The sequence below is a fragment of the Camarhynchus parvulus genome, chromosome 20 (assembly GCF_901933205.1).
Source record: "Camarhynchus parvulus chromosome 20, STF_HiC, whole genome shotgun sequence".
Lineage (NCBI taxonomy): Eukaryota > Metazoa > Chordata > Aves > Passeriformes > Thraupidae > Camarhynchus > Camarhynchus parvulus.
In genome coordinates, this window is record NC_044590.1 from 11755222 (window position 1) to 11895846 (window position 140625).

Below are 140625 nucleotides of genomic sequence, written 5' to 3' on the forward strand. Positions count from 1 at the left end.
GCCTTGACCACCACCAGGGTCCTGCCAAAGCCATCCTTCCTCCAGTGAAGGACCTTTAACTCCAGCCAGAGCTGAGCTGGGGCTCATACCTCCTTTGCAATGTCTCTATGAAACCTGCATGTGAACTCTTTGATTTTGCACTTAAACCAAAGGAGAACTGGGCTTTAAAACTTGCTGCCACAGCTGTTTTGGGGAGTGCCAGTGGCCTGGGATTACCTGCAACCTGAGCTGACTTGGGGGGGCTAGAAAGGAGGAGCAGCTGCCTCTGGGTCAGGCTGCTCAGGGCAGGTGTTGGGGTGCTCTGCTGGGCTGTTGGCCAAGTCCCAAATCTCACTTGTTACCTGCTGCTCTCACTGGCACAGCACCTGTGTCACCTGTAACCTTGGTGCCTGCCTGTGTCCCATGTGTCCCCACAGCTCTGTACCACTGGATTGTGCCACCTTGGTGACAAGGATTCCTACATCATCGTTCCTCCTGTTACTCTTTGTCAGCTATGTAATTTTGGCTGGAAAACAGCGAGAATTTAATGCAAAATGGAATAAAATTCAAGAAAACAAAATGGAAACAGGCTTGGGTGTGTGGGTGGTAGGTGCTTGTGTGCTGCTGAGTTCAAGGTGCTCAGTGCAGTTGAGGGGCCATGCCAGAAATCAGGACTGGCTTTTGGGATGGGAGGGGCAGGTTCCTGCCAGCATCATGTTTTTCCATGGACTGGGATTTACTGTGGCTGGCAGTGCTGGCTCCAGGGCTCCATCCTGTGCCTCAGTTTCTCCCTGGTCTCCAGCCAGTGCTGCTCCAAGGCTCTTGGAAAGCACAACACAGTGTTACACACACATGTCACTAACTCCCTCATGCAGCACTGGTTCCAGGGAGCTGGGTGAGGAGTTTCAGGGCTGTCAGCACAGCTCAGGGCTGTCTCACCTCCATCCCAGGCCTGCCCCCCTTCCAGGCACAGCCATGGATCTTTGCACACCTGGCCAGGTGTGCCCCTGGGCTCAGACAAACGTGGCACAAACAGCAGTCAGATTGCACATTCCTTTTAATCTCTGGCTTTGGGGTAATCAATCCCCCAACAAAACACCCAGGAAGCCCAGTTTCAGTCACACTTGGAGAATGGAGCAGTTTCCCAGGTGACCAATTGGTGATTGATGCTGCAGCAGCAAAGAGCCAGCAGGGCTGGCACTCAGCACACCCAGTCTGCAGGAATTCTGCCTTTGTGCTGCTTCTGTCACTCAGCACATCCACACTGCAGGAATTCTGCTTTTGTCCTGGTTCTGCCACTCAGCATATCCCATTCTGCAGGAATTCTGCCTCTGTGCTGGTTCTGTGTAACTGACAGGGCTGGGCTGAGCCTGCCTGAGCTCTTTGCTGCCAGAAAGGTGCAGCTTTTAGGGCTGAGGAGGAGAAGGGGCTGGAGGAAGAGGCAGAAGACCTTGAGCAGGAGAGCCCACACTCCTCCACTGCTGTGCTGTTCCCACTGATCCATAAAACCTGGAGGGAGCCACATCTCCCCCTCTGCTGGTGCTGGTCCCAGAGTAAGGTGCTGGGAGCTGGGGCTGTGCTGCCCAACCTCCCCTGCAATTCCTTTGCTTCCTCACCACAGAGCTCCCAGGCTCAGCAGCAGCATTCCCAAGGCTGGGGCTCCCTGACAGGAAGATGCTCAGGGTCTGATTTGCAGGAGGATGCACTGGCCCAAACCCAGGGTGCTTTGGGATTTATCAACACACACAAGGCTCCAATTCCCTGCTGCCTTGGGAGCTGCCTCCATCTCTGAGGGATTCTGTGGAGATCTGTTGGCCAGGGCTGCAGGAGACAGCAGGAGCCTGCCCTGGACCCTGCACTGCTGCCTGCCCTGTGTGGCACAGAGGCACCCAGTCCAATAAAACAGGAGTTGGGCAAAGCAAAAGCAAGAAGCCCTTGGGCAAATTACCCAGGGCAGCTGTGCCCGGTGCAGGAACCCTGAGGACCCTCAGGCACAGAGGAAAACAAAAAGCAGGACAGCAGCAGCATGGGAAGGAGGGCTGGAGGGGCCATGGGGAGTGGAGCTGGGCTCTCCTCTTTAAGCTGGAGAGCACTGAGGCACTGGATGAAGAAAAAGGCTGATACTTGCCCATCCAACTTTCTCCTCTCATTCCTTAGGCTGTGTATGTCTCCAGAAACCATGCAGCATAAGGAGCTCAGAAGTGGGAGCAGCACAAAGACCTGTAGTGGTACCTTGACCCTTTGTTCTGCATCCCCCTGCCCCCAGAACCCTGCAGTCCTGGGAGTCACAGCTGGGCTGTGCCCAGGGCAGGGCCCCCTGAGCAGGCAGAGCAAGGGAATCCCCCTTGAAGAAGCTGGGAAGAGCAAGGGAATCCCCTCCTTCCCGGAGGGGGAACCACCAGAAGCAGCTGGGGCTGGCACCCAGGACCTCTGAGCAGCTACATCAGTCCCTCCTCACAGCCTCCAGCAGTCAGACCGTGGCAAGCACCCTAAGGAGGAATCCCTGGGGCAGATCAGCTCTTGAGGCAGCAGAGAAGGAGGGTGGGCTGTGGCTCCTCACACCAGGTACGGCGTGTCCAGCACGGCCACCCCGGCTGCCACGCCGCCGTCCGCGTGCTCGATGGCCTTGGTGCGCAGCAGGTGCCCGGCGGCCTGGTTCAGCACCAGCTCCCTGCCCTGCCTGCAGAGAGAGGGACACTGAGCACACAGAGAGGGACACTGAGCACAGAGAGAGGGACACTGAGCCCCTGCAGAGCACAGGGCACTGAGCCCCTGCAGAGCACAGAGCACAAAGCCCCTGCACAGCACAGCACTGAGCCCCTGCAGACACTGAGCCCCTGGCAGGTCTCTGGGGCAGCAGGATGCACCTTCCCTATCAGCACACAGGGCACAGCAGAGCTCCAGGGTTAACGTGGGGGCCCTGCAGTGGTGGCTGCACTGGCCATGCTGAATGCTGCCAGAGCACCTCTGCTCCCAAAACTGTGTGAAAAGGACTTTAATTTATACCCTATGGAAATGTGGCCTAGGAGGGTTTTAAACAAAAGCAGCTCCTGTTAGGGTTGAACAGGCATTAGGCCTTTCAGAAGTCCCCAGGGCTTCAGAAAAGCCACACATGGGGCTGCATCCAGAACCCAGGAAGTGCTCCCAGAAATCAGGGATGACACACATGGAGCCCAAGATCCCATTGCACCAGTGACTGCCAGCACCAGCCCTGTGGTTTTGCAACAGCTCATCTGGCAGCAGGTTCAGAGCAGCAGCTCAACATGTGCACACGTGCTCAGAGCTGCTCCCAGGAGCACAGACTGAATGGTCACATCTGTCCCCTGCACCTGCATGTCCCCAGACATCTGTCCTGTGATTGTGCTTGGGCTGCATAGAGGGCAAAATGCTCCTCCGCCACATCAGGAGCAGGGAACAAGCACACTGCTCACCTGACATAGACACCAAAGATCCCAAGCTCAGAGATGCACTCGGACACTTGGAGGGGGCTGTGAGCCCTCAGCAGGTAATTCAGTGCTGGCTGGGGTTTGATCTTATCCATCAAGATGTAGGAGGTTCTCTCAGGGCTGTCTTTGATCCTCTCCAGAACCTCCCTGAGCTCTTCACCATAGAGGTTGTTCCCTAGCAAACAAAACCAGCACATCAAACCCTTCCAGGACAGCAGAATCCCCTAGCCCCAGCTCTGTGGCCAGCCCAAATAACCCAGCCTTTGTCTCCCCAGGTGCTGCCTGGGCTCTCCACACCCAGCACCAGGGCCTTGGGAGCTCCTCCAGGAGCAGAACTGCCTTAGTGGCAGGACTAGTCCCCATGGATATGAGTAGCCACAAGCCACCCTTTATCCCTCAGCACAAGACCAGGAGCTGGTACAGAGCTCCTGCCTGTCCCAAATATAGCACAGACCACAATGGAAACCCCCAGGGGCCCAGCTCACACCTCCAGAGCCCAGCTCATACCTCCACCTTCACGCTGAGGCTTCAGCACGAAGCGGTCGGGGTCAGCGATGGCTGTGGCAGCTATTCTGTCACCCTCTTCACCCTGGCAGGAAAGGATGGAAACAGGTGGACACCAGGAATCAATTCTTCATGGACATGGGAGTGAGCTGGATGGAGTCACCACCCCTGGAGGTGTGTGGTGATGTTCACAGGGTCCCAGGATGAGGGAAGGATGAGAATCTTGACTCCATGTTTCAGAAGGCTGATTTGTTATTTTATGATATATATTATATTAAAAGAAAATTATATATTGAAACTTACTAAAAGAGTAGAAGAAATTATTTCATCAGAAAGCTTGAAAGAATAGAAAGGAAAGGAATGATAATAAAATCTTGTGACTGACCAGAGAGTCCGAGACAGCCGGACTGGGATTGGCCGTTAATTAAAAACAACCACATGAGACCAATCAAAGATGCACCTGTTGCATTCCACAGCAGCAGATAATCATTGTTTACGTGTCATTTCTGAGGCCTCTCAGCTTCTCAGGAGAAAAAATCCTAGCAAAAGGATTTTTCATAAAATATGTCTGTGACAGAGGTGTTCAAGGAATGATGGAATGTGGCACTCAGTGCCATGGTCTAGTTCATAAGGTGGCGTTTGGTCAAAGGTTGGACTCTGATCTTGGAGGGCTTTTTCAACCTAAATTATTCTGTGAAACATCAGGGAGCAGCAGGGACTCCTCAGCAGATCCCTCTGAGCAGAGACACCAACAAATTCCCCAAGGCCCACTGCTTGAGAAGAAGAGAGGGCTTTGCTTAGAGCACAGGAGTGCATGTCCGCTCCTGCTCCAGTCCTGCTCCCACTCACCTCATCCAGGGAGTAGAGTCCTGCAAAGGTGGCTCTAATCCGAGCGATGGCCTCGGGGTGGCCTGGCAGCAGCTTCTCCAGTGTCCCCTGCCTGCTGAGCTCCTGCTGCACCTTCTTGGTGCCCGCCAGCTGCGTGGCAATGTCGGGGCACTTCACTGCCCGGGAGCGCTCCAGCAGCAGCCGCGCCTCCCAGTTCTGAGGCAGAGCAGGAGCAACCATGCCAGGAGGGAAAACAACACACAAAAGGTTTGCTCTGCTCTTTTCTGTGCAGTGCTCGACATATGGTTTGTCTCCTCCCTGCCTGCTGGCAGGGACAGGGGGTGGGAGTAGCACTCCAGAGAAAAGCAGGCATGAATTCCCCACCACCTCTGGGTGGCACAGTTAAATTAATCCACTGTGTGCACCTTCCTCAGCTTGTCCAGTGCTGCCACCTCGAGACACCAGCAAGATCTGCTCTGTGCTATTATTACCTGCAGCCTGATCATGCTAGGAGAGCACAGTGATTGTACACTAAGTCTGAAATCTTTAAGCAGGTGCTCATACCTGCGTTAACCCCTAATGTACAGAAACAATTCAGTGCTGCACTAAGGGATGACCCCCTGGAGAAGAAAGCCACCCATGTTTCTGCAGGGTCATCCACCTGCTCTCTGGAGTCACAGCCTCCCAATGCTCTCAGCCCCACTGGGCAGGACTGACCCCACCCTAGACAGGGTAGCTGCCCCTGGGTTATTTGGAGCTCTCTGGGCAGTGCCCAGCTGTGGTTGCTGGGGCAGGGGGGTGGGTACTGACCTGCTCGTCGTAGACCTGGGGCACGTAGCCCTCTCTGTAATACACCACTGCGACCTCCTGGCCATCCCTGGAATGGAAACCAGAAGTGCTCACAGAGCCAGGTCCCAGCACCAAGGGGGGATCACGGCCCCCTGCCCCTTCTCCTCTGGCCTTCCTGCTCCTGCCTGGCTCTGTCACAGCAAGCTGAACACTGCAAGCTCCTCTCCACTGAACCACAGCTCGGCCTGTCCCAAGGCACAGGGAGCTGACACCCAACCTCTGCTCTAACCAAAGGCTCAATAATTCTGACACCCAGCTCTGCAGAGAGGTAAGCACCTCATTTTAACAGCTTTTAACCCCATGCTGTCCTAGGGGACTCAGCCTGGAGAAAAGGAAGCTCAGGGGGGACCTTGTGGCTCTGCACAACTCCCTGACAGGACAGCCAGGGGATGTTGGGCTCTGCTCCCAGGGAACAGGGACAGGACAAGAGGAAATGTCCTCAAGTTGCACCACAGGAGGTTTATACTGGAGATTAGGAGATAACATTTCACTGAAAAGTTGGTCAAGCACTAGGACAGGCGGCTCAGGGCAGTGGAGGGACCTGAAGATGTGAGGTTCTGGCACTTGGGAACATGTTCAGTGGTGCTGGGTTACAGGTGGGACTCAGTCTCAGAGGTCTTTTCCAACCTTAACAGCTCTGTGATTCTTGAAGCTGGAAGGAACAAAGTTCTTCTTCTGTGGCAATTCAAGGTAAGACATCAACTCAACAACCTGAGAGGCACCAAGCCAGCCTGCCAGGGTTGGGCTGGCAGCACAGCTGTAGCACCACACACCCAAGCTCTGGCCTCAAAACTGTGCACTTGGTCTGGGAGCTGCTGGCAGGCAGACAGGAGGCATGCAGCAGTGACAGGGGAGGATGCTCAGGAGGAAGAACAAGGGATACCCTTTCCCCTCAACTATCCAGCCATGACAATACATTCATTAATTAAACACAGCACAGACCTCAAAGGTCGAAAAATCAGCCTCACTACAGAAAACTCACTGTCATGAAACCACGTGTTAGGTTCACATAGCTCCCAGCACATTACCTGGAAATAGGACAAACGTCACACTTGGGACCAGCTGGGAGTCTGTGATCCTCCCATCCTGGTCTCCACAGGGAGCAGGCAAGACACAGACAGTTCAAACCCAAGAGATTCCCAAAGGACATGGAATGCTTCTTCCTCCTGCACTAACGACCCAGCCCTGCTCCCCCTGGCAGAGCAGCACTGAACAGTAAACAGGAAATGGCTCTGTGGGAGCCTCTCAAACAGCCAGGGCTGCTCAGAGCAGACCTTTGTGGAGGAGGTAAAGATCCCCCAGAGCAATGAAGGCTGAAGCCTGAAGGAGGGAGATTATGACTGCAGCTGTAAGGCACTGATGTGTATCTGCAAAATCTCACCACCGTGAACACAAAGCCATCTCAGCTCCAGGAGGAAGCAGCAGCCTGGAGCATGGAAGAGAACTGCTTCCTCAGTCATTTCTTCCAGGCAGCTTTGGCTGCAGGCTCCCACGGGCAGCCCCATGTGCTCAGGAGCTGGCAGGAGTGTGCACCTTGGCTCATACTCACATATACAGCCTCCTGCTGGCATCCAGGGAGCCGTGCTCAAACACATCCCGGAACCGCTTCCTCACCACGCGGATATTCCTGCAAGAGCAGTGCCAGAGTCGCAGATCATGGGTGGGGTTCGTGGATCTATAGGTTCCTTCATAAATAGCCTCAGGCTTTGTGCTATGGATCCAGAGAAATCCTACAAATCCCAAAAAACTCCCTGTTTAGGAACCCATCCTAGATTCCCTCTTATCTGCCAGCTGTTTGCTCAGCTTTCCATACCAGAAACTGAACTATCTCCTCCCTCCTTTCCCATCCCAGGAAAATTCGAACTTTACCTGTTCCAAAGTTCAATTTCTACACAACGCTGATCAAAAATATTCCTCTGGACTTCTTCCACCAGAAACATCACCACAGCCCTGGAAGAGATACCGAGGACATCATTAAACCCATAAACACTCCACACACTCCTAGCTGGATCACCAGCTTTCCTGGGTTGTTACACGAAACAAGGGACACTGGCAGTGTGTTTGGTATCTCCTCCCAGGCTCCCTCTTCCTCTCACCCTTTGAGACCTCCCCACCTGAGCTGGACAGCTTTCCATCTCTGTGATTCAGGCTCCCTGCACTGCTCCTTACCTTTGGGATCCATAGAGCTCCCAGGCTTTGGCAATTCCCAAGGCCAGCCCCTTCGCTGGGTTGTTGGGCAGCAGCTGTGATGCCTCCTCACTCTTTCCCAGCACATTCAACACCAACCTGTGGAACACAAATGCTGTAAATGCCATGTCCATGCCCAGTTGGAGCAAGGGAACAGCCTGGAGAGCACAGGGGCCATGCAGTGGGAGGTGCTCCTTACCTGTGGACGTCAGCAGTGCGGGAGGTGAGCCCTCCAAAGCTGGCAGCAATGGTGTTTATTTCTATCTGCCTCAGAGCTGCTGTGCCTTCCAGCCCACAGTCAAACATGTAATCCGAGCGGTTGATGCCCAAAACCACAGTCTGCAACACAGGGAGGGCAGCTGGGGTCTCCTGTTGCCTTTAACTGCAAATCCTTTCATGACCTTACTTCAGAATCCTCCCAGGGCAGATCCAGTCAGAGAATCCCAGAAGGGTTTGGGTTGGAAGGGACTTTAAAGATCACCTCACCCCAGCCCCTGCAGCTGGCAGGGACACCTTCCACTAGAGCAAGCTGCTCCAAGCCCTGTCCAACCTGGACTTGAATATTTTCAGGGGTGGGACAGCCACAGCTTCTCTGGGCAACCTGTGTCAGCACCTCACCACCTGCACAGTAAATTTCCTAATATCTCATCTAAACCTGTTCAGTGTCAGTTTGAAGACACTCCCTCTTGTCCTGTCACCCTCAGTTTGATACAAATCACGCAGGTCACACACCTGGGTGCTCTGCTCCCTGCCCACGGCCCTCTGAGAGCTCCAGAGGAGTTCCCAACACTGAAAGTAAAGGAGCTTCTGCAGGGATGGCCTGGCCAGAGCAGGTCCCAACAGGACACACGTCCCTGCACACCCTGAGGCTCCCAGAGGACAAAGACAAACCCCACGAACTCCTCCCTGTACAGGCCAGGCTGTTTCCAGCAGCACCAACCAAAGAGCTCAGCTGTTCAACAGGGCAAGGTCCTGAGCTCAGCAGCTGTGACAAGACATTGCAGGGCAGGGAGTGACCAGCCTGGCACAGCTCAGAGTCCACAGTGCCAAAGCTTGCAGCCAGAGCCCAGGCACCCCACCACAATGCCAAGGGGCACAGACCACGGGGATCCCCTGCCCATGTACCTGAGCCAAGCCTTCCTCCAAAACCTGCTTGTAGATTCTGAAGAGCCGAGCTGTGAAGTCGTCGACCTTGATGGTGCTAGAGAGAAACACAGACCACATCAGCTCCCTGCTGCTGTCACAGAGGAACGAGAAAATTAATTATTCTGCAGAAAAAGCCCTTAGCAGGGGCATTCTCCAGCATAAAGAGCAGTACCATGTCCTCTGGGGATCTCTTGGGTTTGAACTGGGGCTCAGCCAAGTGCTGTAGCAGTGTGAAACACCTCCCCATGAATGCTCAGTGCAAAACCACAACACAAACCCAGCTTGCCAAGCACAGCCTCTCCACAAAAGGCCCTCCTGTGCAGAGGTGACTCACTGCCAGGGCAGAGATGGGACAGAATTCTGCAGGTTAAGGCAGAAACTACAGGACTCTCTGGGCCTGCACACACAGTTCAGAGAAGCTTCATCCAATCCCCCTGTCCTGTCAGGCTCCAAATCCCACACACTGTGGCCCTGCTAGAGCAGATCTGGCTTTTCCTCAGGGCCCCAAATCCTGAGCAGCACCTCCAGGGAGCTGCCCTGGCACAGGGCATGCACCTGAGCACACAAGAGCCCCAGGTGCTGCATTTCTAACCACAGGTACAAACATGTCCCCACAAGCTCTGGCTGCAGGCAGCTCTGGAACAGAGCTCCAAAGGGTGAGGATTTAACAGAACAAAAGGATGCTGGAAAACAGCCTCCTCTGCTCTGTCCCAGTGCCAGAGGCAGCAGAACATGCACAGGCAGCACAGAACAGGCAGTGGGAAGGGAAGAGGGATTTGTGGAAGCATCAGCCGCACAATCACGAGTGACAAAGTCAGGGATGGTCACTCCAGCCCAGGGCAACAGCCACAGCTAAACTCAGCAGAACTCAGGAGCCAGAGCTGGACAGTCCTCCTGCAGCCAGAGCTTGTGGCTGGGAAAGAGGGCAGGGGGTGACTGAGGGAGGGTGTGGAAACAGAACAGACACCTCCTTTTCATCAGTGCTGCAGCAGAGCTGGTGGTTACTGGACAGACACAGGCAGATGCAGAATAAGACTAAAAGAGACTCCTAAATCCAGGACTCAAAGACTCCAGTGATTTGCATTTAAGGCCCAGGGGCTAAAAAGCTCACAAGTATGAATTCACAAGCCTGAAAAAGTGGCAAAGTTGAAGATCATAGCAGGGAATCAGGTCTTGGCCAGATGTCCCATTTTCTGGGGCCCAACAAGACCTCAAAAAGGTATGGATGCCACAAGGGTGATAAAGCTTTACATCTAAAATATTTCTTTAAAATGCAACATGCAAAAACGTTACCTGGCCAGAGTTTGCTCCAGGAATTCTTTGTTTTGACTGACAGCATCCACCAGCAGGTTAAAATCCTGCTGGACAGCATAGGCTTGTTCAAACAAGGCCCGTGGCACTGCAGATGGGAGCAGCGTGAAGGGGGCATAATTCACCACCTGCAGGTAGGGATGCAGCACAGCAGTCAGGTCTGGGCAGCTCAAGAGGGGCTAAGGAGGCTTCCTCTGCTTGTCTGAAGGCACCCCCAGCCCTGCAGGGCAGACATATGGATGGCCTCAACCCTACTGATTCCTCACTTCTGAGGGTTCTGCTTTATGAACCACCACAGGGCACTGCTGCTCCAGCGCCTGGGCTGGGCTGGGCTGACTGCCTCCCCCTGAACTGGACAGCACTGCCTCCAGAACTTCTCAGGGGCAGAGAAAAAGTTAATTTGCCAGTCCTGGGCTCTGGCTATCTGGTTCTTACTTCCTTTGATCCCTGCTCCAGAGCCCTGGCTCATCCCACATCTCAGGCACGGGGTCACACAGTCCATATATTACACCACAGAGAAGTTTCCAATTCACCTGGATTTTCACATGAATCAAGGGACACTGGCAGTGCGTTTGGCCTCTCCTCCCAGGTTCCCTCTTCCTCTCACCCTTTCAGATCACTCAGAGCCCTTATGTGACATCCAGGAGCAGTGCTTTGGTGAACACCTCCCTCCTTGTACCCCTGCCAGCTGCCTGCCTGTCCCCAGGCTCCTCAGGGACCCTTCCCCAATGGTGCCCCATCCCTCCTGCACAGGAGCACTTCTTCCTCTGAGACCCCTCATGGCATTCTGCTCCAACAGGCTGAGCCCTCCCAGCCATCTGCCAGGTAAATCCCACACATCAGCCACCTCCACCCCTGTCACCTCACCCCAGTTGTGGGACAAAGGCTGACTGTAGCTGGGAACATGCCAAAAGAGGCCCCTCCATGAGACTCTCCTCTGGTTCAAAGGTTCATATGGGTGGTGAGAGGCTGGGAAAAGGATTAACTCCCAGCACCACAACAGGCAGCTTCCTAAACCTCCCCAGATCTATCCCTCTCCTTGGAAAAGCACAAACCACAAATCTGTATGGCAGGGCTGTCCCTTGGGGAGCTGTGCTCATCACCAGGATGGGCTGTGAGCTGCACCCCAGTGAAGAACACTCAGGGCTGTCCCTTGGGGAGCTGTGCTCATCACCGGGATGGGCTGTGAGCTGCGCCCCAGTGAAGAACACTCAGGGCTGTCCCTTGGGGAGCTGTGCTCATCACCAGGATGGGCTGTGAGCTGCGCCCCAGTGAAGGACACTCAAGGCTGTCCCTTGGGGAGCCGCTCCTTGCCAAGGGCTCAGGGACCCCCGGCACGGAGCGGCTCCTCCCCGCGCTGTGCACTCACATCCGAGGCGTTGGGCTGCTCCCCGGTCCGCATCAGCACCCCCGCCAGCAGCGCCGCGTCCACCGCCACCGCCGCCGCCTCCCGCACGGCCGCCGCGTCCCGCACCACGTCCTGCCAGGCCGCGGCCATGGCAGCGCTGCGGGCACGGCACGGCGTCACCGCCCGGCCTGCAGCCTGAGCCGGGCCCGGCTGTCCCCGGCCCCTGTGCCCGGACCCCCAACCCCCGGCTGTCCCCTGAGCCCCGCTCTCTGTCCCCAGCCCCTGTGCCCTCAGCCCCGGCTGTCCCCGGCCCCTGTGCCCGGACCCCCAACCCCCGGCTGTCCCCTGAGCCCCGCTCTCTGTCCCCAGCCCCTGTGCCCTCAGCCCCGGCTGCTGTGCCCTGACCCCCGGCTGTCCCCGGACGCTGTGCCCGGACCCCCAGGCTCTGTGTCCTGAGCCCGGCCGCTGGCTGTCCCCAGCCCTTGCACCCTGAGCCCGGCCCCCGACTGTCCCCAGCCCCTGCGTCCTGAGCCCCGGCCCCTGAATCCTGATCCTGGCCTCTGTGCCCTGAGCCCCTGTCCGTCCCCAGCCCCTGTGCCCGAGACCAGGCTGTCCCCAGCCCTATGCCCTGACCCCCGGCTGTCCCCAGCCCCTGTGCCCTGAGCTCAGGATGTCCCCAGCCCCTGTGCCCGAGACCAAGCTGTCCCCAGCCCCTGTGCCCTGACCCCGGCCCCTGGCTGTCCCGCTCCCTGTCCCCTCGCCGGCCTCCGGTCCCCAGACCGTCAGTGCGCCCTGACCCCCGACCCTGGCCCGCGACCCCCGGCCCCTTCCTGGTTCCCGCTTCCCGTTTCCTGAGCCCCAGCCCTCAGCACATCGCCGTCCCCTGACCCCCGAGCCCGCTGTCCCTCCCAGCCCCTCACCGACCCCCGGTCCGTCCAGGCGCTCGCGGTTCCGCCGCCCGAACCCGAACCCGGACCCAGACCCGCTCCGGCCGCTCGGTGCGGGCGCTGCGGACCGCCCCGTGATTGGACGGGCCGCGCCCCTCGCTCCGCCCCTCAGGTACATTGGCAGCTCAATGAACCAATCAGCGGGGGAAAGTGCCCCTCGTGTGCGATGCCGCGCAGAGGGGGCGGGAGGAGGAGGAGCCGCGTCGGCAGCGCGCAGCGCGCAGCGCGCACGCGCCGGGCTGTGTCACGGCGGTGTGACGTCATGTCGCGACAGCAGGAGGGCGACGAGGGCGCTGGGGCTGCAGCTCGTGAAATCCGCCTGCTGCGTGCAGGGGCTGCTCAGGGCCAGAGCTGCTGGGAGCCCAGAGACATGGAAGGGTTGGCGCTGTGTGTGACCCTTTCCAACACCAGCGGTCCCGTAATTCCGTGCGAACACCTTCACCGCCATTGCTGCCCTGATGGGAGCTGAATTCACCCTGGGCAGGCAGGGCAGGACAGAGCAACTGCAGATGTGCCTGAGGAAGGGAAAGGAATTTGGGATATCGTTATGTTTTCCGTTTCTTGCCCTGTTCCTCACGCAGGTGCCTCTGCTGCGCTGTCCCTGGCTGGCCGAGGGTTTGCGGTGCAGCCCCAGGGCTGATGGCCCCTGCAGTGCCCATGGAGCTGTGCTGTGCTCCCGGTGTCCCCAGGGCTTGTCCCTGACCGTGTGCCCTGCAGGGAGGTGCTCCCAGGTTCTCAGCAGTGTTCTGGGTGCCCTCAGTGCAAGCTGAGGTTTTTCTGGCCCTGTGACTCTGGGTTTGCGCTCTCTGCCCTTGTGTCACACAGAGCCAAGGCTGCGGCTCTTCTGGGCCCCTTCACCTGGGGATGCCTGGGAAAGACCAGGTCCCAGAATCCTTTCACGTACTTACAGGACATTCATTTCCCACCAACAGGGCTTGAAATGACAGTGTGGGCAATCGAGAGGGTTAATTTTTTATTAGGAACAAGCAAAAGTTAGATGTAAATAAATAATACCCAAGCAGGTCCTTTCTACTTTTTTATTTCAATGTGCAGAGGAACTGTCAGTCCTAAGTTTGTCTGCCCTCTGAATAAGTGTCATGAAATGGAACAACCTTGTGTTGCTGCCTCCAACAAACAGTGTAAAAAGAAACAAGATTTGTTGTCAACCCAAGGCAAACATTTGTGCATCCACTGAAATAACAGAATGACTTGAGCATTTTCACAGCTCATTTGGGACAGAACTGTGAAGCTCCAAGCAAAGCAGCAGGGCTGGAGTGGGTTTGTGACCTGTGCTAGGAACATCTGAAGGCATGGATGGCTGGTGAGGAGATGGGGTGTGATGCTCATGTGCAGCCAAGGCAGCAAGAGCTGGACACCAGCCTCACATCTGCATCCCAACAGGAGCCAGCCCTGTGCCCTGGCAGCCAGAACCCCCTGTGTGCCAGGCTCACCCCACACGTGGGCAGCAGGGCAGCAAGGGGACCCTGCCCCTCTGCTCCTCTCTCTGTGCCTGTGGGGCTGCCTGCAGCTCTGGGGCTCCAACAGGAGAACAGAAGAAGCTGTTGAAGCTCCAGAGGAGGCCACAAAGTTCCTGAGGGGAACTTCCCCATGGGGAAAGGCTGAGAGAGCTAGAGCTGTTGAGGCTGGAGAAGAGAAGGTTGTGTAGAAACCTCCAAGAACCTTCCCAGGGTGTGGAGGGGCTACAGGGAAGTGTGAGGGGACTCTGTCAGGAACTGCAGTGACAGGACAAGGGGGAATGGGATCAAACTGAAAGAGAGTAGGTTTAGATTTGATGGTGGGAGGAAATTGTTTACTGTGAGGGTGTTGGGCCCTGGCACAGGCTGTGCTGAGAGGCTGTGGATGCCCCATCCCTGGGAACATTCAAGGCCAGGTTCCATGGGCCCTGAGCAACCTGGGCTGCTGGGAGGTTGCTCAGGTTGGAATGGGCTGATCTTTAGGGTCCTTCCAAGTGTAATCATTCAAGGATTTGATCATTTTACAATCCCTATCCACCAGTGTGGAGCAGTCCTGGAATTCTGTGATACCACAGCTCCCAGAGTGTTCCAGATGGCACTGGCAGCCAGGAGCTGGAAACAAGCACAGCACACCCTTCACCTGCTCCCAGTGGTCACTTGTCACCTGCTCCCCGATATGTCCATCAGTTCTGAGCTGTTCCTGCTGTCTGGATTTTCCCTGCTGTCTAGACTGACCACCAATCCCAGCAGGATGTGCACTGCTGTCCCAGTGAAGGTGCAGTGCCATTCCAGGGAGGGGGATACCCCTGACTGCCTGGGCAGGCTGGAGCAAAGTGGTGATGCTGTGGAACAGAGACTCCACTGTGAGGTTTGGCTTCCTGCTGCAGCCTGACAGATGGAGAAGAGGAGATGGAAGTAGGTATGGTGATAGATGATGAAGAAATGATGGAGGTGGATGTTGAAGAGTTTGTTGAGGAGCTGGAGCTTGATATGGAGGAAGAAATGGAGGACATGGAGGTTGATGAGGTAGAGGAGCTGGAGGAGATGATGGAGCTTGATATGGAGAAAGAGATGGAGGACATGGAGGTTGATGAGGAAGAGGAGGAGGAGCCCATGATTCTGGGACGAAGATGGGGCCCCACAGCAGCACAGGCAGGTGCTGACCATGCCCTGCCCACAGGCAGGGTGGGTTCCCTGCTGCCAGGCCGGGGCTGGGCTGGGTGGCACAGCAACAGTGCCCAGGGGACTCTGCATTGTGGTGGCACAAACACCACCCAGCCTGCCCTGTGCTTGCTTTGGGCCACACCAGCCCCGTCCCAGCGCCTGGGGCCCGGCTCCCAGCCCAGCTGGGCTCAGTGCTGGCAGCAGAGTCCCACTGTGCCAGTGTGTGCCAGCCTGGGGGCACAGGGAACAGCCCTCAGGGCCGGGCTGGAATGGCCTGTGCTGCTTCCCTCTCTTCCAGAACTGACAGAGATGCTGGCTGTGGAAATCTTCGTTTTGTACATGTGTTTTATACGCTATTCTTTGATAGTTCCTGTAAACACATTATGAATATTGTTGTTTCATTGAACCTTCTGTAAATATGTTTCACAGGTCGTTATTTCATTGGGTCTTATGTAAATACATTTTGAAGATTGTTTTTTCTTAGACCCTTCTGTAAATATGTTCTATAGATTGTTGTTGTTACAATGATTCTTATCACGTAAATAAGTTTATTGGTTTCACTGCTTTTCTGTAAATACATTGTCCTTGTTTGTCACAGCTCTCTTTGCATTTTCTTTGGGCACAAGCAGTGTTTGCAGAGTTTTGGTTTCCACTTTCTCTGGGTTCCTGGGGCTGGAGGTCCCTGGGGGTGCTGGCACAGACACCTGGGGCTGGGGGTCCCTGTACACATGGGGTCCCACTGATGCCACTCCTGGAACTGGGCACTGCTCCTATTCCTGCTGCAGAACGGTGTCCCCAAGAGCAAAGCTGACAGCAGCACCCCCTGCAGCGATGCCACCAAAGAAGGCAGGAAAGCTTCGGCCACCCTTCCTGCTGGAGCCACAGGGACTTCTGGGCTGAGCCAGCATCAGGCCACAGGGATACAAAATCCACGTTCACGCTCTGAAGGCCATGACATCCTTGGGAGCTGCTGGAGCCAGGATCTGGGGAGCAGCTTTTGCAGCTGCAGGGGCTGATGTTAAAGGCTGGGAGCCCCCAAAGGCTCCGGCCTTTGCTTCCCCACCAGCTTTGTGCCTGGACTGTTCAAGAGACAAAAGCCAAGCGAGGGGATCCTTGCTCTGCCCGCAGCAGCCCCTGGCCCCTTTGCCCCACTCGGGTGAGGCTGGCCGTGCTGGGCAGGGCCGGGGGCTCTGTGCCCCGCGGTGCCGGTGCCCGCGGTGGCTGCAGGGTCGCTGTGGGAGCGCTGGGCGCTGGCACCGAGCCCCGGCGGGCAGGGCGGGGCTGCGGGCTCCCACAGCAGCCGAGGCCGCTCCGCACCGAGCCCGGGGCCCAGCAGCGCCCGAACTCGGCCCCTTCCCGGGCAGCTTCCCGCAGGCGCTACCCGAGCACCCCCGGGCAGGCAGGAGCTCCCGGCAGCCCCTGCCCGGAGCAGGGGCCGGCAGCACCGGGGCAGCCCCGGGGGCTCGGCCCGGCAGCGCTGCAGGCTCTGGGGGCAGCCTCGGGGGCTCGGCAGCGCTGGAAGCTCTGGGGGCAGCCCGGGGGCTCGGCCCGGCCCCGCTGGAGGCTCGGGGGCGCCCGGGGCCGGCCCCCCGCTGGCTCGGGGGCAGCCCCGGGGGCCGGCCCGCTGGAGGCTCGGGGGCACCCGGGGGCTCGCCCGCTGGAGGCTCGGGGGCCCCGGGGGCTCGGCCCCGCTGGAGGCTCGGGGGCAGCCCCGGGGGCTCGGCCCGGCCCGCTGGAGGCTCTGGGGCAGCGGGGCAGGCCTGCCCGGCCGCTCCGCTGCCCTCGCTGCAGCCCCGCTCAGCCCTCGCTGCAGCCCCGCTCAGCCCTCGCTGCAGGGAGCAGGGCCCGGGCCCCGCACCCGGCGCTCTCCTGCCTTGGCCGCTCCGCTCCACGGCCCCTGGCCCGGCCCGTCCTGCCCGCTCCGCCTGCGGATCCACAGCCGGGCCGGCCCCGCACCAAACCCTGCTGCTGCCGCTGTCCGCTCCCACCCCGCCGGGCACTCGGCCCGCAGCTTCCACAGGGTTTGCAGTTTCCTTAGTAATACTTTACAAATACCCTGTGCCCCGCCGTGAGAGTAAGCAGGACCCTCATTGACTCTGCTCAGCCCCTGACAGCCTTTGGAATTGTGTTACAAATGTTTGAAACCATTGATGCCTGGTGAGGAGATGCGTGTGTGATGCTTGAGTGTAGCCAACAGAACCAGCCTGACATCTGCCTCTTTGGACTTCAGTTTTTACCAGTGCAGCTTTGGGAGTGGGATGAGTAAATTCACGTATGATGCTCAGATCCTGCAGTCGCAAAACTGAGAGATTTTAGATTATTTAATTGACTAGAGTGCTGCCATTGGATACTTATTTTTTTCTGTCTGCTCTACCAGCAGGGCTTAGCTCAGACATTTCCTGATGACAGGGAGGTGTCTGGTCTCTAATCCAACTTCCTGCTCCAGTGGGAGCATCCCTAGAACAAGAGCTGAGCAGCCATGGCTTTATTAACCACACCTTGAGAATCTCCCAGGATGGAGACCTCCCCATCCCCTGGGTGACCCTATCCCAGAGCTATGGGATGTGTCACTTGCCTGCCTATGAGACCTTTCCTCATGTGACTTGCTGGTGACCTTGGGCCACTGACTTTAACCTTTGCATCAGCTGTCCGAAGAGTTGCTGTTAGGCAGAAGCAAAAGCAGCACCCAGTCTGTCACTGCACTAGTGCCGAGCCCCACCAAAGGCCCTTTGCCCCAATCCTGTCTGTACAGGAGGGTTCCTGACCCACCTAACCTGCACAGAGGCTGTGCGTGGGTTAAGGACAACACCCTGGGGCAGGAAGGGAAAATCCCAGGAGGGCACTTTGAAGTGGGATGCACTAAGAGGAGAATGAGAAGGCAGCCCTGACTCTGGGATGTGCCTCCAGCAAGCTGGACAGTGCCTGTTGTTACATTTGCCTTTGGTCACCCTCTACAGAGAGTTCATCACTGTTGGACAGGCTGGGACATGTCTGGCTCTTTATCCCGCTACCTGTGCCAGGAGCTGTCCAGGTCATTTTGAGCCTTTTAGCTCAGTTCTTTGGGATCTGTCACCAAAATGAAGCTCTGTACTTACAGCTCTCCTGGGAGGTTGGAGCAGAGCCATGAAGATGCTCCAAGGGCTGGATCCCCTCTGCTCTGGAGCCAGGCTGGGAGAGCTGGGGGTGTGAGAGGACAGGAGAGGGCTCTGGGGAGACCTCAGAGCCCCTTCCAGTGCCTAAAGGGGCTCCAAGAGCACTGAAGAGGGACTTTGGACAAGGGATGGAGGGACAAAACCAGAGGAATGGGCTTCCCACTGCCAGAGGGCAGGGTTGGATGGGATATTGGGAAGAAATTCTACTCTGTGAGAGTGGTAAGGCCCTGGTACAGGGTGCCCCATCCCTGGAAGGGTTCCAGGCCAGATGGGACAGGGCTTGGAGCAACCTGGTCTAGTGGAAGGGACATGGGCATGGAAATGGAAGGGACATGGACATGGAAATGGAAGTGACAGGGACATGGAATGAGATGAATTTTAAGGTCCCTCCCTATCCAAACTGTTCTGTGATTCTACAAACACCCACCCTGTTTGTTTTCTGTGCACAGAATCCTACTATTCCATTTTCCTCTCTGCTGCCCCATCCATCAGTAACTGTGGATTCACACCTTAATTAATACAGATCCAGGCTGTGAATTTGGCAGCTGTTAATCCAGTCTTATCTCACTGGAAAACTGCCCTGGGCCAGGATCCAGCTCAGACCCCACCAGACATGAGGAACAAATTTTAATAAGGATGTAGAAATAACAAAGTTTTCTCAAACAGAAGCATTTCCCTTCTCAATCCTCACTTCAGAGTCCTGCATCTCCCCTACCTGATGTTTGCTCTGAGAAAGGGCATAAAAAGCATCAGTTTCTAAGCAAAACATTGCAAAAATAGTCTCAAATTCATTGCAAAAAGCTGGGGAAAAAAGCTCTGCCCTTTTCTTGGGAGTTCCTGGAATTAATGTACCCTGCTCAGAATAGGAGAAGTATTTTATAGAGAGCTGTGACTTGCCTTTTCTGTCTTGTTTTCCCAATTGACTCTGGAGAATGAGATTTTTTTCAGAGTAATCCAGTAGCCCGGGGAGGATTTGTACATGCAGATTGCTCATAATCTCTGCTCCAGGGTCAGAAAGCTGCAATGCAGCTCAGAGCAGGCTGAATCATAAAAAAATATGGCAGACATGGTAAGTATTTGGCATGTTCCATGCAACAAAAGATGAACAACAGCAACTGGGCCATTATCTTTATTTGCTAAAAATAGAGTCCCGCAATGTTTAAAGAAAAGCATTTTATATTTGTAAATCTCTCCTCTCCCTGTTAAAGACCCTTCAAAGATGAGCTTTGTGGCTTTGGGCTGTCGCATCCCCTTTCAAAGGCTGCCCTGCACTCAGACAATTGAAACTCGAGACAACCTCGGCCACAGCGGGGTGGGGGAATGAATAGCTGTGCTGTGACCCTGCTGTCCTCCCTCAGCCGAGGCTGACACGAGAAGGGCAGCTCTGCAGCGGGTACATCCCCCAAGCAGCAGGTAAATCCCCGGGCAGCAGGTAAATCCCCCGGGCAGCAGGTACATTCCCCAGGCAGCAGGTACATCATTCCCCAGGCAGCAGGTACATCCCTCGGGCAGCAGGTACATCATTCCCGGGGCAGCAGGTAAATCCCCCAGGCAGCAGGTACATCATTCCCCAGGCAGCAGGTAAATCCCCGGGCAGCAGGTACATCATTCCCAGGGCAGCAGGTACATCCCCCGGGCAGCAGGTACATCCCCGAGCAGCAGGTAAATCCCCCGGGCAGCAGGTAAATCCCCGGGCAGCAGGTACATCATTCCCCGAGCAGCAGGTATATCCCCCAAGCAGCAGGTACGTTCCCCAGGCAGCAGGTACATTCCCCAGGCAGCAGGTAAATCCCCCTTGCAGCAGGTACATCATTCCTCAGGCAGCAGGTACATCCCCCAAGCAGCAGGTACATCCCCCAGGCAAGCAGTCACGTTCAAACTTGGTTTCTGTATTGTTCAATCAGTGTAAAGTCCTTCACTAGCCTTCAAAAACACTGATTTCTTTTAGCTTGTTTATAGATATAGATGTACATTTATGTGATACCTTTTAGAACAGCCAACCAACTAAACAGAACCCATGGTAATACCAAGTAAACTTATAATTTTTAAAACACTGAAACAGAGTTAAAGGAATTGTAATGTTTTGAGGGACTGGAAGAAGTCATGTAGTGCTTCTCTCTAGGTGGAATCAAGATAAGAGAGAAAAATGTTTAGTGGTGGATGGTCCATAATCTCCATAACCTTTGTGTCAACATAAGTACTGAGATTTGAAAAGCAAAATCTATCAACAAATACTCTGTTAACCTCATATTGCTGGAAGTCACTAGCACGCTTTTAGATGTTGCATCAGCCTATTTGTTTTCGGTGTAGACCTATGTAACGTGACAACTTGCAACAAAAAAAGGTCTCTCTCTTCACTTGACAAATTTGATTCCTCAGAATTATCAGACAACATCCTGGTGTCAGAAATTAAAGTCAGTTCTCATCTCGCTTACACATCCCAGCTCCCCCAGCCGTGCCCGAGGGCACCAGCAGAGGCAGAGCCACCAGAGAGGCAGCAGGCCGCTTGCCCACGGCAGTGCCGAGCTGTGCACCGAGGGCATTCGATACCCTGCAGCTGCCGGTGGGTGCAGAGCTGGGCGCTGGCTGCCCCTCCACGCCTCCAAGGAGCTGCTCATCCCTCACACACTCGCTTCCCTGGTACCCTGTAATGGGGAAAAAAACCCCAAAGCCCCTTTGGATTCTCCTTTGCATTTCCAGCTGCAGAGAAAACAGTTTAGTCCAGTCTGAGGTTTTGGGCACTCTGTTTTACTTCAGGATATGTGGGCATCAGTGCAGAAACCAGTGCTTGCAATGGAGCAGCCCCAAAGGCACGGCAGAAGGAGATGATGTGATGCCCACACCCTACAGACAGAACAATAGGGCTATTTTCATGGAAGAGAGTTCAAAAGTCTCCTCGGGGAGCCAAACCTCTTGCTGGCCCATCATCCACAAGAAAAACAAGACACTCCGGAATCCTGGCTTCCCTGGTGGTATAAGCACCAGCTTCAGCCAGGGAGTGACAGAAATCTGCTGTCTCTAAGGCTGTATTTCGATGCAAAACGCTGTGGTAAAGCCAGCAATCCTCCTCTCCCCCACGTGGGGCTATTGTTTGAAGTGCAGAACAATTGAAGGGTGCTCTCATGGGCTAAAGATAGAACGGCAGCTGGTGCTGTCCCTTTCCCTGTAACTGAGAATAAAACAATGCCCCAGTATTGTCTGCATTGCTGGAGTGGTGACATTGGACTCTCTGCCAAGGGAGCATCTAAAAGATCAATGAAACCCGGGTTTATTTATAAGTGGGTAGTGTCATTTCTTCCCCAAAGTAATTTCACTTCCTTGGCTTTTCCACCAGACCCTTCTGTGCCATGAAGTGGCTGTGGGTGAGATATAAATAGCCCGAGCCTGGCTGCCAGAGGGGCAGCAGGACCAGGGGTGGCAAAGAGACCTGCCGTGCCAGGCTGCACCTTTGTTCCCCTGAGCTGTGCCCAAGCCTCCACAGCACCAGGATGGGGAGGATCCATGGGTGAGGATCCCCTTCTGCCAGCAGGGAGCAGGTCCCTGCAGGGACAGCCCCAGGGCAGGGACCCAGCAGCTGCTCCTGGGCCCAGATCCCCACCAAAACCAGCCCTTACTGCCTCGGGGTGCTTCTGTAATATCCTGAGCTGGGAGGGACACACTGGGTTCATCAAACCCAGCCCCAGCCCTGCCCAGACACCCCAACAACCCCACCCTGGGCATCCCTGGCAGCCTCGGGGCCGTGCCCATTCCCTGGGGAGCCTGGGCAGTGCCAGCACCCTCTGGGGAAGAACCTTTCCCTGACACCCAACCTAACCCTCCCCTGACACAGCTCCAGCCATTCCCTGGGTCCTGTCCCTGGTCACAAAGCAAAGTCTGTCCCTCCACTGCTGCTCAGGAGGGACTTACAGACTTCCAGAGAGGGCTATTTTACTTACCAGCTGCTGGGGTGCTCAGGAAAACCCTGAGCCCAAAAGCCATGGGACAGAGCCTTGTTTAGGGACAGGGAATGGTTTAAAGCTGCTGTCTGCAGTCCAGACTAGAGACTGGATACCTGGAACCAGAAATTCACTGTGGTTCAGACACAGAAAAGCCCATATTGGCTGATGTGCCATAGTGAGGTGAGAAGTTGTCCTGTTGTGATGTGAGGACATGCAGGAATATTCTTCCCTCCTGGGTCTTGAGAAAGGTCCAAGCTGAGCAGATCCCATAAGGAGCTCCCATGCCTGTTGCCACTCCACTTTAAACAATTGTCCCCTGCCATGAGGTGGACTGAGCTCAATCTCATTGAGGGTTTATCCCCAGGGCAGTGGGGATGCTTCCCATGGAGAGAGGAGGAAGGTGCAAGAGGGATGGAGATAGCAGGGGGCTGGGATGGGATGGTCCCAGGAGCTGGTTGTGTGGGCTTGGTCTGTATGTGCAGGACAATTTCCACCCAACCTCCTCCAAAAATCTCCCAAATCTGCTCCAGATCTCACAGCAGGTGAAAACTGGTGCAAAACCAGAGCAGCTGGGGCACTGCAGGGCCAGACTGTGCCCACAGTTCAGAACTGCAGCCCAGCTCTGGTTCTGATCAGCCCCTGCCCCTCCCTTGCAGCCTCCTAGGCAGCTGCTGGTCATGATTTCCAAAGGCTGCCGTGTTCCAGGGTCTGTCCTGGCAGGCCAGCTGCAATTAAGGTGCTATTAAGTATTCAGATGAACAGGGCAAGATTCTCTTTACTCTCATTTTTTTTGAAGTGTATTGCCAAAACCTCACTGGAGGCTCACACATTCCTGTAATTTTGCAGTGTTCAGTACAACCTTCATTCCTACAAGCTGCTTTATCATGGCAATCCCCAAAAGAAAATCCCCAGAACCTCAAAGCTGGAAAATTCAAGGCCAACAAACAAAACCCCTCCAATTTCCCAGTCTCCAGACCTCACTCACTCCATGCCTGTGTGTGACCTTGCTTGCTAACTCTATACAGTAATTCCTCATGCCATGTCTCTTCCAGGTACTTTCTCATTCCTGATACTCATTTTGGAGGCTCCCTATGTGGAGGGTCAGCCACCAACATGCCTGTGCTGCCCAGGGCAAGGTGGGAACCACTGCAGGAGGGTGCTCATGGCAGCAGCAGCTTTGTGTGTGTGTTCATGGAGGGCTAGAGAGGCAGCACTGCCAGCCAAAGGACTCAGGATGGGTCCAGCACTGTCCCCAGGGAAGGACATCCAGGCAGTGCCATGGTGGGAAGAGCTGTGAGATGAGGGGATCCAGTGCTATCCCCATCCTAAACCCCACAGGAGCACCTTACCTTTGGGCTGCCAGCAGCAGCATGTCCTGCTCACTTCGAGGGGGCTGTGCTGGGCTGGTGGCTGCTGTCTCTGTCACCCTGTTGGGACAGGGCTGGGGGGGCTTTGCCTTGGAGGGGGCCTTGCACAGGCAGGCTGAGCTGGAGGGATGTGACCGGCCTGGCAGCACTGGCCTGTCACCTCCTGCAAGCAGACATTCCCACTCCATGGAAATATGCCTGAAATAGCCCCTCTGCAGATTGTCTTTATCTAATCAGCTGCCTTTGCACCCCCCTCCAGTGCATTTCAGGGAGCTGATAGTGGGGATATGTTAAGTGTGGAAACCTCTAGTGAGCTGCCCGACACGGAGAGTAGTTCTCCTTCCTGCCACTTATCAGAGCCTGCTAATGGGAAACATTCCTGCTGGGGGTCAGGGAGCAGCCAGGGGATTTCTCTGGAGAGGGTGGCTGAGCCCCTGGCACCCTCCTGGCTCTCCAGGGCTGGGTAGGAGCTGGTCTGACCACAAAATGTTCACTGATGGGGCACCTCTGCTGTCTGGTGCTGGTGGTGCCCTGTCCCATGGGGAGAGGCTTGGCTGAGGAGCCCTCTCCTTTTCCATCTTATCATGGGGCACCAACACCAAGCACAGAGCCCAGGGGATGAGCAGAGGTGTCAGTGGTCAGGGAAGATGATCTCACTGCTGAGGGTGGGTGTGCAGGGCTGGGGAATCATTTGGGCACGCTGTTCACTCTGGGCTAGAGCTACCTAGAGAAAACTCCCCTCTGCTCAGGCTGAAGCCATGAGCTCCTCGTTGTGCCATGGGATTTTGTGGGAGGTCCATAGGATCCTACTGCCCTGTCCCACCTGCCTGAGCAGGGCACAGCTCAGGCCTTGCCAGCCATACAAGGATAAGCTCCCCACCATCCAGAAAAACCACATCACAAACACCAAACCTGCCAAAACCACCCAAACCTGGAGGAAGAACCCTTCAGCAGCTGCTGGAATGACCCATTCACATTTCCTCTTCTACAGATCTGCCTGGCCTTTGATGGACCCTGCTGGAACCTCTTCAAAGAGGGAGAGGAACCGGGGCGAACAGAAGGAACTGCAGGAGGAATCTCCGAAAATAAAATCGCTTTAAAGATAAGGCAGGGAGGGGGTGAGCAGAGTGTGGGGCGAGTACATGCCCTGAGAAGAATGTGTGAGGCTGGGCCAGCTGGTGGGGCTGGGCCACGGGCTCATCCCACTGCTCGGGTGCTTGTGGCAAAGGTACTTGGCACAGGACCCACCAAAGCCTCGGGTCCCTCCAGGGAGTGGGTGGAAACTTGACCCTGAGCCCAGGACAGAGAGGCAGAAGACCACCAGGGTAACCTCAGAGGGCTCTGTGGTCCCCCGGAGCCTGTGGCTCCTCAGGTTGCTGGAACTCTGCCATCTTGGCAAGACTGAGCATGCCATGGTCAAGAGGGACCTCAGCACTGGTGTCCCCGTGGTCTCCCCTGGGGGGTTGCAGCAGATGCTTTGGTGGAGTCCAGCTCTGCACCAGCTGCTCACAAATCCAGGTGAGGACCCGCACTCCTGAACACTAACCTGCTGAGGAGCGCCCACATGGGATGTGGGGATGGGGCCCTGCACCCCGTTTTATCCTGCTGTACCCAAATCCTTGTTCATGCCACTGATTCCCCTCCATGGGAGCATTTCAGTTCTTGGGGGAGTCTGACACCATGCAAAGCACTGACATTGCTGCCAGTGAAGGCAACATCAACCCATCCCTGAGCCCAGCCTTCCTCCCTGCTGGGGCTCAGCCCGCAGGGGATGGCTCTGCAGTCCTCCTCTGTGTTTGGAGGGTTTCTCAAACTCTTGTTTCATGTCCTTACTTGCTAAACTATTGTAACTTTTTCTACCTGCAGACTTCACAGCTGTAGCTGATTCTCTGTTCTGTTTCTAAAGCCTGCTTTTCCAGCTTTCTGAAAATCTTACCTTTACTATTTCCCACATTCCTCCACCCCATGAATCTCTCAGACGTCTCTCCAAAGCAGGATGGGAGGGCAGGGACCTTTCTGTTGGGGGTGCAGAGATAATGGCACTGGGAACCCAGATTGGGGGGAGTGTAGCAGCAACCCTGTGTGCTGGATGGAAAGACTGACTATGGCTGGGGCTTGCATTCAGGGCAGGTGCTGGGGCTGCAAAAATCTCTCTGCAGCCTCGGCTGTGTGCCCAGGCTGAAGCCACATGCCCAAAGCAGCCTCTGGTGCTGCTATTCTGGCTGTGACAGAGCCTGTGCCACATCCAGCCTGGGCACAGCACTGCACAGCTGATCCTTAACCACTCCCTGCCTCAGTTTCCCCCACTGTCAGGAGGCTACAGCAGCCCCGAGTTACTCTGGGCTGTGAGAGGTGCTGAATGGGGAATAACAAACCCTGCAGCCATGGGCCCTGGTTCTCCAGGGTAGAAACCTCAGTGCACTTTGGATGCCAGCAGCTGAGTGGCTTTTCCTTGAGCTGGGATGGCCCCAGGGTGTCCTGTTCCCATTTTGGGCAGCCCATGGTGGTGCTGCCAGGATGGAGGTGTGCTCCAGGCTGTACATAGCACCTCTAGGTGCTGTCTGGTAAAAATGGTGTGCAGGAAACCCAGCAACCTCTCTGCTGAGATATTATGAACTTGGCCTAGCCACAAAACCAGCTCCCATACTAAGGTGAGGAGTTTGGGGAGCAGAACCTGGACAATCAAGCCCCACGGTCCTTCACCTTCCAGACAGTGTGTCTGGGAGAAGCTAAGACCAGAGCTGAGTGAGAAGCTGGGATGTTCCAGCTGGAAAAGGCAGCAGCCACACACATCCCACCAAGCAGCAGCTCTCCTGGCATGGTGGGAGGCAGCAGCAACGGGATCGAGTGCTCAGGTGCAGGAGGAACTGGCAGAGCTCTCATTCCTCAGCTCCCCACTGGAGCAGGCAGAGCAGGCTGGGAGGGCTGTGCTGCCTTCCCAAGCTGCAATCTCTCACTCTGCCTTTGTACTCGCCTGACAATACAGGAATAAAAATAACCAGGCTGCATTTGCAGAGAGATAAAAGTGAAGTTTGCCTTTTGTGTCTGTCCGGGCAGTGGGACAGCAGCACCAATGGAGCTGTGTGGACATGACACATGGGAATTTCTGACATATCTTTTCCCACTCTGACCTTGACAGACACAATAAAAAGGGGCTTTGCAGCGTGCACAGAGCCACTCGGTCCTAGCACCAAGGTCAGTAATACAGAGCATGTCTGTGTGCACGCGTGTCCCCTGTACTAACCCTCTTCACCCCTGCAGGCTGGCTGATCCCAGAGGACAGGGACTGGCTCTGCTGGCACAGGGGAGGGTGGGACAGACCTGGATCATGAGCATTTTTGCTGAGGACTCTGTGTTTTGCCAAGTTGTGGCTCCATCCGTGATGGCTGCGGCGTTCCAGAGCTTTGCAGGGTGGCACTGCATTAGATGGGTATTAAGAAGCACAGTCATAAAAGTGCTTTTCCAAGCAGCTGCCACACCAGCCTTCTAGAAGGGTCTTCCCAGGGGTAATACACCCAGCCTTGCTTTTATCTTGCTGCAGTATCGCTCAGCAGAACAGCAGGGCACCAGGCTCCAGTGGCTCTGTAGAGCTGGGATGGGTTTTAGCTGAGCTTATCAAGGAAAGGGCTGTTATTGACAATCTCACCTAAAGTGGGAATGTGGATTTTGACAGCAAAGTGATTCTGGCTCACCCAGCCAGGACTTCCAGTGTAGGGATGACAGCATCAGAAGGGAAAGTATCAGTAATTGTCTCATTAATATAATTTTTATCAGTTAGCATTGTTGTCCCTGTCTTCTCTCACTCCCTAAAATCAAAACCTTGTTTGATGATCGTGTCACTCGTGGTTTTCAACCCACTGGCAAGCACTTTCCCCATGCACTGACCCCTCTCCTTCCCTCCTTTCAGCGCTCAGGTGTCTTTCACTCTTCCTTCGCTGCTGCCAAGTCTCCCTCAGATGGACAAGATGTCTCTGCTGGACATGAGCGAGTTTGGGGAGGCTGCTCCGTACCTCCGGAAAAGCTACACGGAGCAGCTGAAGCTCCAGACCATCCCGTTCGATGGTAAGAGACAGTCCCGGGCTGCCGAGCCCGGCCCGGGTGTGTCCCCGAGCCCAGCCCAGCCCGGGTGTGTCCCCGAGCCCACCCCGGGTATGTCCCTGAGCCCGGCCCGGGTGTGTCCCCGAGCCTGCCCCTCTGCCGTGGCTCTCTCAGGAGTCCTCCCTTCTTCTCTCCCTGTGCTGCTCCTCAAGGCATCACAGGCAGTGCAGAATTCCTTCTCCCAGCACCCTGGAGGGCAGGAAGATCTCACAAGTGAGAAAAGCAGGTTTTTTACTTTCCTCTGCTTTGCTGAGGTGTGGGTGGAGGTGATCCTTCATCTTCCCTGACCCTGAGGGGCAGGAGGGCTGGGGGACTGGTGTCAAAGCTTCTGCAGCTCTTTCATTTTGGAGGTGTCCTCTCTGTCCCAGCCACCCTGCTCTCCCACAGCTTGCCACGCTCAGGATCCAGGGCCCAACTTGCTCCTTGAAGTTTGGCAGAAGAGTTTTGCTTCCTCACACTGTCCCCTTCTCATGACAGTCTGAGTGCAGGCACACGTGAGGCAGCAGATTTCCGTCAGGCTAGAAGTTGACCCCATCAAAGTAAAAAGCTGCCAGACATGAAGAAGGCAAAGAAATCACAGCTGCTATGACCAAGAACATAGGAAGGAATAATCACTGTCCTTCCACATTATCAAACTGCATTTATGTGGCTTTCAGTTGACAATTTCACTTGGTCTCCTACATTACAACCTGTATTATGTTCCTTTTCTTTCATTTCCTTTCCTCTTTCTTTTTCCTTTCCCAACGTCTCCTCCAGGAAAGAAGCGAGCTTGGATCCCAGATGAGAAAGAAGCCTATATCGAAGTGGAAATAAAAGAAAGCTCTGGTGGCAAAGTCACTGTGGAAACCAAAGATAAGGAAGTAAGCAAATACCTTTCCTTTTCCAAGGGAGAGCAAGTGTGTGTGGAGGGGGATACGTGTGACAGGATCACGTCTGAAGCCGTGAGCTCCTGCTGATAACCCTGATCAGTCGTGCCCCGGGGGGACACACACGGCAGTGTCAGCACACGTAGGCCAGTTCCTTGCCAAGAGTGGCACCAGTTCAGCATCTCCCACCGAGGGGTTGCTGTCACAGCCCTGTGGGTGTCCTGCGGGACACACCGAGGGCACGGTGGGGCTGGCCCAGCACAGCTCCTGGATGGGGGAGCACCCCCAGCACAGCCCTTTGTGATGCTGAACCAGTGGCCGGCTCATCCCAGAGCCTGAAACAACAGGTAAGGGGCCAGCTGGCCAATTCCTGCTCCTCTTAGCCCAGATTTGCAGTAGGGTGAGCTATTGGGAGGACAGGCTATGAGGGGTGGAGAGGCTCCAGCTTTCTGCAGCAAAGCAAATAAGGACCAGCTGGTATTTGTCAAGATAATATCCAGTGCAATTAGCTGCAAATGAGCTTAATTAATATTCCTTTCTTCAATATGGAAGTCTCATGACCCTGCAACTTCACTGCAGAGCACACTAGTGTGAAACTGGGGAAAAGAACAAGGACCTCACCAGGCAGTAGATGATAGATTTCATTATTTCTGTTTCTTCTCTAGTCAGAATAGCACTAAGAACGGTTTGTGCCTGCTAAATGTGAAAAGATATATGTAATTGTCTTTGAAAAATGTCAAGGCTTTGAAAATATTTTTGTCTGAATTTTGGAAAGCAAGTAAAGAGATTTGCCCTCTCCAAAGTGAAATTTGTCATAGAGGAGTTATAAATTTTAGAAGTTCCTTCTGATATTTAGAACACCTTCCAATTCTGGGAACAGAGCAGCTTCCAAACCCTATTTGCTGTTTCCTCTTGAAACCATCTTTTTAATGATTTGTCATGGATTTACAAAATCAGAAACTATATCAGTTTTCCCTGGATAAGCATTTCCAGCAGAAAGTTTTGAGACATAAAGCCCTCCTTTATCCTTCTGTGTACCCTCCTGCTTTTAACACCTGGCGTCTTTTAACAGCACGTGCTTCATCTTCATCCATAAAAAAGACAAACCTCTGAAAGATTTAATTTAGTCTTTATTAACAAGACCATTTGCTAAATCCAGCTTCTCCATCCAGGCCAGATACGTAACGTGATATTTTCCCCGTGCTTGGTCTCGTGGGATTAAATAAATCCAGTTTTAAGTGATGGAGTACAGGCTTCAGCTGTTTGCCCAAATAACCAGGGATGTCTTTGGAGCAAAAGACAGCGCTGGCATGGGCAGAGGCTGGGAAGGAGAACACAGGATGGGGGTGTCAGGCACATTTTGGGGGAATAACTTGGAGCCCTCTGTCAGGCTCAGCAACAACCTGAGCTCAGGCTCAACCCTCTCCCTGAGGAGGGAACAAGCTGGATGTGCTTGTCCCAGCTGGGCTTTGTGGCTGGGTGCTGCTGGGGCTGCCCCGGGCCTGTCACCCAGAACATTGGGCAGCCCTGCCAGGATGACAGCAGGCACAGGGACCAAGGCTGTCCCCAGCACGGGTGTCATTTCACCTGGCAGGTTTTGGGGACAGGGTGCTCCGTGAGGGCTGGGGTCCCTCTGATGTGTCCCCCTCCTCTGACAGACACGGGTGGTGAAGGAGGACGAGGTGCAGCCCATGAACCCCCCCAAGTTTGACATGATTGAGGACATGGCCATGCTGACACACCTCAACGAGGCCTCTGTGCTCTACAACCTGAAGCGCCGCTACTCCCACTGGATGATCTACGTAAGCCCACAGCACCCCTGGGGTGGGGTGGGGTGGTGTGGGGAGGTGCAGGGACATCGGGACATCCCTCACCTACCCGTTTTCCCCCTGCAGACCTACTCGGGGCTCTTCTGTGTCACCATCAACCCCTACAAGTGGCTGCCGGTGTACACGGCGCCCGTGGTGGCAGCCTACAAGGGCAAGCGGCGCTCGGAGGCACCGCCGCACATCTACTCCATCGCCGACAACGCCTACAACGACATGCTCCGCAGTAAGCCCTGCCCTGGGGGACCCCATCCCGGCCAGCCCGGGCTCCTGGCACCCGCCAGCGCTGCCCTAACGCCGGCTCCTTCTCTTGCAGACCGTGAAAACCAGTCCATGCTCATCACGTAAGTGTCCCTGCATCTCCTCGCCCTGCCCCGAGACCCCCCGTGCTGTGCTCTATGCCCTGTGCCCGGAGCAGCCCCCCCGGCAGTGTCCCCTCCCCATGCCGGCAGCTGTCACCCTTGCCCCGCCACCGTGCCAGGTGACAAAGCCCCGCGCGGGCCGGGCTCCCCCGCACCCCGACAGCTGCGGGAGCGCCCCGAGCCCCGGCACCCTCCGGGGGAAAGCAGAGATGGAGGCCAAGGCCGCAGCGACATGGTGGCCGGAGGGAGAAGGGTGATGTGGGAGGGTGGAGGCCAGGTTGATTTCAAGTGACATCTAGATAAGGGCTATATAAAGGACTCTAAAGGACCCTCCGCCGCTGCCAGGAGCCAGGGACATTTTTAGCCTCGGCCATGGCCTAATTAGGAAAGGCAGGGGCCGCGGAGAGATGCTTGGCGAGTGTCCGGTGGCGGCCCCGCTCCCCCCGGCTCTTTGTGCTGCGGGATTACAATGGCACAGCAGCACTAACTATAGGGATGAGCTCAGCCCCCCACAGCGGGCACCCTGCACCCCGGCACCGTGCCCCTGCTGCCATCCCCGCCATGCCCCAGCAAAGCCGGCCGTGCTCAGAGCTCCGGGCTGATCCCGGACAGCTGCAGCCTCCGGGCAGGGCAGGATAGGGCCCGCAGCTGAGCCCTGCTGGGACACACGGACAGCCCGGAGCTGCTGTGGCTCCCCAAGGCAAGCTGAGCCCTGCCGGGACACACGGACAGCCCGGAGCTGCTGTGGCTCCGAGGGCAAGCCCCAAACACAAGCACCCCTGAGAGCTGGGGGTGAGGGAGAGCTGCAGCCCCGCCATCCTCCGAGGCTTGGCTTGTCTGGGATGGTTGTCAGGCTTGCCTGTTCTTTGCCTCGTGCCCTTTTCGGTGTAATTTCTGTTACTCTAAGAGGAGGATTTGTGCCTGTTCTTTGCCTCATGCCCTTATCTGTGTATTTCTGTTACTCTAAGCGGAGAATCTGGTGCTGGTAAGACTGTAAACACCAAGCGGGTCATTCAGTACTTTGCCATTGTCGCAGCCTTGGGCGACACACCGGGCAAGAAAGTAGTAAGATCTTCTTTTCAAACAAGTTCTTGTTGTTTTCTTCCTTTCTTTATTTTTTTTGTTTTTAATTTTTTTCCCCCCGCCTTCCCCTTTCTTCTTACTTTTTCTTCCCCAACTTTTTGTGTTTTGGTCTGACCCACCCAGGGCTTGGCTTTTCCCTGACTTTTGAACAAGCAAGGCTTGAAATTATTCTGCTCAAGGGGAAATGGAATTTTTTTTTTTTTTTTAATGTGGCTGCTCAATCTGTGCAGCCTGGAAGAGGTGCTTCAGTTGTTCTCTTTCTCTTGTCTTCCTCTTTCAACACCCCAGTGATCCTCTTAAGGAACATTAAAGGGATGAAGTAAACCTTCCATTTCCCACCTTGCCTCTTTTAAGCCTTGCTTTTCAGCATTTTCACCTTTTTTTTCTCCTCCTTTTGTTGATTTTGACCCTTTTCTACCTTGTGCTTTTCTTGCTCTCGTTTTGAATCTTGCTTTTCTTTGGTGCTGGTTATTTTTGAGCTGCCCTTGCAATTGCTTATTTCTTCTGGATACTTTGAGGCTCCAGCCTGCTGTCCCCTCGAGGAAGCAAACTGGCTGCTTTAGGTATCAGACAAGCAATACTTGAGCATTATTTTCTTTTCTCTTCTTCAAGTTTGAATTTAACTGTTCTTGCTTTTTGATGCATTTCTTTATTTTCTTGAGCTAATCTATTTAACAACTTTTTGGCCTTTCCTATGAAGTTTAATCCTCCGAGTTGTTTTTTTTTCTCTTGGACTTTTTTTTTTGGCACTAAATGGTCATGCCCTGCTTTTCTGACCATGCTTCTTGTGGTTCTTGCCTGGCTTTTCTGGATTTCTAAAGATCATTTTCTCTCCTTTCTCTAGGCAGCTCTTGCCACTAAAACTGGGGTAAGTGTTGTGGGCTCTTTAATGCTGAGGACAGAGTTCTGCTGCACCACAGATCTATGATGGGGTGACATGTGGGGCCTCCTCCTTAGGTCTGGGAGCAACACCTGGGCAGGGCAGTGTTCTTGGCTTTGTATCTGCCTCCTTCCCACAGCTGGAAGCTTTGCTGTTTCATCTCTTTCTGCCTTTCTGAATCCAACCTCTCCTTCAAGGGGGATAGAAATATTCATTTCTATCCAGTGTTTGCCTAGCAGTGGTGTGGGCTCCTCCAAAGGTGAGGTGAAGATCCTCCTCAGCCTCAAAGCCCAGCTGGGGGTGGTGGTGCAGAGGGGCAGGAGCAGACCCTCTGCTGCAGACCAGTGCCCTGCTGGTACCCAGACCTGCCACCCTCTGCCAAGCCCTGGCACTGCCCAGCCCTGCAGGCAGCTGATGTCCTTGCCTGGGTACATTTCTGAGGTGTTTGCTCCAAGGAAACCCAGCAAAGGTTCAGCCCCTGGGGCTCCCAATGCCCCAAGGGCTCAGTCACACATCCTTGGTTTCTCGGAGCCTTTAGCTGGTGCACACCCTTGGCTGGGGGATGTTTATCATCACACAAGGGACCACTGGGACAAACGGTGAGACAGCTCAGGGGCTGGACCTGTGGGTCTTGGGGATGCCCTCACTGAATCCCCCAGGCCAGGTATTTTTAGGCCAGGGTGAATTTAGAGATAAGAGCTGAAGGGATACTCAGGTGATAGTGTGTTGGTGAGTGTGTGATGCACAGCTGCTCCCTGTCTCTTTTGCCCTTCACACACCTGGAGCTGCAGAGGTGGGGAGCAGTTGTGGTTCCAGCATTGGAAAGAGAGGGTGGCTCTGGATGGGCAGAGCCCAGAGCTGGTGTTCCCCATCTGAGGAAAGCCCTGTGGATTGGAATGTGTCAGAGTATGGGCAAAGCTCTGATGAAAAGTCCTGCAGGTGTCTGTGCCACCAAACTCTGTAGCAGGTGTCAAACCCCACCATCCTCCATGTGGTGTAGCAGTCTCTTGCAGACTGGAGCAGTCTCTTGCTCCTCTCCTCAAATCCTTCTCCTGCTTTAGCTGCATTAGGCAGAGGCTGCCTCTTTATCTTTGAACAGAGAAACACACATGGAAAACAAGGTTAGGAAAGGATTCATCTTGGGGCTTGCTCAGGAGAGCCCCAGTGTTCTCAGCAGATCATGCCAGCTGGCACTTGTGGTGTATCCCCATCACACTGGGACCCTGCAATGCATGTTGTTGGTGTAGGGACCTTGTTGATGTGCACTGTCCTAGACTTTGGTTTGGTGGAAGAGGAAATGCCTGATGCCAGAGAGCCTGAAATGATTCAGCCTGTTGTGACAACACGAGCTTGTCTTAGTTTGCGTAGTGTAGGTCCTAAGAAAGGGGGCAAGGACTGCTGTGTGCAGAGGGGACAGCAGCCTGGGGCTCCAGTTTGGGTGAGGAGAAGGCCACAGAGGGCACTGCTGCAAACCCCAGCTGTGCTGATAAACGGAGATGCCTCCGGGGCAGCAGGTCCCACGGACAGCTGAGGAGTGCAGCAAGCAGCCCCTGGCACTGCTCCTGCTCTTGGTGACAGATCCCCTCTGGCTGTGTGACACACCCTTTGGTTTTGTTCCCCAGGGCACCCTCGAGGATCAAATCATCGAGGCTAACCCAGCCATGGAGGCTTTTGGCAATGCCAAAACCATAAGAAACGACAACTCCTCGCGTTTTGTGAGTGCCTCACAGGGCAGGGAGCTGTGGCTGCTGGGCTGGGCTGCATGCACAGGGGGTGGCACTGTGGCCTTGTGCCCTGGGAGCCACAGGCACGTGGCAGGGAGATGGAGCTGCTTCCCAGTGGCACTGGACTGCCAGAGGCACGTTGTTCTGGTTTGTCAGTGCAGTGAATGGTGGCCAGCACGAACGGCCCTGGTGTCACAGCCTGTGGCTGGAGAGACATCCCTGGCAGGACCAAGGCTGAGCACAGCCTGGGGTGCTCTGGGACAGACAAATGTGTCCCTTCCAGGAAGCAGCACCGTTTTTGCTGAGCCCAGCCTGGCTCTGCTGTGCCTGCAGGGGAGGGAGGCACTGCTGGGGGAGACCCTGAGCCCAGCACGGAGCAGGGGCTGCAGGCAGGCTCTGTGTCACAGAATGGTCAGTGGTAAGAATAGACCTGAGGACAGGGGTTTATCTGCTGTCAGTGAAATTTCTGCCTGCCTGGTATTTAAACCCTTGGGCAATGCTCTTTGAGCTTCTTCACATTACAAAGCAGAGAACTTCACCCCTTTAGAGAGGCCAGTAAGTTGCCTGGCATCAGCAGAAGCTCAAGAAGTGGGAAATGAATTCAGTTTCTAGGGGCTGTTCAGAGCTGTAGCTCTGTAGGCAAGCCCAGCATTTACCTCCTGTGGGTGTTTTCAGGGCAAGTTCATCCGGATCCACTTTGGTCCCTCAGGGAAATTGGCCTCTGCAGACATTGACATCTGTGAGTAGCTGCCCTGGGGAGGGAATTCATCCCACATTGTGCTCAGCTCTGGGAAGGGACAAGCCCTGCTCTGACCCCTCTGCCCTACTTCATTCTAGATCTTCTGGAAAAATCCAGAGTGATTTTCCAGCAACCCAAAGAACGGAGCTACCACATCTTCTACCAGATCCTGTCTGGGAAGAAACCAGAGCTGCAAGGTAAGGCAGCCAAAGATGCCGTGCAGCCCTTAGAGCAGGATGGCCTGAAAACAGCCCCAGAGAGCTCTGGGGTCAGCTCTGGGGTCCACAGGAATGAGCAGACCCGGCTCACCATGCAGGTTCTGCCCTTGAAGGCTTTGCTAGCTGTGCAGGATCATGGGATTGGTGGAATTCAGGGTGGAAGGGACTTCAAGAGGCCATCTAGGCCAGCCTCCATTATCCTCACAGGCTGAGAAGCCAGACTAAAGCCCTTTCTGCCACTGTGTAGGAGCAGGGGTCACCCAGGGTCTATCTGCAAGGTGGGCATGTGCTTTGCAAAGCTGCCTTGCACAGAGTCCTCGTGGGGTGGTGGGTACAGCACTGACCTCAGCGTGTGCAGGCTGCAGATTTACTCATTTTGGGATGGAGGGAAGTGTTTTGCAGCCTCCTCAGCAGGTGAGATGACCTGTTCTAGGTGAGCTGGGACACAGCTGCCGATGTGATCCCCAGGACAGCCCCACCTGATCTGAGTTTGTGCTGGGGCAGGTCTGAGCAGCCTCCTGGTGCCACATCCCACTCAGGAAGCCTTTCCCCACGCAGAAGGATGGCTGGCACAGCCCCTGGCGTGCTCAGCTCTTGGCTGAGGGCTCCTGAGCTTGGTGCTGAACAGCACCTTATTAGGCAGATCTGAGGGAGCAGTAATCTTATCTGGAGTCACAAGGGCATGGTGGCCACTTCTAAATCAGTCTGCAGCCAGGCCATATCCCAAGATAGCAAGCAGGAGGCAAGCACAGAAGAGGTGGACCCACGTGTGGACCTGCCTGTGCTGGAAGAGGCTGTTCCTCCCCCAGCTGGTGAGGCTGGGGAAGCCTTCCTGCTCCATCTGTGTGCAGGGATGTCCCTGCCAGGCTGGCCTCACCCTCTGCATGTCATCCCCCTGCAGATATGCTGCTGCTGTCCCTCAACCCCTACGACTACCACTTCTGCTCCCAGGGGGTGACAACGGTGGACAACCTGGATGACGGCGAGGAGCTCATGGCCACAGATGTATGGGCACAGCCCTGGGCCTGGGGAGGGCACAGCCTTCCTCTGGGCAGCTCTGGGGATGTGCCCTGGCTTCCCTCTTTAAATCAGTTGGGAATTCCCTCTGGTTCATTGGTGGCTGTTGTGAGTGTACAGGAAGGGGCAGAGTGACTCTGATCTGCACCAACAGCCTCATCCAGGCAGGGAAGGGAGAGTCAGTCCCTGCATCAGGAAGGGCCTGAGGCACATGAGCATTTCCCATAGTGCCTATGAGAAAGAAGATCACAGAATCATTAAATTTGGAAAAGACCCCCAAGATGGTTGAGTCCAGCCTGTGATTTATCCCCACCCTGACACCCAGCCCAGGGCACTGAGTGCCATGTCCAGCCCTTCCTTGGACACCTCCAGGGATGGGCACTCCAGCACTGCCCTGGCCGGCCCCTGCCAATGCCTGACAACTCTTTCTGTGAACAAATTCCTCCTGGTGTCCAACCTGAACCTCCCCTGGCACAGCCTGAGGTCGTTCCCTCCCATCCTGTCCCTGTTCCCTGGAGCAGAGCCTGACCCCCCTGGCTGCCCCCTCCTGTCAGGGAGCTGTAGAGATCAGTCAGGTCTCCTCCTGAGCCCTCAGCTTGGAGAACCTCCTCCTTGTGGATGCTAGGCCAGTCCTTTGGCTTCCAAATGGGTCTTGTGGGAGCTGGAGCCACATTCAAACCCCGTGGACAGAATTCCTTGGTTAGGTGCCCATCAGAGAGGGCACCCTGCCCAGCCCCAGGACAGGGAGAGTACCTTAGGAGACAGTGGGAGAAGAACCAACCCTCACCTCAGCGTGGTAAATTTGTTCTGTCTGTACTGCTTTGTGTCTCCTCAGCATGCCATGGACATCCTGGGCTTCAGCAGCGATGAGAAATACGGCTCCTATAAAATAGTGGGGGCCATCATGCACTTTGGGAACATGAAATTCAAGCAAAAGCAGCGGGAAGAGCAGGCAGAGGCTGATGGCACTGAAAGTGAGTGGGGCTCTGGGCTCCAGTGCAGGAGCATCAGGGGGTGGGACAGTCAGGACAGACGGACACGAGAGATCTCTGCAGCCAGGGCTGGAACTTGGGGTTTATTGCAAAGGGCCTGGGGGCAGGGCCCTGCTGGGAGCTGCCAGCCACAGCCCAGAGCAGGCTGAGAGAGGGAGAGGTAAAGAGAGAGAAGGCAAGAGCGTGGTAAAGAGGATGAGAAAGCAAGGTTCTCATTACAATACCATAAATCTTCTTCTGTGTTGAATGTTCTGATTCTCACTACCCAATCTAGTACAATGTACAAATCCCACAGCATTTCCATACAGCCTATAAGAATCATTACATTACCATACTGTGTAACATTTTAAACCCTAAAAACTCCTCTTTGGGCCCCTTCTGCCAAGCTGTAGGGTCTGCTCTGACCCTTGGAGCTGTCTGCAAGCAGAGGGTGTTGTTCCATCAGAAGGGGATCACCTTCAGCTGGCCACGCCATTGTTTTCCAGTTGTTCAGTAACTGAGGTATCTCAAAGCTTGCTTTCATTTCAATCTCACTTCGAGTTTCCATATTCTCAAAACCTTTTGCCAGGCAATCATATTGATAAGGCTTTCCTGTTTCATCTTCCCCAACACTCCAGAGCTGCCCAGGCTGGGATAACTCCCCCTGCCTGGCCTGTGGAGGTCAGGGACCCTGATCCCCTGATCCCTCACTGACTTAGGCCCTGCTGGGGTGCACCAAGGGCTTGTCCTTAAGCAGGAATATTTGGAACAGTCTTTCTGCAAGGTGGTCTCATCTGCATCAGACTTGTCTCAGCAGCATCACAGGCTGTCGCAGCCCTGCTGGGCTTCATCTTGTGCAGTCTCCTCCTGCTCTTCACCTCCTGCCCTTCACTGCACAGCATTCCAGCCAGGCTGGGAGCAGGACCTGCTCAGCTCACAGCCTCCTGAAGAGCTGTTAGAGTAGGACACAAACACTGTCCAACACTTTCATTGCTCAGCAAAATCCAATGCAATTCACAGATCTAAGAACAGTCAGACTGCAGAGCAAACCTGAAGGGAGAGGGTGACTTTGCAGCACATGGGAGGGTGAGCAGGAGGAGCTCTAGCACTTACTTGGAAGGTTTCAACAGGGATCCAGCAGAAATGATCACCTGCATCAGTCTTTGTCATGTTAACATTCATGAAGGAAAAGTTTTCTGTGCCTCAGGAGTGGCAACACAGCCTTTAGCTGCTCCCTGGTAATGAATGAAGGTTTTGATATGGCAGTGATTGCCCTGCAGAGGTGATTTGCTAGCTATCTGCTATCAGGAGTTTATGAAAGACAATCACCTCTCTTCTGGCCAACTCAAATTCCTTGTGTGGAAATTCAAACCTCCACTGGAAAATGCATCGAGAATCCCAGATCAATAAGGCTAAAACCTGATAAGCACCTGATAAGGTGCAGCAGGCCTCCAGACAGTAACTTCTCAGTCAGGAGGTTCAAACTGTAAAGCATCATGGAGTATCCAAGATGGAAAATCACAACAGGCACTGGAGGAGGTGGAAAAAACAGTGTGGTTAGCACTGATCACCATAGGAGCAGGTCATTTTTAATTTTGGTTCCTTTCCCCCTTCCCAGACCCTCCTTGCAGGCCCCTCATGCCTTTGTGGTGCCTTGCAGGTGCTGACAAAGCTGCCTATCTCATGGGAATCAGCTCAGCTGACCTCATCAAGGGGCTGCTCCATCCTCGTGTGAAAGTGGGCAATGAGTACGTGACCAAAGGTCAGAACGTGGAGCAGGTGAGTGACAGGACAGCAGGACACGTGTCCCCTGCTCACAATGGGCTGTCACTGCTGCTTCAGTTGGGTGTAGGAGGAGACTCCAGAGCAGCAGGAGAAGGTGTATCCACAGTTCTTGGCTTTTAGGAACTGGGGAAGTGGGTGGCAGAGCTGGCTGATAGCTTTGCGCATTAACCAAGGCTGCAGATCCAGTGTGGTGTCTGAAATGTGGGTTGGATCCCAGCCAGAGCAGGTCCAGGTTCTGTGGATCTGCTTCAGAGACAGTCACACTCCTGTGAAGAGTTCAGCCCTGAAAATTAGAAAACTCTGAATATCTGAATACTCATCTGAGTTGATCTTGTAGAAGACTCAAATGGACCTTGTCAGATTCCAGCCACACCCCAACTGGGAGCCCAGACCTGGCCTGAATAGTGCAAGCCAGTCCTTGAGCACAGTTCAGGAGGACCTCAGGAGCTGGTGTCCTATCCAAAGTGGGCTGTAGGCTCTGGCCAGACACAAGGCTTCTGAAAATGTCACTTTAAACTGAATTGATATCCTAAAACCCTGGAGGCAAGATAGGCCAGGTAGGCAGGAACACACTTGTGAGGAATGCAAAACTAATTTTGGAGCTTGTGCTGTAACCACAAACTCCTTGGATGTGTCTGTTCATCCTTTGTATGCCAGGAGGAGCTCTCTGTCAGCCTGTGGCTCCTGCAGGAGCAGGGGGAAGCTCATTTGTGGTTTGGGCAGGGGTCTGAGGATGAGGGAAGAGATGAGAATCTTGACTCCATGTTTCAGAAGGCTGATTTATTATTTTATGATACATATTATATTAAAATTATACAAAAAAATAGAAGAAGATATTTCATCAGAAGGCTAGTAAGGAATAGAAAGGAATGGAATGATAATAAAATCTTGTGACTGACCAGACAGTCCGAGACAGCTGGACTGTGATTGGCCATTAATTAAAAAACAACCACATGAGACCAATCACAGATGCACCTGTTGCATTCCACAGCAGCAGATAACCATTGTTTACATTTAAGGAAAGGATTTTTCATAAAGCATGTGTGTGACACTCCCTGTGTGCTCTGGGCTTTGCCTTGCAGGTGCTGTACGCTGTGGGGGCCCTGGCCAAAGCCACCTACGACCGCATGTTCAAGTGGCTGGTGACCCGCATCAACAAGACCCTGGACACCAAGCTGGCCAGGCAGTTCTTCATTGGGGTGCTGGACATTGCAGGCTTTGAGATCTTTGATGTGAGTTCTGCAGGCCCCTGCAGTGGGTTCAGGGAGTGTTGTAAGGGTAGCTCAGTCCCCTGGGGTTTGAGCTCTAGCTCCTCTAAGAAGGTGCTGGCCTTGGTGAGAAAGGGGCTCTTGACTGGGTTGATGTATCTGGAGCAAGCAGGAATGATTTAACACTGCTGTGGGCACATCTCTAGTGATTGCTGGCTACCTACTGTGGTAGCCACACAGCTGGGCCTGGCAGGGATCACCCTTCAGAGCCAGGCAAAGCACAGGAGTGAATCCCTTCCTGTTGCTATAGGACACAAAATAACACGATGTGCACACACAGCTCTCCCAAGATAAAAAGAGCACTTTTCAATTTCTGACTGCAACATTTATAGATTTCCAAAAGTGACAGTGGATTGGAGCGTGACAGTGCCACTTTTCCAATGACACAACCAACAGTCCATCAAATTTCTCCTCCTCCATAAAAGAATGCAAAAGAATAAGTTATTTACATAAAGTATGTGAGAAAGTTCGTTACAAGAATGTAAACATCAGAAGACTTAGAAAAAACTTAAAAAATCAGGGCAACACCTTCTCTTCTGGAGCTCCTCCTTCTGACTCAGATCTGTTTTGTTCTTGCAGTTCAACAGCTTTGAGCAGCTGTGCATCAACTTCACCAATGAGAAACTGCAACAGTTCTTCAACCACCACATGTTTGTCCTGGAGCAGGAGGAATACAAGAAGGAAGGCATTGAATGGGTCTTCATTGACTTTGGCCTGGACCTGCAGGCCTGCATTGACCTGATTGAGAAGGTGGAGTGTGAGGCAGGGCATGGAAATGGTGCTGCTGGGGGATTTGTTTGCAAAGGCTGCAGCAGAGAGGTGCTCTGCTACCAAAATTTAATTATTCCCTCCCTGGTCAGTGGCTAGTGCCCAAAATTTTTTTTTCCCAGTACTTACATCTTAGACCATCCAGCCCCTTGAGACCTTTTCCACACAAATTTTGACTTTATGAAAACATGGAAATTCTGTTTCTACCCACTGGGGAGCTAGAAAACCTGGTGCAGCCTTTTCTTCCAGAGAGCAATCATCTCTTCCCCTTTTTTCCTACCCACTTACAGCCCATCAGTGCCTCTTGAGCAATCACTGATTCAGAGCAGCTTGTCGAAAATATTTCCACCATTGCATGAAGGAAACACTTTTTTATTTTTTTTGAAAAGGAGCAATCCTGGAGAGGATCCCTCCTTCTCAACAATTTGTTGAACTAGGGCAAACTCCCATGTCTTGCAGGCCTGGCCAGTCCTACATGGAGGTCAGGAATATGCCAGTGACAGCTTGGCCCCATGGCCAGTGTCTTGCACCTGGACTAGGATGGGATCTCCCAAGCATCCCTGTTTTGGGATGGGACGTGGCAACACTGAGCTCAGTCCTCTTTATCCCCCTCTCCCTGCAGCCCATGGGAATCCTGTCCATCCTGGAAGAGGAGTGCATGTTCCCCAAAGCCTCTGACATGACCTTCAAGTCCAAGCTCTACGACAACCACATCGGGAAGTCACCCAACTTCCAGAAGCCGCGGCCGGACAAGAAGCGCAAGTACGAGGCGCACTTTGAGGTGGTGCACTACGCTGGTGTGGTACGTCCCTGGCAGCTCCTCCCAGCCCCCACACCTTCCCCTGGGCAGGGACAGGGCTGGCCTGACCTTCCCTGTCCTGGGACAGGTGCCGTACAACATCGTGGGGTGGCTGGACAAGAACAAGGACCCCCTGAACGAGACAGTGGTGTCCGTCTTCCAGAAATCCCAGAACAAGCTCCTGGCCTCCCTCTATGAGAACTATGTGGGCTCTGCTTCAGGTGAGGAACCCTCTCACCCTGTTTTTTACCTCAGTCTCTCCTCTCCTCTCCTCTCCTCTCCTCTCCTCTCCTCTCCTCTCCTCTCCTCTCCTCTCCTCTCCTCTCCTCTCCTCTCCTCTCCTCTCCTCTCCTCTCCTCTCCTCTCCTCTCCTCTCCTCTCCTCTCCTCTCCTCTCCTCTCCTCTCCTCTCCTCTCCTCTCCTCTCCTCTCCTCTCCTCTCCTCTCCTCTCCTCTCCTCTCCTCTCCTCTCCTCTCCTCTCCTCTCCTCTCCTCTCCTCTCCTCTCATCTATGCCCAGCTCCTGGTGCAGCATCCCTGTCCCTGGCTGTGGGAATTTTAGGGTTGTTTGGGGGTGCCCCTGAGTCCTTCAAGGCAGGCAGATGTTTTGCTGATGTAAATAATCAATATTTTAACCCGACAGAGGAACCTCACAAGCCAGGGACCAAGGAGAAACGTAAGAAGGCAGCTTCTTTCCAAACAGTGTCACAGCTGCACAAGGTGAGAGCCAGCCCCCCATCCAGAGCCATGAGGGAAACCTGCCAAGGGTCCCAACAGCAGTCACACTTCCCTGCCAACACTCTTGGTTTCTTGCATTTCCTGGGGCCTGAGGGACCACCAGAGCTCCTGAGGGACCACCAGAGCTCCTGAGGGACCACCAGAGCTCCTGAGGGACCCCCACCAGACCAAAGCCCCCAGTTCCCTCTGATCCCTGGCCAAGAGGGCTGTGCCTGGCAGAGTCCCAGCCCTGTCCCCGTGCTGCAGGGCAGGACAGGAGGCTCCAGGCTGGCAGAGCTCCCTTCCCCTGGAGCTGGGCTCGTGCTGCTCCTGCCCTCGTGATGCTTGTGGCAGCTCCTCCACCTCTGAGAGAGAGGCAGTTAAGACTTGTAGTGATGTTTAGATAATTAATTCCATGAACATCACTTTAAGTCTGTGCTACTTCTCTCCTCGTTCCTGTCAGCTGGAAGGACAGAAGACAATGGAGGAGGATCTTGCAGGTGTCTGAGCAGGCAGCTCCCTGTGCTGGGGGCTGACCTGGCCCATCTGACAGCTCAGGATGTCACACAGCTCCAGCCCATGCTCACCACTGGAGTTACTGGGCCAACCCAGAGCTCAAACAACTGGAAGGCAGCACAGAGGGATGTGTCCTGCCATGGCAGCCTTGTGGTGACAGGGCAAAGGTCACAGCCCTGAGGCTGCCAGAGCTCCAGGAGTTTGGACAGCACTCCCAGGCATAGGCTGGGGTTGGTGGGGTGTCTGTTCAGGGCCTGGAGCTGGACTGGACAATCCCTGTGGATTCCTTCCAACTCAGGATATTCCATGATTCTTTGCCAAGGTGCTTGCAGAAGGCAGCTCTGTGGCAGAGCCCCTGTTGAGGGAGAAGTGTGACTTTCTTCCTTCTGGACAAGTCACAGGCCTTGGGGAAAGGTGTCTGTGGTGAGGAGTTGCCCCATGGTGATGTGGAGCTGTGGGAAGATGTTCTCTTCCCTGAGCTGGTCCTGGACAGGCTGACCCTGTACAAGCAGGGGAAGGCAGCTGGAAAGATGAGGGGTGGAGTTGCCTTGGAGAGAAAAGGAGGAGCAGCCTGGCAAAGCAGAACAGTGTCACAGCCAAAAGGGGTGAAGCACTGTGGAAGTGCAGGGAAATCCTGCATATCCTAACATTGTCTGCAGCCAGTGTGGACACCAGCACTGGAACTGCAGAGTGCTGAGCACAGAGCTCTGAACCAGGAATCTGCTCAGTCCCGTGTCCCTGGCTCTCCCCTGCAGCAAAACATCACCTACAAACACTTGGGGAGCATCTGGCATGCAAACTCCTGTAGCACAGCAAAACCTGCCAGTGCCACCTGGCCTGTGTGCCAGCCCAGCCCTCTCTGCCATGAGGACAGTGTCCCACCCTGGCAGGAGGCACTGACCCTGCCCCAGGTGGGGATGTCCCCTGCCAGGATAGCAGGAGGAAATGCCCTTTCTGCTGCCATAAGGGGCTCTCAGGGTCTGCTCCCTCCCTGCCTGTGGGGGAAAGGAGCTGGAGAGACAGAGAAGCATTGCAGGGAAGCAGAGCTGTCCCCTCACCCCGTGTCTGCCCTGCAGGAGAACCTCAACAAGCTGATGACCAACCTGCGCTCCACCCAGCCCCACTTCGTGCGCTGCATCATCCCCAACGAGACAAAGACCCCAGGTATGGGGCAGCTCAGGGGGCTGGGGACAGCCACGTCTGGGAACTGGCAGGGATCCTTGCACCTACCCTCTCCCCAGCCCTTTTCATGCTGCCACTGAGCCCTGACCCATCTCAGTGCTGAAACTGTGACCCACATCAATCTCCTCTGCTGGGGAGAATGAGCTCTGCCAGGCTCTCATTTTGGGTGTGCAGCCTGGCACTTGGCATGGATGCACACCCAAAATGGGGTGCACAGCAGGCAGGGATGAGTCTTCCAGGCTGAGTTCCACCATCCCAGGCTCAGGCTGCAGCACTGGTGCTCAGCACACACCTGCAGGACAGGCTGACACCCGTGTTCAAACCATGGGATGTTCCCAGCATTCAGACCTGGGCTGCAGCTGCATTTCCTCTGTCTTCTTGGGCTGAGCACATGCTCTGTCTGTGTCCTGCCCCACAGGAGCCATGGATTCCTTCCTGGTGCTGCACCAGCTGCGCTGCAATGGAGTCCTGGAAGGGATCCGCATCTGCCGCAAGGGCTTCCCCAACAGGATCCTCTACGCAGAGTTCAAGCAGCGGTAACGCCCTCCTCTTCCTCACCCGGCACATGTTTCCAGGGCAGCCAGACTTGTCCTGGCTCCATCCTGCTCCCCAGCTTGTGCAGAGCTGCTCTGAACCCCCACTGCCTGCCCAGTTTGGGATAGCTCTGCTGCTGGCTCTGGGGTGCCAGGCATGGAGGGTTTGGGGTGGGATCTGGGTGTTTGAGGTGCTGCTGCAGGGGGAAGGTGGCAAGGCTCATGTCACTCTTGTGCTGAGAATGACACAGGAATTGGCAGGAGGCAGGATTGTAGAAAGAGTGTCTTGGTTTGGGAAGACAGGAGTCTGCTAAGGAAGGCAGGAGCCTCCCCTGAAATGGAGAATGTAAACCCTCCCCACCCCTCTGAATTGCTATAAATTTTAAATTAAGGCACTCTCAGGCAAAAAAATATGGGAGCAGGAAGTAACAGTTCTTTAATAGGGAAGAAAAAAATAAAAGGATAAAATAAACAATGCAGTACAGTAGAAAAACACTGCCAGAGTCAGAACCCAACATGACACCCTGTGGGTCAGGGTGCTGGCAGCAGTCCCATTGGAATTGTGGCTCAACCCTCCTGCAGTGTCGGGGGTGGTTCTGTTGGAGCAAGGGGATCCTGTAGAGCAGGATGTGTTCTTCCTCTGAAGATCCAGTGGCAGAGGCAGCTGCTGTTCCTCTGGGGAATCCAGTGGAGAAGCTGTGCTTGGTGTCCCAGAACCTCTGGATTATATCTGGGTAGCAATGCTTGGCTCCTCCCTCTGGGCTCCCAGTGGGATGCTGTAGTTCTTATCAGTCATGCACTGACATTCAATAGTCTGTTATCAGCAGGTGTCCTCTCCCGAGGGAGGAGTGGGTGTGGTCACTCAAAGAGAGAGATAAGGCAAACTGCCCACTTGATAAAAGATAATCTGCCATACAGAGGGTAACAGAAAACATCTTGCCTTGCAGTCTGGAACAAAGAGCAAAGAAGGTTTTATTCAAGAGAATTGCACAGTTTTTATAGAGTGATACAATAGATTTTATTTGATTGGCTAACTAATAAAAACATGTTCACACACTGTTTTTGAGAAGAACAGACAGACAAAGTAGAAAAACACCACCTGCAGATTGTTTATACTTAGCAAGTCATCCCATCTTTACAACTTCCTAAAAATTCTCACAAGCTGCTGTGAGAAACACTTGCTGTTTCTCTCTCTCTGTCCCATGGCATCCACAGACTCAGGCTTTTCTGATCCTGGCTCAGATTTCTCTCTGCCCTTGGGATGGATCCTCAGGGTTCTCACCTTAGGGTCCCATCCATGCTGCCTAATGAGGGCAGTGGCCTCCTGGCACAGTCTCCCTGATGTTCAGGGACTAAAATCTGCCAGGGTTCCCTGGTGCTTGCAGTCCTGTGCCCTGGAGCAGCTGGTTCACACCCAGCTCCAGCCTGTGGTGCAGCCCCATGGCCCCAGTGGGCACTGGCATGCCTGGGGCTCTGGGGTGAGCTGGTGCTGCAGTCCTCTTGCATGGCCTCCCTCTGCTTTCCCCACAGCTACCGTATCCTCAATCCAGCAGCCATTCCAGAAGACAAGTTTGTGGACAGCAGGAAGGCCACAGAGAAGCTGCTGAGCTCCCTGGAACTGGACCATGCACAGTACAAGTTTGGTCACACCAAGGTGAGAGAGGGCAGCTGATCCTTGGCAGGGAGGTTTCCCCTGCTGTTGCTCTCTGTGCTTGGCCACAGCCCTGCTGCAGCCCTGCACTCTGCAGGGTCTGTGTGGCCCTGGAAGGGACTCAGCAGGGCAGAGGAAGAGAAAGAGCAGCTCTGAGCAGGTCACTGCTGCTTGACCTCGTCCCCCCAAACATCATCTTGTCCCTGCTGGGGAGCATGATGTGCTCAGGGCAGGTCTGGTTCCTTGTGCCATGTGTGGGGGCAGCTCCATGTTTCCCTGGCAGGCTGTGTTACCCCTGAGCCCTCTGTCCTTCTGCTGGTGACTGCACTCTGTTGCCCACAGGTGTTTTTCAAGGCTGGTTTGCTGGGCTTGCTGGAGGAGATGCGAGATGAGCGTCTGGCCAAGGTGCTGACAATGCTCCAGGCCAGGATCCGTGGGTTCCTCATGCGTGTGGAGTATCAGAAGATCATCAGCAGGAGGTAGATGGGGGCAAAAGGCAGAACTTTGTGTCTCCTTGTCTTTTCTGCCCGTGTCCATGGGTTTGACCTGTGGGGTTTGCCTGTGTCTGGCAGTGATTGGTCCTGAGGGATATAGACAAACCTGGAAGAGGTCTGGCATGCCCTGGTAGGGAGGATCTAGGTGTGGGGAGCCTCTGGTTTGTGCTGGAAGATTCAGAGGGAGGCAGAGTGAGGAGAGCTGAGATGCAGAGCACCCCACCCAGCCCAGCAGGGCCAGGACAGTGTGCAGACAGTGTCCCATTCAGTCACCACTCTGCATTTGCCCAGCTGGTGGAGAATGGAGCCGTATCCAGGCCTGCAGAAGCCGGGATGGGACATGGGCAATGTCCACCCCTGATGATGCTGTGCTTGTATTCCCCAGGGAAGCCCTCTACACCATCCAGTGGAACATCCGCGCCTTCAACGCTGTCAAGAACTGGTCCTGGATGAAGCTGTTCTTCAAGATCAAGCCTTTACTCAAGTCTGCTCAGACTGAGAAGGAGATGTCAAACCTGAAGGAGGAATTCCAGAAGCTGAAGGAGGCTCTGGAGAAGTCTGAGGCTAAGAGGAAGGAGCTGGAAGAGAAGCAAGTCTCCATGATCCAGGAGAAGCACGACCTGGCTCTGCAGCTGCAGGCAGTGAGTGCCTCACCCTCTCTCTGGGGGTGTTAAGACAGTGCAGGACCCATGGGTAGAAGAAGGAGCAGAATATCCTAGAACCCTCCTTCAGCCTCTTGCAGTTCTGAAGCTCCCTCGTTGTCACAATCTGTCTGAAACACATCCTAAGACTGCAGACCTGAAGTACCATCACATGCCGGGGCTGTCACAGGGATTTGTGATCCCCTGGCTCTAGGAAGGGTGCTCTCCTCACAGGGGAGTGGGATGGGATGGCAGTGTTTGTTGCCAAATTTTGTGCTGTTTTTTTAAATTTTTTGTCTTTCCTCTGGAAAGACTGAGCTGCTCTTTGGCCCTGGTTAGTGTGAGTGGTTGAACCTTGATGACAGGCAGTGACTGGAGCTGTACTTTTTGTACACCTGAGCACCTCGGGCTTGCCCTGCCCCTTCCACAAGGAGAAGGGCAGGACAGCAGGGCTGAGAGCAGAGTGCTGGGGCAGGGGGTGAGCACTGCTCTCCTGTGCCTCTCCCAGGAGCAGGACAACCTGGCAGATGCAGAGGAGCGCTGTGACCTGCTCATTAAGTCCAAGATCCAGCTGGAGGCCAAGGTGAAGGAGCTGCTGGAGCGTGTGGAGGATGAGGAGGAGATGACCTCCGAGCTCACCGCCAAGAAACGCAAGCTGGAGGATGAGTGTGCAGAGCTGAAGAAGGACATTGATGACCTGGAGATCACCCTGGCCAAGGTGGAGAAGGAGAAACACGCCACAGAGAACAAGGTAACCAAGCTCCCTGCAGGGTCCAGCCTGTGGGGATGCCAGAGGAACGTCTGGGATAAGGCTGCTGGTGTGGGGAAACTGGGGCAGGGCAGAGGAAAAGGGGAATGTGAGAGTGTCCTGCCTCATTTCCCAGAGGGCTGTGGACAAATGGTTCTGCGCTGTGGCAAGTGATCTGAGGCATGGAAAACCCACCTGGTGGGGCCAGCCTGGCCAAGGGGACAGGGGCTGGCTGCTGGTGGGGAGCAGAGCTGCTGTCCCATGGATGGACTCCTGCCTTGCAAGGGTCAGGCTGCTGGAGTAGCTTTGCACCCCCTCCCTCTGAGATGCTCTCTACTTTTGTCCTCACTGATGCAGGTTAAAAACCTGATTGAGGAGATGGCTGGTCTGGAGGAGATCATTGCCAAGCTGACAAAGGAGAAGAAAGCCCTGCAGGAGGCCCATCAGCAGGCCCTGGATGACCTGCAGGCTGAGGAGGACAAGGTCAACACATTGACCAAAGCCAAGGTCAAACTGGAGCAGCAAGTGGATGATGTGAGTCACAGGCCACTGAGGTAAAGCAAGAGAGGTTTGAGTCACATCTCCAGGAGAGCCCAAAGGCTGTCCCTGAGTGGGATCTGGAGTGTAGGATCATTATCAGATCCCCCTTTAATATGGCCAGTTGATGAATAATCCCATTGACAAACTACCCCCAAAACAAGAGGTGGTGTAGAGCACCTCATGGAGAGCGGTCCTGGGCTGAGGGAGTGGGACTGGAGACCAGCTGGAAACACCTCTGGCCTCCAGGGGATTGGTGAAGTTCCCACAGCAGTGGGCATGGGTAAGGGGGGGCTACAGAGGGTCCTTTCCCTCCTTACCCCACCTCCCTTGCTTCTCCAGCTGGAAAGTTCTCTTGAGCAAGAAAAGAAGGTCCGCATGGACCTGGAGAGAGCCAAGAGGAAGCTTGAAGGAGACCTGAAGCTGTCACAAGAGTCTGTAATGGATCTGGAGAATGACAAGCAGCAGCTGGATGAGAAGCTCAAGAAGTGAGTGTGTGACACGTGCCTGGGCTCTGGGCACCTCTAAACCAGCAGATACAGTGTGGTCTCTGTGGGGGTGGCTGGGCTGTGGCTGTGTGATCCTCCTCTGGGCACTGCTGTGTGACCAGCCCAGACACAGTGAGGGCTTGGTTGTCCTGGGCACTTTGCAGAGAGGCTGAGGAGCTTGTGGCAGGCTGATAGACCAGGGCTCACAGACCTTCCTTTGTCCATGGGGCTGGAGAAGAGGGACCTGCCTGGCAGGATCCAGCACCCTGCTGGGCCTCAGCTGCATGTACAGACTTCAGTCATGTCCCATTCTCACTGGGGAACTGGACAACACCTTGGGACCTCAGAGGGAAGCCCTCAGAGCCAGTTGTCTGCCAATTTGGCTACTTGAGCCCTTCCTGTGAGCCTTCCATGAGCTGCTGCTTATCCCTGCAGCCCCTTTCCATTGTGGGCTTGTTCATCCTCTGGCCTGGGTGTAAGAGAGCAGGGAAATTTAAGAGCCAGAAGGACTTGTCAGGACAGTGTCTGATCAGAGGCTCTGTCTTCTGTCTGTACAGGAAAGACTTTGAGATGAGTCAGCTGAACTCAAGGATTGAAGATGGGCAAGTGATGGAGGCCCAGCTGCAGAAGAAGATCAAGGAGGTCCAGGTATGGTGGGAAGAACTGTTCTTACATCCTGGGAGTCCAGAATGTCCATTAGATGTGATGTGCAGGGGAATCTGCATGAGCCAGTCCCTCTCTGAGCACAGGGGCATCTCCCTAGAAAGAGCTGGCATGGGTAGCAGGAGCCAAGCCCTCTGCCAAAACATGGTGGGTTGAAAATTAAAGAACGAGCTATTGAGGTGAACACTATCACCAGCCTGAGGAACAGCTTCCAGGATGTACTTCTTTGTCCAAAATAAAACCTTTAATCCAGTAACCAAGCTCTGAAAATCCAAATCTAGGTCACTGAGCTTCTTCCTATCAGAGACATGTCCCCACAATCATGAAAGTTCCCATGAAAAGAAGCTATTGCCAGCTGGATCCTGATGGCAGGGACAGAGGAGAGCAGGAGCTCCAAACACGCTACCAAGGAGCACCTGCCTCCCAAAACAGCCCAAGACTGGTGGCTTTTTGCCTCCCATCATCATCAGAGATGCTGCTCCACGGGGGAGAGCAGAGATGCTGTATAGGAATGTGGAGTGACAAAACTATCCTTTGTCTCCTAAAAAAGGAAAAAGCCCAGATTAGGCAGATTTTTTATGTAATCTCCTCAATTAGGTAAACAGACACCTCATAGGACCTGGGGAACTTCAAACTTAAGGATAGCCAATTGGACAGAAGCCAAAAAGTCCTGCCTGAGCAATTTACTAGAAAAAGATGAGAACAAAGAAACTAATCGCTTTTGTGGGGTGCAAGAACCTCTTGCACCTGGCTCAGTTTTTCTCTTTAAAGAGTTTTGTTATTTTGCCTTTTATTAAAACTTTTCTGTTTCCAACACTACCACAGAACCATGTTATGCCCTCTAAGGTAGCTGAGCTATCTCGGGTGTGATATAAATCTCCAAGAGCTTATGAGACCTGGCTCGAGGAGACCATATATATCAGTGCTGGAGCTTCACCCAGATCTTGGAGCAGCTGCCCTTTCCTGTGTATGTGCAGGCACGTGTGGAGGAGCTGGAGGAGGAGCTGGAGGCCGAGCGAGCCGCCAGGGCCAAGGTGGAGAAGCAGCGGGCGGAGGCGTCGCGGGAGCTGGAGGAGCTGAGCGAGCGGCTGGAGGAGGCGGGAGGCAGCACGGCCACACAGCTGGAGCTCAGCAAGAAGAGGGAGGCCGAGTTCCTGAAGCTGAGGAGGGACCTGGAGGAGGCCACGCTGCAGCACGAGGCCACGGCGGCCGCGCTGAGGAAGAAGCACGCGGACAGCGTGGCCGAGCTGGGCGAGCGCATCGACGGCCTGCAGCGCGTCAAGCAGAAACTGGAGAAGGAGAAGAGCGAGATGAAGATGGAGATTGATGACCTCTCCTCCAACGTTGAGTACATCACCAAGAGCAAGGTGGGTCCTTGTGGAAAACGCCAATCACTTGGTTTTAAAATTTTAAAAATTTAATAGTAATAAAATGGTTATAAAAATAGTAATTTAATTAGAGTAATAAAAATTTTGGACAATTTGGATTAGGACAATTTGAGACAATAGAAACAAAGAGTTATAGACAGTCCAGGTACCTTTTTCTGGGCAACATAAGCCCAAAAAAAGACCCATATTAACAGAGGATTAACCCTTAAAAACAATAACCTGTAGCATATTCATACACCTCATACATGATGCATAAATTCCATTCAAACACAGGATTCTCTCCGGTCATCGTCAACTTCTTCCTCTGAATCCTAACTCGGCTGAGCGAGGCAGGAAGAAGTTCGTTTCTTCTAATAATGGGGCAATAAATTCTCTTTCTCTGAAAGATTTAGGTGTCCTGTGGCTGCTATCTCAGTGTGAGTCCTTTCTTTAGGAAAAAAGTATCCTACATAGCATAGTTTCTATTTTAACCTTATGTCATAACCTAAAACTATATTTAACACACTACTTAAGAAAATTAATACAGCATAACTTTCTAACACATATAATATTCATTTTAATATTTGCAAAAAGCCAATCATAAAATAGGCATTTTTCACAGTCCTGGTTCTCCATGGGGCTGATTGGTCTTTCCTGTGGACATCAGTGCAGCTGGGTGCTGTGGCGATGTGACTCAGGGATCCTAGGATGAGGGAAGAGATGAGAATCTTGACTCCATGTTTCAGAAGGCTGATCTGTTATTTTATTATATATATTATATTAAAAGAAAATGATTTATTAAACTATACTAAAAGAATAGAAGAAAGGATTTCATCAGAAGGCTTGAAAGGAATAGAAAAGAATGATAACAAAAGCCCGTGACTCTCAGAGAGTCCGAGCCAGCTGACTGTGATTGGCCATTAATTAGAAACAACCAACATGGACCAATCAAAGATCCACCTGTTGCATTCCACAGCAGCAGATAATTATTGTTTACATTTAGTTTCTGAGGCCTCTCAGCTTCTCAGGAGAAAAAATCCTAGCAAAAGGATTTTTCATAAGATATGTCTGTGACAGGGTGCAGTGTGACCAGCACAGCCATGTCCATAGGGTGGTGTCACTTTGCCATGACCAAGTCCTGTTTGACCTGTAGCTTGTCCCTGTGTCACTACAGGATGCTTTACTTGTCCTAGTCAAGTCTGGAGGCTCTGGGAAGGCATTTCCTGGGCAGCTTGACTGCAGAGAGCCACTGTTAGCTTGGCAGCGAGCTCTGGCAGGCTCCTGCTCTCTGCCTTGTGTGCCCATAGGATCCACCTGGCAGGGCAGGGTATCCTAGGGTGGGAGATGGTGCTCTGTGCAGAGCTGAGCTCAGCCAGGCTGTGCTTGGTGCCTGCAGGCCAACGCTGAGAAGCTGTGCCGCACCTACGAGGACCAGCTGAACGAGGCCAAGGCCAGAGTGGACGAGCTGCAGCGGCAGCTGACGGACGTGAACGCACAGCGGGGCCGGCTGCAGACCGAGAACGGTGCGTGGGCACAAACCAGGGGCACCCAGCTGCCTCAGAGTGCTCTGACCTGGCTGTGAGTGGGGTTCAGCCAGGCAGGCTGTCCTCTGTGACCGTGTTCACAGGGGTCCAAGGATGAGGGAAGAGACGAGGATCTGACTCCATGTCTCAGAAGGCTGATTTATTATTTTATGATATATATTATATTAAAACTATACTAAAAGAATAGAAGAAAGGATTTCATCAGAAGGCTAGCTGAGAATAGAAAAAGAAGGAATGATAACAAAAGCTTGTGGCTCAGACTCTGTCCAAGCCAGCTGACTGTGATTGGCCATTAATTAGAAACAACTGCGTGAGACCAATCACAGATCCACCTGTTGCACTCCACAGCAGCAGATAACCATTGTTTACATTTTGTTCCTGGGGCCTCTCAGCTTCTCAGGAGGAAAAATCCTAAGGAGATGTTTTTCATAAAAAATGTCTGTGACAGTCCTCCTCCTCCCGTGGAGGGAAAAACTAGGTGTGCCTCAGGAGGGATTCCTCGCTGGTATCCTTTGCCTTTAACTGGTTGCACCTCTGCCCATGTCCTTGGTTGGGACAGCTGGAGGTCAGAGGCTCTGCGGGAGTGTGGGCTAGTGCAGATTGCAGCCCTGCAGCCCTGAAATAGCTGTTTTGGCTGTGTTTGAACCCAGGGGAGCTTACCCGGCTGCTGGAGGAGAAGGAGTCCTTCATCAACCAGCTGAGCCGCGGCAAGGTCTCCTTCACACAGAGCATTGAGGAACTCAAGAGGCAGCTGGAGGAAGAGACCAAGGTGAGGTTTCAGATCATGGCTGGTCTCTGAGTGACACTGTGGGGGAGGTGGGTCATACCCTGCACACAGGGCAGCTCTTCACCTGGGAGGAACAGAAGTTCCCTGCTGCTGCTCCCAGTCCTGGTGCCGTGGACAGTGTCCTGGAGCCCGGAGTCAGCTGCTGCTCTCTCTTCCTCAGGGCAAGAATGCCCTGGCCCACGCCCTGCAGGCCTCCCGGCACGACTGTGACCTGCTGCGGGAGCAGTACGAGGAGGAGGGCGAGGCCAAGAGCGAGCTCCAGAGGAACTTGTCCAAAGCCAATGCTGAGGTGGCCCAGTGGAGAACCAAGTACGAGACTGATGCCATCCAGAGGACTGAGGAGCTGGAGGAAGCCAAGTAAGTCCCATGGCACAAGTCGGGTCCTTTTAGGTGGTGACTTTCTGTTCAGCAGTGGGGCTCTCCCAGACCTGGGGTGACACAGCACGCTCCTGCCTATTGTAAAATTAGAATTAGGGCACCCCTGACGAAGGAAGAGAAAATTATGCATTTGACTCTATGTTTTTAGAAGGTTAATTTATTACTTTATTATACCATATTATTCTCTATTACATTACATTACATCTAAACTGAATCTGCTAAGTACTCAACTCTATTTTACTGCGCAGCATCTCGTGACTGTCAGCTGACAGTCCCAACACATGCACACATATGTGGTGTTTGTGAGGTCGCTAGGATGAGGTGAGAGATGAGAATCTGACTCCATGTTCTCAGCAGGCTGATTTATTATTTTATTATATTATATATATAATTATATATATTATGATAATATAACATAACATAATATAATATAACATAACATAATATAATATAATAATAAATATTTCATATATTATATATGTATAATATATTATAATATATATTATATTATATTATATTATATTATATTATATTATATTATATTATATTATATTATATTATATTATATTATATTATATTATATTATATTATGCTATACTAAAACTATACTAAAGAAAGAGAAAGGATAGATCAGAAGGCTTAACAAGAATGAATAATAAAAACTCATCACTCCTCAGAGCCTTGACACAGCTGGACCATGATTGCTCATTAAATTAAAACAATTCACATGCTAGATAAACAATCTCCAGATCACATTCCAAAGCAGCAAAACATGGAGGAGCTGAGGCTTCTCATTTTCCCAGGAGAAGAAATCCTGGCAAAGGGATTTTTCAGAAAATATGACAGTGACAGACTTGGATTTAATTGGTCAGTGAATTAAAACACTTACACTAGAATCTAATTACTAATTCCCTTCAGGTAAACAATCTTTCACAATGCACAGGCACGGCAAATGAGATAAGAACTGTTTTTCTTTTCTCTGAGCTTCAGAGAATATGAATCTCAGAATATCTTTGGGGAGTTGTGCCTTGCGTTTCTCTGTGAGGAGAAATGTGGCGACTCCTGCGTGGATCAGAGGCCGTGGGGCGGGGTGTCAGTGGGGCAGGAGCGCTCACCCCGGTGCCGTGGGCAGGAAGAAGTTGGCCACGCGGCTGCAGGAGGCAGAGGAGGCCGTGGAGGCCGCCCACGCCAAGTGCTCCTCGCTGGAGAAGACCAAGCACCGGCTGCAGACCGAGATCGAGGACCTGTCGGTGGAGCTGGAGCGCGCCAACTCGGCCTGCGCCGCCCTGGACAAGAAGCAGAGGAACTTCGACAGGATCCTGGCAGAGTGGAGGCAGAAGCACGAGGAGAGCCAGGTGGAGCTGGAGGCGTCGCAGAAGGAGGCGCGCAGCCTGAGCACGGAGCTCTTCAAGCTCAAGAACGCCTACGAGGAGTCCCTGGACAACCTGGAGACCCTTAAGAGGGAGAACAAGAACCTGCAGGGTAGGACTGGGCTCAGGCACTCCCCTGGGGCTCTGCCCAGGCTCCTGCTCCTGCCCTGTCCTCAGACATCTGGGACTGGGTCCCTTGTTGGCCAGGAGAGGCCTTGCTGCTCAGCCCATCCCCTGCAGGGATGCAGCAGCCCTGCTGGGATGCCAGCCTGTGTCCTGCCCTCGGGCTGGGCACACTCTGGGAGGACTGGCAGAGCCACTTGGCTCCTGTCCCCAGATGGCTCCTGTTCCCAAATGGTGTTGCCAAGTGCCACGATGCTGCCTTGGGGGTGTTGCTGTTGGACAAACAGGTCTCCCCAGGTCCTTAATGCCTCTTCTATGCTCTCTCCCAGACTGCAGAAATGTTCCCAAGCACAGCCTTGGCTGCTCTTTGAGGGTCTGAGGGACATCAGCTGAGTCTGGGCAGGGGGATGGGGATGTCATTTGCACAGGGCTGGTCCCACAAACTCCTTCCTGACCAAACTCCTTCTGTCCCTGGCAGAGGAAATTGCTGATTTGACTGACCAGATCAGTCTGGGTGGCAAAACCATCCATGAGCTGGAGAAAGTGAAGAAAGTGCTGGAGAGCGAGAAGAGCGATATCCAGGCAGCTCTGGAGGAGGCTGAGGTGAGTCCTTGTTTCCCATATGTTCCTGCTGCCTCCAGGAGCCACTGGCCCAGCCTGCAGCTCTGGTTGTATGGGGTGACAGTCCTGAGCCAGGCTGTGACCCCTGGCAATCCCATTCATGGGGGTCCTGCAACCACTGCAGGCCCTGGAGTGGCTCCACCTGCTCTGCCCCTCATGGCAATGGGCTGGGGGACAAAGCCAGGGTGGGATGGGTGGCCAGGGGAGCCCCCTTCCCAGGAACCACCTTTCCCATGGCTGAGCTGTCTCTAGGGAGCCCTGGAGCATGAGGAGAGCAAGACCCTGCGCATCCAGCTGGAGCTGAACCAGATCAAGGCTGACATGGACAGGAAGCTGGCAGAGAAGGATGAGGAGTTTGAGAACCTGAGGTGTGTGGGGTGACAGGACAGACTGGGATGTTTCTGCAGGGGCAGAGCTGGCACCGTGGCCCTGGCAGGGCTGGGTGTCCCCAGGGGACGTGGCTGTAGGGGCAGAGCTGGCACTGTGAGCCTGGCAGGGCTGGGTGTCTCCAGGGGATGTGGCTGCAGGGGCAGAGCTGGCACTGTGGCCCTGGCAGGGCTGGGTGTCCCCAGGGGATGTGGCTAATGCGTGGCCTGTCCTGCAGGCGGAACCACCAGCGCGCCATGGACTCCATGCAGGCCTCGCTGGACGCAGAGGCCCGGGCCAAGAACGAGGCTGTGCGGCTGAGGAAGAAGATGGAGGGGGACCTGAACGAGATGGAGATCCAGCTGAACCACGCCAACCGTCAGGCTGCCGAGTTCCAGAAGCTGGGCCGCCAGCTCCAGGCCCAGATCAAGGTTGGGACAGACTCGGTGCCGTCCCTGCTGCCAGCCCGGCTCCTGGCTGTCCCCAGTGACCCCACGCTGCCCCACAGGACCTGCAGATGGAGCTGGATGACACCCAGCGCCACAATGATGACCTGAAGGAGCAGGTGGGGGCCCTGGAGCGCCGTAGCAACCTGCTGCTGGCAGAGGTGGAGGAGCTGCGGGCAGCGCTGGAGCAGGCCGAGAGGAGCAGGAAGCTGGCAGAGCAGGAGCTGCTGGAGAGCACCGAGAGGGTCACCCTGCTCCACTCCCAGGTGAGGCACTGCCAAGCCCCCTGTCTGCACTGGTGAGTCTGTCCAGCCATGGTGAGTGACCAGCCCTGGTCATACTGAACCTGCTGTGTGTGCAGAACATGGGTCTGATCAACCAGAAGAAGAAGCTGGAGGCAGATGTCTCCCAGCTGAGCGGCGAGGTGGAGGATGCGGTGCAGGAGTGTCGCAACGCCGAGGAGAAGGCAAAGAAAGCCATCACGGATGTAAGAGAGGGGTGGGGAGTGCTGTGTGGGTCTCACACCTCCACTGGGCCCTGGTCTGGCAGGGCTGCCTGGCCTTGAGGTGATGTCCCCCTGGTCTTGGCCTCGCAGGCTGCCATGATGGCAGAGGAGCTGAAGAAGGAGCAGGACACAAGCGCACACCTGGAGCGCATGAAGAAGAACATGGAGCAGACCATCAAGGACCTGCAGATGCGCCTGGACGAGGCAGAGCAGATTGCCCTCAAGGGAGGCAAGAAGCAGATCCAGAAGCTGGAGGCCAGGGTGAGAGAAGGGGCAGATCGCTGGCTGTGATCTTCAGGAGCCAACTCCTGGGGCTGCCCCAGTCGCTGTGGCAGCAGACTCTGCCCATCCTTCTGAGGACAGGTGGTGGCTCTGGGGGACCAGGGGACAGTCCCCAAGGCCCTGCCATGCTGGGCCTTGCTCAGGATGGTTTTAGCTTCTACTGTGGCTTCTCTGAGCTGGGAAAGTGGCTTGGCTTTAGCTGGGCTAGTGCTGCTGCATGGGAGCCAAGTGCTGAGCCAGTCTGTGTCCCCTGCAGGTGCGGGAGCTGGAGGGAGAGCTGGATGGGGAGCAGAAGAAGATGGCAGAGGCCCAGAAGGGCATTCGCAAGTACGAGCGCAGGATCAAGGAGCTGAGCTACCAGGTACAGCAGCTCTGGACACAGGTGCAGCCTTGGTCCAGCAGCACCTGGCACAATCCTCTTTGCTTGGCCTCATGTTACCCAGAACCCATCCACAAAGCCCAGCCCAGCCTGGGCTGCTTCTGGGCTCTGTGGGCAATAACAACTGCACAAGCTTCTCCCTGTCACAACATCCTCTCCCTGCTCTGAGTCCTTCTGGCAATTCCCAGCACCTCCCGAGCTGGGTGGTGGGACACAAGGGGGGACCAAGGGATGGGTGCTGTGACACCAGGCTGGGTTGGTGGGGCAGGTTGGTGCTGTGTTTGTCACCTGGCACCACTGGGACTCTGATAAAGGTGGAGGTGAGGGGCTGCTGGGGTCTGGCTAAGGGAGCTGGGGCACTTGCAGGCTGAGGAAGATCGGAAGAACCTGGCTCGGATGCAGGACCTGATTGACAAGCTGCAGAGCAAGGTCAAGAGCTACAAGCGCCAGTTTGAGGAGGCAGTAAGTGCCCGTCACTGCTCTGGGACAGGGGACAGGGCTGTCCCTCCCTGGGACTGCCTCCATGGCTGCAATGTGGGGAGCTTGGAGCCTGCTGTCCCCTGTGCCCCATGCACCCTCCCCTCCTGTCTCCCTGCCCAGGAGCAGCAGGCCAACTCCAACCTGGTGAAGTACCGCAAGGTGCAGCACGAGCTGGACGATGCTGAGGAACGCGCCGACATCGCCGAGAGCCAGGTCAACAAACTGCGTGCCCGCAGCAGGGACGTGGTCATCTCCAAGGTGGGCACCCCTGGAATGGGAGTGTGGGGAGCTGGGCATGGCTCCTGCCAGCCCTGGAGCCAGCGGGGGGGACCACAGGCACAGCCACACCTGGCTGTGGCACTGCTGCCTCATCGCCCACTGATGCTGGGGCTGAAGGGTGGCAGAGTGCTCTGTGCCTCCAGATCCCTCCTCTCACCAAAGCCCTTTGGGGTTTTTTTCCAGCATTAGGAGCCTGGCTGTCCTGCCCTGTGCTGTCCCAGCTGCTGCTGTAGGTTGGAGGCAAGTGGCTGCAACAGTCACTGTCAGCTTTGCATTGCATAAATAAACGTAGATTACCAGGACTGGCTCTGTTGTGTGTCACAGGGTAACCAGGGCCTGGCCTCTGCCCCTGGGGTCTTGGGGAGCATCTTCACAGGGAGACACAGGCAGGAGAGAAGCTCAGTCCTCTCTCTCCCAGCTCTATGGCACTGGCTTGGGATGGGCTTTGGGATAAGAGCCCTTTCCTCACACGTCCCCACCAGAACACAGCTCTAACTGCAGGGGAGCAAAGCTGAGGCATGAGACACAACAGAGCTCAGCCACTACTGCTGAGAACATAACACCCCCTATTACAGCCCTGGAGGGGGTTATGGCTTTGGCAAAGACACTGGAAAGAAAAGACACCTCCGCTCATTTCTTTAAAATACATTTCTTTAATAGTTTCCATTTAATATGTTTATTTGCAGTTAGCAAATCGGCATTAATCAGGGCAGCACCAACCTCAGCAATCCACGGGGACAGTGCACACTGCCAGAGGTATTTGTTAGTGCCAGCGGTCCCACCTCCCTCCCAGCCCACCTCCATGGCTCTGGTCCCTCTCACCATGAGATTGTTGTGGCATCTGGCATGGACAGACATCCCAAAGGGATTTGCCTGTGACCCTCTGTGCACTGGGGCAGAGCCTTTTCCCTGGAGCCCAGCATGCTCCACCCCTGGAGGAGCTGCCAGGGGTTTCTGCCCTGTGCCCTTCTCTGCCCAATCAGCCCAAAAGCAAAGCCCAGCCTGTGCTCCCAGGCCTGGGAGGACCCCCAGAGATGGTGTGGGCTCAGCTCAGCTTCCTCCAGTCCCATGGGTAAGGCCAGAGGCAGCTGGGCCCCAAACTGTCTTTAAAACACAGAGGGGAGCGAGACTGCAGGGTTACAGCAGCAATCAGTGGATGCACCCATTAACTACACTGTGGAAAAGGCATCCCTTAACTTAAAAGCCTTTTAATTTGAAGCATTTAAGTGTACATCTATTACAGTTAAGAAGCAAAGATACACCAAAAACACAAATACCCAAGAACAAAAAAAAGTACAGATGAGAAAGAAATGAGCTGAGGGGAGGGAGGGGCAGGCTGGGGGTGACCTGGTGAGGAACAGAGGTGAAGCTGCCATGGCAAGAAGCTCCCCAGGGTACCCTCACCAGAGCAGGGTGCAGCTCGCCGGGAGGGACACCAGGATCCCCAGGAGCTCCTGCAAGGCTCCAGCTTTATGCACAAGCGCAGCAACTCTGACCACCCTGTGAGTCCACAGCAGGACACTGAGGTGTGAGAGAAGAGAAAGGAGAAGGGAGATGCTCAGAGACAAATCCTACTCCTGGGGCTGGAGCCTTCTTCACTCCTCCAGCCCCAGCACAGGGAGCCTCAGGGTGGGTTTCATGCTGCTGGCAACAAGACAAAAGGATGCAGCTCTGGGACATCCTCACCCCTCTGGAGCCTGAACAGAGCCGAAGTCATCTCGTCAAATAAATTAGAAAATGTTAAAAAAATTCAGATGGTGTGTTTCAAAACTGATTTCTTATAGCTGTAGCTGCAAGCTGTTTCTGACTTAAATGTAGTGGCATAAGTGTAGTGTATCTCATTCCTGGGTATTGGAATGTGTTGGAGCAACATGGTGTTGGTGAGCAGGCAGGGCACATGCAGGTTTGGCAATCAAGACTGCCAAAACCCCATTCCCCCTTTCCAACATATCCTACAAAGTTACTTTCAACCAGGAGTGTTTATTCCCAGCATTTAACACATTCTGATTAAAACAGATCCAGGAAAAAACGGACATCTCCAGTAAATACTGCACTTTCAAGATTAATGTGTGTGTTGATATTAAGGGCTGAAAGCAGAGACTGACATAAGACTTCCAGGCATAGCAGGTTAACATCAAGAGCAATGGTCCTGAAAAGGATTTTAAAACCAGATTAGTTACCCAAGAAGGGACAAGCCGCAAGTTTAAAAAATTAGTACATTTTAATGCTAGTGCTCCGTGAAAAAGCCAACCTCTGTTGCAATTCCACCACTGCTGAAGTGTCTCTGTTCTCCAGCACTGCGAAACGCCTCCGGGTGGGAAGGATGTGCAGGAAGGACAGCAGGAGCAGAGGTTCTCTCCTAATGCACAGATAGATTCAGTACCAAATGATCCAAAAGGCGATGGGAAAGAGGTGACTGGAGCTGGGGCTCTCAGGAATTAAAAGCACACACACGCACACACACTCATGCTCTAACCAACCCCAAAGCCCTGATTCCAAAGCCCGGCGGAAGAGTTAACACCTGCAGGGAGTCCTCCTGGCGGCTTTGCACGTGGCTGGTGGCGGGGTCCTGCTCAGATGGGCTCCTTGGACCTCACACTTGGAGGGCAATTGCTGTGCTTTTCGACTTGCTTGTCCTGGCAGCCCTGAGAGAGGCACACCTCAACCGGCACATACAGAGACGAGAACCCTCACGTCAGCAAAACCCCTTCTGCCAGCCCCGCCGGACTGGGAGAGAGGAAAAAAAAAATAATACAGGCTGATTTGTGCAGGTGATTATTTTTATCCCAGAACAACTGGAAGATACATCCCTGAATGTGTTGCCCAGAGAGCTGTCCGAGTCTCAGAGGTCAGAGCTGGGGGCCGGCAGGGGCGGGGGTGGGACGACGCTCCGCAGCTCCGAGCTGCACACACACACTACACAGCGTATCCCTGAAAATCCCCGGGCTGAGAGGGACCCTCCGAGCTGCCCATCAGAAGCTGGAGGTGGGAATTACTCCTCGGAGAAGTCTCTGTCAATGTCCATGTACGCCTCGTCGATGTAGCTGACTATGGCACAGGGGGACGTCCGGTCCGGACTGAGCAGTATCGAAACAGTCTCTTTCCAGTAGGTAAAACTAATACAGGAGCTCTGTGGGCACAAACAACAGGGGGTCAGTGGAGGCCACAGCAGGGAACACCTCCCAGAGCTGAAAATCACTTCCTGTTCAGCCTGAGCTGCCCAGCCCAGCACTGTGACCGACACTTCGGGTTCCCCACTCTGCCCTCCCTCCCTCCCTGGGGCCCAGCAGAAGGGCTGGGAGTTGAACAACTGCACCCTCTACACTCTCCAGATGCAGACAAGGACCCCCAGTGCCTCTGGCAGCTGCTAAGGGCAGCACAGGGTGACCCCCAGCCTGCCTGGGCCAGGCATAATCCAAACTTGTCCTCTGCTGTCCAGTTCAAACACAAACCGGGACCCTGTGGTGCCACAGATAAGCCAATGCTGGAAGAAGCTCCAGCTCCTGAGAGCGCAAAAATTAACACACTCTCTGCTCACAGCCCTCCTGCATTATTCCCTCAGAGCCAAAAGGCTACTCCAGCAGACATCAGCAACACCAGACCATGTGTCTGTCACCCACATAACTGGATAGTTGGTTATTTCTACCCTCCAGTGACCCAGGACAAGCCAGCTCTGGCACAGAAACCTGCAGGCTGCTCCCTTGGCTTCCAGCAGCTACATCAGATATTCTTCCTGCACTGTTTGCAACACCAGGAAGAGGGAACAGCCTGGCTACGGTGCTAACTACTCTGGGAACTGCATTCTGTCTTGCCTCCCTCTCCCTCTCAGCACTGGCAAGTCTCACTTCTGTGTGCCACAGCCAGAACTCAGGCTCTGTTTCTGGGGAAGCCCAGCACCTGCCTTGTGGCAGCCTGACTGAGGTGTGGAAAGCACCACAGAGCTACTCTGGGGGTAGAATTTCCTCCCTTCCTTCCCTTCCCAAGCTCCCATTTCTGGCAAACAGGTGCTGCCAAGCTAAGAGAATCACATACATTTTCTAAGCAGGTGCTGTCTTTATCCTTGTTGAGGTAATGCTGCTGCCAGAATCGCAGGAGGCTGTGGAAGTTGTTCAGGATGAAGCCAGGGTATTTTTCCGTGTATTCCATCTGTTGCAAGGTGCGCAGATAAAAAGGGAGCTTTTCTTTCCTTCGGGCCAGCATTAGGATAACTAAACTTGTGTTCAAACAACTGACATTTTCCTGGAAGTAAAAATGACACAGCAAAAAAAAAAAAATCTAAATGCCAAGTTAGCTGTTTTATACAGGTTCCTATAAACAAGCCTGTGGAAAGCACACAGTGGAAGTGTTTCTGCACACAGCAAGGAAAAAGGGACATGGGTGTCCTCCAGGGAAAGGAAGCTCAGCCCTGCTCACCACTCCAGTCCCAGGAAGGCAAGTGCAAGATCCCCAGCAGCTCTTTACCTGTGTAAGTGTCTGTACGTGGATGATATTGATGAGACGGAAGAGGAAGGACATTCTCATGGACATCTGGGACATGTAGGACAAGAGGCGGCACTCGGACAGGACCTCTGCAACTGCAGCAAGAGGACAAACACAATCACCAGGTGTTAGAGTGTCACAGACACATTTTATGAAAAATCATTTCATTAGGATTTCTTCTCCTGAGAAGCTGAGAGGCCTCAGAGGAAAAGAAAAACAATAATTATCTGCTGCTGTGGAATGCAACAGGCGCATCTTTGATTGGTCTCATGTGGTTGTTTCTAATTAATGGCCAATCACAGTCAGCTGGCTCGGACTCTGGTCAGTCACAAGATTTTATTATCATTCCATTCCTTTCCATTCCTTGCTAGCCTTCTGATGAAATCCTTTCTTCTATTCTTTTAGTATAGTTTTAATATATAATTTTAATAAATCAGCCTTCTGAAACATGGAGTCAGATTCTCATCTCTTCTCTCATCCTGGGACCCCTGCAAACACCACCACATTATAGTAACTTCTTTGAGCCAGGTCTGATAAGCTCTTGGAGGTCTATAACACATCCAAGATAGCTCAGCTACCTTTGGAGGCATAAAAATCAGCAGGATGGCTTCTGTTGTAATGTTGGAAACAAAAAGGTTTAATAAAAGGCAAAATAACAAACAGAGTAAAATCCATCTAGGTGCAGCAGGTCTTTGCTCTTGGTGAAACATGTCACAAAAGCCATTAGTTTCTTTGTTCACTTCTTTTTCTAGTAAATTGCTCAGGTGGGACCTTTTGGCTCCCGTCCAATTGGCTATCCTTAAGTTTGAGGTGAAGTCTCCTAGGCCTATGAGGTGGCTTTTTCACCTAATAGAGGAGAGAAAACTTCTGGGCTTCTTTCCTTTTTGAGGGGACAAAGGATAGTTTTGTCACCCCATCAATAGGAGGCACACTCCTATTATCCAGGTGCTGGAGGTTCAGACACATTGATCCAAACACCAGGGCAGTTAAGAACTGGTGCTCAAACTTTCCATGTGGCATTTCCCTGTCTAACCCCCAAAGTGTCAAAGCCCAGATTTAAATTAACCATTATCAGCAGTGAACACCCCCCAGTCGCACCCCACTGCTTCCTGCTCACCTTTAGCATCAGACTGATTCTCAAAGCGGTCCAGGGACAGCGTGATGCAGCGAACCAGCATGTTTGAGTCCACCAGAGAGCTATTGATTTGATTTAAAAAGATCTGGAACTGAACAGAAACACTTTTTAGTGTTGAATTTCAAAGATTTAAATATATTAATACTCAGGGTCATTACCTTTTTGTTATCTCTAACAAGGTAAGAGGAGACATTGCTCCCAACTCTGCCTCACCACACCCAAGCCAACACTGGCACTGAGGGCTGACCAAAGGATCCCTTAAAAACACTATGGAATGAAAAATGCCATCCTGGAATCCCTAACATCTCTTTTGAAGCTATGTCACTCTAATGAAAGTGAGATTTCATACACTAATTGCTTTGAAAGAGGGGGAATTCCTGCAGCTCCATGTTTTCCTACACTGGTTTTGTACAAACAGACAGTGCTAGGGAGGAATACAGTGAGGGAGTCACACAGAATGAGAGCTAAACCCAGTCAGAGATCAATAAACAGGAAGCACAGAGGAAATATAAAGACATTCTCTAGAATGTTTGAGTTCATTTACTAGAGAAAAACCTCCAAAATAAATACAGCTTTCTTTTAAATACATTTATACATCCCTTCTCCAAGGTCTACCAGACCTAACAGCAATGAGAGAAAAATTCCACCAGCAAAAGCAAGAGTGTAAGGCCATTCAGAACCTACATCACCTGATGTTAAATGTCCAGAGTGCACAAGAGCATGAAACCACTTTATATAGAGCTGCCCATTGATGTGCAGCTCAATTTTATAGTTAATTACATAAGCCATGGCTTCTTAAAGTGATTCTAAATTCAATTATCTGTAACATCAAACACCTACATCTGTTTGCAGTATCAAGTATTTTAAGCCTTATTCATGAAGGAATTCTCACTACAAGCTCCAGTAAAAGATTTTTTGGAGCTGTCTCAATGTCCACAATTATTACTTAACCACAAATCTGGCATCTGCACAGGAAATGTTCTGCTACCCTTGAGCCTGACCTTAGGCCTGCCTGATCATGGAACAGGGCAATGTTTGCTGACCAGCTCAGCACTCACTGTCTCAGGACAGCTGGAGCACTGCTGAAAACACTGAGGGGCTTTGGCAACTCAGCCCTTAATGTTTATTGTGCCCCAAGCTCTGAAACCACACCAAACCCAAATGAATCCCAGTTTTAGTGCTATGTTTGGTTATAAAAGGGTGTAATTTGAGCCAAAGGGGGCAGCTCTTACAAATATTTACCTTCTCATCTGTGTTGATGTATTTGTTGAACCTCTTGAATGCATCAATATTGAATTTCATCAGCTCTCCCAGAAGGTCAAAGTAACTCTGAAGCACATCCCGTGACTTGCATTCACTATCAACAATGCAGTAGAGAATATGCTGGCAGGGGAGGAAAACATGTTATTGCCACAGCTTAGTCCAAACCAGCAGCACAACACAGACTGTGATTTAATCAGTATTTAAAGCATTTATCTGCAAGTTCTTGGGTGACTGAATGCCACAAAACCAATTAAAGACTACACTTCAGATGAGTCTCCTGTTAAAATGAGTTCCCAGTGATGCAGGTGATACAAATGGCCACATCTGGCTGCCACAAGCAGAATTCACAGGTATTTTTTCTAAGTGTTCCCAGTATTTGTCACAGTTACACAGGAATAAGGGGCAGTTTTTAATTTTTTATTATTATTGTCGCATCCATTGTGATTTCTCCAGTAAACTGTGATCCTGACTTAGATCTCCCTGAGTGTTTATTCCCTCACTACTGCAAGGGGCAGCTTGAGTGGCCTTCATTTCCTCACTGAATTTTAAACCCAGCATAATATTTAACACTACATTTTCATCCACTTTTGGTTCACAGCAGATAAATCCTTCTTGATTGCTATGGAGGATACCTGACATAAATTTACTTACCTCCAGGAGCCCTCTCTTAAGGAGGAACATCTGGTCTGCATAGGAGGTGGTGCCTCGCAGAAAACTTTCAACTGCCCTTGCTTGCCAAAACCTGAGAAAGAGAAGAAAGGAGGTGTTGGTTTTGGGGCAAGGGAAGTGCTTGATCACAACTGCAATTTAAATCCTGTTTCCTGATCTCTTTCAATCCACTCTGAAGTGGAGGCAGACCTGTTGATCCTGCAGAAAATCACTGGCTGTGATTTCTTCACACCTGCACTGCCACCACAGCACAACAAAGCCAGACCTTTCCACAGCTTATTCTCCAACATTCTCAGCAGCTCTAAGCTGGACAAAACCAAAGCTACATCCCAGGGGTCTCAAACACCTCCTCAGAGGCAAAGTGAACCCACCTGAAGGAGGATTCTGCTGGCTCCTTCTTCATGACCTGAAGCAGTCTGGTCAACAAACCTCTCTTCCCATCACAGACAAGGCTCCTGCAGCAGGTGAGAAATGACAGCTGAGTGGAAGGGCTGGGCAAGCACTGAGCACTGAATCCAGTCACTGCTCCAGAGTTTCTGATGATCAAAATCTCAGCATTGAAGTACACAGTACAAATATTGTGCTGGTTCTACCAGCAGAGGAGTTCTCCTCACTGCCCTTGGTAAATATCTGCAACATGACTTCCAAGTAAGTCCAAAATAAAAACTTTCTCTCCAAATTTTAATAAATTCAGAAATACCAATTCACACCTTGTGTGAATCAAGAAAAAAAAATACTACATTTGAGCTCAGGAATGAAAGAACCCCCTTTTTTTACCCCCTTCAAAAAATGGAAATGAAAGTCTAAATTCCATTTAGGAGGCAGAGCAGAGTATGGAAAGCTGTGTGCTACATTAGGCTGTACAACTGCAGTTTTACTTTTTATTAAACAGCACCTTCAGTGGAGCATCCACCTGCATTAAATCCATTCAGAAGTAATGCCTTGATCTCATGTATCAAGAAAAGCAACATGAAAACTAAATGCTAAGGGTGAAAAAAAAAGTCCTTCCCAATTAGACACAGTATGATGATAATAACTGTAATCTAGAAATCCTCTTAGAGATTCCCTTTTGGAGTGAGGTAAATCTGCTCTGTGCAGACCAAGTCCCTGCTGATACCCTGGGAGTACTCTGACAAAATAAATTCTGCAAGCAACCTTCCATCTGCTGAGCTTTATACACCAGAATCATGTATTAAAGAGATTATTAGATCAAAACAGTCTATCTAACAGATATACAAATGCAACAGAAGAGATTCTGTAAGTGGTTTAACATGTTAATCTAATTTAGCTTATTCTGGTTATTAGCTGCTGTGAAAATATTCTCAGCAGACACTTGGATGTGTTCATGCAGCCTGGAAATGGACATTTATGTGTGCACACACTGCTCCTGAATGCCAGAACTAAGCTTTAATAGCAATTAAATGATTTGAGGGATGACAGTTTATTTTCCAGGTCTGTCTGCAATGCCCAGCCTGAGGAAGGTCAGACAAGCAGACCCAGCACATCAGTGAAATCTGAGCCATGAAATCAAACCCCTCTTTTTAGGGGTTTTAAAGCTGCTTTTGGTTTTAAAGCACCTTATTCTGAGCACAAGCACACCTGAGATTTGCTAATGACCATCAACATCCCACAAGCCTGGACACCTCCCACTGCAAGGAATCACTGAAATGGAAGTGTGGTGGACAGACAGAGGTCAAACAGAACAGCTGATGTCAAACTTACACTGAAGTGCTTCCAAAACTCTTAAACTGTGACCAGCACCCTGAGTCCCCTCTCACCTGTCAGTGTTGACCACTGCATCCACTTCAGGGATGTTGGCTTTGTGGGAGATTGCACTCAGCTCATTCAGCTCCTGGCTGTTCAAAAGGAGATACTTGTTCCTAAAGCAAGACAGTGGGGAAGGAGGGGAGAAAAGCACGATGAATTCAAGAGGCAAAAATGCAATTTCATGAAAAGCAGAGACATAGAAATACAAGGGCAAGCTGCTTTCTCAAGCTGCTCTTCACAGCATTCCCACTCTGCTCCCTGTACCAGGCCAGCCAGCTGCAGCTTGGGAAAACCTCCTCCAAAATTTACCAAATGCCACTTTGAACACTGACCAGCTTTGAGATGATGGCTCTTTGCTGACTTGTTCGGGATCTTATGGTCTGTAAATATTTTCTCCTGGATAATGCTAATTTAAAAAAAAAATCTAAGCAACATTTGCTGAATTTCAGATCACAGTAGGTAAGAAATAGCAAACTTTTTCACAGCTTCCTGAAGTTTTTCTCTACCCTATAGTGATTGCTCTTTTTAAGTAATAAATCTCTTTTTAAGTAAGAAAGCAGAAACTGCAAAAAAGGACTCAGTCATCCTGGTATTTTATTATCTGAACAAACTTTACCCATGGAAATTTTAAAAAACATCATGAAAAGTAAAGATCCAAATAAAAATGGATATAAATCCCAGGAATGCACATAAATTCTTTATCAAATACTGAACTTTTCATAATGAAAATAAATTATTTTGTCTGTAAAGAATAAATCTGACAGAGCAGAAATGTAGTCCAGGGTCCCCCTTTGCCCACAGTGTGCTCCCTGAGAGTCTTTCTGCTTTCCTAGTGTTCAAAATCAGACAGCAAAGATTCCTTTTTAGGGAAGCTCAGGGGGCAGAGGATGCAGTGATGAGTGTGAGGTTCTTTCTTGTTTCCAACACTCTCATCACGTTAGTGCTCAGTGAGGCTCTTGTGTAAAGCTTCCTTTGATGTGGACTGAACAGGTTTCTGCAATGAGAACAGAGCCCTTCTCTCCCTGCAACAAACAGCTCTGCAAGTCTGGTTTGGACACAATTTCACTGAACCAGTATCAGCATACAAGTACTTTGCTCTCATTTTGTCCTCAGTTAGCTTATCTGTGATTTCATAGGAAGTTCATGTAATTATTTAAACCCCCAAACAGATTCCACACATTCCATTTGCTCCAATGCTACAGCTGGGAGCTGTTTTCTGCTCAAACATGCCTGAGATATTTGCAGCAGCCACTTAAGTAGTAACATCACCTGTAAGAGATTTTATTGGAAAACCTGGAGCGATTCCCAGGCAAACAGTGTCTTGCATGAAGGATTTACAACAGGTCAGCATTCCCTCCCTGTCTATGTCTAGCAGCTCTGCATTCTCAAAGCTAATATTCCACAATCAAAAAGGCTGATATTTGAAATCTATCCAACAGGACTACAATCCTGCACAAAAATACCAGCCTGGCTCTAGGAATGAGCAGCACCTCAAGTGCAACATGCCTCTAACACAGGAGTTTGTAAGGAAGTGGACACCATCTCCCAGGACTGAATGAGAGCAACGCTGATGGAATGCAGGATGCAATTCCACAAGTCTCAAATACCTCTGTACCAGCAGCACAGCTTTAAATATTGAATATTAAATAACCCCAAGCAAATTGCACCATCCCTCCAATTATTCCAGCACACCCAAGTTTTCCTAAGGATTTATTTTGAAGGCAGGCAGGAGATTTCTTTGTATTTCCCTGGCTCGCTGTCAGCTCTCAGTAGAAGGTAAAAAAGAAGAAAGCTGCCTCCTTATTCCTTCAGCCAGAAAGTGTTAACTCATCCTGTACATGTTTCAGCTCATCTCAACACAAGACAAAATGGGCTGGGTTTAACCCACATATTATGGGTTTAATATGGTTAAACCCATATTCAGACATATTCAGACATGCCCACCACAGAGGAAATTCTTAGGCTGTTACAGCAAGAGCTGAAAGGAACATGAAGTTTAGGGACAGCACAACATTCCCTTCACATGGAGCCTGCCCTGTGCTCAGGACACCTGGAACCACAGCCAGGCAAACAGCACCAAGCCACAACCCACCACAGCTTCTCATACTCACTCATGGTGGTCACTGAAGCTCTGAAGAAGCCTCAAGAACTGTATCTTTAAAGTAATGTCCTAAAAGGAGACAAGAAAGGTAAAAAAAACCATCATTGCTTTAGTATTTTTGGCTGTCATTAGTTACCAAGCAGGCATGAAACAGCTGAATGGAAAACCTTTCCAAATCAACCCCCTTTGGACAGCAAAGCAAATGACTTGTACAAATGGAGAGGCTGCACTTCCCAAAATAGAAGTGGAGATTGCCTCCAAGTCTATGCACATAACAGGTAATAAATTCCTTCTAACTGCAAAGGCAAAAAAGCTTAGAATTGTACTGATCAGGTCAGAATGTCTAGGTTTGGAAAAAAACCCCAAAACATAAAGAGTCCAACACAAACCCAATCCCCTTAACCTGACTGTGGCACAATTTGTACTTTGTGCCTCTCCTAGGTATCTTTTCTTTGAATTTTGGTTGTCTTCTACCTCTGGCCTCCAGGGTCCACAAATTTACTCCTTTCTCAGTTCCCAAAACAGACATGTTCCTTCAAATGAACAAACAAACCAGGAGACAGGGGAGAGGCTAAACTGGCCCTGCTACATTGCTAGCATGAGCCAAGGATAGACTTCAATGAAATCAATAATCCCCCAAAAATCTGAGTGCTACAGCATCTCAAGTCACTGATGATACATACAAACACCCAGATACTCAGCACAGCTCCTCAGAACTGTGTGCCAGGATGAAAATCACTGCAGAACTGCAGAGGTTGCTCACCGGGCTGCAATCACAGTTCTGGTTGTGTCCGTGCAGAACCAGGGCTGAGGCTGAGTGCTTCCTCCAGATGAGTTTGTCAAACAGGTTATTGAGGCCAGGAATGAGTCTGAACTCTGCTATCATTTTATGAACCTGGGGAACAAGAGAGGTACAAACATGTCTGCTCCAGCCTAAACACAGATTTAATGTAGTCTGCAAACAGATGGGCACAGTGATGCCATCCTCTGACAAAAGATGTGAATTCTTGTCTCAAACAGCAAGTGTTTGTGTTAACCACAGTGCAGCAGTTTCCATTTGGTGGATGTGGATAGAAAACATCCCCACTGGATATCATTGCATAGAAAACAAGTTTAAACCAAACATTATTTATTAAACAAGTTTAAACCAAGCATTTATTTTGGGATAAAGCTCTTCACTAGCGCTTCAATTAACCACTGTGTCTCTGAAAGCAGCTTTGGGCATCAGGACATCACTTCCAGCACACTGAAAATGCATCTACACCAAACAGCTGAGCTGAGGATATTCTGCAGCCACTCAATCCTCTGAGTGCCCTTTCCCTCTGCAGACACACAGCTGCTGCTCAGGCAGGCCTCTGATGGCAAAAAACCCCATCAATATTGGTTCTGTTCACCAAAACACCTCAGGAGCAGGAGTCCTGAGCAGAGTCCAGTAGTAACACAACCACAACACACTGCCCCTTCAGGTTAAAGAGAAGCTGAACTTTAGAGAAAAAAATGTCAAATTGCTCAGGTTCATTTATCAGTCTGCCTGGTACACATCTTTAATTCATATAAAAAAGCTAATAATTTTGGTGTGAACAGCTGTTTAAAACCTTCAGTCCAAGCTGGGATACTTTTGATGTAAGGAATTTAAAAGATGAGGAGTAAGGGAAATAGAAAGTGGGATTCTTATTAGATGTAGACCCAGTACAACCATTATTCCTTGAGATGCGGTTTCAAATGAAAACCACATGGCTGGAATGTACAACATTCTGCAAAAATTAAGTGCCCAAGTAATGGACAAGTTCCTTAAAATCAACAAACAAAATCACTTAAAAATATCCCAAGTTGTCCCAAGATCCAAACTGCAACCAGCAGCATTTCAAGCAGATCAGTCTACTTTGTTCTATTTACTCAAACACCTGAATGAATCAAAATATCTGAAGCTGATGCTGTTTTACAAAGTTTGGTTCTAGTTTGCAGCACAGCTGATGGCTTTTTGCATTCCTCTTGGGTGTAGCCACTTTGATGGAAATCACATTCCTGTTGCTGGACACCTCAAATACACACCTGAGGAGTACCCAGCTCCTTCCCACCCACCCAGCCTGCCCTGACAGACTGCTGAACTTGGAGTCCTCTGGCGCTCCACTATTTTGAAACACTCTTGGACAGGAATCTCTCTGAACAAAGTGCTCCCTGTAGTGCCCCTGTCCCTCCATGGCACAGGCACAACAGGAGGGAGCCAAGAGCCTGAGCTGCCTGCAAGAGCCTCAACCCTCACTAAAGGAACAGCTCTCTACACTCAGTTTTAACTCCTCAATCTGCTCCTCTCCAAATGACTCAGATTTCAAATCTGTGCAGTTTAGTTTGCTCAGCTCTGAATGCTCACCTGACCAAACTCAGCCACATCACTGCCTCTGCATGACTCTCTCCCAGAGCCCAAACTCACTACAATTACTCTGCCTCAGGATGCCAAGACAAACCCTGCTCTGTATTCAACCTTCAAACTACTTTGGCTTTTTCCTGCTGCCATCCAGCTTCACAGCAATTGCTCTGTTCTTTCTCAACACTAAAACTGTCTCTGCTAAGCTGAGTTTCCGTGTGTGCAGTGTGGCTCCCTACAGCAGGAGCAAGGAAATCAGCTGATGGCCCTTCATCACAACACAGACATGCAGGACAGCCTAGAAAAATACATAAGGAGAGTAATTTAGGGTGTGACCATAATGAGAAGGCAGCAAAGGCCCAGACCTGCAGAGAAGCACCACTTATTCCCAAGGTGAGATCATCCCCAACATGATAACAGGAGGAGTTAAGTCACTGCTACCACAGTTATCAATTTATGCAAATTAGCCAGCAATCAAGTTTAAATCAAACATTCAGAGATTCATTTGGGGACAGGTTGAGTTTGGGAGGCTTCACTTTGCTTCAAGCAAATGCCAGACCATTATGTCAATTATTACAGCAAACTGAAGCAGGTTTGTGATGCCCTTAATAAAATTTCTATGGAAAATGAATCCAATCTAAAAGCAGCAAGTCCTTTGGCTGCTCAGACTGGTACCACAAATCCTGTGCTTTTATTCCTTCCCAGAAAAGACAGACTAAAAAGCAGCTGAGATGCTTGTCTGAGGGTGCTGATCCACACTGCTGTGCCTGCATTCCAGAGCTTCCCTTGGAGAGCAGCTCAGCTCCAGTCCCTCCTGTGCCTGGCTCTCAGGAAGGGCATGGGATTCACATCTGCCACACAAGTCTTATGCAGATTAAAGAATGAAGGATGTGTTTTAAAGGCAGAGGATTTCACAAAGCAAAACAAAACAAAACAAAATGAAGGACAACCCCCTCAACCAACTCCCCCAAAACAAACAAACAAATAAACAACAAAACAAAACTCTAAAACAAAAAAAAAAAACTCCCTAGCTCTGGACAAGAAGTGTTTGGGAATGCAGTGACTCAAATCCTTCAAGAATTCAACTCCAGTCCTGAATCAGTCCTGGGAAGAAGTGAACTGCACAGGTCACCTTTATCCTTAGTTTCCCTATCTGCATGGGGGCAGAAGTAGCAGATGAAGGATAAGAGTTGTGTTCCCAGGAAATTAAAACATAAATTCATCTTCAAAGCTAGCTGTTTCAGCAGCAATTTTTTGCCTTGTCACATTTGACAGGAACACACCAGAAGTGACCCAGGGAGGGAAGGAATCCAGCACCTCCAGCTGCAGCAGGATGAGTGCAGGCTGCAAGCAGTTTCTGCAGAATCTATAAACCTGCATTCTTGTAGGGAACTCAGGCAGGGATGAATTATCTGCCTTGATACAATAGAAGATAAAAAGTCCTTCTAATAGATCCATGTCCTGCTAGTTTAAGTTATGTTTTAGGCTTTGTTTACATTTTATTTTATGCCTAACAGGAACAGCACTTCTAAAAGGAATGACAACATGATTAGGAGTTGTTTATGGTGACTGTGGTTTCTGCAAGAATTACTGGTTCTCTCTGCTTCCTCTCATGCAGAATCTGCTTCTTTTAATGTCAAGTGTCTGCTTAGAGTTACAAAATCCCAGGATGGCTTGGGATGGAAGGGATGTGAAAGCCAATCTCATTCCCCCTGCCATGGGCAGGGACACCTTCCACCAGACCAGGCTGCTCCAAGCCCCAGCCTTGAACACTTCCAGGGATGGGAGGTCCTCAAGCTCTGCTGTAGGTTCAGAGGGAACAGGTGAGTTATGTTTGGGACTGAGCTACAAATGCACCTGTATTCAGATTAAGAGATTTAGGAGATTGCCCTGGGGGGTGTTTGTGACTGATACCCTGGAAGGTTACTACCAGAGAACAAAATAATCCGGATAAATGTGCCCCAACCCTTGCCCACAACACAGCCTCTCCTGCCTAACACAACAGGCTTTCTTTTGGCCCTCCCAGTGTCCAGGACATCTGAATGCCCCTGCTATGCCAAGCTCTGCTGAGCTGAGCAGACTGCCAAAGCTGGAAACCTGTCAAAACCTCACCAAGGATTGCTTTGCTTTTCCCTTCACAACCTGCTTTTGACCTACTTAAATCAAACCACAGCCAAGCTGCAGTGCCTGGTTCTTCATAAGCCTGTGTGAAGCAGGGAACTTTTTTTTTATTATTATTTTGAAAGGAAGAAAGGCAAAGAAACAGATGAGTGGGATTTGCAGGCAGTGACCAGTGCAGACAGCACTGAAGTGCACCTTCCCAGCTGGGAGTTTAACACTTTGCCAAGTCATGGCAATATGCTGCAAAAATCATCCAGAGCATTAACAAAAGTGAAAGCAGCCAAAGAAGGGTAAGGCCTGAAGGGGCTCCATCCAAACTGGGCACCAGGAGGGGGGATAAATCCTGACACCATCCAGGTACCCACACACTTGCTGCATCCTCCTGCATCCCTCCTGCCCCAGAGCAGTGTGTGAGCAGCCCTGCTCCAGCTGTTCCCAGGGAAATGCTATCAGGATGGACTGCCCAGCTTGGTACCTTGAGTTTTGCCCTGGCATTTCTGTGCCCATGACCTCACTCATGAGCACTCAGGTTTAAAGAGACACCAAGTGTGAGTGTGGGCATCCACTGGGGCTCACCTGATTCCTCTGCCTGCCCATGAGCAGCACACAGAGAACATACAGCACCTCCAGTTTGTACATGATCTCGTGCATGATCTTCATGGACTGGGGCAGCTGTGTCCTTGTGGAGGTGTTGGCCAGTCCACTCTCATCTGAAGACTCTGAAAAAGATGGCAAAGATGTGAGACTGAGGCAGCTTCAACAGGAAAGGATTTGTCACAGTTGTTGCTTTTACACTGAACACTGCAGATGCAGGAGCAGCACACATCTGCTGGAATTTTCTTCTTAACTAAAAATAGTAATGTACAGGAAATAACCAATTTTAATTACATGCTAGAGAAAAAATATAGCTGAAACCTTAGAGGAGATAAAATGAGATTTTAAAATTCTTTTTCCATAACAGACTAAATGGCAGCATCTCCTTAAAATAAGTAGGTTCACCTAAATGAATTCATAGACTACTGCACCAAGGCATGGCAGAAAGGTAATAAAAGTAGATGGGAGATTATCAGAAGCACTTACTGTTAAATCTATTTCTATTTCATACCTCAGTACCAGTATTCTTAGGCCACAGTTAAATAAATTTCATAACCTTAGAGAGAATTATCCTGCTAAGAGTAGAAACAAGAACACGAAGTACTTTGAGTTCTACCAGACATACACTGCATTTTTGTCATACCAAAGGGTGAAGAAACCACACACATGCTCCAAAGCATTTTCCTAAATGCCGTCAAGGTTGTATTAACACTTCCACTGGAACAATTATTTTTTTCCAATTAACTTATTTAATTTAGCTGGAACTACCTTTCCTCTTTAAAGAAGGGGGCACTTGCTTGGTATGAAGCATTTGAACCCAAAGTCCTGAGCCAAAGTTTTAGAGTAAAATGCTGGTGAAGCCACTTACCTCAGGAGGGTTATTTTAATCACTCCAGAGGAAGTTAGAGCTGAGGATGCACAGCCCTTCAGTGTTAGCTAGGCATGCAAAGGGCACACATTGCTGGAGGGTCTCTCCTTTGGCTAATTTTAATTCAGTAAAGAAAATCAGTGCTACATGAGAACAAAACAGGAGTCAGACCTAAATGTTGATATGTGAGTCCTCCATGGAAGGAAAGTGGAATCAGGACCAGATGACAGGAAAAGCAACACGTGGCAAACCCTGAGCAAGGTTAAGACATGCCTCAGCTGCTGGTGGGTGGAGGGATGCAAGCCAGGTACCTGTACTGCTCTGCTCTGCCTCTTCATTTGCCACTCTCATCAGTGCATCCAGCACCAGGGCATTGTCCAGCCAGGTGTACCACTCCTCCAGCTCCTGCAGGAAGCTGGAAGTCCCTGTTGTTTCAGACACCTTCCTTGTGGCCAGTTTGCACAACCGCTCGATGAAGCCTGGAATATTCAGAAGTGTAGCTGAAAAAAATAAGGACAAATAATTTTATTACAGTGTAAGATCAACAGCACATCTACTTCAGGAATTCAGAAGTGTATGGTTAAAAACATCTGGTTAAAAAGATCTGAAGATGGAAGAACTCAGCACACTTCTGTTATGGATTAGAAAAGAGCAATAAGTCCGTGCTGTTCTCCAGTTTTATCAAGCTGGAGAAATAAAACTAAGCTGGCAGAAATAAAGCAGCAGCCTTTTTGGAAGTGGCAGCTTCACCTCCCCTTTCCTTCAAGAATGCCTTCAAGAATAATCTAATTACAGGACCTGTTTATTAAAGATGCATGGCTAAAGCTTCACCTCCCACTTGCAAGGAGAAAAGGACAAAGATTTTGGCCACGAACATTACATGAAAGAGCTGCATCTCTGAAAGAATAAGTTCCCTGATAAAGTTTTAAAAATAGAATATACTGTACAGCCTTTGAATCAGTCTCTGATTGTGCCCATAAAAAAAAGATTAGCTAAACATTTGCTTGGCATGGGCCTATGCAAATATCTGCTTCAGAAGCCCAAAAGCTTTTCAGCACAGCAAGAGCTGAAAACAGCACATTCTACATCTGATGGTACTTTAACTTTTTCAACTCCTACTCATCCTTCTAGGCAAGACTTCTGCACCTGAGAAATACTCAACACAATAAGGAAAGGTGCACTGTGCCCAAAGTTAAGGCTGAGATCAACCCCACAGATTTCCAAGGCTGGTTTGGTAACACTGGGCAACATAACTAATATTAAACACACTTCTCTTTTTGATAAAGACAAGACATCCTGTTCAGGACATCAGATAAAATCAGAGAAGGAACTGCTCCAACAGCAACCACACTGCAGGCAGCTTTACTTCAGGAATTCATATTTTATGGAGGACACAGAATTATTGAGAGCTGCTAATGGGAAGTCCATGGATGTGGCTAAGGCACAGAAAACAAATCCAATTATTTTAAGCCACTCAGAGAATGCTGAAATGACATAAATTAACCCACCTAATTAGCAACACCACATGAAACCAAATGCTACACAGTTTCACTAACAGGAAACATTATTTTCAGGAAACAATCTGAGGGGAGTGAATCAAGAAAAATGCTTTGTAAGACACGACACTTTCAGTATCTTTCAGAAACATAACACAGTGTGACACTGAGAAGAGGAAAACTTTACGCATTGCTGAGATTATTCTGATTTGTTCACAGCACAACAATTACCTTGATTAATTTCAGCTCGGGAAGGGCCCAAGTTTTTTTCTGGCTGGGCATTTTTGGCCAGAAGTGTGTGCTTGTCATCACTGCCCGTGTCCAGCTCCGAGATGGTGACAGCCAGGATCCTGCAGAAGTTGGCCAGCTGCTGCTGGTCAAAGCTGGACACCAGGCTGGCCAGGTTGGGAATATCATCCAGCTGGATCATTTCCTGGAGGAGGCAACAGCAGCTCGGTCACATGGGATGGTCAGAAAGTGAACACAGGCAGATCCTCCCTGGGGAGCTCTCTGAGTTATTCCAGTGTAGCAAAGGAGAAGCAGCTGGGATTTACAACAGCTGTCAGGCTTAGCAATTCCCAAAGTACAGATATCCATATTTTAAATGCTATTTTTATATTTACAAAAAAATCTGGGGGCCTTTTTTTAACTAAAAAACCCTCAAAACCACAACCTGATTTAATACATAAATTATGTTTAGGTATTAGAAGTTTCAATTTTGTTTTCCAATCCTGTCTTTTCTTCAAAACTCACAGATAAGAACTTCTAAATTATTTCTCAGTCTTTTTATCAGAAGTTCTTTTTAATAAAAAGATGTTGAAAACAGCTTTCAAAAAAAAAAATTGTTCAGATAAACTGAGCTTGACTCCTATTTCAGGAAGTACATCAACCTCAATCTTATTCTAAATAATAAAGTATTAGGTTATAGACTCCTGGCCTTCTCCACAAAATGCACACAGACTCCTTCCAATCAAGGTTTTCCCAAGGTTACACCTCGAGTATTTTGCTTGCATCACATCAGGGCACTGAGCTGCAATGATGCTGGTAAAGAAGTTCAGTAACCAGGTTTGTGCAGAAGATTTAAGTGCCCTGTGTCCCCAGCCTACAACTTCCCAGAGAGGTGCCAAACACCCAGGAAACCTCCCAGATGTGAGGAAGACAAGTGAAGTATGTCAAATACAATCAGCAGGCCAGGATGAAAACTGAATTTATCTGAAGTTCATTTTCTTTGTTTGTAATATGGGCTATTCTTTAATGACTCAGTCCATGGGGACACAGCTGCCACCATTCTCTGAACTGGGTAAAAGCACTACAAGTATGACACCACAGCAATAGTTTGGCTTCTTTATGAGAAGTGATTGAAGTTAATTACCACTGTGAACAGGCAGGTTTCAAATAAGCTACAAGAAGCGAGAATGGCAGCTTTGAGGACTATCCTCAAGCCACTCTTCAAAGAAACAACTCTCTTTCCTCCACTGGGCTGAAAAGCCATACAAATGATATTAAGAAAGCAGTAACTAACCTTTTTAACTCCCAGGATATCTTCAATGAGCGTTGCAGTTTGTAGGAATGTCTTTTTGTTTGTCATCAGTGTAAACAGGAACAACACAAAGTCATTTCTCTCTGCCAGCCGCCTTGTGACTCCTTCCGTCTGGAAATGAGCACACACAGACCCAGTGAGAGCCCATCCTGAACAGCCACATGGCACAGCACAGCCAGGACAGCCCTACAGATGGTGTGGTGCTGAGCCAGCTGCTCCTGAAACCAGGGAATGTGTTTGTGGGAACAAAAACCATCTCCAGACCTGGTTTGGAGTCACTGTGGCGCTGGTGACAATGCCAGGATGAGAGGTTTCACCTCAAGGCAGCTGTTTCCTTGTCTGAATCTGAAGCCAACCCTGCCTGCCTGGGCACACACCACAGGGGCTGGGCTCTGCTTTGCATATAAACTCTGACCAGCTCCATGCCATGGTCTGCACACACAGCAGCTCCTAAACCCTCAGTGTGGGAACCCAGCACATCCCTCTGGCAGTCCAGGATGGTCAGGACCCCTGCCAGGGGGTTCAGAGACCCTGACACAGAGCCCAAAACACCTGTGGGTTTGATTATGACCCGTGGAACAAATTACCAACCTTAGATGAAGATCAGCAAGCCACAACAATTTAGGTAGAATAATAGTGAAGTTATCACAGGGTAGAAAAGTAGATTTTGGGGTTTTTGGTATGGGGGTTCAAGGGGCAAGATGGAGGGATCTGGGTGTGTCCAGCCTTTCTCCTTCTTCTTGGCCTCCATCCTGTACTGTGATGGCACTTACAGATTGGTCTAGAGCAGAAGTTCACTGTCTAACATAGGTGATAGGTATTGGGAAGTAACTGTAAACATTGTATATGTAGTTTTTAGTATAAAGACATAACACTGCCCTGTTCTGGGGGCAGGCAGCGTGCCTGGAACTGTCCTGCTGGATGGACCTCGGCAGGGCAGGAGAAAATTTTTTTATAGGTAAGATAGAATAAGCAACCTTGAGACCGAGAAATGAAGAGCCCTGACTGCTTCTTCAAGCACCAGGCTGGGAAAAGAGACTTTTAACAATCTAGGGGTCACTCTGACAAGCTAAAGATCCCAACATCTCAGCACTGCTGTCTGAGCAACACAGATCGAGCACTGGCCTAAAAGAATGGGGTGATAAACCCCAAAGTCAGATTGAGGCACGGAAACCCAAGTTTAAGGCTGCCTTTCATGCTCTGAGCTCTGCTGAGACTACAACCAGGTTTTCCTGGAAGTCACAGCTACATCCTCACTGCTTGCAAAGCTGTGTTTTATCCATGAGACACAGTCCCAGTGCTCACAGAACCAGATTGACAAAGATAATTCCCCAATATTTACAGATAAGCATAAAACCAGCTAATACTGCCCACAGACCATTTCTGTGATCCTGGACACTTCTCCTCCAATCCCTGCAGTAATACCAAAGTGAATTAAAACAGATCAGCTAGTCTAGAAATTACAAACTTGGTTTTTAGCTTATCATGCTATTCTCAGTTTGCAAAAGTTGCATTACCTGCAGTTAAAAAAATAAATCATCCAAGCCAAGGAAAAAAGTGTTCCCTCTCTTCCCTGTCCCATGTGTACACAGATCCTTATCAGTGAGACATGATCCAGTAAGACTCAAACTCTGGAGATTAGACTGATGTTTTTGGAAGAGCTCCAAGCCACTAACTGGCTCTTTTTAAAATTTTTGTCAAACAACGTTCCCTAGGCTCTGGCATAATGAGGTGTTGATGAAGTAAACAATCCTGAGGATGTTCCCTGCATGCATAATCTGAGGCCTTTGCTTTTAGCTTCAGGATTTTAATGACAAGGTATTTCCAGAGGCCTTTAACCCAGCACCTTCCTTTGCACTGATCTGCCATGACTGGACTGAACTAAAATCCAGCACATGGAGTTGCAGGATCAAATTCAAAACCCTTTGCCAGCCCCAATTCTGAACAAGACCAGCTGTAGCTGGGATTAACAGGCATCCATTCTCAGCTTCAGATTTTAAACTGCAACATTAACAAAGGCTGGCACAGCTTTCCTATGGAAACACAGAGACAGAAAGATCCAAACAAGGGAACTTAAGCTTGACAACGCAGGTCAGAAAACAAATTATTTGAGCAACACATCAAAATACAGAGTGATGCTGTATTCAACTGAAGGAATTTTAATGTAATGCTTCAAAGTTTAAATTACACTTAGAAGAATCTGTTTATTGTCTTATCAAGTAGCACATGTAAAAAGTGACCAGAAGAGCTGTACTTACACATATACAGGTGTTGTACAGTATGCTTAAACAGTCCTTGATGAGGTCATCACTTACTGCAAAGGAGAGAGCAGACAGTCAGCAGCCATTCCCTGCCAAGAAACACCCCTGGCATGGGAGGGACATGGAGAGCTATGGGATGGGTGACAACTCCAGGCTGCCAGCTCAGAGCACACATGTAAATGCCTTATGGTAGAGCCAAAAGAAGCCACAAGAAACACTCTACACCTGACCTGCTCACATGTTAAATTATTCTTGTATGGGGAAAAAATGTCAGTTCATGCAGTTTTCTCCGCTGGAAATTCATGCTTGTTTTCTCAGCACCTGAACTTCATAGAAAAACTTCCAATCTGCTTTGCCACAGCATTTTAATATTTAAAGCATGTTTTCAGTACAGACCTTCAATAGCCTAAATCTCCAGTTGAAGTCACTTCACCTTTGAAGTGACTTTGCACCACGACATTCCCTTCCCTCAGCTGGGCTCAGGGAACCAGCAGGATCCCAAACAGGGGAAATAAAAACATTGCAGCCAAGCTGCTCCAGCAGGAAAGTTGAGCTGAAGTCACTGCACCCCCTGTCCTTACAGCAATGTGGAAATGAGCAGTCATGTAACAAAAAGCAGGCTGCTTTCCTGAGCTACTCATCTTACAATCTCTGCAGCTCCCATTACATGAACAATGTTTTGTGGCTTATTATTAATAATTTTTCACTGTAGCTGTAGCCACAGGGACAAGAAGGGTTTCCAGTGATGGCAGATTTAGTGTTTTGAGTCAAGTGTGTTGTGCTGAGTGCGTGAAGCTCCGGAACTGTGCCAGAAACAGGTGACTCTCCCAAATCCCAGCACGAATCAGAACCAGGGAGAACAAAGAAACAGTGATTCACTTCTAAATGAATCAACAGGAAATTGCTGGGATGGAAAGAGAATAACAGAAAAATAGAACAATTTCTGTCTGAAGCAGAACCATCAGGCAAAACTGGGGAAAAGAAAGAGACAAACCACCTATTTACTTACTTTTCTGCTTCTTTTTCTGTGTAATAAGAGTTGGTCTCATAAGAATTTCTACTAAAAGCTGTAAAAATAAGACAAGAAATTAAGGGAATGATCACTGAGATACAAATAACCAATTAATTTGCCAATGACAAACCCAAACCTGTTTCTGCTGAAGTCATAGAGATGAATAATGAAGGCTCTACAATCAAACCCCCACTGGTGTCAAAATCATATTGACAAATTGTAGTTGCATTTACCCTGAAGAAACAGTAAGAGCTGTACAAAATAATCTCCCACTGGCAAGTTTTAAAGAATTTGTGCTTGCAAGGAATGTAATTTCACATGCCTTCAGATAACATCAAGGATGGTGAGCACACATCTCTTAAAATAAGGAATCTTTAATAATAATCTGCAAAGAGATGCAAATTTTGCAAAGGCTTTCCCTATATCTTGCTGGGCTTCAAAAACATTTCAGGTCCAGACAGAATTTAGCAGCTCCACATTTTATCTCAGCACTAAAAAGCCACTGCTTGTGTACAGGATCCTGTAGGTATATTTACATTTATATTTCTATTTAAGGAATGTAACAATTAGCTTTCCAAGACCAGGACTGTGGTTCTGACCGATGTAGAACTCATCCTTAGTTGCTCAAGTCTGTACCACTGGTTTGGCTTAAAACATTTGAAAGAACAGCACTTCATTTAAAAATGAAAGTTGGCAAACAGAAGGAACTGATGACTTCTGCAAAAACTACTGCAAACGCTGTTGGTTTTAAAATTCAGTTTTAAATTGTTGACAGCGATGCAGGCATCACCTAGTCAGTGCCAACTCACAAGATATTTAAGAGTTTACAACTTGATCTATTTGTTCCATCTTCTTTTAATGAGCTATTGATCCAGACACAGAGGAAACCACCTTGACATCACTCGAGGCCACATTAAATGCACCAACAAATAAATAAATAAATAAATAGGCAGCTTTTAAGAGGAATATACATTTTTAGCAATATTTGTAATGGTAGCTGTAGCATTAATAGGGTAGAGAAAAATGACTGCAGTAATACAGATCTCATATTAATGGTTTGTGTTTTAGGAGGAGAATGCACACCTCAAAGTTTGGGGTTTGTGCTTTAATTCTTGGGGTTTCTGCCTCTCACCAGAGGCAGAAGGAGCAGAAAGGGAATTATCAGATCATGTTTCTTGGGATGGGGTTACATTCAGGTATAAAATCCATGAGGTTTGTGTATTTGCGCTCTCAGGTCTTTATTTTTTATGGATTCATATAAAGGGAGGAGCCACCAAGCTGGTTTTGTTTTTCCTCAATGTAAAGGCCATCAGAATGCAAAAAGATTTCAACTCTCACACACTGTAGCCTAGAGAGTACACTGCAAACTGAGTGTCCTTCAAAGTTACTCATGTTCCACAGCTCAAAATATTGCAACATAAATCAGCACGTGGCACACACAGCACCAGCAGATCAAACTTTGTCCCTTTCAGATCCTAGAGCAGGATTTTTGAAAACACACAGCACTGGCTTCCATCACTGCCTTTAATCACATTAAACCCAGCTCTATCAGCCAAATCTCTGACCATAGCACCAGGTAATTACAGTGGATTTGATATTTACCATCTCCAGCCCAAGGGAGATGCCAACCAAGCCCCAACCAACCAAACCAAAAATCTGTCCCCAAAACACACCGATTCTGTGCACTATGTTAAAATCATTTATACAAAAGGACCACTATTTCCCTTTAAAAACAAGGGAAATTTAAAATATTTTCATAGTGTTCTCATTTGCTTGGGTAGCTGAAGGGTTTTGCCCTCAACTGACAGCAGCAACTAAACCAGTGCTCATTTCAAAACATAAACAACAGCTTTAAGTAAAAGCAAGCTTTTACTTGTGTAAAAATAAAATAACAAAAATGTTATTTCTGTTACAAAGACAAAATAAATGTGACAAGAAATAAATAGCAAAATCTGTTTAGTTAAACTAAAGAGAGTGTTAATTAGTTTACTGGAAGATACAAATAATACATTTCTAATGAAAGCCAAGCTAGAGTCGGGCACCATAAAACTGAGCAAACAGGTATTTGTGCAATGTAGAATTAAAGCAAATAAACAAAATGATAAATTGCCAGACTGTCCACAGAAACCTTCCAGTTCTGCTTAAAAACTTTGCCAGAGATGAAGCAATAAACACAGACAACCTGGTTAAGACAGAGCCCTGGTGTGCTTTAACTGCCACAGATCCTCCAGTGTGAAGTGAAATTCTCACTGCTCCAGTGCCAACTGTGTTATTGTATCTCACAACCAGGAATCACTTGAAACTGTTTTCATTCAGAACTAAAGGTCTAATCTTTTTTAAGGTAAAAAAATACTGACTAAAGAAACACCCAGGTATTCTGTATCATATAAGAACAAAACACCTCACTTTGGATGCAACACCTTGAAAAATACAATCTTTTCCTATTTTGATTAACAGAAAGTGGCACAATTCTAATGCTTAACATTAAATTGGTAAAGTCATTCTGCAGCTTGCATTCAGAAGCTTCAAAGACCTCACTGAAGAGATTTTTCAGTGGTATGATTATCATGCAGATCTTTTGATACTGAAAAAACACACTTACATCGACTCCTCCAAACAAATCAAACGTGTATGTGTTTGGGAAACTGGACTCTTGAGCAGCTTTTCTGTCTTCTGTGACATAAACCATGGCTTCCATGGAGAGAAGTGGAGAAATTTCCTGCAGGTAGGAGAAAAATAAAGAGATGGTTCAAAAAGAAAACTGTTCACCACTATAAACACAATTATCTTCCAGTATCTATGTGATCCACTGACTACTCATCACCTGCACCCCCAGCTCTTACATACCAGCCAATTTCTGACAGATATCATCATGCAGACAGCTTAAGAAATTAATACAGTATGATCACAGTAGACTTTAAAGAAAGCCACAACAAAATTATCTGAAGCTTTAGGAAGAAGGGTGCAGCAGTACCTTTAGGATGCTTTGGCACTGGGAGAAGTCGCTGTTTGGGTGGCTGTGCTCATACAGCTTCTGCAACAGCAAGGGGATCCCATTCCATTTTGCCTGTTTATCTCTCTCCTTCAACAAGGCCTCTGTGATCTGCAAAGAAAAAAAGAATATGATTCCCATGTGTCCAGTGCTTCATAACCAGGAAAATAACCTTAACACCTTCCTGGAAAAAGAGCTCACAAAATCCAGTGTTGCCCTGGTTTTTTAAGATTTTCTAAGCCTTCTGATGTTGACATTCTTGTAGCAAACTTTTTCACATACTTTCTGTAAATAACTCATTGTTTTGCATTCTTTTATGGAAGAGGAGAAATTTGATGGACTGTTGGTTTGTCCAGTGTCATTGGAGAGGTGGCACTGTCACCCTCCAATCCACTGCCACTTTTGGAAAACTATAAATGTTGGAGTCAGAAAATAAATTTCCCTTTTTTCCACCTTGAGAGCAGCAGTGTGTGTCATGTTGTTTTGTATCCTATAGTGACAGTCCAGTACCTCTTTCCATGCAGCAATTTATGCAGAACAGGTAGCTGCAGAATTTTACAGATGCAAAATATCTTAAGCAGCACAGAGCTTAAAGCAGATGTCATTTAGAATACATAATCTCATGCTGTATTTTTATATTGATTGTGTATTTTAAAATGGCAGCACATTAGTCTCTAAACAATTCCATTAGCAGAGCTCCAATTGACAGGTCAGTGAAGGAGGAAATGGGTGCCCTGACACTATCTCAAAATTACACTGGTCTGAGGTGTAGAATGCTGAGGATGGGAAGGCTTCATTACTTGATGCATTCAGCTGGAAAGGAGTATTTCCTCAGCCAAGTCCCTGAAGTCACTGGTCACAGCAATGACCCAAACCACAAAGGTTTACAAGCAGGAACATATCAAAGAGAGAAAATTCCCTCTGTAGTCTTGGGCTGGCTCTACACAGAGATCACCAACTAAATCAGCAGAACAACAACGCTGGCATTATTCTGAGAAACAGGCTGCAACCACAAAAAAAGAACACTTGGCATTTGCTACTATAGCTGTCCAAACTTTCTTCAATGTTCCTCCTTTTTCCCTAAAGTAAAAACAAAAACAACAACAACAAAAATATCTTAATAGTAGCAGCACAAGACTAAAATATTCTGCTTAAAATCCACAAAAGATGCTTTGAAGTCTGAATACTTCCAGGTTAATGCCAGATCTGTCAAGGAGTGGCTTAGGACATTCAATTAAAAACCACCATCCAGACAATGCTGACCAAAACTTTAACTCCTTTCTTCTCTGGGACTTCAGAGGTACCTACACCAACCCCAATACAGGGACTTATACAGGGGAGAAGGTAAAGCAAAAACAATTCCAACAGGATTTCTGCCTGGGTTTACAAATGTTTTATGTGCCCTCCAAACAAAAACAACCAAATAAAGAAAACCCCAATCCTCTGGTCAGCACCTCAAGGCAAACCTTAGAAAACAGAATATCCTGAGCTGGGAAAAGACCCCCAGGATCACCCAGGGCAGCCCCAGCCCTGCACAGACACCCCAACAGCCCCACCCTGGGCATCCCTGGCAGCTCCTGGAGCTCTGGCAGCCTCGGGGCCGTGCCCATTCCCTGGGGAGCCTGGGCAGTGCCAGCACCTCTGGGGAAGAGCCTTTCCCTGGTATCCAGCCTGACCCTCCCTGACACATTTGTGGGTTGGCTCTCAATCCCAGGCTAAACCCCTAAGCTGCTCTTGTTCTGCACCTTTCTGTGGTTAAGTGACATTTCCCTCCCAGCTGCTTAAATCTCACTTATTCTTTCAGCCAAGACATGGTTCTCAGACACAGCTCAGTGCACAATTCCAAAGGGCCATTCAATTCCTGATTAGACAATTATATGCAAATATACTCCAACTCCTGGCAGAATTTAACCCTTTGCTCTCTTGTTATACAGGAAGACCAGAGAACTGATTCAAGCTGAGAACTCAGCCTGGCAATGTAGCTGATGTGGGTCCTCATTCTCTTTGTAAGATTCTCAAGTACTCAGGATTCTTTCCTGATGAAATGCTTCAATTTTTAGGTAAATAAGAACTTCAAATAAATAAGAACTTCGAGGGTCTTAAGTACCAGGTCTTCTTGCTACAAGAAGTGATTGAAGCAGCATGAGCACACCTGGGACATAAAATTCTCTCCAGTTTTTAACTTCTCCCTGCTTTCTGAATCAGAGGAATAAACCAGCACTGCTGGAGAATGACACACTTTCCTTCTGAGCAGGAGAAATAGCAGGGGATCAAACCAGAAAGCCAAAATCACTTCTCATCATCTGGGCTCTGGGTCAGCTCCTTGGAAGTCACAGATTCCATTTCCCCTTGAGAAACCAAGCACAGAGTGAGCCAAAGGAGCTCTGCCACTGCCCCATCCCAGGTGTGGGAGGAGGACAAACCCACAGGCAGTGGGAGGAACGGGATTAATTGCTGGGCAAAGTGCACAGAACACACAGCAAAATGCCAGGGAAAGAGTCCAACTCTCCAGCTCTGGCTGATGTGGAAGATACCAGAGGCAGGGATGACGTGCACAGGCTGCCATCACAGGTTCCAGCAGCACAGAGCAGAATTCAGCACTTAAATGCTCTCAGGAAAGGACAAAAGCCTTTAATTAACATTAAAACCTTGTGCTGGGTTTAACACCACATTCTTAATCACATGTATGCTTCTTGGTTTGGGGCAGGATCCATCTGAGCCATCTCCACTCCCATTTCTCTAATAGCAGAGCTTCCTCTCCCTGCCCCAGGCTCTGAGAGGCAGCCACAGGAAACTTTCAGAACTGAAATTCTCAAAGAGTGAAGCAAATGTTTCCTTGCTCTCATCATCTTTTATCTGCTTTCAAAAGAAAAAAGAATTAAAAAATATTTTCTTTCTCTTGATTTAACACATCTTTGGTTTCACTGCAAGCTCTGGCTTGTGGTCCCTGCTCTGTATTTGAGGCTACCCTGGCTCTGGATATTTCCATTGTGGCCGGGTGGTATTTGCCAATGCAAAGATTTTTGGATTCTGGGAAGGGATTAAAATTCAATCAGACTTTGTGGAGCTGTCTTTCTTCACAGCCATTTTGGTTAAAAACTGCATCTCCTGTTTTCCATAACAGCAGCTAGTCAATGCTTTTCATTTATAAGCAAAAATGGTTTTCATTTTGGGGAAATTTTACTGATTAGTCATCAAAATCAGCACTGGGTCTTTTGGGGCTCCTTTCCTCTGTGGAATTTTTTGGTCTCATTCAAGCACAAAAAGTGCAAACCAACACTGACCACCTTCATCACTGAAAAGCTCTGGATAAAATAACTGAAATCTTGCAACAAAACTTGAGAAGTTAGGTAGCATCTAGCAAGAAGTAGAGGCTGTAGCAGCCCAGCTGGAAGAGGTATCCATGAAAAGCCAGGATCTCCCCAAGTGCTGGCAGCTGGGTTTGGAATTGTCACGCCTTAGTGGTGTTATAACACACCAGAATAAGGATCACTTCTGGGAAAACAAGAGCAGCAGCACAAACTTCTGTAAGAGCCAGGTACAGCAAACCAAACTGGTACAAACACCAGGACTGCACAGAGTCATTTCCCAGATTGCTGTAACACATCCCACTTCTGGCTCACAAGCAGAGAAACCCAAGGACAGCACACTGGGGCTCTCTGGAGTGGTTCTGTTCCAGGCTGATCCCTGCAAACACAGTGGCACACACCAGCTCATCCAGAGCTCCCAAGCTGTGTCCCAGTCCACAGCTGTCTGCACAATCCTGGTTTTACACCTGTGGTGTCCTGAATGCTGCTCCCCAGCCAGGTGATCACCACCTCACCAGGACCATCTACATCCCCCTGCTCCAGCCATGCCACAAAGCCATGGCATTTGTTGGAAGGGCAATCACAGACCTTGGAGAGGATTTAAATTCAGAATTAAAAAATGTGTCACCAGCCCACCCATGCCTGCAAGGTAGAATACACTGAGTGGTTTTCTCTTTAAAGGCTCCTAAGGAACTGGAGCTCAGGATTTCCCAGGAGATTACTCAAAGACTGATAACTACCATGGGAACAATTTCCAACTACACAGTTTAAGTAACTTCTGTGCATAACTTTCCTTGACAATATACAAAGGGCTGAAAAAAGACACTGCACCCAACTGTATTTAGTTTAAATTTCTTTCTAATCCTAGTGTCTTTTAAATCCTTTCAAAAATGACAAAATAAGAAGCACAGAATGTCCCATCTTGGAAGGGACACACAAGGACTGTCAAACCCAGCCCCTGGCCCTGCACAGACACCCCAACAACCCCACCCAGGGCATCCCTGGCAGTGCTGCCCCAACACTCCTGGAGCTCTGGCAGCCTCGGGGCTGTGCCCATTCCCTGGGGAGCCTGGGCACCCTCTGGGGGAAGAACCTTTTCCTAATATCCAGCCTAAACCTCCCTGGATGTCATCAATTTGCATGAGAGTCAATAAATAATTATGAATAATACCCGCATCTTCATGAAGTTATACATGAATATTTGCCTAAATGCATCCCTTGATCAGTCTAGTCTCCCTTTTACTTGTCCCCTCCACTCTGCTCATCCTCCAGGCACAGGAACAGCTCTTCCCCCCTGCTCTGTGTCCATGCCCTGGCAAGAGCTCAGCACGGCCAAAGCATTTCTTACTGCCCTGAGATCTCTTGGAGCTAAAGTTGATCCCAAATCCCTTCCCCTTCCAGAGAGGATTTTCCTTCCCACCTCTGTTCCCACACTGTGACAATTTTCCTTGCCCTACAAAGCAAACCTCTGATTTTCCTAAGCTTGCCTCCACCACTGTGCTGAGCTGTGGTCAGTGACACCTCTCTGTGTCTTCCCAAAACTGCTGACCACCAGCAGTGGTGACAGCAGCAGAAATACCAGGAGCTAATCCTCCCTTTGCTCTCCAGGGCAGGGCAAACAGTCTCCTGATAAAATTGTGACTCTATTTCACATTTTACCCTTCAAACATGACACTGTCTGGCTGAGTGCTCTCTGCAGGAGGGTGTTTGCTGTCATCCTTCAGAAAGCAAAACCAGTGACTCAGGTATCCAGGTATCCTTCACAGCACTGAAGGGTTCCTGCTGTGACAGACTTCACAGCTATGACACATCACTTACAAGGTTTTCTTAATTCAATTTCTCATTGCAACCATACACTGACACTGGAAGTGCTTTTAAAAAAAGTAGAATTTCCATTCTTGGGATTTTCCATGACCACTTCTGAAGTATCTATTCAAATGTCTCGAAAGTTTAAAAGGAAACAGGCACAAGATTATGGATCTCAACAAAGAGATGCAAGCACATGGTCTCTGTATTTCTAATAAAACTGAAGCCTTTGCATATCCTTTCCTTCAAGCCTTTAAAGCTGTACCTTTAAAAAACCCCAGGAAACTAATATTTGTGCAATTAAATGTTTAATTTTCCTCTCAACAGTAATAACTTAGGAAGTCATCTTTGACAGACTGCCAGGAGAATGATTATTCAGGATTTTGGGGAGTGCCCCACCATTCCAGCTCTGCATTGCATTTTCCTTTCCAGTTGCTAACAACCATCCATCAGCCTGGCTAAGCTGTCTCCTTCCTCGCACAACTTTTCCCACAAAAGCCTGTAACCAAGGCAAATGACCCTGCAAGTTTTGGTTTGAACACGACAGCTTTGCAGGAACACAGCTGCTGGCCCATGGAGCAACTCTGGAAAGCATTCCAAGGGAGAAGCTGAGCACTGCAGCCCTGCAGCTCCAGGGCAGAACACACTGTGGTCAGTCACAGCTGAGCTCTGATCAAACACAGGGCAGAGCGCCATAAACATTAATCCTGAAAGGAAACTGCTGGGAGAAGTCCATGTAAGAGCACTTATGTCCAGCCTCATCTCCAGCTCCTTGATTCTTGAAGTGCAGATCAAGATTCCCTTAGCTGGATTCCCTGTTTCTCCATCCTCCCCAGCCCTGCATGGGGCCCCCCATCCCTTCTCCTGCCAGCCCAAAAGCCAGGTATGAACCCAGGGACACACTGTCCTGGGAGAAAACATGCCAGAGCTCCCAGCCAGGCCTAACCATTCCCACAGCTCCCAGACTACAGCTCTGCTCACCAGAACTGGGAGAAGAGCTGATCTACCAAGACAAGGAACAAGTCTCCTGAATCCCCAATCCCCACAGGACAATTCCAACACAGACCTTTAATACCAGCAGCTCTCCAAACCCACTACAGGATCTACTAGATCAAAACAGAGCTACTAATATTTGCTTTGCTGACCTTACTCTCAGAGAAAAATAGATCAACTAATATCTATAATTACATTAAAATTATATTAACTTCTTAGTTACTACTTTCCCATAGAACTTTCTTAGTTTCTTTAATTCATTTTGAAAGAAAACAAAATCTGTAGGGCCATCTAAGAAAAAGCAAAGGGATAAGCAGTATCACATCTACATTTTTCTTCTCACTTATCTTCAGCCACACAAAAAAATCAGACACCAATACAGCTTAAGTCTAACACAGCCACTTTTTGAGCATTTCTAGTGCATGACAGAGCTCTGGTCCTGTTACATAACAAAACCACGTCCAGGCTTTCCAACACTCCCTCACTGTCCTCCCCTGAAGAGGCCTAAGCCTGCTAACACCCACACAACCAGAGCTACTCAAGTGGATTATATTCACGTGAATGTTGTTTTGTTGGTGCTCTTGTAAGGAGGAAACATAAAACTGATTTAAAACCAAAATCTTTTCCCAGGGTTAGGAAGCTACTCCTGCTGATAACCTGCAATGGCAGGAGGTGAAATCTGGATGTCTGAGGGAGAAAATGTTTTCCTTCCACAGAGCTTTTTTAGAGTGGATAGGGACTATCCTGCCTGGGGAAGTGTCTGCTCCCAGGGACAGCAAAGCATGAAATAAAGCTGGAAAAATGGACTCCTTTTTTCCATTCTGATTGTTTCAGCTAAGCCCTGGCAATCCTATGAGGGTGAGAGCAGTGCTGACAGCCAGCTCTTGGGACTGCAGCAGGAGCACTTTGGTTTGCCAACAAATCCCTGGTTAGTCCATTATTACACTGCTCTGTCCACAGGGATTCCCAGAGCTGCACCTAAATACCCTCTGGTTTCATGCCATACCCATGTTGTTCACAGCTGCCTTGCAGCAGATGAAGTCTGCACATTGCTGCTAAGCAGATTTGAGCCTGATCAGCTGAGCCAGAGTGTTCTTGGCTTTCAAGGAACAGCAGCACAAACTTGTCCCAGAGCCTGTGATCCATGGCACAGCTGTGCCCCAAGAAGGACAACACACCAGGCCCCTCACAACCAATATTCTTCCTTCTTAGAAACATGTCACTTCTGGAAAGCTCTTCTGCCACTGGTTCACCACCAGCACCTGCAAAGCCCCTTGCACTGTGCTCAGGGCAGGGCAAATCCTGATCCAAGGTTATGCAATCTGATACCAACACTGAGGCTGGTGTGCAGGGCAGCAGCTGATGCCAGCAATATGAATAAAATGGATACAGGAACAACTAATGGCAGTATCTATTGAAATCTGCTTTAGCTAATCAACGTCTTATCACAGAATCATTTAGATTGGAAAAGACCTCCAAGACCAAGAGTCCAACCTGTGATTTATCCCCACCCTATCACCCAGCCCAGAGCACTGAGTGCCATGTCCTGTTGTTTCTTGTAATCTCCAGGGATGGGGACTCCACCATCCCCCTGGGCAGCCCCTGACAATGCCTGAACCATCCTTTCCAGGAAGAAATTCCTCCTGCTGTCCAACCTGTCTGATCCATCCTTTCCAGGAAGAAATTCCTCCTGCTGTCCAAGCTGACCCTCCCCTGGGCCAGCCTGAGGCCGTTCCCTCTCCTCCTGTTTCTGTTCCCTGGAGCAGAGCCCAACTCTTACCTGGCTGTCCCCTCCTGTCAGGAGTTGTGCAGAGTCAGGAGTTCCCTCTGAGCCTCCTTTTCTCCAGGCTGAGCCCCTTCCCAGCTCCCTCAGCCACTCTGCATATGACTCTCCAGCTCTGATGCCCTTCTCTGAATAATTAATTATTAATAATAAAGCAAGACACCAACTGGCAAGGAAGCCAAGGGCTCTGGGTAGGTGAGCACAGCAGGAACATTCAGGGATCCAGATTTCAGAGCCTCAGCTGACCTCAAAACTGCCAGATATTCAGGAGGCTGCTGCTGTCAAAAATGCTTTTATGTCCCTGTAAGATCAGAGTGATGAACTTTTAGATGCAGGCCTCCACAGAGATCCTTCCCAGCTCACAGCTAAGCCCCTACTTTCCTCATACAAAAATGGATCTTGAGATCACCTAAGAATAGCACACAAAGCTTTGTTCAGGGCTAAATGCCACTGCTGCCCATGGCAGGCACCCCAGCACGGAACTGTGCTCCTCAGTCTCCCTGAATTAACATCTTGAGAAGGGTTTCCCCTCCCTACAGGACACCAGCAGTGCAGTCCAGGCAGCACATGACCCAAAACTTCCTTCCAAAACACAGCTAGGAAGTGCTTCAAGGACACTCTCATGACTTGCTCTACACCCCAACACAGCAACCTGACCTGCTCTCAGGCTCTGCAGGAACAAATCAGTGGAGAAATGTAAGCAGGGGCTCCCACGCTGCCACTGAGGAGTCAACTGCAGGAAAATTGGGAATGTTTTGATAAAAAATAGAACTTAAAAAAAAAAAGAAAGCAGCCAAAACTGCCTTGTGCTTCTTTAAAAGTTACATCAAAGTGTTTTATATTTAGATCGTCTACAAACAAAAAACTGATTCAAGGTAAAAGTAAAGAGACATGGAATTCATAAAGTTCAAAATCATTCAGGGAGTTATTCCCCCTGCCTGAGCTTAAGTGAATCACAGAATGGTTTAGACTGGGAGGGACCTTAAAGCTCATCCAGTCCCACCCCCTGCCATGGCAGGAACACATTCCACTGTCCCAGGCTGCTCCAAGCCCTGTCCAACCTTGCCTTGGACACTGCCAGGGATCCTGGGGCAGCCCCAGCTTCCCTGTGCCAGGGCCTGCCCATCCTCACAAGGAACAATTCCTTCCCAACATCCCCTCTAACCCTGCCCTCTGTCAATTTGAAACCATTTCCCCTTGTCCTGTCACTCCATGCTCTTACACAAAATGATTTAAAATACCCTCCTATGGCATTTATGAAGTTGTGGGAGCTCAATGTGTCCAAGCTTTAACTCTCAGGGCAGCACAAGGATGCCAAAATTTTTCATGCCAAACCAAACCCCAGAAACAAAAACCCCACCTCAATTTTGGGCATTATAAGGAGGATGAAACCAGCAGAGGTTTTCTTGATTGGTATAAAAGCTAAAAAGCCTAAAATGAAAAGAGTATCACTGCATTTTTCAAGCAAACCAAAGCCCAGAGGCAGAAGCACCATCCTACAGACAACAGAGGTGCATAAGGTTGGTCCAGGTTTACCTGACTGAAACTGCAGTGGCTGAGGAGGTGCATGAAAGAAAGAGTGCAGAGGTGGACAGGTAAGGCAGTGAGACAAAGTTTGTCTACTCCTAAAACAATCCCAAGGAGAAGAATCAATACAGGTTTACGCTGATGCAAATTACTGACTCTTCTTAAGGATTAACCAAACTAGCACCTGAGGAAGCAGCAAAACAAGGACAAAATATCTGTAAAAAAAAACCTGCTCTTTTATCTCTCTGCTAGAGAACGAGGCATGAGCATTCATGATGAACATGATGCCTTAAGATTTGAGCTTTTCTATTTTCCATGTATTTGTAACCCTGCAGTTCTTTAGTGTATAACTCCAAACCCCACACGCAGTGTGAGCTGCTGCTTTCCCAGTTTGGGCAGACACAGCAATTCCTCTCCAGGCCTGGCAATCAAGGACACCTCCCTGCCTCAGGGCCCCAGAGATAGAAACAAAAGTGAGTTGGGGGAGAAAACGTGGGGTAAATGACTTCATTACCTGAAGCTGGAATTGGAAGATTAACCCCCAATACACAAATGGACCAAAATTATAAAAGTGTGAAAACCAGTGACCTGTGATCCATTTCTTGGGTGGACCTGGGGGGCTTTGTCTGCCCAAAATGTACCTGAAGGCCCTTCAATAAATATAACTGCTTTTTATTCCCTAATTTTGTCTGGCCTCTGTTTTTAGGTAGTCCTGAAAAGGCATCAAACAAATCTTCTCTTAATAATTGCTCAGAATCCTTGTTTATCAAGAAAAATGCTGTTGTCTGCACTAGTAAATTAGAGAAATGTCATTTTTTATTCCATCTGACCTCTCTTAAGATACTTCAGCTCAATAAATCAGCACGTGAATGCAAGTTCTGTACCTCATGTTTCATTTTCCAAGTCTTTGCACCATTTTGCACTTATCTGCAAGAAAAAGTAAAATTATTCCCCATAAAAATAAATTAATAGTCCACTATCTTTGAGCAGCTTTTCCTAAAAAAAAAGTATCAGCACACGACAGGCACAGGCCCGGGGTAAGGAACTGATTTCACTCCCTGGTATTTCCCAGCATCATCAGCTGGGAAAGATGACAAATAAGAAACAGAGCTGGAGCAGTTTCTCATAAAACCACCTGCGTTACAGAGCTAAAATGTCTCCTAAGCCCTAATACCACGAGGCTGCCTTTGTGCAGGAAATACGTTTAAATTTCGATGCTGCATTGTTACAGTCCCAGGCACAGCTTCCTTTCTTTGCAGGGAAGGCCACACCGACCAAAGAGGAGGAGAACGGCTGGGCAAACGCCTGTGCTGCTCCTCAGGGCTCCCCAAGCCCGGCTGAGGCGGCGCACGGAGCCCGACGGCACCGGGGAAAGCCCGGGGAGCTCCGGAGCGCCAAGCCCGGCCTGGGAGCGGCCGTTTTACCCGAGCAGGCCCCGCCAGGCCAGCCGGGCTCTCCCCGGCCGCGCAGGAGGCGCTGCACCCCCGGCCCCAAACCCCACAGCCCCCGCGGCCTCCCCGCTTCGCCCGCCCGGCCCAGCTCCCACGGGCGGCCCGCAGCGCGTTACCTGCGCCCCGCGGGTCAGCCCGCGGCCGCTCAGCTGCCCGTGCCGCAGCTGTGCCAAGATGTTGGTGGTGGCGGCGCGGGTCCCTCCGGCGCCGGTACCGGAGCCGGGCCCCGTGCCGGCCCCCGCCACGGCCGCCATGGCCTCCGCGCTGGGGACACAAACAGCGAGCCCTCCCCTCGGCCCGCTCCGCAGAGTGCGCAGCCGCGGGACGCGCCAACATGGCGGCCGGAAGGGGCGCCCGCCGTGTGGGAGGGAGCGATGGGAGCCGCGGCCTGTCCGCGCTGCCGCCCCCCCGTGCAATGTGTGGTGTGAGATAATTCGTGCTTGTAGGAAATAGATGTGAAATAAAGTTGTAAATAAAATTGTGCGTGTAACAAAAATCTGAAACGCTGACACTCAGGAGGCAGATTGGCACATCGAAATTGTGAAACTCCGGATGGCAGCAAGGAAAGAGAGCCTCATTAGCAAGCGAAAGGACGTGGCCGGTGGGGAGATGGGCATTTCCCGGGGCTATCCTGGAACACCCAACAGCGATGAACACTTGATAAGTGTGAAAAATGCGTATTTTACCCAACACAGACTCCCAGAAAACCCCAGCTCACCTCGAATGTTTGTTTCAAAGACAGATGCATTGACATCAATATCGAAGTCCACCCCCTCCTGCAGCACGTTGACAACTCGCTGGAACTCGGAAACATTTCCCAAGATCTGCAGGGAAATAGAGACTCAGGCTTAGAGTTCATGGAAAAACAAAGAGAAGCTCAATATTTGGGGCTGATTTTAGTTGGGTTTACTATTTGGTGACATCATTAACTACAGACATTACTGTGAAAAACGCATATTTTATTGATTGGCTTTTCGCAAATATTAAAATGAATATTATATGTGTTGAGTTGGAAAGCAATGCTGTATTAATTCTCTTAAGTAGTGTGTTAAATATAGGTTTGGGTTATAAAAAATGTTTAAATAGAAACGATGCTGTGTAGGATACTTTTTTTAAAGAAAGGACTCGCACTGAGATAGCAGCCACAGGACATCTAAATCTTTCAGAGAAAGAGAATTTATTGTCTTCTTATCAGAAGACACGAACTTCTTCCCGCCTCGAAAGCGCTGTTAGGATTCGGAGAAGTTGACGATGAGCAGACAGAATCCTGTATTTGAATGGAATTTATGCATCATGTATGAGATGTATGAATATGCAACAGGCTGTTGCTTTTAAGGCTTAATCCTCTGTTAATGTGGGCCCTTTTTCGGGCTCGTTCTGCCCAGAAAAAGGTACCCGGACATCTGTAACTCTTTCTCTCTATTGTTTCATATTGTCCTAATTCAAATTGTCCAAATTATTATTACTCTAATTGTAATACTATTTTTATAACCATTTTATTACTATTAAACTTTTAAAATTTTAAAAACAAGTGATTGGCGTTTTTCACAATAAGCATCTTCCATCAAGATAACCAGAGTCATCAGGAACACACATCTGAATACTGGATTCCCCTAACTCGACATCAACCCTCCCAGAAACATCATTGTCCAGCCCCGCACAGACAAAAGAGACTTCATGCATATGCTGAGTAACAAAAGAATGGACGCACCTCTGCCTCAGGCAGAAAAAACTGTAAAAAACAGCCCCGGACCGACGTTAGTGAACAGAGGGAGGTGCAAGGTTCACTCAGCGCGGATCCTGTCTTTTTGACTGTGGCTGATCGAGGACCGTATTTGCAATCATGGAATAAAATATATTTTTTATTAATTATTAAATTGGCTTTATCGATTTTTACCTATAACACCCGTGGCTCTGCCTCCCATTCGATTTCCATCCCAATGCCTTTATTTCCATCAGCGAGGCCCAGCCACACCCTTTTCTGTTTAAGGAAAAGATCACTGAGGACACTGATCACAGTTTGTTTTTGTTAAAATAAAGGCTTTGTGAGATGGAACAACACTGGAACAAGGAACAGTTGAGGCTGTTCTGGGTTGTTCTGAGTCACCCAGCCCACAGCACTAATCCGAGATTAGCTCAGTTGGTCATAATACCAAAGTTTCAGTTCCTGTCTGGGCCACTGACTTGCAGTTGGACTCGATCATCTGTCTGGGTGCCTTCCTACTCAGATAAATCTGGGAATCTGATCAAGATCAATCTAATTACCCACAGTAGCCATGCACAGATGAGTTCTCTCACCTCCAACCATGCTGAGGAACAACCTCATCTCCCCAGCCCACAGCTCCTTGGTTCTGCTGCTGAAAGTTCCTGGATGAGGGTACCAAAATGCCCTGGTCAGGAGGGATCTAACGAGTTGGAGATCTGCCCTGTCCCATTATTTTCCTCCACCTCACAGCTAGGACAATGCTGAGATTCAGGACCTGACCCAGCACTGAGCAAAGCTGTTGGAGAAGGCCTGGGGTTTGTTTTCCGCAGATTAAAGAATGAAGAGCGTGTGAGATGTCAACAGCTGGAAAATAAAAAGATAACCTATGGTGACAACAAGGAGCCGCTAACAAGAGCTTCATCGTTGTCCAACAATGCTTGGTTTTGGGTTCTCCTGTCTCAGAAGGGCTGCAAGGGCTGTGTCAATGCAGAATTCCTGCACTGTCCCAGCTGCCAGGGAAAGAAGGACACAACCAAAACCTCTGTAGCTTACTAATCCTTTCAATATGCCTGTCCAGCACTGCAAGTGTCTCTTACCACAGCTCATTCACAACTGCAACAAGATTTCTACCCCAAAGGGTAAAATGCAACTTTATTTAACTTTACAGCATTAATCCAGGTCAAAACAACAACAAAAATTACTTTCTCAAGGCAACCACACATCAGCAGAGTGGCACTGGTCCATCTGTATTTAAGTATTTCCCTGCTCACAGGGATTTATTTCTCCTGTACCTCTAGCCTACTCATATAATTGTAGCTTGCTCCAACCTCCTCACTTTCCAGCAGGCTTGAAGAAACTCCATCACTTTTCTGCCCTGCTTTTGGTTTTTCCTTTAGAAAGAAAACCTCTTGGCCACACTGATTCCTCCTTTCCTGGTCACTGCACACAGCTGTTGCAAAGACACCAATAATGTATTTAAAGGTTTGGATGTGCAAGTCAGCTGAACACCAAGAGGTTCATGAACATCTGCTCAGCTGCCTGCAGCACCAAAGCACAGCTGCAGTTTCAGCCTGGGCTGAGTCCCCTTCCACCCAAGCCTTGTGCATGGCTCGTGTTCACCTCAGCTGGGGCACCCTGGGGTGGCTGCACTGACTGAGGTACAGTGAAATACATGGGGCACAAAGGGAAGTTAGAAAGAGGAAGAAAATGGGGAAATAAGAGATAAGCTAGCTACACTGTGGAATCAACCAAACATTTCCTAGCCCACCCTCCAGCTCAGTTTTTTGTCCAGACATTACCTGGACATTCACTAAAATGGTTTTCAAGCAGGAGGTGCTGACCCACACAGGTGCTGAACTGAAACAAGAGGGACTGAGTACCTTCCCATATTCCAAGTGCTCCTCTCCCCCCACACCATCCTTCATGCCCAACAAAACTGAGCCTTCAACTCAAAATAAATAGGTTTTCTCCACTGGGCAGCAATTTTTCAACATGAACTACATGTTTATAAAGTGGCCAGAGATAAAAGATGGAGCACACAGAGAGTTGTAGTGAAGCTACAGTAATTCCTCCTTTTCCCCTTATGACAAGAAACTCAGGCTCATTTTTAGAGAACAAAGTAAGCTAGTATCTTTCTGTAAGCCTCTAAAACTCACAAAATGCAATAAAAAAGGTACATTTAACACGTAGACCTTTCTTTTTCTGGACACCTGCTTGATATTCAGGCAACCAACTGCTTTGAGATCAGCAGCTCGAAGGCATTAACAGCTGGCATCTGAGTCATGGCTTAGAAAGGAGCAGTAGCAGAATTTAATGGGAAGTTGTTTCACTTCATAATAGAATTCACATTGTGAGGTACCACACTTTCCATTATGAAACTATAAAAATATATTCCCAGAATCTGAAACAAGTTCAATAATTTGAAGTGATGATGCAAAGAGGATCAGGTGTTATCCAGGAAGACCTGTCCCAGTACTGCAAGCTTGGAGTTAAAGGATTGACTGGGGCAGCTCAGGAGGGAGTGTGAGCTTTTCTTAGAGTTTCTCTTCTCTCCAGCTTTCTCTGAAGAGGCATCTTTGGAGTCTTTAGCATTTTCCCCTTCACCATGGTCAGGAGCTCTTTTTAAAGTGAATTTCTTGGTTTTCTTCCGTGAGTAGAATTCCCTCATCAAGTCTTCCACCTCCCACTGCTCTTCTCTGCGCTTCCTACAGCAGTGCAGGGCAGCAGGGTCGATGGGGTGAGCCTCAGTGTTGAAGATGTACCCTCCAGCATTCAGGACACATTCCCCATAGGGTGTGACCACCACGTCGAAGTCTGAGCCATCATTGTGGATGAAGTTGTCTGGGTCAAACAGAAGGTACAGGTATTTGATTGTTTCAGCCAAGAAGAAGGATTCCATGCGGTTATCCAGCCTGTGGTCCCTCAAGTCTTTGATCTACAAGAGAACAGAGTGGGTTACAGTTACATTGAATTCAATAGGTTATGAATTTAGAGAGAAAAATAAAAGTAACTTGGAATTAATCTCAGTTAAACAGCACAGTATGACACCAACTCACCCTGTATCTTATCCTAGAATGGCTTGGGTTGGAAGAGACCTTAAAAATCATCTCATTCCATCCCCTGCCATGGGCAGGGACACCTTCCACTGTCCCAGACTGCCCCAAGGCCTGTCCAACCTGGCCTTGGGCACTGCCAGGGATCCAGGGGCAGCCCCAGCTGCTCTGGGCACCCTGTGCCAGGGCCTCAGCACCCCCACACTGAAAAATCTCTTCCTAACATTTAAACTCATCCTCAGTTCAGTCTGGGCAAGGAGAATAGATTCCCATCATTTCTCCACTAAAGAAAAAAAAATCATAAGGCTTTCACCTACTCACTCCCAATATTTTTAAGGAGTTTTTGTAAAATAGAGCTTGATAGCATGTTTGAAATCCTCTATTAAATAACTATATAAAAATCATTCACTGTACTTCTCGTGTGTTTGACCAGATTTTCAAGGCATAGTGGGAAAGCAGAATCACACAGCTGACAGAAGGAGCCTGCATGAGAGTCCTCCTGCTCAGTTGCAACACCTACTAGAAATGCAGGAGAAGCTTCTGGTACTTTCCCATGTTTTGGGCTCTAGGGCAACAGCCCACGATAGAATTTGGCCCACTGTGAGGAAGCTACAACCAGAAACATGCCCAGCAATCACCAGAGCAGCTACACAGAGAAATACAAGGGGTTTGTGGAAAAAAAAGTAATGTTTTGCCCAAAATGATTGCTTGAATCAATGACAAAACATCACTCATGAGAACACTCTGAAAGCTGATTTTTAGCAGCCCTTCAGCTGCCATGGCAGAGGATTTAGCACTCACAGTTGCAAAGCCACAGTCCACCTTGCTGATTTTCTCTATGGACTCCACAGCATCTCTCCCCAGCTCCAGCAGTGTGGGGTCTCTCGTGGCACGGTACAGATACATCGCGCTCTCAATCAGCTCTGCAAAACACCCAAACATTGCCAGCACAAAAATTATCAAACCACACACACACAGAAGATGAGCTATTCCTTGAACTAATTTAAAAATACTTCAGCATAATCAGGTGAACAGCCTGGTTTGCCTGGCTCCAAGCACAGATTTTCCTTTTCCTAAGGATGTGCTACAAAGAAATTCCCTCTAAGTAGACTGCAGCAGCTCAGGTAAGAGTGACTAATGCTCCCTCCCACATTCAGCGAGTGGGAGAGAAACAGGAGACAAAAAGATTAATACTCAGTTGTCAAAGTTAAACAAAATACTTCTGGAAAGGATTACAAACAAGAAATTCAATCCTCAAAATAGAGTTTTTGAACAATAGAGTGGAAATACTCTATACAGACAACATCAGCACCATCTGTGTTTACTTACTAAAGGAACAGGTCTTTACTTAAACACCTTTGACAGTTAGGGCTGATGAGTATTTTTGGTAGATTTGTCCAGTGTGGATGTCACCTGAACACTCAGACCAAAAGGAAGTTCATTATTCTCATTTACATTTATGGACCCACTAATCAGGCTAATTTTTTTTTTTGTCAGAGTTGTAAAAAATGAGAAAAAAAAGAGAGATAATTTCCTTATAGTATCACAGACAACACAGAATCCCTCCTAGATGCAGACCTGAAACAGTCTATTCACTTTCACTTCCCAAATTTAAACGACATAAGCAGTCCCTTTAACATTTCACATGACTGAAGCACCCCATGCCAGACAATTAACACTTAAACATGTCAAATTCCACACTGTGAACAAAATTCATTAACAGGCCACCTTTCTACAATAACATTATGGTTTGCTTCCTGTTTCCTTCCTGTCTTTGTGAGTGGGGGAAAACAAAATCTGCAGCTTTAACTCTGGAAATCCCAGCTGAAATCCCGGCAGGAACTGAGTCAGAGCTTAACTGGGGAGGAAGCTGTGGTGTTGCTAACATTTGATCTCCCAAGCAGAGCTAAAGCAGGAGTTCATGTCCCTTTTAATTTCAGTTTTTTTACCAGGCCTGAGTGGATATCCTTCCCTCTTGTCCACTGTGTATCCCTGGGGAATGTTGTAGAACTCAGGCAGGCCCCCAAACTGCTTCCAGACCGTGTAATAGTTGAGGAAGGTGCGCATGGCATTATCCACATCCCCAATGAGGCTCTGGAGACAGGAAACAGCAAACAAACACGGGAGTGAAAAAAGCAGCACAGGAATTGATGCAACAGCACTGGTCTAGGCAAAGCAATACCCAGTGACAGAAATGGGTATTTCAGCAAGTCTGAGTGGGGTAACTGATACTGGGCACGATGCCCTAAGAACAGGTAAGACTGAAAATGCTGTTTTTCTAGCGGATCACATTCCCACACCTGAAATAATATGAAGACTCTGATTTTTTTTTTAAAGAAGGCTGTGTTTCTTCAATCAAATGTTTAGTCAATCACAGCATCCAATCTCTCAGTTAGGAAAACAAATTCTTAGTCCAAACAAGAAGACTGATGAGAAAGCAAAGCTCTTGACGGGAAAATATTCACACAAATGAAACATTTGTGAGGTGATAGAAAAAGAGGTGTGTGTTTCTTTTTCCTCATATTCCCATTTGGATTATGGGACCATTGTCAGTGGAGCTTGCTACCACAGAAGTGCCCTCCCATCATGCTGAATGGGAGATTCAACATTTTCTTCAACATCACCTTCTACAGGCTCAGGCTATTGCAGATTTCACCAGAGAACAAACCAAACTTTGAAACCTGCAGAGATGAGATGATATTTGTAACTTTTTTCTTGAAGACCAGTCCCTGACAGATGAACAGAATCAGCAGATGCTGCTGGTATGACAGCTCTTACCTGCAGGCCTGGCCAATAGGCCTCCAGAGACTGGAACACAGGCATAGACACTGTTCCTTTGTACATCTGAACCCACAGGTACCAGTCATCAAACTTGGTGTAATTCTTGATAGCTTTGTTATATTCTGTAAAGAAACAGATGGGTAGGTAAGCCATCTGTAACAAAAAGAAAAAGAAAGCAAAAAAAGGCTTATTTTTAAGAATGAGAGAAGCCCCTTTTTCACTTGAGCCATGTTCAATGACTTCTCAGGGTGCTCACTTAGGTAACTCTGTTATCACAGACTGTTCAAAAGAATTACAGCAAAGCCTTCAGAACAGTCTTGAATGTGTCCCAATAGATCCTTCATCTCCTCCTTCCCACAGAAAACAAAGACTCACCTAAAAACATGGACATCAGCTCCTTGTCCTGCAGGAGGATGGCTCCTTTAACCAGGTACTCAAAATAGGAGTCCACCCCTGCCCCAATCCCAGCATCCTGGGCCACCCACTTGGCAGTGATCACATCAATGTGGTTCCCCACCTGGAAGGAGGGAAGGACAAGGAGAGAGGGGCTTCAAGTGACACAAGAAATCCTGGTACTGTTTTCAGACCATCAGTTTCACAGATATACAATGTCCATTCCAACCAGCATTTTCTCCATTACAGGACACATTTATCAGCATCAGAGAAATACAAACTGTAGAAAACACAACTGTTATGCTTATATGCAAACTGTAGAAACTACAATTTTCATGCTGATAATGTATTTTATATATCTAATAAACATTTTATGCTTCCAATATCAACGCTTCACTGGCCAAAACAACACATTATAATGTTACTGTAAAAATGCACAATTTCAACATGAAATGTCTGGTCCTAATTCTGATCTTTCAAATGAGCAGAGAAGGATGGAGAGGTGCAGATACAGAGACAGAGGCCAAGAATGTCAAAGGAACAACAGCTGCCATGTTAATATTTAAATATATGCTGGCACTCTCCAGCCTGTGAACAAACCCAGCTGATGGAGAATTAAATACACAATCATGTCTTTCTTAGCAAACGTGAAAAAAAGCCAGCAATGATCAAGGATTTGGGATATAAATCAAAAATAAACAAATCCCAAAGCAAACAAAGGGAAACATTTCTTCATACAGCCTGTGGATAATTTCTGGCAATAAACACAGGGTAAAAATAAATCTGTTTCAGTTCACATATGCAACACCAACACTTCACAGAGGTTGAAAAAGCAGCAATAGAAAAGAGCAGGAGACAGTTAACACGGAGATAATACACCCAGCTCTGGGTGTTCCTGAACCCCAGAGCTGTACAGGCTGGTAACATCTCAGTGCAGTTTACTCTTGTTCTCTTCCCTAGGCCTTTGTCCCACCAGGCATCAGACAGACCTTTCATTTTATCTGCTCCAGCTGCTGTCACAAGAGCTGCAGCACCCAGCAGGAGGCATTTGTCTCCCAGCCACATCTGGTGTGGGCCAGAACAATGGGATAATGTTGGGCTGCTGCAGTGAAACAGGGATGTGGATGCTGCAGGTGTTCAGCAACAATGGTGAGCACGAGCCTTGAGCCCAGTTAGGAGCACTGTGGTTATTTATCCAACTCTATCTCCTCTCTGTTGATGCTTTTTCATGCCTAGAATTGCATCCACAAAGCTACAAAGCAGCCCAGCACATCCCAAGTCCATTGCTCACTCACCAGCCCAATATCCGAGCGATTTTTCCACAGTGCCTTCAAAGCCTTCCTGGCAACGTCCTCGAACACTGGGTCACCAGTGAGGTGGCTTAAGGTGGCAAACTCCACTATAAAGGTGCCAATTCCAGCAGTACAGGTGACTGGGGTCTCCCCAGGGTTTACTCCATGCAGCAGGTTCACTGTGCCATAGGGCATCCCAGTTGGGGTCTGGAAAGCTGAAACACAGGATTTTGGGGTCACAGAAATGCTCAGAGTTGTGTTTAACAGACTCTCAAGTAAATATGTGCCTCACATCCCCACTGCACATGGGCAGGAATATGGGGGCTGGAGTAACTGCAGAGAACAAAATGAGAACTTGAGTGTGATCCTGGGAGGGTCAGAGAGGGTACACACTGTCACCATGATATTTTCTGAAAAATCCCTTCACCAGGATTTCTTCTCCTGGGAAGCTGAGAAGCCTCAGAAAAGAATGAAAACAATAATTATCAGATTTTGTTTGGGAATGTGGTCTGGAGATCATTTACCAACGGGTGCATCTTTGATTGGTTCCATATGAATTGTTTTTAATTAATGACCAATCACCATCAGCTGTGTCGGACTCTGAAGAATCAGTCACAAGCTTTCATTATCATTCTTGTTAAGCCTTCTGATGTAGCCTCTTTCTTTTAATATAGTTAATAATATAATAAAATAAATAAATATAATAAAATATAATATATATAATGTATAATAAAATGTAAAATGTAATGTGTAATGTAAAATGTAATGAACATAACATAACATAATATATCGGCCTTCTGAAAACACGGAGTCAAATTCTCATCTCTCACCTCGTCCTGGGGACCTCACAATACCACAGTACACACAGTCCTGGGAAGGTCCTGGGCATCTCTTCCACCTTGCCAGAGCAGCAGATTGCATCCCCACATTTTTTTACAGCACAAGCAAGGTGGTCACTGAACACACTGGCCAGCAAAGTGCAAACAGTGAGGCTGTGATCACCCCATGGGTGCACACAAGGGGACAGGGCCATGCCACGAGGGCACATAGCCCACAAAAAGCACATGAGGCAGCATCTTCTTGTCTTTACAAGCTGCTGTCTCTCAGCCTTTACTTATTATTTATATTAAATATATTTCCCCTCAACAAGCAACATGCACACTGATGTGTTAAGCACACGCAGCACTTGGCATGTACACGTACATTACAAATTAAACCTGGAGCACTGAGCTTGGAGCCCAGGGACCACAGGACTGGTTTTTGAGCTGGCTCATCCAGCAGTGCATCTCCCACCACAGGCAGCAGGCAGCTCCTGATCCCCAGCACAGTGACACACAGCAGACAGGGGCTCACCTGGCAGCAGTTTGCGAGCTGCTTCCTCAGCCATCCTCAGGAGAGGTCCTGAGCACGGCCAGCCTGCTTCCACTTCAAGCCCAGCCTTCCTGGAGAGCAGGTGAGCAGAGAGGAGCCCTCCCACCACTGCAAGGACACAGCAGAATCCATTACACCATGTGGGGAGGAATGGGTTAAGAGAAGAGTGATTTGTTTCTTGCTGCTTGTTTGCAGGGCAGCAGAAACCTGTGGAGTTACAGGATAAGGGATGATGGTTTTAAACTGCCAGAGGGCAGGGTTAGATGGGATATTGGGAAGGAATTCTCCCTGGGAGGGTGGGCAGGCCCTGGCACAGGGTGGCCAGAACAGCTGGGGCTGCCCCTGGACCCCTGGCATTGCCCAAGGCCAGGCTGGACAGGGCTTGGAGCAGCCTGGGATAGTGGAAGGTGTCCCTGCCATGGCAGGGGGTAGAATGGATGATCTTTAAAGTCCTTTCCACCCCAAACCACTCTCAGATTCTATGATATATTTCTGTTTTCTAGGAAGAGGCCAAAATTTCAATGTGACAGCAGCTGTGAGTCATTAGCTATATTTAGTAATTACTTATATAGCTAATACAGCTAAATTAGCTAATACTAGTTATTTCACAGGTTTGCCTATGGTCACGTAACAACCACAGAGAAATTACACTGCTGCAAAAATTGGCACAGCAATATTTGGCAGGACAAACAACAGAAGCATAACTAACAGTTTTGCATAACTAACAGGTATAATAAACACTGGTTTTTTGAATAAGTATAATAAAACACTGTTTCTTAAAAACCACGGTGTTATTTAGCTAGATGGCACTGAAGCAGTCAGGCATTCAAGGTGCAAGACTCCGAAAGCCTTTGTGATTTTGAAGAAAAAAAAAGAATAATCCCAGAAACTGATAATCTCTATTCCAAAACAGCACACAAAAGACAGGAGGATAAAATCTGTATGCTTGCAGTGAAAAATATATTTATTCCAAAGCTGAAAACCTCTCACCAGAATACTGAAAGTGCCACATCTATTTCTGCTTGTCTTGAGACAGGAAGCAAAAAGGGATGTGCAAAGACTGAAAGGAAGTGACGTTTGTTTGTGGCTTTTCTCTCTGTTTATGGTTCCTCTTACTCTGTGTCCCAAATTCCCTCTGACCACCTCCTCTGAGATTTGTACAAGAAGGAAACCCAACACAGACTCCCAGAAAACCCCAGCTCACCTCGAATGTTTGTTTCAAAGACAGATGCGTTGACATCAATATCGAAGTCCACCCCCTCCTGCAGCACGTTGACAACTCGCTGGAACTCGGAAACATTTCCCAAGATCTGCAGGGAAATAGAGACTCAGGCTTAGAGTTCGTGGAAAAACAAAGAGCAGCTCAATATTTGGGGCTGATTTTAGTTGGGTTTACTATTTGGTGACATCATTAACTACAGACATTACTGTGCAAAATACATATTTTATGATTGGCTTTTCGCAGAATATTAAAATGAATATTATATGTGTTGTGTTAGAAAGCAATGCTGTATTAATTCTCTTAAGTAGTGTGTTAAATATAGGTTTGGGTTATAACATAAGGTTAAAATAGAAACGATGCTATGTAGGCTACTTTTTTTAAAGAAAGGATTTGCAGTGAAATAGCAGCCACAGGACACCTGAATCTTTCATAGAAAAAGAATTTATTGCCCTCTTATCAGAAGACACAACTTTTTCCCGCCTCGAAGGCACTGTTAGGATTCGGAGGAAGAAGCTGACACTGACCAGACAGAATCCTGTATTTGAATGGAATTTATGCATCATGTGTGAGGTGTATGAATATGCAACAGGCTGTTGCTTTTAAGGCTTAATCCTCTGTTAACGTGGGCCCTTTTTTGGGCTCATGCTGCCCAGCAAAAGGTACCCGGACTGTCCGTAACTCTTTGTCTCTATTGTCTCACATTGTCCTAACTCAAATTGTCCAAATTATTATTACTCTAACTGTATTACTATTTTTATAACCATTTTATTACTATTAAACTTTTAAAATTTTAAAAACAAGTGATTGACGTTTTTCACATTACTAAAAACCTGACAGTTCCATCTTTCAAAAATCTTTTTTCACACACTTTAGAATTTTACACCAGAGGCTGTCAGGAAAGGGGTGCTCTGCCACCCATCCCAAGGGGTGATGCAAAGGGAAATGGAAAGCTCTCAGGTCAATGAATAACTGACTTTTGGCACCACCACATAAAATCCAAGTGTACAGGTGGCGCACAGAGGCCTTGAGCAGGCTGCGGGCACTCAGGGCTGGCTCCTACTCACCAACAGCGTGTCCAGAGCGTCGATCAGAGTCAGGGAGAAGCTGCGGAGGAGAGAAGCGAGGTGAGACCCGGCGGAGGGGGGCGGCCCATCCCCACCCCGCCCGGGACTAGCCCTTACCTGCCCCAGGTGTCCTGCCCGTCGCACGTCAGCGGCCGCAGCTCGTCGTAAGGGAAGGCGCTCTCCAGGTAGTGCTCGTAGGCGTGGTAGAACATGGCCCGCACCCGCTCCCTGCGGCACAAGCAGGAGCGCTCAGCCCGGGCCCGCCTGGGCCCCGCACCGCCCGCTCCGTACTCACCGGTAGGAAGCCACGTCCAGCCCGCGGGCGGCCGTGCCGCTGCCCGCCGGGAGCCGCAGCGCCAGGAGGCACAGCAGCGGGCCGAGGAAACGCCGCATGGCCGCGCCGGGAGCCCGCATGACCGCGTCCCGCACCGAGCCCCTCACCGGGGCCGCGTCCCGCACCCGGACCCGCCTCCCGCGCCCTCACGGCCGCCTCAGCCCTGGCCCCGCCCCTCCTCCTACTCCAGCCAATGGAAGAGGTCTCCGCTTCTTTCGGCCCCGCCCCGCCGCCCCCTCCAGCCAATGGGAGCGGCGAGCGCTCGACGCACGCGCTGGCGGAAGCGCTCCGCGGCGGGGCCGCGTCCGGGGCGGTGCGGGACGGGACGGGGCTGGCGGAGGGAGCGGGGATGCGCTGGTTGATTTTGGGGTGTCGCTGCCGCCTCGGCCGGGATGTGGGGCCCTCGCTGCGGGAATTATCGCCGCGACTGCTCGTAGAGAAGCGGTACATCTCCGGAGGCTAGAACTCGCCGTTGTGATAGCAGGAAGGAGCTGAGCGGGCAGGGCAGGTGCTGCTATCAAACCCCAAAGTAAAGATGACGAGCGCTGTGAGGCTCCCAATAGAAATGAGGTGGTGGCACCGGGAAGGAGCCGGTCCCGTGCGGGACGAGGCCGTGGTGCCTGGCATCGCTGCTGTGCGGTCGTGCCGGGAGCTGGGCTGGAAATGGCCGGGATGGGTCTGAGGATGTGGGTGAAGCAATTGGTGTCTCGGGGCCTCTCGCTGCTCCGAGTGACCCCGAGAAATGTTAGAAAGTCTCTTTTCCCAGCCTGCCGCTCGAAGAAGGAGTCAAAACTCTGCAGTTCTCAGTCTCAAGGTTGTTTATTGTTCTTTATCTATGAAATATTTTCTCCTGTCCAGCTGAGATCCGTTCAGCAAGACAGTCCAGGCACTCTGCCTCCCCCGGGGCGGTGTTATGTCTTTGTACTAAAAACTACGTGTAAAGTGTTTACAGTTACTTCCCAACACCTATCACCTGTGTTAGACAGTGAGCTTCTACTCTAAACCAATCTAAAAGTACCACCATCACAGCAGAAGATGGAGGCCAAGAAGAAGAAGGAGAAAGGCTGGACATGCCCAGATCTCTCAGTCTTTCCCCTTGAACCCCCATTCTAAAAACCCCAAAATCTACTTTTTCACCCCGTGATAAATTCACTGTCATTCTACTTAAACTGTTGTGGCTTGCAGATCTTCATCTAAGGTTGGTAATTTGCTCCATGGGTCATAATCAAAACCACAGGGTTCTTGGGCTCTGTGCCAGGGTCTCTGAGCCCCCTGGCAGGGTCCTGGCTGCTCAGGACAGCCAGAGGGATGTCCTGGGTTCCGACAAGCTGGGGCACTGCTGGCCTGTAGGTGTCTGACAAACCTTCCTCACGCTGTTTCTGCCTGAGATTCAAGCCCAGCTCTGGGTGAGGTTTGAGTGATGCAGCAGGACCTGCTTTGGAAACATGATACCTCTGGTTTTAAGTTTTTCTGTTCTGTTTGGTGTGCAGCTTTTAGCTTTATATTAATGTTACTGGATCTGTTCACAAACAATCCTATCCTAGCTGGAGACTCAAGGACAATCTCTTCCAACTTCAGGCCCAAAGCATCAACAATGTGAGAACAGGAGGGCGGGCAAGCAAGCAGGGAGGATGAAACTTCATCATTTGAAGCTGTTAATTGGGCAGTTCACTCCTATATGCAAATGAACTAAAACTTACAAAAATGTGAGATCTCCTGGCCAAGCTCTCTTTTGCTTCCATCTTGGAGCCATCCAGGTACTGCCAGGCTGTGACCTTTGAAGGCACCTCAATAAATCTCCACTTTATTGCTCTGAATTCCATCCAGCCTCTGCTCCAGCTCCTCACATCAAACCAGTGCCTGAATCCCTGCACGGAGTCCTGCAGTGGTGCCACCCTCCTGCACTGGAACTGGGCTTCCAATGTGCTCTGTTCCCCTGTCTCAGGCAGATCTCAGGTGGGTCCAAGACACAGGGGCTGAAGCAGCCTGGCTCCCTGGGAGGGCACTGAGTCCCCTGGGGCTGTCCCTAACCTCCCAAAGGAGCCATGGGTACCAGATGTCTCATCCCTGGCAGTGCCCAAGGCCAGGTTGGACAGGGCTTGGAGCAGCCTGGGATGGTGGAAAGTGTCCCTGCCATGGCAGGGGGTGGGATGGGATGGGCTTTAATGTCCCTTCCACCCCACCCTGTTCTGGGATGCTGTCCTGAGCTGTGGCTCACACCAGGAATGGTCCCTGATTTTGGCACCCTGAAGTTTAACCAGCACAGAGAATTTCAACATCACAGTGATTGGCTGAGCTCTCCCTCCAGCTGCATCTCTAGTCTTGCACTGATCCACACCAAATCCCTGCTGTTCTTCCCACCTATGCCCATAAATGAGGAGGGGGTGACCCAGGCAGGCAGAGCAGAAACAAGAGAAGTGATGAATTAACCCTTTAGATGGCAGAGGTGCAACATTTCGACAATCAAAACTAAATCACTTTGCTTGCAGGAGAGGAAGGGGCACAAATAACCCAACACTGTCATCTCACAGCAACTACAGACTCATGGAATGATTTGCATTGGGAAAGACCCCAGGGATCACTCGGTTCCAACCATCCCACTGTGGACACGCAGGTTTAGCATCAAAAGTGATGCCTCAAGGAGCTGGAGCAGAGGCTGGATGGAGTTCAGAGCAATAAAGTGGAGATTTATTGAGGTGCCTTCAAAGGTCACAGCCTGGCAGTACCTGGATGGCTCCAAGATGGAAGCAAAAGAGAGTTTGGCCATGAGATCTCACATTTTTATAAGTTTTAGTCCATTTGCATACAGAAGTGAACTGCCCAGTTAATAGCTTCAAATGATGAAGTTTCATCCTCCTTGCTTGCTTGCCCACCCTCCTCATGTGGGCCTTCTCATGTGGGCCAACCCTCCTCATGCTTTGGGCCTGAAGTTTGAAGAGATTGTCCTTGAGTCTCCAGCTAGGATAGGATTGTTTGTGAAAAGATCCCAGTAACATTAATATAAACCTAAAAGCTGCATACCAAAACACAACACAAAAACTTAAAACCAAAGGTATCAGTTTATCCCCATCCCATTCCTGTAGGATTGTTTTGTCTTCACCACCCTGTGAAAAGATCCCAGTAACACTAATATAAAGGTAAAAGCTGCACACCAAAACAGAAGAGAAAAACTTAAAAGCCAAGGTATCAAGAGGGGCTGGCTGTTGATATTCTTTAAGAAAATAACCCAGTTTACCTCTCTGCTCCCAGCCTGGGGCCATCCCACTAGGTGTCAGTGCACACCCAGATACCAGCATGATAGCCCAGACAAAAAGCCACCGAGTAATTTTCAACACACTGTTCATTTGCTGCTGCTGTAATTTGGGTTTCTGGGGCCATTAATCATAAAAGTGTCTTCTTGCTGATGCCACGACTCAAGGCTGTGGGATTATCTTGCTGTATTCCTGGGAGAATCAAACTATTGGAGCTGATTTCACTAAAAGCTGTCACAATACATTACTGGAATGCTTTTTATTCAAGTTCATTTTCCAGACTCAGATTTAACAGTGTTCTAGAGCACTGTTGTTTGCTGTATACTGGATCAGTAATTTCCCTATCAAAGTCAGTTACTCAGTGCTCAAAGTTGACTGCAATCTTTTTGAAACAGATGTGAGAAAAGCAGGACTGGGCAGAGCCAGAACCATGCAGTGTGACCCTCCTGGCATCAGGGAGAGCCAGGGAGGTGGGAATGCTCTCCATGGAGGAGGTGGGCTCAGGAGGCGATATCCCAGGTGCTAATTGCACTAATTAAACACCAAAAGAGGGGGTGAACAGAGGGTGGTGTAAGTGGGACTGAATCCAGGGATTGATGGGTAAGAAACCAACGGCTGGCAGAGCCAGCTGGATCAAAACTGGTTGGGAAAAACTTCAGAAAGCTGGGTTTGGAGGGTCATCACCCTCCTTACCCTTTCTTTAGGCAGCCAAGCACCCTGTGGGTGGATTTGGGGGGCAGATGGGGCTGTCTCCTCCCAGGCACCTCCTGAGAGCCACAGGCTGATTACAGAACCCTCCTGTTTGTGGCCACCACAAACCCCACAGCAGAGGGGCTGAGGAAAGTCTCTGGGAAGCCAGGGGGGCTGGAGGGGACAGCACTGTGCTCAGCATGTCACACAGCCCCTGGGTGTTGGAGAAACAGCAGCTCCCATGGCATGGAAATCTCCTGTGTGCTCATTCATAACTAGAGCTGGTGGGCTGGAGATTATTTGGAGGCAGGGATGGCTTTGTGGCATATTCTGGGAGATATTAATGTGGTTTGCACATAATATCATACAAGTTACATAGGCTGGGCTGCAGTAGATCAAAGAAGATGCAGGGAATGCTGCTTCCAAATGGGCAGAGCATGTTGCTAAAATCTTTAGGCCGCATCAGAGTTAAATGGTGCTTCAGGTGCCCCATTCCAGGCTTTCTGTCTTTGTGGAAAGGCTACTGGCAAAATCATCTGAACTTTGGTTTGGATGTGGGAGAGGCTGCAATTACAGGGGTGTTTAACACTGGTTTATGGCCTCCTTAGGCTGAGGACATGTTTACTACTTGCTATTACCATAAGTGGTGCTGTTGCCCTGCTTGCAATTTTGATGCCCATTAAGATGGAAACTGTATGTAAATCAGGATCCCTCATTATTATTTATATATCATGGTGGGATGTAGGAGTTTGTCTGCCATGAGAAGAACTGTAAACAGGAGGTTTATGAACACTAAACACTGTTGCTAAGGTGGTTCTCTTGAAATAATTTTCCTTTGCAGCCGAACATCAATTCTTAATTTTAGTAGCACACGTAGCAGGATGGAAATGATGATTGATTTTTCTCCAAGTGCTGTGGGCTGCTTAAGTTGAGATTTCACTATAAAAGACTAGACATTTCCAATTGCTTTTTATAAGTTCAGAATTGATTTCATTTGTTTAGCACCTGACTAACATAATAAAGGAGAAAAATATAGTTGGACAGAAAACACAGCAAAGTGATGAGCTGCCTGGTTTCTGGCCTTCCTTTAGGTGATGTGATTTTAAGCCATGCTCCTGCTCTGGGTCTCTCCCAAACTGGGTCATACAGAAGTTTTTGCACTGTGTTCACACAGAACTGTGGCTCTGTGTAGATTTTGAGTGCTTTGTGCCAGTCTGGCTTGTTGTTGGGGTCTTGACAAGTGAGAAAACAAAAACAAAACTGAGTTAGCATCAGTGTGTCTTGGTTTTTAATATAGAGACTTGTGGCACCCACATTACCTGACATCAATAAAGTCCAAAACTGCCCCATTTGTATGAATGAGGCTTCATTTTCTTTATCCAAGATAGGATTTTCCCATGGGGAATGTCACGTTGATATTTTTTTAACCCAGCAGATTTGGAGGTGTTCAGGTGAGTGGTGGCTCAGGTTCAGGCAGAGAGGCAACAGGCAGAATTTCTGTGACATAAATCCATCCTGTCCCCACAGGCAAGGGACAAGTCCTCAGGGGAGAGGTAAGGGTCTGTCTGCCCTCAGCTCCTTGCACCAAGGTGGTCAGGAGGGTCTGCACAGGCTCCTACTGCATAATTTGCTTTTCTTGGTGGGCTTGCAAAGAAAAGAAAATGGACAAAAATGATTAATTAGCCTTACACATAGTGGGAAAGGGGTGGGAAGTTTGGTTAGTGGCTCCAGCTCAGCCAGAATTTGGACTTTGAAGTTCAAAATGGTTGTTGTGTCAGGGAGAATCCCTCACCTTTCACATGAGCGTGGTGAGTGTGGTAAGAAGGGCTGAGTTTTGATAGAAAGGCTGAGTTTAATAAGGGCTGAGTATATTAGAAAGGCTGAGTTTGATAAGAAGGGCTGAGTTTGATAAGAAGGGTTGAGTTTGGATAAAAAGGCGAGTTTAATACGGGCTGAGTATATTAGAAAGGCTGAATTTGATAAGAAGGGCTGAGTTTACAGCTGGAGAGAAGCAATGAGAAGAAATTCCCATGGCTCTCTGGAAACACTGGTGGCAGAGACGTTTTATTCCCTGCTTTTTATGGTCATGTAAAACAAATTCACTGCAACTTGTCAGTGAGCAGGGATCTCCTGCTGCTAGGTAAAGGGCAGGGCAGGGGTGGGTTTGTTTCTCTGCTGCAAACAAGGGCTGTGTGCAGGACTGGATGACTCCACACTGAATTGTGTTTGCTGGGAATGTCCCAAGAAAGGCAGGAATGATGAATCTGACTCCATGTTCTCAGAAGGCTCATTTATTACTTTATGATACTATATTATATTAAAGAATACTAAACTATACTAAAGAACACAGAAAGGATACTTACTGAATGCTGAAAAGATAATAATGAAAACTGGTGACTCTCTCCAGAGCCCTGACACAGCTTGGCCCTGATTGGCCAAAGAGTGAAAACAACTCACAGCAGAATGCAATGGAACAATCACCTGTGGGTAAACAATCTCCAAACACATTGCACATGTGAGCACAACACAGGAGAAGCAAATGAGATAAGAATTGTTTTCCTTTTCTCTGAGGCTTCTCAGCTTTCTCAGGAGAAAAATCCTGGGCAAAAAAATCTCCCAGGGAAAAGCCCATTCTGCTGCTGGTTGCAAGCACAGGAATGCCCACAGTGCTGCAGCTGACACAGCTGCCAACATGAAAATAATTTTAAAGGAAATCTGTGTGTCTTTACCTGTAAGTGGTCCAGTAGTGTCTGTGTCATGAGAGGACAGTTTTCATGGCAGTTCTGCTGCTGCTGCTGTCTGAACACTCAAATGTCAGTGGGCTGGAGGGCTCCTTGTTCTCTTATTTGAAGATGATATTTATTTCTATGATATTTATTTTTATGATATTAATTTTTGTCTCTGCTAATTTTATTTAGAGCCTCGAAGGCGAGTGCTGGCTCATTTTCATGCCAGACAAAACGTGTGTTTTGAAGCACCTGTCACCTCTCCAGGTGTGGTGCCTCACTCTGAGGCAGTGAGGTGATGTGACCGTGTTCGCAGGGGTCCCAGGATGAGGGGAGAGACGAGGATCTGACTCCATGTTTCAGAAGGCTGATTTATTATTTTATGATATATATTATATTAAAACTATACTAAAAGAATAGAAGAAAGGATTTCATCAGAAGGGCTAGCTAAGAATAGAAAAAGAAAGAATGATAACAAAGGCTTGTGGCTCAGACAGAGAGTCTGAGCCAGCTGACTGTGATTGGCCATTAATTAGAAACAACCACGAGACCAATCACAGATGCACCTGTTGCACTCCACAGCAGCAGATAATCATTGTTTACATTTTGTTCCTGAGCCCTCTCAGCTTCTCAGGAGGAAAAATCCTAAGGAAAGGATTTTCCATAAAATATGTCTGTGACAAGGTGACATGGTGGCAGTGGATTCCAGAGGACAGGCTCCCAGATGGGGACATGACAGGTTGGCAGTGCAAAACTCCCTGCAGTGACCTCCCTAAAACAGGTTCCTGTTGATCAGTGTGCCAGGAGAGCTCCTGAAGGTTGCTGCCCACCCTGGGAGCAGAACAAAGCCTGAACCCAACTTCTTTTGTTTTTTTACTGCTGTGCAAAGAAGAAAGCAGCAGTGATTAAAAGGATTTAGCCACCAACCATGGCACAATTATCTGCAGCTCAGAGTGGGTAGAGGATGCCGTGGACAGTCCCACAGGATCTTCTCTCTGATCTTTCCTACAGTGTTTTGAGGATAAAATGCATTTATAAATTGTATATAATGCATTTATAATTTGTATATAATTTATCACTGATCAGCTGTAGGTTCACAAGTCCTCATTACAGCCTGTGTCACACCTGCCTTTCCAAGCCAAACATCTCAGGGCTGTGGCTTGTGCATCTCAACTTTTCAGTTGTGATTTCTCGTAAATTGGATGAGCACCAACAGGCAAATAACAATAACAAGGTACCACCCTACCACAACCATGCTCTGCAACTTTGGGACCAAGTTTCATAGGATGCTTGCCAAGTCTGAGTTGAATTTTGCTCATTTTGAGACCTGGTTGTTTGGGCTCATTTCCTGTCTTTTCTACTTTCTTGGTTTTTTGTTTGGTTTTTTGTTGTTTTTTTTTTTTTTTTTTTTGTTTTTTTTGGTTGGGGTTTTTTTTGTGATGTAATACAACTCAGTGAAGGTTAACAATAGAAATGGGTTAGAAGTTTATGGGACCATGCCTGGGTGTTTTACAGGCATCTTGGAGAACATCTTCATGTACCATTCACTCAAAAAGATAGTGAATCAAGTGAAATGTAGTTAAAATTCAGATGATGCTTATCTATGTTTTAATCTATTTTGTGGGTAATACCTTGTACCAACACACACTTTCTGAATTTTTGCACACATATACAGCTGAAAGAGCTGCTTTCATAGCTGAAAGGGGAAAATATGACCTTTCAGAAATTGTGGAACTTCCCTCTGCTCTCTGAAAATAGAAAAAAAAATCCAATTAAAAACATTCTGAGAGATTTATTTTGCAGATTATGGAGAAATCTTTTAACCTGCAGTCAAGGAAAGCTCAAAGTGTCCTCTGCAAAGGTCCTCACTAGTCTGTGCAGCAGAAGATAAATGATCCCTCTGTTAGGTTGAAGGCCCAGCAGGACACAGTGATCAGGATATGGGCTGCAAAATTACAAAGTTCTAAAACTTTTGAGCTCTGCCTGTTTTCCTCCTTGTTTCAGAGACTTAAAGGGTCCAAGATCTTTTCAAACTTCATTTTTCTTAGTGACCGCTGAGATCTTTAACTGGATGGCATCACCTGGGCTGAGATAGAATCACAGAATTATGGAATATCTTAAGCTGGGAAGGACCCCCAGGATCATCCAGTCCAGCTGGACCCAGCAACCCCACTCTGGGCATCCCTGGCAGTGCTCTCCAAAGGCTCCTGGAGCTCTGGCAGCCTCGGGGCCGTGCCCATTCCCTGGGGAGCCTGGGCAGTGCCAGCACCCTCTGGGGAAGAGCCTTTCCCTGATCTCCACCCTAATCACATAGCTTCATGCCAGTCCCTTGGATCCTCTCACTGGCTTCAGGAAAAACAAAAAAAAACCCAAAAAACCCCAAAAAACCAACAGACAAAAACCCCCCACAAACAAACAAACAAAAAAACAACCCCCCCCCCAAAAAAAAACCAAACCAAAAAAACCCCCAAAAGAACAACAACAAAAAAAAACCCAAAACCCAAAACTCCTGGGAGCTACTGGTGCTTGGCCAAAGCAGTGGAAGTTCATGGTACATCAGTGACTCCTCCAGGAGTCAAATTGTCTTGAAATTTTAAACAACCTTGGGATGGCACCAGAGCATCATGGACAGGCCTGCACTGCCTGGTGTGGGGCCTGTGGGTGGATAGCAGCCCAGTCTGAGGTTTGCCATGTCCCATGGGATTGACCACCTCACAGGTGCTGCAGCTGGGGCTTTTTGGGCTCTGCTGGTGTCACCTGAAGGGCGCAGGTTGCCCCAGCAGCAGCCGTGCTCTCAGCAGAGGAGCAGCGGGGCGAGCGGCCAGCTCATCTCACAACTGCTGTCACTGCTGTGGGGATGGGAAACGCCAGCACTGCCACCAAGATCAGAGGTGCCTGTGCTCCTGGGGAGGGTGAGGAGCAGCCACCCCGCTCTGCAGGCTGCCTGTGGTACAAACACGTTCCCGCTGCGCTGCGGCGGAAACCTGCCTCGCTCGAGTTTCTCATGAGAAGCAAGACTCATCCTTCCCAGCCAGGCTGGCTCTTACCTTCTCACCTATGCTGGCTCCTGTTCCAGACCCACTTGGGAGCTGATGTTCCCTTGTCAGAACTCAGCACATCCCTCTGGGTGTCCAGAGTTGCCGGGACCCCTGCCAGGGGGCTCAGAGACCCTGGCACACAGCCCAGAACACCTGTGGGTTTGATTATGACCCGTGCAAAGCAAATTACCAGCTTTGTATGAAGACCTGAAAGCCAAAGAAGTTTAAGTAGTGTAATAATAAAATTATCACTGGGTGAAAAAGTAGATTTTGGGGTTTTTAGAACAGGGGTCTTGGGGACAAAATGGAGGGACTTTGGCGTGTCCAGCATGGAGGGACTTTGGCGTGTCCAGCCTTTTCTTCTTCTTCTCCTTCTTCTTCTTCTTCTTCTTCTTCTTCTTCTCCTTCTTCTTCTTCTCCTTCTTCTCCTTCTTCTCCTTCTTCTCCTTCTTCTCCTTCTTCTCCTTCTTCTTCTTCTTCTTCTCCTTCTTCTTCTTCTTCTTCTCCTTCTCCTTCTCCTTCTCCTTCTTCTTCTTCTTCTTCTCCTTCTCCTTCTCCTTCTCCTTCTCCTTCTCCTTCTCCTTCTCCTTCTCCTTCTCCTTCTCCTTCTCCTTCTCCTTCTCCTTCTCCTTCTCCTTCTCCTTCCTCCTTCTCCTTCTCCTCCTTCTCCTTCTCCTTCTCCTTCTCCTTCTCCTTCTCCTTCTCCTTCTCCTTCTCCTTCTCCTTCTCCTTCTCCTTCTCCTTCTCCTTCTTCTTCTTTCTTCTTCTTTCTTCTTCTTTCTTCTTCTTTCTTCTTCTTTCTTCTCTACCTCCATCTTCTGCTGTTATGTTGACACTTTGGGATTGGTTTAGAATAGAAGCTCACTGTCTAACACAGGTGATAGGTATTGGGAAAGTCATTGTAAACATGTTATACGTGGTTTGTAGTATAAAGAGACAACACCACCCTGGGGGCAGGCAGAGTGCCGCTGTCTGTCCTGCTGAGCAGACCTCGGCTGGGCAGGGGAAAAATTTTATAGATAAGATACAATAAACAACTCTGAGACCGAAAACTTAAGAACTCTGACTCATTCTTCAAACGTGCGGGCTGAAACAGAGACTTGTCACGTATCTTGGGGCTGCAATAAACTGCAACCTTACGAGATTCCCTTTGTGGTGTTTCCCTGGGAGGCTCACTCCCATCCACCCCTCACTGAAATGAGTCTCCCATCCCCACTCACCACTCCCCAGCTGTATAACTAAGGAGGGTAAATGCTCATTTGTTGGCTCCTGCCTGCATTTTTCCCCACCTCAGGGCCAGGGATGGATGTGCAGCCAGAATAGGACGTGGAACATCATGTGTCTCCTGGCTGGGATGCTGGTGCAGGCCCTGGGGAAAGGCCTTTCTCCCTCAGAACAGCCATGCAGTGCCTCTGCCTGAGTGATTTAGAGGCTGCTGACCTATCCAGTGAGTGTCCAGGTGGGGAACTCCCACAGCTCAGCCAGGAGAAGGGCTTCTCCATAGCTCCATGAAGAATTTTCCCCTTCCAGTCTTTGTCTTGAGTCTTAGAATCACAGAATGGTTTGGGTTGGAAAGGACATTAAAGCTCATCCCATTGCACCCCTGCCATGGGCAGGGACACCTTCCTCTACCCCAGGGTGCTCCAAGCCCTGTCCAGCCTGGCCTTGGGCACTGCCAGGGATCCAGGGGCAGCCTCAGCTACTCTGGGCACCTGTGCCAGGGCCTCAGCACCCTCACAGGGAAGGATTTCTTCCTGAAATCCCATCCAACCCTGCCCTCTGGCAGTGGGAAGCCATCACCCTTTGTGCTCTCCAGCACAAGACCTTTTCCTGCACTGCTGCAGCCTGGCACTGGGAAATGCAGTCATACATCAAAGCCAGCAAATAGGGAATTAAAAATGAAGTTTAAAAAAGGCTCCTGAGGGAACAAAGCTTCCAAATCTTGTATAACCCCTCTTGTCCAGGTTGGCAGCAGCATGTGAGCTTTGGATCCTTTGACAACCATTTTTAAGGTGTAAAACATAAGATGTATTACAAAATCATCACAATGAAGTGGCCCTTTCCCTTCTTTGGGAAGGCTTAGCAAGGGTTTGGAGCCTGGGAACAGGTGGCGATTTTGCTGTGGGGATAATGTGCCCCAAATCTGGCTGTACCACAAACCTTTGGAGAAATCTCATCTAGCAAACACTCCAAATAGAAGTCAGGGGCTGTTTGCATCTCCATTTACCCCAAGGCTGGGAAATGGATTTCCCTGCATGCATCTTGGCTTGTTCCGAAGTACTGGGGGAGCTGGGCTGCAGTGAGGAAGAGGAAATAGGAAGGTATAAGACAAAGATCCCAAACCACTTCCCATTACTGGAAGTGTCCAAGGCCAGGTTGGACAGGGCTGTAAGCAACCTGGGATATGGAAGGTGTCTCTGCCCATGGCAGGGGGGCGGAACAAGATGGTCTGGAAGGTTCCTTCCAACCCCAACCATTCTGTGATTGTTGTGAGAAGCTGGGGCTGGGCAGCTGGGAAATCACCTGGTGCAGGGAGCTGCGGTTGGGGTGGGAGCAGGGCTTGGTGAGACCCACAGCTTCCTTGGCAGAGCTCTGTAAAGTTTCCATCCCTGCTAATAAATCACATGAGTGTGATGGTAATGACAAAGGAAAGAATTACTTCTTAAGAAACTCATCTCCTCTCACCCCAGGGCCCGTGTGTGGAGCAGAGAGGAGTTTGCATGTCCGGAGCGTGGGAGGGAGTCAAGGCTGCCAGAACTCAGGGTGTGTGTGCCAGGAGCTGCAGCAGCCAGGCCTGTGAGCTGCAGGTTCAACAAGGTCATTCAGAAGTCACCTGAGATTGGCAAAACCCTGTGAGCCAAACCCTGCAAGGTGCTAAGGCAGCTCTTGGTTATGTGGCTAATTCTAAATCACCCTCAGGTCAGCCTGTGACAACCAGCACCCAGAATCAGCAGAGTTTGACCATGAACACCACTGCTAAACTCTTAGTGGGACAGCAGCTTCAGAGAGCTGATCTGTGCCTGGCTGCTGTATAAGCAATGACTTTGCTTCCTATGTGTCTATCTCAGCCCACCATTAGCATTTAAAATCATTCCTTACCGATAGGAAACAAAATACAGCTTTGAAAAAAAAAATCCATCCTGGTGATGGGCTTTGTTTTGCATTTCTTTGTGACAAAAGTGATTAAACTGCTAAATCACAGCTGCTTTTCTCATAAAAAAGACAAAGCATCTTTCAATCCCGCCATCATTTCAAGAGCTGCAGAAAGCTCTAGGTAAATGGGAGTGATTTGATCTATCTTGGCTTTATCACTGCATCTCCTACACCCACAGGCTCCCAGGCAGGGTGTATTTGCTGTCTCATGGCCTAAAAGCTTCCCGTGTTACTCATAACTTAAACACCGAGAGAGAGATAAGGGATTGGGTTTGGTTTGTTTCCTTTCAGAAGAAATGAACATTAATAAATATCTCATTACCAGAAAGTGTCATAGTGAAAGTACAGCGCTTTCTCCCGTTCCATAGTCGGCTCTTTAATTTTCACCGTGGTTAAAGAGCAGCATGAAAACCCTGAAAAATGATCCCAGTCACACTCAGCTGAGTTTTCAATAACTGCTGGATCAGATAGGGCCGAGCTGCTATCGTGGGAGATGATCAGATATGGGGCAGCAACTGCTGCAGACTTTGCTCGGCACAAATTATTCCCTCCTAATGTCCACTGAAAGGTGAAAATCTGCTGCTGCAGCACCCATGATCTCCAGTATTTCAGAAAACTCCTCAGGCCCTGAGGTTGGTGGCAAGGAGCCCTGGTCCTGCTGTGAGCCATTTCCCATTACATTTCCTGTCACAACCATTGCTCCAGAGAGAGCTGCCGGAGAGGGTCTCCTCCACCAGCTTGTTTCAAGGAGAGGTGGGTGTTGATGCCCCTAAAGTGTGGGCTGGCTGTGGAGGTGGCCAAAGGATCTGCTGCACTGGAGGGCAGTGGTGGAGGCCCAGGCTGATCTCTGGCCAGCAGGTTCATGGTGGCCTCCAAGGTGGAGACAACCCCCTCAGCTGTGAAGGATGGCTGGAAAGGACATCAAGAAAGGGGGATCATGGAATCAGAATACCCTGAGTTGGAACGAACCCACACAGATCATCAAGTCCAGCTCAATGAATGTCCAGCTCCAAACAAAGCTCTAAGAGGCAGAAAGGGAGGAGAGCATCAAGCTGGGGTGACATGGAGCAGTGGGAAAGGAGCTGTGGGTCAGGACTGTCCCCAGGCAGAGGATGGAGAAGACCCCCAGTAAGAAAACTGTCTGTTAACCTTTAGCCATGCTTGGGACACTCTGCATCCATTCCCTGGAGTGGAGAATGGAGAATGGAATCATTGCTAAAATTACCCCACAGAGCCTCAAAAATGGCTTGAGCCAAAGAGACAGCACAGCCTGTCCTGGCTAACCCCAGCAAACCCACAGCTGATTGGAAAAAGCAGAGGGCTGCCATGGAGTGTGTGCTTCTGTGCACTGCTCCCCATCAGGGACAATCCCTGCCTCCCAAATCCCACAACAGCTCTGGGCTGGTTCTGGTTCTGGTGATGGGAGTGATTCAGTGCCTGGGTTTGCAATGCTTTGGGCCAAATTGTGTCTTCCAGCAGTACAAGGACAGGGAAATGAATAATAACAGACAGCCAGGAGTGGGGAGTGAAGAGAGAAGCTTGGAAAATGAGTGAGAGAGCAGAAAAAGATGAGAAAGCAGAGAGGTCCATCTCCTAAAACTGGCAGAAGGGAAAGATCTCATGGCTTTTGGGCCAGTCTTCAGACAAGAGTCCAGATTTTAAAACATGTAGGGTTGGAAATACTGTGGTTTATTTGCTACAAATGATTTACAAGGCCCTTCAGTGGGAAATAAATTTCACAGGACAATACCTCCAGGGAAAATAATATGTGTTTGGATGGGTGATTCATCATTCTGCATTAAGTCCATAAGCTCAGCTGACATCGAGGTATACCTGATAATCTCTTATATCTAAATAATTTCCCCTTGAAATCCTCCATCTGTGCAGCTTTGTGCTGCTGATGGGAGGATAAACTGCTGGGCCAAAACTTCTGCTGGGAAAACTGGCCTTGTAGTGGCCTGATCAAGATGGGGAGATGCTGAATCCTGCCCAGGAGACCCCACACCATGTTGGATTATGTGGAAGGCACCAATGTCCCAGGCAGCTCCAGAGAGCTAGAAGGTGGAGGGTAGGGGTGGAGGGCTGCTCTGCTTTATTTAAATAAATAAAGTCCCTTTAAAGCTTCTGAGAATGTCCCACCTGGTCATGTCTTGGCTCCTGACCACTACCAGAGGAAGGCTAAGAGCAGAGCTTTCATCTAGCTTGGCCAGCCTGGAATTGCCTTCATGCTATTTCACCAGAATTCTCCAAATCTCTTCCTTGCTGTTCCCAGTTTGGATCACCTTCATCAGCCACCCTGGGATGAACTCAGGCCCCAGTGCTGAGCTCCCAGAACACCTTCCACTGGTGTGATGCTCAAAACATCAAACAAACCCCAATCCTTCCACAGCCTCCCTCAAACTCCATTTTTTTGCCTTCCTCTCAGCATCCCCTTTTTTCTGCTGTTGCAAGCCCGGGGGTTTCTCCATCATGGGGCTCCAGGGGCTGTTTTATGGTGTGGACACGGATGATGTGGAGACCATCATCACTGCATGCTGTGTGTTGGGGCAGGACAGCTCCATGGGATGGGGGTAGAGTTTGGGATGTCTCTTGTGGGTCTCCACATGGGTCCTAGAGCACCTTCCCATCCTTGTTTCCACAGCTGTGCTGCAAACAGGGTCACCCATGGGGAACTGTGACCAACCTGCCACTGAGGCCTGCTGGTGGCACCTGCTGTGCCAGGCTGATGTGAGGCCTGCGCTGCTGAATTCACCAAATTAGTCACTAATTATAGCAGCCACCCACAGTGTCCCCAGCAGCCGAGGATCTGTGAAGGTCATGAACCTCATGATTCAGCCGGGAATCCCGTGTAACTCTGTGAGATAACAGGAAATACAATACAAATAACAGGGCCCAACGAGTGGCAGCCATGGCTGATCGTGCCCTGCCTCTCCCTTTGCCATGGAAACGGGCTGGGATGGCACCCAGAAGGGTAAATGCTCTGCAGATGCCTCTCTCCTGGATCCAGGCCCTGGGTTTGCCTCCTTTTCTGGCTGGCAGGGATAGCTGAGCCCCACAGCAGCTGCCCCACAGCTCCCAGTGCCCCTGTGCCAGCCCTGAGAGGTGGAGAGGACTTGTACAGGAAACATCCAGCCCAAATGACACCCCCAGAACTGGAGACTGAATGCATGGTGCCCATCCCTCTGCCCCACACACACATGGGGTGTCCCATGGCCCCATCCACCCTGGAGCAGCTCCAGGATGGAGAGCTGGGAGCAGCTTCCCATGGTGCTGGTGGCTGAGTTCTTTCACTGGCACAGTAAATGCTCTGCAGCTGCCTCTCTCCTGGATCCAGACCCCGGGTTTGCCTCCTCTCCTGGCTGGCAGGGAGAGCTGAGCTCCACAGCAGCTGCCCCATGTGATGGTGTTCACAGGGGTCCGAGGATGAGGGAAAAGATGAGGATCTGACTCCATGTTTCAGAAGGTGATTTATTATTTTATGATATATATTATATTAAAATGATACTAAAAGAATAGAAGAAAGGATTTCATCACAAGGCTAGCTAAGAATAAAAAAGAAAGAATGATAACAAAGGCTTGTGTCTTGGACAGAGAGTCCGAGCCAGCTGGGCTGTGACTGGCCATTAATTAGAAACAACCACATGAGACCAATCACAGATGCACCTGTTGCATTCCACAGCAGCAGATAATCATTGTTTACATTTTGTTCCTGAGGCCTCTCAGGAGAAAAAAATCCTAAGGAAAGGATTTTTCATAAAATGTGTCTGTGACAGCCCCTCAACTCCCAGTGCCCCTCTGCCAGCCCTTAGAGGTGGAGGGGACTTCTACAGGAAACATCCAGCCCAAATGACATCCCCAGAACTGGCTGGCCTGGAGAGGAGGAGGAAGAGGAGACTGAATGCATGGTGCCCATCCCTCTGCCTCACACACAGTGTCCCACAGCCCCATCCACCCTGGAGCAGCTCCAGGATGGAGAGCTGGGAGCAGCTTCCCGTGGTGCTGGTGGCTGGATTCTTTCCACAGTCTGCAGTGAACAGAATCAATGGAGCCTTTCAGCTGTGGGTATTTTGTTTTCCTCCTATTTCTCCCCAGGGGAAGCTGCAAGCAGAGCTCTCCTCCTGGAGCTCTGGTGTGTCAGGAGGAAGGGGCTCGCAGCCCAGGAGCACATCCAAGTGTCTGCATGGCCTGCTAGGGAGCAGGGATGGGTCTTCCTCCTCCCTGCAGCAGCTGTAGCACAGGTGGTGGGCACAAAAACTTTGTCTGGCTCTGTTTTGGGCAGATTTTTCTACCCCTAAGCCACCTCACGAACCTCATCACCCACACCGACAGAGCTGCTCAGCCCTGACTCTTTCCATCTCATCCTCTCCCAGCTTCTCCCACCTCCTCCTGGCACCCCCAAGCTGTTGCCTCCCTCATTTTCCCCTCTCTGACTCCTCAAAGCCCATCTCAGTTCCCTCCATGCTCCTTGCCCCTCACCCAGCCCCAGTGGCTGCAGGATTATCTCTCCATCACTGTGCAGTTCAGCAAACCCAGAGCATTTTGGAAGGGCTGAAAGGATCTGTGAATTTGCTTTGAATATAGCAATGTGTTTTGGCTAAAGGGAACAAGAGAACATTTTGAAAATGTCAAAATATTTTGTTTAGGCATTTTTTGAACAAAATGTTTCACTTGGTAGTTGACAAAAAAAAGAAAAGAGAAGCAAAAAAAATCAGTTCAAAATCTCCAAAACAAAATCTTCCCACTTTTATTTTGAGACGGCACCTGCCTGGGAGAACACAAACTACAAAGGCACAAAAACCATTTCCAATGGTAAATAATGTCCTGGCACCCAAGGGAGTTTCTTCAGTGGAAGTCAAAATGTTTCAAAGGGAGTCAAAACAATCCCTGATTTTATTTTTTCCCTATTTCACTCAGGTGGGGGGGAAAAAACCCTGTCCTTGCTGTGCCTGGATCAAGAACTCATGTTCATTTTTATGTTGGCTACTAAGCAGAAATATTTACAGCAACAACTTGATAGGTCAGGTCTGCTTCTTGTGCTAGAAAGGGAATTAATGCTGGGATTAGGTTGTCCTGGTGATCCTTCCTCTCTACCTCTATACTTTGGCTTCTCATCCTGTAGGATAAAGAGTGCAGAGAAAATATTTTTTCTCAATTGTCCAAGTTTGCTCCAACCCCTGCCCTGCCCTGGAGATTCTGGAGCTGTTTCTGAAGGGAGCCTGAAATCCCTTTGTGTTTTTCAGAGCCTTTCTTATTTCACAGAATCCCAGACTGGTTTGGGTTTGGAAAGGATATAAAAACTCATCCTGCAGTGAGCAGGAACATCTTTAACTGGACCAGATTGCTCAGAGCCACATCCAACCTAACCGTGAATGTTCCCAGGGATGGGTCATCCACAGCTTCTCTGAGCATCCAGGTACATTTCCTGATGGATCTCTCTGTCTGGCCTTGTCCTCCTGTCCTCTCCTCCCCAGTGGTGGGATAAAAGCCTGGGCTCATGATCCAGCTCCCCCTGCCCAGCACTGGGGGCATTGAGCTCCTGCTGAAAACAACACACATCCCATTTTCTGCCTCTTTTCCATGTGCTCCAGCCATGCCAGCTGCCTGTTTGTCTTCCTGTGAGTCCCCCACAGCTTTTATAGAAACTTCTCCTCTCCTCTCCTCTCCTCCTCTCTCTCCTCTCCTCTCCTCTCCTCTCCTCTCCTCTCCTCTCCTCTCCCTCTCCTCTCTCCTCTCCTCTCCTCTCCTCTCCTCTCCTCTCCTCTCCTCTCCTCTCCTCTCCTCTCCTCTCCTCTCCTCTCCTCTCCTCTCCTCTCCTCTCCTCTCCTCTCCTCCTCTCCTCTCCTCTCCTCTCCTCTCCTCTCCTCTCCTCTCCTCTCCTCTCCTCTCCTCTCCTCTCCTCTCCTCTCCTCTCCTCTCCTGTCATCCTGCAGTCAGTAAATATCCCTTTTCCCCCTGCCTAGCAGATAAGGTGGCTGTTTGAGAGCTGCTAAAGCTGTTGTGATTCCTCAGTCCATGAGTGGCTCATTTCTCCCTTGTTGGAGCTGCCCCATGTTAAGCTGCCTGTGGATCACGTGGCAAAATCGCATTTATGGCCAGAGCAGCCTGGAGATGTAAGGACCAGCAGGGTTTTGGGGCTGTCTGTGGCCATTTCCTCACTCACTCAAGGGTGGTGGATGTGATGTTTTTGCCCTGGTGCTCTGCAGAACTGCCCCAGCAGCTCCACCTGGGCTCTGCCAGGAGACCCATCCCAGCCGGGCACTTCCCAGTGCAGGAAACTGGGGCAGGTCAGATGGCTGCTGAAGGTGGCAGCTGCCCAGGGAGGGGTCTGGGGGTGTCAAAAATCATATTTGAAAGTGTGGCACATTTCTGATGCACCGGGATCTGGAAAGGAAGAGGAATGAAGGATGAGATCCCCTTGGGAAGGAGGCAATCCTTGGAGGTTGAACAGGAGCTAATGAAGGAGCTCAGCAGAGCACAGGGCAGTGCTGGGGAGCTCTTGCCCCTGTCCTGGCCCTCCAGGAGGTCCTGTGTCCTGGGCCAGGGATTGAATGCCTTAAAGGATCATCTCCATTAACAAATACAACCATCATCAGTGCTGGATCCATCAGCAGAGAGATCTCTGCAGGCTGCACTAGAAGACCTTTAGTGGTCCCTTTTAAACCAAATTATCATTCCAGCCCTGAGATGGGGCTGTGCCAGCTGCTGGGCAATCAGATTGCCCAAGACTGGATCTCAGGAGTTCCTTTCTTCCCAGTGAGCATCAGGGGCAGCTTCCCCTGCTCTCCCCAGCTGAGAGCAGCAGGAGGTTCCTCAGGCAGGGATCTGGCTGTGCTCCCTTCAGATCTGCCAGTGAACCAAGCAAATCTACTCATGTACTACTGATTTCAGCAGAAATAGGTCCAGGCCTCTGATTTTCCCTTGCAGCCCAGCCCAGGAAGTCCTTGCTCCTCAGGCTCCCACTTTTGGGATCTGCTTGGTCAGACATCTCTGATGGACCAAAGCATCCCACTTGCCCTGTGTGCCCAAACCAACTTTTCTCCCTCCTGAATTTTCATAGAGGAGCTGGTTTTCATCTCAAAGTCTCAAAATGATTTTTCCCCTCCCAGTTTTGTCACTCTCCTCTCTGGATTCCAGCCCATTTGGGCCCAGAAGGAGCCATCAGTCAATGTGCAGTGTCCATAGATTCCCCAAAGCACCACCCAGCCCCAGAGTTCTGCTGGATTTTAATTCCATGGCTCAGCTTTGCTTCACAGGGAGCTGGTTTGGGTCTGCCAGAAAGGGACAATACAGAAACTCATGGAGTTTGAGACCAGAGAGAAATCGAGTATAAGGCAGCACTATGACATCCACAGAATAACAGCTCATGTAGATGTGTGTATATACAAACACATGGGCAAATAGATATTCATTTGTGAGGATAGAAATACATGAAAAAAACCAGACATCTATAAAGCATGAACAGACATATACAAGAGTGTATATTTTTATTCTATTTTATTTTACTTTATTTTACTTTTTAATTAATTTTTATTTTATTTTACTTTATTTTACTTTATTTTTCTTTATTTTATTTTACTTTATTTTACATTATTTTATTTCATTTTATTTTATATTATTTTTTATTTTATTTTACTTTATTTTACTTTATTTTATTTTACTTTATTTTACTTTATTTTATTTTACTTTATTTTACTTTATTTTATTTTATTTTAAACATAACTGATATAATCTGTGCTGTCCCCATTGCTGTGAGAGCTCCGGAGTTGCCATCACACAGGATTTGCCTGTGCCCACTAGAGGCCAGTGTGCGCCTTGAATTAAGATGCCAGTGCACTAATTAATCCCCAGCCATCGGGAGCACCGTGTTTCCTGCGGGATGAAGCCCTGTTGCACAGGGGATGTGGCCAGGGCAGGCAGGGCAGGTGCTGTCCCTGCAGGGATGGGTTAACTCTTCCAGCTGTGAGCACTGTGTAATCCTGGAACAGCTTGGGAAATCCAGCTCTGCTGCCATGGCTCGAGCGTGGGACCTGCTCAGATCCTTCCTGCAGCTCTGCAGAGCCAGGCAGGAGCATCCTCTGGGTGTCCTTGGGGACAGCTGGGGCGCTGTGGGGGCAGAGCTGGTCCCACAGCTTGCTGTGCCTGTGCCAGCTGCACACCAGGCTGGCCCAGAGCCTGGCCTGGAGCTGGGCAATAAACCCAGCCTGGCTGCAAACAGCAAGATGTGCACGGCCCAGTGTGCAAACCCAGGGCACAGGGAATATTTCTCTCTCTGCTCTGGGGTGCCCTGACCCCCAGGGGAGCACTGACTGTGACCCTCATTCCTGGAGAAAGTTTCCCAGACTTCAAGATAGACTGGAACCCACAAAAGTGTGAAACAGATTATAGAGAGTAGTGCAGGTGTATCACTTGGTGAGAAATTGAGGTTTTGGGATTTTTAGTGTGCTCCGGATGGAAGCAAGATGGAGGGCACAGGGTGTCATCCTGGGTTTCTTCTTCATGCTTCTTCTTCCTTCTTCTCCCTGGGTTTGGGTGGCATTTTGTAATTGGGCAGAAAAGACCTCATTAGGGGCTCTGTGGGATCAGTTATTGGGTTAAAAGGGAAAATAATCCAGGTGTCAGCTCTTAATTGGATAGTTTAGCTTTAAAAGACCTTGGAACCAGAGATTGCTGGCCATTTTGTGGTGCTTTTCCAGCGTGCTGAGCCTGGTGTGGACAGTGTGCAAAACTCTAGATAAGATAATAATAAACAAGAACCTGAAGACCAAAAAGATCCAGTGTGTGTCTCTTTCCTGACACAAAACCACCCCAGGAGGGTCTGCCCCAACAGGGGAGCCCCCAGGGAGGGCCCAGCCTGAGGCTCAGAGATCAGGAAACCAACAACTGGAATCCCAACAGCCCTGAACAATGAAATCAGCTCCTGAGGAAAAAGGGAAGCCCACTGCATGCTTGGTTCAGCTGAAGATGGAGTGTTCCATGTTGTTTCACACAAGTTTTCACCTCAGTGTGGGCAGCAGCAGCAGCAGCAGCAAATTGAGGCTCCATTGTCCAAACGAAGTCGTTCTGATGCGGTAACAGCAGAGCCTTTGGTTAGTGCATGTCCAAGTGAAACATGCAGCTTTTAAACTCTGGCCCAAATCGGTGCATTTAGCCCCAGTTTGCCAGTCCCAGATCCATCTGGGGGTGCCTCTGAGCAGGGGGATGAGGGCACAGAGGGGATGAGCAGGGAGGGTGGCACTGGTGTGAGTGGGGTGAAGGGCAGCGAGCAGGGAGTGATTTGCTGTGTGAGCTCCTCAGTGGTGCAGCTGTATTTTGGGAACTCTTCACCTACAGCTGGTGGTTTTAAAAACCTTGTTTATTGCTTGGCTGTCTTTATCTTTAGGAGACAGAAAATGAGACCAGCGTTGCTCCTGTGGGTAACAACTTCTGTCTTTGGTCAGCCTGGCGGGAGCTGGGATGTTCAGGAGTACAACTTCATGTTCTGTTAGAAGCACAAACCCAAATGCTCAGTCCTAAGTCCCTTTTACTCATTTTTACCCCTATGGAGGACAAATAAAGACAAGAAACAAAAGCAAGGTGATATTTTCCCCAGAACCCTTCCAAAATGTATTCTTTCTGCCTCTTGCACTCCCATTCACAGCTTGGATGAGCTGAGATTTGCTTCAACATGACCTGACTGATGGTAAAGTCCCAGGAATGACCTCAAGGATTGGGATGGAGGTGGTCAGAGGTCAGAGGCAGACACCTTCAGAGCAAGAATGCAAGAGTGCAAAAAAGCAAGAATGGAACATGTGTACATCATATCTCATGTCGACCTTCCTTCTGTCCTCAGGTCGGGGGAGTTTTTTTCCTTGCTTAAAAATGGGCATTTTCCCCTTGCCCCATGCCCCAGAGCAGAAGAGACCAAAGATTTGGTGCTGCTCAGTGCCAGCACCGTGAGGCAGGATGCCCCTGAGGGACTGGGACCAGAGGAACTGCCAAAAAAATAAAACAAAACCAAATTATGGCTTTTTACAGATAATCCATGTGAACAAAAGCCTCCAGGGGTCACTGTGTCAGGGCCAGAACAAGTGGGGAGCAGCCCTGAGGAGGAAAAACATCATTAGACCCTGTTTGGTGTCATCCCCCACACCCCAAAGCACAGGCTGAGGTTTAGAGGGGTCTGATGGAGGGGGGGGGATTCTGGGGCTGCACCCATTGCCCAGCCAGGAGTGTCTCAAAGGAGTGCAGCCACCCAGGGGTTCAGCAGGATCCTGTCTCCATGCACAGCTTTCCTGCCAGCCTGCTGAAATCCACTAACAGAATTAGCACTGGAAATTTGTGCACTGTGCTATGTAGGGGGAAGGAAAAAAAAAAAAAGAAAAAGGAAAAAAAAAGGACAGAAAAGCACAAAATGTGTTTAATCTCTCATTTCAGAATTGCATTTGACATCTAAGTTAAATAAAATGTTCCTGAGGTCATTAAAAATCAGAAATAGTACAAGATTTGGGTTTACCATAGTTTCAGAATGAATCAGGTTTCTGAACTTGTTTTAATCTCTGTATAATTGCTTTTCTGTATACGGTAACCTTTAGAAAATGAGTTTAATAATTAGTCATCTCAAACTAGTTAAGGACAACATCCTGCCCTCAGTTCAGTTTTATTTTCAACAAAAAAACCAATGCCAAAGTAAATTCTTCACTATGGTTGGAAACATAGATTCAGGCTACATGTTCAGCAGGTGAAACAGCTTGCATGAAGTTTGAAAGTTCAGCAATTCCCATCTCGATGGCTTTTCACTCTCCCTCTCCAAGAAAAATGGGAAGAGAAGAGGAAAATATGAAGCAGCAGCATCAACCATGGCTGGTCCTTGGCGCTGCCCCTCCTGGGCACAGAGCCCAGCACAGGGCAAGGAGAGGATGGCAAAAGGACCTCATGGCTGGAACCTGCTTTTCCCAGGATGGCAGCCTGGGCAGAATCCAGGAGGTTTCCAGCTCCTTTGGGTCTGTTCCTGGTGCCTGTGTGCAGATCAGCACAGCTGGGTCATGCTCAGGGCCCTCCTCCTGTTCTCACCACATCTCCCCCTTCCCCTCAGCACTTCCCTCACTTCTACCAAAGTCTCATCCCCTTCTCTCTCCCCATCCCACTTCAGGCCACCGTGCAGGTGTGGATCTGTCCGTGTTTTTCATTTCCCAGTGCCCACAGCCTGTCCTCCCTGGTGGGTCCATCTCCCCCAGGTGCTTCAGCACTGTCCCTGTGTCCCCCAGAGCTGCCCTCAGGAGACAGAGCTGTATCCCAGCACTGCCATCCACCAGCTATCCCCCTCCTCCTCCCTCTCAGTTGCTGGCAGGCTGCTGCAAATCCGGACCACAGGTTTCCCTCATATCCTCCTGCAGACTCTCTTTCTCCATCACACTGGAAAGGCACTGCAAATACATTCCTCTCCATTGTCTTGTGTTTCATTTAGTTTGAATTTCTAAAGGTGTGTGGACCTGCCACCATTTCCCTGGAGGGATTGCTCCAGAACCTGATAGACCTCACTCTGGGAAATTACTCAAGCTTCCTGCTGCCCACCTTATATTCCCATTTCATCTCATTGTGCCAAGGCCTCTGGCTGGTTTTGTAGGAGCTGCTGGTTTGCTGACCTGGTCCTTCCTGCTACAGCCAGTGGTTTCCATGGTGCACAGCCTGATGGCAAGTACTCCTGGCTTGGAGTGGCCCTGCTGGCCACCCTGTACCCCTGGAGGGACAGTGCTGCTGTCCTGTGCCCCTGGAGGGACAGTGCTGCTGTTCTGTATCCCTGGAGGGACAATGCTGTCACCCTGTTCCCCCTGGAGGGACAATGCTGTCACCCTGTACCCCTGGAGGGACAATACTGCTGTCCTGTTCCCCCTGGAGGGACAATGCTGCCCTCCTGTTCATCTGGAGGGGCAATGCTGCTGTCCTGTACCCCTGAAGGGACAATGCTGTCACCCTGTTCACGTGTACCCAGGGAGGTGGTGGAGTCACCATCCCTCGATGTGTTTAAAAAAAGACTGGATCTGTCACTTGGGTGCCATGATCTAGTTGAGGTGTTAGAAGACGGGTTGGACTCGATGATCTTAAAGGTCTCTTCCAACCTAGAAATTCTGTGATTCTGTGATTCTGTGTGTCTGCAGAAAGGGTTAACCCACCCTGGGAGCTCCAGGTTCCCGGTGCAGCTCCCAGCCCTGGAGAGCTCCCTGAAGCCAGTGCAAAGCTCCCCCCAGGGCTGGGCTGCAGCTGTAATCCCACAAACGTGCTGATGTTTGGATCAGGAGCACTCGGTGCTTAAACGGCTCTCGCAGGCGGCTGAGAGTGTGTTTTGCTAAAGCAAACTGCAATTACATTTAGTGTCTTCAATTTAGCTTGACACGTTGCCTCTAGAATGAAGAGATGTGCTGTGTTCTGGGCTCTGCAGCCCAAGCAGTGTCTCTGACCCTCTCTTGTCTCCTCTGGAGCCCCCAGCCCCTCTCCTGGGCTGTTCTGCCAGAACAGAGCTGAGGGCAGCAGGGAGGAGCTGCTGGTGCACGGCTGTTCCTGTCACAGCAGGGACCATTTGCCAGCCCTGACCAAGGAAATGCAACCAGAGCCTGTGTGGGGACCAGAGCAAACCAGGAGCAAAGGCCAGTTGGGAACAGCACCTCAGCACAGGAACCAGGGCAAGCAGCTCACCAGGACCCAGAGAGAGCTCCAGGCTGGAGCAGTGGGGTGAGGGAGTTTTCCCCAAGCTGGGACCCCACCTATGACTGGATTTGCTTTTCACTGTCTGTTGGGAAGGATGAAAGTTTGACAAGAGAGTCTCACAGATATGTGTGCTTAGCAGAAAGATTTTTAAATGTAGAGTCTGATGAAGGAATAGAGATGGAAGCAAGTTTTGATATAGAAGAAAAGAATTGCTGAGCCAGTCTTACTGGATAACCAAGAAGGCAAAGGGTGTGTTGGTTAGAAGGGGTTTTATGGCTTAGAGCAAAGGATAAACCCACCCCAAACAAGAAGATGTTTTTAGCAAGCAGAAAGATGGCACAGGCAAACAAGGCAGCAAATGTGGTAAGTAGAAAAAAGGTCTCAGAATTTTCCACTGCAAGAAAACTGAAAACCAACTTCTAGCTTAAACTGTAATGTACTGACTTTTAGTGATTGGAGAACAGTAACATGAATATGGTAATTACAGCAGTTATGATAGGCTATAGGTAATAGTTAAGGTATAGATTGCTTCTGCTCTATTAAGATGCTCAGCAAAGTATAGAATGCAATGTAACCAAAACCAAAGGGTCTCCAGGCCTGCCTGCAGCTGGAGCTGACAGCTGTAGGCACAGCTCTGTCACCCACCACCCTGGGCTGCTGTAACTCTTGGATACAATAAACTGCATTTTGGAGAGCCCCTGGAGTCCTGCATCCCTCATTTCAGCTCTTACAACTGTCTTCATGGAATAAAGGTATAATTAACACATCCTCTCTATTGTCCATGCAGACGTGAGGGTTTCCTCCCTCTTTTTGGGGAAGAGCAACAGACTGCAGGCAAGATGATGAACTAGGTCCACTTTTGCTGCCTTCAGAAAGTTGTTTTTGGCTCAGAAATGTGAGATGAGCTGATAACTCCTGGTGAAAGTGGCAGTAAAATTCCCTGCCCAGTCCCACACGCCAATATTCACAGTTGCCTTTTTGCCCCACCTTCCCCTCTCCCTTTCCTGTTGCAGCTCTCATCTTTCACAGTGCAGGAGGCCATGAAGTTTATTTTCAGCCCACTGTTATACTGGGCTTTGGAAACAGCCATGCCAGAAGTAAAGCCCCCCTTGGGCTCATGGCAAGGAGCAGAATCCTTCATGGGCCACTCAATACTCCCTCATCCCGTCAGTCCAGGTTACTTGCAAGAATATTTCTGTTGCCAAAGTTTTCTGTGATATTTTTTCAAACCACTCATAGCTTAGGCCAGTTTTTGACCACCCTCCTACCCCATGGACCTCATACACAGCACCCACCACACATGGGGTGCCGGTGTTCTGCAGATCCTGGAGCACCCATTCAAATATTCTGGAAGCCAAAAAGAAAGCAGGGGTTTGTGAATAAAGTGCCTTAAGACAGAAATCTAAGGTGCCTCAGAGTGTCAAGAGGCAGTGGGTCTCCCATAGGCCCCATTGCATCCATAAGGAATTCTCAGCTATCCCATTTCTTTGGTACAACATATCTGTGCTTAGATATCCAATCTGTCCCTGGGTTTCCAGAGTTCCAGAGCTCCTGCAGAGCTGCAGTGCTGTGTGTTTGTACAGACCTCAGAGATAGAGCAGCTCTGGGTTTTTACAGGGAACTCAAGCAATGGGAATGCTGATACCTGGAAGAGCTGATGGCTGGCAGCAGGAGTTGTCTGGGCTGCTTGGTGTGAAACATGTTTCCAGGTCCAGGGTGAGTGTTGAACATGAGGAAGAACAAAAGCACTCCAGGAAAAGAGGCAAACACCTCCCCAGCAGGGCAGCACTGGAGCGTGGCTGGATCTGGATCACACGAGCCCTGCTGCTCCAGAGAACGTTGGGCAGGGGAGATAACTCAGTGATCTCTGTCCAGCGTGGGCTTCTCACAAATCAGGGATGAAAGCACTCACTGCCTGGTGCCTATGGTGCTCTGGTACTTGCTCACGTCTGACTGGTTCCTAAGGCTGCACCTGCTCCTCTTCTGGAGGTCTGGTGGCACAGCCACTGCCTGAGAGCACCACATCTCCCTGGGGCTGTCAGACATCCCCCTGCCACAGCCCCCTTCCATCTCATTCCAGTGTTTTACCTCATTCTGCTCAGCAAGCCTCAAAGGCACCTGGATGTGGAGGGTCCAGCTGTCCCACCTGGTGGCAGAATCACCGTGGGCTTGGATGGCCTGTGTGACTGGTGGGGAAGGAGGTGTGGGAGGGTGAGGCATGTGAGAACAACTGCTCACTTTGAAAATCTGAAGAGGTTTACTAAACCTTGACAAAAATACAACAAAGGACTACATAAGGAAAAAGTTGCAGCAGTGGGATGAATACCACATGGCAGGTTCAGCTTCAGGATGGATTCTCAGTCTTTTATACCCCTGGGGGTTGCATCAGCCAGCCCTGGCCCCTCCCAAAGTCTGTCAGTCAGCTCTTCTTTGCCATTTATCAGTGGAGACTGCTTTCTTGTAACTGGGTTGGAGATCAGGTGTTATCTGCCTCACCCCCTAAGCACCAAGCTTTTCCATTCCCAACTGCCCCATGCAAGGGGCACATGTGCAGCTTCTTTGTACCTGTCCTAGACAACCCCAGCTGTCTGATGGTAACAATACAGGGGGAGAAAGGGAACTATGGGGAGAACAGAGGACATCTAAACTACAATAACTGTCACAGACATCTTTAATGGAAAATCCTTTCCTTAGGGTTTTTCCTCCTGAGAAGCTGAGAGACCTCAGGAACAAAATGTAAACAATGATTATCTGCTGCTGTGGAATGCAACAGGTGCATCTGTGATTGGTCTCACGCAGTTGTTTCTAATTAATGGCCAATCACAGTCCAGCTGGCTCTGATAGAGTCTGAGCCACAAACCTTTGTTATCATTCTTTCTTTTTCTATTCTTAGCTAGCCTTCTGATAAGATCCTTTCTTCTATTCTTTTAGTATAGTTTTAATATAATATATATCATAAAATAATAAATCAGCCTTCTGAAACATGGTGTCAGATCCTCATCTCTTCCCTCATCCTAAGACCCCTGTGAACACAGTCACACATAACTATACATCATTAAAGCTTTTCTTAATATTCACACAATAGTTATCCCTGAATTGCCAGAGCAAATCATCTCATTATCCATCTATAAGAGGCAGGAATGGCACTGTCCTTGGCCTGTTGTCACTCTGTCATGTCTAAATAAATGCCAACAAGCTCCAAGCAGTGGCCAGAGGAATTCACCAAAGTCAGCATCTAAATAAGGAAACAGTGGACTTGGGAAGCTTGTCCATGGTGTGTGTGTGTGGAAGCAACATTGGCACAAGAAGGTCCCTTCCCCCTCCCTTCCTTGTTTGCTTTCATTTCACTCCTGAACAAATGAAGACAACAGCTGTGTTATTTAACAGTGTGTGTTTTACTACCAACGAAGAATGGGCCTTTAAAACAGGCAAAATGCTCTGTGCCCTTCCAGGGAAATGTGGAATTGCAGGTTTGGCCAGGATGACCTAAACAGTATAAGTGCAGCTGGAGCATTAAAACCAGAGTTGGTGGCAAAGATGGCTGGGTTTGGCTGGACTAACTGGAATGCTGATCAAAAGGACAATTGTGCTGCTTTAGGAGCAGAGCCATTTGCCACATATTATTTTAATGGCAAGCCTAAAGGATTGCTGGATATTCAAAGACAGGGTCCAACATTAAAAAAAAAAACTAAAACCTTAAAATTTTAAAAATTACAAAATGTAAAAATTGCTACTATTTTTCCAAAGGTCACTCAGATACCATAACCATTGCTTCCCAATGAAAACCTTGGATGAAAACCTTGGGTGGCATCCAGGAGCAGAGGTTAATGGTGCTGAGCAAAGCATATGAGAGCAGCTCTGGGGGCCAAATCTGAGCTGACCTAGAAACAGCCACCATGGGTACCAGAAGGGATGAAACCACATCAGTGCACAACTCCACACCTGCTCAGCCAAAATATTTCCCCCATTCTCAGCGGACTGCTGGCATTTACCTCTTGGAGCTGCCTTGACCCCAAAGCTAGTGTAGGCAAACTTGAGTCGGGGGAAAAGAAGAGAGAGTTGAATATTCATGCTGCAGTTGTGAGGAAAGTTGTGTGGAGAATTACTCTGGCATGAATGACACAACACATCCAACATCTTGTCTGAAGCACTCAGCAAGGAAGCTTGAGTGTGCAAGGCATTTTGAAACCTAAATGGGAACCTTTGCATCAGCTCAGGTGGCAGTCAAAGGAGAGCTGATGCATCTTTGGGGTTAGTTTGATGCAAATGGGCACTTGAGAAGAAATGTGATGGTTGGTTAGCCAAAGGCAGCGGTAATGTGTGCTAAAAAGGCCATTGTATTGATTGAAACCCATCTAGAAAACATCAGGCTGATGTAAAACATGAGTAATCAGCACAAGCTGAAGGCTATTTCATGGAGCACACCAGCATGTGTTTGTGAGCCCCCTTCATTAATAAATCAATGGAATGTTCCTGCTGGCAGAGGGTTCAGAGCAGCTCTTGGGGAGCTGCTGCAGGAGGTGGCTCTGTCCCAGGCTGCTGGAGGAGGTGGCTGTGCCTCCAAAGGGCTGGTGGCTGCCAGGGCGCTCAAGGACACCGAGGGAGAGCAACCACTGGTCATGGAGAAGGTGGTGCTGGGACAAGATGCCACAGGGAGGGATCTGCCTGCAGCTCCAGGGCTCACTCAGGACCAGCAGCCAGCTCCTGGGCTGGGCTGGAGAGCCTTGCACCTCACCAGTGAGAAGGAAGTTGGATTTCACAGAGCACATCCCTCACTCTTGTCCTGTATCCATTGCAGAGCTCTGGAGTGGCTCTTAAGACACCTCCACTCCACAGACAGTCAGAGATGCTGTGGGTGATGGGAGCCAGAAATGTAGAAGATTCTGGCAGAAGTTGCAGGTCAGAGTGAGCTGTGATGTGGCCCTTAAAAAGCCATGTTTTCTGATAAATGACTGAATTTTCTTTGCCTCCATGCCCTGCTCCCTCAACACTTCTGCTGCTGGTTACCTGATGGACTCAGACATTTCTGTCTATGGGTCCTTCTGCATGTCCTGGGGACCAAGTCCCTGACTCCTGAATGACAAGGGCCACATTCTCTCTCTCATTCTGAGACCATACAAACCCCTTGAGATGCTTCACAACAGAACTGACAAGGTGGATCTGTCCTGAGTCACGCGTGGGGTGCACACCGCACGTGAAA

General features: G+C 49.6%; 4 protein-coding genes across 5 annotated transcripts; 1 reads left to right on the plus strand and 3 right to left on the minus strand.

The window, feature by feature from the left end:
- Positions 1-1021: 1021 nt before the first annotated feature.
- Positions 1022-12629, minus strand: GSS (glutathione synthetase). The gene is made up of 13 exons (XM_030963546.1): positions 12523-12629; positions 11620-11755; positions 10233-10378; positions 8919-8994; positions 7993-8132; positions 7776-7892; positions 7476-7556; positions 7156-7233; positions 5568-5634; positions 4779-4973; positions 3933-4014; positions 3411-3600; positions 1022-2659 (listed from the first exon to the last, which is right to left on the minus strand). The coding sequence occupies exons 2-13, from the start codon at positions 11746-11748 to the stop codon at positions 2536-2538; spliced, it is 1425 nt and encodes a 474-aa protein (XP_030819406.1). The 5' UTR covers positions 11749-11755; positions 12523-12629; the 3' UTR covers positions 1022-2535.
- A 14924-nt stretch (positions 12630-27553) lies between these two features.
- Positions 27554-59441, plus strand: MYH7B (myosin heavy chain 7B). 2 transcript variants are annotated; one of them, XM_030963205.1, is made up of 42 exons: positions 27554-27703; positions 28496-28599; positions 30264-30407; positions 30501-30657; positions 30748-30775; positions 31762-31858; positions 32721-32744; positions 34379-34471; positions 35156-35219; positions 35318-35416; positions 36339-36442; positions 37290-37428; positions 39086-39204; positions 40293-40442; positions 41058-41228; positions 41869-42048; positions 42134-42266; positions 42687-42763; positions 44353-44440; positions 44877-44994; positions 46522-46645; positions 46985-47121; positions 47522-47777; positions 48286-48528; positions 48883-49059; positions 49405-49550; positions 50108-50198; positions 51191-51580; positions 52977-53103; positions 53775-53893; positions 54072-54268; positions 55422-55771; positions 56261-56385; positions 56656-56771; positions 57008-57200; positions 57278-57481; positions 57577-57702; positions 57811-57981; positions 58259-58363; positions 58748-58843; positions 58982-59119; positions 59324-59441. In XM_030963205.1, the coding sequence occupies exons 1-42, from the start codon at positions 27598-27600 to the stop codon at positions 59327-59329; spliced, it is 5832 nt and encodes a 1943-aa protein (XP_030819065.1). In that variant the 5' UTR covers positions 27554-27597; the 3' UTR covers positions 59330-59441. The 2 variants fall into 2 exon arrangements, with proteins under 2 accessions (XP_030819065.1, XP_030819064.1); XM_030963204.1 differs by lacking the exons at positions 27554-27703; positions 28496-28599; positions 30264-30407; positions 31762-31858; positions 32721-32744 and having other exon boundaries at positions 30599-30657.
- A 332-nt stretch (positions 59442-59773) lies between these two features.
- TRPC4AP (transient receptor potential cation channel subfamily C member 4 associated protein) lies at positions 59774-97000 on the minus strand. The gene is made up of 19 exons (XM_030963171.1): positions 96788-97000; positions 85786-85914; positions 85414-85530; positions 82809-82866; positions 81797-81852; positions 79521-79649; positions 78230-78431; positions 76814-77002; positions 75617-75759; positions 71318-71449; positions 70565-70623; positions 68465-68566; positions 67058-67141; positions 66669-66759; positions 65997-66137; positions 64737-64845; positions 63602-63714; positions 63173-63379; positions 59774-62270 (listed from the first exon to the last, which is right to left on the minus strand). The coding sequence occupies exons 1-19, from the start codon at positions 96923-96925 to the stop codon at positions 62133-62135; spliced, it is 2337 nt and encodes a 778-aa protein (XP_030819031.1). The 5' UTR covers positions 96926-97000; the 3' UTR covers positions 59774-62132.
- A 3786-nt stretch (positions 97001-100786) lies between these two features.
- LOC115911898 (ER degradation-enhancing alpha-mannosidase-like protein 2) lies at positions 100787-110005 on the minus strand. The gene is made up of 11 exons (XM_030963170.1): positions 109848-110005; positions 109670-109780; positions 109553-109592; positions 108471-108576; positions 107249-107374; positions 105899-106110; positions 104586-104727; positions 104208-104332; positions 103379-103523; positions 102231-102352; positions 100787-101311 (listed from the first exon to the last, which is right to left on the minus strand). The coding sequence occupies exons 1-11, from the start codon at positions 109964-109966 to the stop codon at positions 100820-100822; spliced, it is 1740 nt and encodes a 579-aa protein (XP_030819030.1). The 5' UTR covers positions 109967-110005; the 3' UTR covers positions 100787-100819.
- Between the last annotated feature and the right edge of the window lie 30620 nt (positions 110006-140625).

Bases quoted from the DNA above. Each gene is read 5' to 3' on its own strand.
- LOC115911898 (XM_030963170.1), bottom strand. From the start codon at position 109,966: ATGCGGGCTCCCGGCGCGGCCATGCGGCGTTTCCTCGGCCCGCTGCTG. The intron at 109,593-109,669 runs GTAAGGGCTAGT...TCTCCTCCGCAG, and splicing joins GGGCAGGACACCTGGGGCAG to CTTCTCCCTGACTCTGATCG. The intron at 103,524-104,207 runs GTAAGAGCTGTC...TCCTGTCTCCAG, and splicing joins CCTATTGGCCAGGCCTGCAG to AGCCTCATTGGGGATGTGGA.
- TRPC4AP (XM_030963171.1), bottom strand. From the start codon at position 96,925: ATGGCGGCCGTGGCGGGGGCCGGCACGGGGCCCGGCTCCGGTACCGGC. The intron at 66,760-67,057 runs GTGGGTTCACTT...TCTCTTTCTCAG, and splicing joins CCAGCAGAATCCTCCTTCAG to GTTTTGGCAAGCAAGGGCAG. The intron at 62,271-63,172 runs GTATGTGATTCT...TTGTGCCCACAG, and splicing joins ACAGCACCTGCTTAGAAAAT to AGCTCCTGTATTAGTTTTAC.
- MYH7B (XM_030963205.1), top strand. From the start codon at position 27,598: ATGGACAAGATGTCTCTGCTGGACATGAGCGAGTTTGGGGAGGCTGCT. The intron at 55,772-56,260 runs GTAGGACTGGGC...TGTCCCTGGCAG, and splicing joins GGAGAACAAGAACCTGCAGG to AGGAAATTGCTGATTTGACT. The intron at 58,364-58,747 runs GTACAGCAGCTC...GGGCACTTGCAG, and splicing joins TCAAGGAGCTGAGCTACCAG to GCTGAGGAAGATCGGAAGAA.
- GSS (XM_030963546.1), bottom strand. From the start codon at position 11,748: ATGGCCGCGGCCTGGCAGGACGTGGTGCGGGACGCGGCGGCCGTGCGG. The intron at 7,557-7,775 runs GTAAGGAGCAGT...TATCTCTTCCAG, and splicing joins GAGCTCTATGGATCCCAAAG to GGCTGTGGTGATGTTTCTGG. The intron at 4,974-5,567 runs GTCAGTACCCAC...GCTCTGCCTCAG, and splicing joins CCCAGGTCTACGACGAGCAG to AACTGGGAGGCGCGGCTGCT.